This window comes from Oncorhynchus keta, chromosome 20 (assembly GCF_023373465.1).
Source record: "Oncorhynchus keta strain PuntledgeMale-10-30-2019 chromosome 20, Oket_V2, whole genome shotgun sequence".
Classification (NCBI taxonomy): domain Eukaryota; kingdom Metazoa; phylum Chordata; class Actinopteri; order Salmoniformes; family Salmonidae; genus Oncorhynchus; species Oncorhynchus keta.
The window spans coordinates 27,230,678-27,370,540 of NC_068440.1; the positions used below are offsets into that span (position 1 = coordinate 27,230,678).

Below are 139,863 nucleotides of genomic sequence, written 5' to 3' on the forward strand. Positions count from 1 at the left end.
CCTACTTGGCTGCTACATTGACTCACCTTGGAGAGTGCTGTCCATTTCATCACCATAGATAGTAGCCTACTTGGCTGCTACATTGACTCACCTTGGAGAGTGCTGTCCATTTCATCACCATAGATAGGAGCCTACTTGGCTGCTACATTGACTCACCTTGGAGAGTGCTGTCCATTTCATCACCATAGATAGGAGCCTACTTGGCTTCTACATTGACTCACCTTGGAGAGTGCTGTCCATTTCATCACCATAGATAGTAGCCTACTTGGCTTCTACATTGACTCACCTTGGAGAGTGCTGTCCATTTCATCACCATAGATAGTAGCCTACTTGGCTGCTACATTGACTCACCTTAGAGAGTGCTGTCCATTTTATCACCATAGATAGGAGCCTACTTGGCTGCTACATTGACTCACCTTGGAGAGTGCTGTCCATTTCATCACCATAGATAGGAGCCTACTTGGCTGCTACATTGACTCACCTTGGAGAGTGCTGTCCATTTCATCACCATAGATAGGAGCCTAATTGGCTGCTACATTGACTCACCTTGGAGAGTGCTGTCCATTTCATCACCATAGATAGGAGCCTACTTGGCTGCTACATTGACTCACCTTGGAGAGTGCTGTCCATTTCATCACCATAGATAGGAGCCTACTTGGCTTCTACATTGACTCACCTTGGAGAGTGCTGTCCATTTCATCACCATAGATAGGAGCCTACTTGGCTGCTACATTGCCTCACCTTGGAGAGTGCTGTCCATTTCATCACCATAGATAGTAGCCTACTTGACTGCTACATTGACTCACCTTAGAGAGTGATGTCCATTTCATCACCATAGATAGGAGCCTACTTGGCTGCTACATTGACTCACCTTGGAGAGTGCTGTCCATTTCATCACCATAGATAGGAGCCTACTTGGCTTCTACATTGACTCACCTTGGAGAGTGCTGTCCATTTCATCACCATAGATAGGAGCCTACTTGGCTGCTACATTGCCTCACCTTGGAGAGTGCTGTCCATTTCATCACCATAGATAGTAGCCTACTTGACTGCTACATTGACTCACCTTAGAGAGTGATGTCCATTTCATCACCATAGATAGGAGCCTACTTGGCTGCTACATTGACTCACCTTGGAGAGTGCTGTCCATTTCATCACCATAGATAGGAGCCTACTTGGCTGCTACATTGACTCACCTTGGAGAGTGCTGTCCATTTCATCACCATAGATAGTAGCCTACTTGGCTTCTACATTGACTCACCTTGGAGAGTGCTGTCCATTTCATCACCATAGATAGTAGCCTACTTGGCTTCTACATTGACTCACCTTGGAGAGTGCTGTCCATTTCATCACCATAGATAGTAGCCTACTTGGCTTCTACATTGACTCACCTTGGAGAGTGCTGTCCATTTCATCACCATAGATAGTAGCCTACTTGGCTGCTACATTGTGTTTGACACTTTTTTTAAACATTTATTTCAATTGAATGACTTCCTTATTTGAACTGTAACTCAGTATAATCATTGAAATTGTTGTATGTAGCATTTGTACTTTCAGTATATTACTTGGAGTTATGACTTTATGGCTACATTCCTATCCATACCCAATACAGAGAGGTGTTGCATCAATCTGCATTCACCTGCCCCATTCTGCATGACACTCACCTGTCTTCGGCGGGTTCCTTTTCACTTTCATCCTGTTGAAGGTCTGTGAGTTGGAGGCTCTCTCTGACAGGGGCGAGCAGCACGCGTCAAGGTGGGCCGCATGCAGGGGTGACAGCGGGTTCAAGCACCCATTGAATGGACACAGGTTGGCCTGCTTGTGCTCGCCACCAGAGGTAGAATGAGGGCAATGGAGCTGACCAAGGGCCGCACCCCGTAACCTTGGCAATGCTGCGGTACCATGGATGAGGAAATGTTCCTGGAGTACATTAACCATGCGCACTGGGGGAACCCTGTGACCTCCACATAATGGTTCGGTGCGTAATGGTTGTGGGTGGTACAGAAGCCCTGGCGTCCATAACCCAAGATGCAGGCAGGATGGGCACCATAGGCTAAACCCAGAGAGCTGGTAGGAGTCTGGTATGACCATGTCTGTGAGGGATACCATCTCTACTGGGCATGAAGCGCGCATCTGCCCCACAGTTGTTCTAATGACCGCGCATAACTGGAAAGTTGTAATTCTGTGATCCGAGTGGAATGACCTCAGTGAGCAGGACCTGCCATCGCCTCTCTTCACTGACTAATCTAAGGAGATACTCATTGTAGTATCGTCTCAACAGGAATGAGAGACAGTCCACAACAGGCCCGGTCTTCTGATGACTTTCTATCTGTCTCACCCTGGGTAACCATATCACCTTTACCACTATCAATGAAACGGTGGGCAGTCACGTGGCCCGGGTCAGCCAGTGAGGTGCTCGGCCGTGTCCCCTTAGCGTGACAGATTTTGAGTGGGTCTTTAAATTCCGATTAGTCGATCAAGGTGACGTGCTTAACCACTAATTTATTGGTGGAGCAAACAATGAGCCGGGAGGCAGACGATGGTGGATGGCGCTCAGGTCCCATGTAGAGCGGGGAACAGCAAACAAGGCTTCTGCTAAGCTGCCCTGCTAGAATGACTGTCAGGAGAAGAGTTATATACGACGACCCTCCACAAAAAAATATATACTAATATGATTTCAGTGTGCAGTAGGTAATGTGGCATTTCAAGACGAACAAAGGGGCACATGAAAATTTAACTGAATGTATTGAGAAAGAGAAGAAAGAGAGAGAGAGAGAGAGAGAGAGAGAGAGAGAGAGAGAGAGAGAGAGAGAGAGAGAGAGAGAGAGAGAGAGAGAGGGTGTGTGTGTGTGTGTGTGTCTAGGATCCAGAGTTGCTCAGTCTATGCTTAGAGACCATGGTTAAATTTTTCTAGGTTCCCCTGCTAACCATATGTCAGGATCAATAGAGTGCTTTCCCGGTAATATCAGTCATTTTGTCGACATTATAAAGGACATATATTCGAGCACAGCTTTTGCACAACCTTTCAAGAATCCTTAAATACACTCGATCGGGATAACTATCCATTTATTATAACGCTATTGCGTGTGTGTTTGCACGTGCATGCGGGTGTAGTTGTCAGTCAATAGCGTCAGCTGGTTGGCATGGAGACGTGAGTCTGGTGCACCAGTCACTCTCAACTGCACCTTACCACAACCGAATGATTCAACGTGCATTATGTTGTTTCACTCGATTGCGGACTGCACATCTAAGTCGTTTTAAGTGTTATCTGCATTGATAGAGGGACAGAGGTATTGTAGGGGTTTTATTTCATTGGGGCAGGCTCGCTGAGCCACATGTAGAGATTCGAAGACCACAAGAATTGGCCCATCAAAAATAATCAGTGACACAATATTAATAGCATTGCGCCAAAAGCCAGCATGCAGTGTGTCATTTTACGCCCACTCCTTTTCATTATGTAGAATGATCAGTTGATTTAATAACGGGATGTCGGTGTTGTAAGGCTCTTGCAGCCTCAGGAGAAATTGCTGCTTGATCATCCTGTTATGAGGCCGTTTGAGAAATTAATGGTGATTAAATTTTATGTTGCAGAGAAAGGGGGACTGGTGCTCCCATTCCTGGTGCCAAATGCTCGCTCTCCCTTTCTCTTTCTCTCTCTCTCTCTGTTATGCTCTCTTTATTTATTTTTATATACAGAAAGGCACACATCGCCACATATCACACACACACGTTACAGTTTTTTTTCAATCGGTTTGGTGCTATTTTCACAAGTATGTGGTAGGCTACATTTTCAGAACTCTTAGTACAAAACTCAAAACAGACTAAAAGGCAGTTTTTTAAAAACTCTAAGCACATTTTTTATTGACTAAGTACAACAAATAAAATCACACAGTCACTTTATTACCAATCGTAATCAGTTTAATCTAGAAATACATGTTTCACATTGGAATATATGTTCATACAAAGTAATTGCCTTTCACAATGCAATGCTCACATTACTTTTGGTATGATACTCTTCTCTGTTGTTAAAGTACATTTTACTATGATTTAATCCGACTGCTCTTAATTGATTGTCATTTAAACGTTTGTCAAAAGATTTTGAGAACTACATAATGAAAATGTATGACATGTACTCAAATGTACTACTATGATGATGACTATTATGATTTTACTTTACTTCTGATATTGACAAGCTCAGAAACGTAACAAATCAAATCCATGTTTATTGGTTAAGTACACAGATTAGCAGATGTTACAGCAGGTGCAGCGAAATGATTGTGTTTCTATAGATCCAACAGTGCATTAATACAATAGAAATACAATGCAAAACCAATATGCAAATAATTCAGAAGGTCCAAACAAGAAAGAAATGCATCTCCTATAGAGTCAACATGTATCCAAGGTGAAGTATCTGGGGTGTTTCTATTGTGGAGGGGCTTCACACTGCTGTACTAACATGTCATTGGCCAATACCCTACTCTAACACCGTAATATAGGGCATTACAGGACTGTAGTACCAGTAATATAGGCTATTTACATTGCAGACACTTTTATCCAAAGATACAACAATCCACACATGTTTGTGTGACCCCAGAATCAAGGTGTTGCTAGTGCCATGCTCTTGCTAACTGAGCAACACATGACCACTACAATGCATAACAACAATGCAATACTGTAAAATATACAATACATGATTACAATACAGGTGGAAAGTATATGATTTGCCATCCCGATGAGTGTGCCACCCTCCTCCAGGCCATGGGTGAGGCATTCAATGACATCATTCCAGACCTAGGTGAGGCTTGGATCTGCCATGCCAAAAGGTTTTTCCCCATGTGCATAAACAATGAGGACATTTACTGCGATGTTAATGAGAACCTATGGCCAAATGCTCAAGACGGGCTTGATGCAAACTAGTGCCTGCTAAACGTTATGTATATTTATTTCATTAATTTCATTTGTTTTGATTTGTTTGATAATGTTGTAATTATATCTGAACAATATATATTTGCATCAGTGATTGTAAAATATGTCTTTAATGATGACCCTTTTTATAACACATGGGATAGAAATTATGGAAATTAGATAGGACATTTTTGATGGGTCAATTTTTGATGGGTAGAGCAAGTATATTTCCTAATGTTAAAACCAGTAATGTAGCATATTACATTCAAAGGGCATTTTTTTCTATTGGATTAACTTGTTGTTAAAACAACTCAATTGAGAAGATATCATTATGTTGTGTTTCGGGGATTAAATCAATGTTCTCATGGTATTTCACATTAAACTTATATTTTGGATCAATGGGTGTGTGGTGAAAGATGTCTCCAAACAAAATGAAAGCACAATAAAATGTTTTGAAGATAAGACTTGGCGGATTACACGTGTTACCAGTTTGGAGTTTTGTACTAAGGGTTTTTAAAAAGTACCAAAGCAATTGAAAAACCTGTAACAGGGAGAGAGAGGGAGAAAGAGAGAGAGAGAGAGAGAGAGAGAGAGAGAGAGAGAGAGAGAGAGAGAGAGAGAGAGAGAGAGAGAGAGAGAGAGAGGGGAGGGGCCGAGGGATAAGAGGGGAATAGTTGTTTGCGTCCCTACTGGATGACAAAAGGATTGTATGGCCTAGTGGTGGTTATTCTTCCAACAGCCTCTGTTGGACCTCTCACAGGGGGGTCCGCGGGAGGTCGGGCCCCCCAGATAGCATATGAACATATCAGAAGCCATTATTTTATTAATTTTTGAATGACAGGAAATTAGCTTTAAACCTGCAAAACAACCTCATGGAAAATCTGTAGAACAGCAGGAAATTAGATCAAGGATTCTTGAAAGTCGGGACAATCCTTGTCTGACAGGGAAACAAAAATGTCAGGCAGGTCACCTTGACACAAGTCAGTATTTGACGTACATCCACATCCAAGGATATCGAGAGACAACGTGCAAAGCGGCCACTAGGGGCAAAAGTGAGCGCTGTTACCTTAAAGTGGGTTTTGGCGTACGCATCTGCCTCTGGTTCCATAGGAATATAAAATTGTTTTTCATAATGTTGTTTTAAGCCTATCCCAGACCGTAACCCTTACCTTAAAGCTGCATTATGTATGCTTCCCGTGCTTAAGTTTCGTTTTTGCATTAATTACTTTTGGTTTTGTACACCAGCTTCAAACAGCTGAAAACACAACATTATTGGTTATGGAAAATATATTTCACAGCGGTTTAGATGGTACAATGATTCTCTACACTATACCTGCTTGTTTTGTCACATAAACTGAAATTAGGTGAACTATTACAACTATTACAATTTTAGCAACCATTGTAAGCATCTGCCTCTGATTCCAGAGGTTGCATGTTTGAATCTAGCATAGAAAGTTGTTTTTTTATATTTTTGTTTTAAGCCTGTCCCACACCTTAACCCTACCTTAACCATTCAGAGTTAATGCCTAACCTTATGAATTTAGAGGTCAAACTTAACCCTAACCATAAAAATGTGGAGTTAATGCCTCAGCGTAAAATGTGATTTTTGGAACAACTTCGAAATTTGAGAAACATGGATGACTGTCCAATTCTGATGTGAGACTGTGAGAAGTGGTTGTAAAATGTACATGTATGGAATTTTCGAATGCCTTTGTCTGTAGCAAAATGTCCCAATTTCAAACTTTCCAAAAAAAGTGTCTACAATTCTAAAAACTGGCAATAGTGGATATTAACTGGGAAATTATCTAATGTAGTTACTTGCAATAGCCCTTTGTGACTTTAAAGAATATTTCTCTGAAAACGGTGATTAAAAGATGTGTCCGGAGATGTGGTAAACTCTAAAATGAATCAGGAATGAGCAGGGTCAACTATACCATAAGGACCCCTTATTCATGTCTTCATTACATGTAGCGCACTCATGGTCTCATGGCACTCATTGTCTGTAAAGTTCTGTACTTTTGGAAGATTAAAACAAAGAATATTGCAATAACCATGGTCACAACCATAAACGGTCAACTCTTCCTGATATTTCTTCCTGATAGCTAAGATAGAATATGACTTTAGATTCAAATACGTTACATTTAATTAGGTTTTAGAGTCATAAAGCAACTGAGGAAAAACAAAATTGCTTCTGTGTACGCCACTTGAATGAATAAAAAAATGCAATTTCTGTCAACTCTGTAAAGCATCAACTGCCTCAGATTTATATCTCTTGTTGGACACTAATTGAAAAATGAAAGTTAGTTGCATTTCATAAAAATGAAATAAAAATGTGGTTGTTTCTTTACATGGTGTGATAGCTGATACTTTGGTCTATCAAAATATATATTTCAAATGTTGTTACTATAAAAACAAATATTTGCGGGGAAAAAAGCAAGATTGTGCCTTCTTTTAAGAATCCATTATCTCTAAAACAGCAACATTTTCTCTCAACATCATGGCAAATTGTGCAAAATAGTATGATATTAGCTATAAAACTGCAAATTGTTCACTATGTCCCCTAGCAAAAGCCATCTTGGACACAACAAGACTCCTTAGTTTCGAACCATGAGACACTACTAAAGTATCCTACACTACCTACGCTTCGCTCTCTCTTTCTCTCGCTCTCTTCAACCGTGCACATAGCGCGTGGGTGCAGCACTCTTCGCCAGGCGGTGAACGTTCCAGGAATGCTTTTTCTGCGAACGTGGAATGGGGTGAGAGAAAAGGCGCTTTGTTTCGGAATTATTTGGTTACCAGCCTTTGGAAAGGAAAGCCCAAGTTGGACCAGAGCTGTAAAGTAGCTTTCCTCTTGACATATATATGTGCATGGAATATGTGCATAACCTATAGCCTACGCGTGCAGTCGTCCACTGCCAGTTTTTAATAAATTACATATTGGCTAAACGTCACTCCACCAATACGCTACTGTTGAATGTAATATGGTTATGCACTTTGCTTTGCAATGATACATTTTACGATCGATCCATGCTATGTAGCAACCCGTGGTTAGTATGACCACAAGCATTAGCATGTTGAGTGAGATATTGACAACTGGTAGCCCATTCCAAAATTATTACAGAATTGTAATATTTCTGACCAAATCTCATACAACTCCAAGGTGAAATTAGTAAAACATGCATTTCTCAAAGGCTGTGGAAAATAAATTTCTGCACAAGGACATAAAACGTTTATAGCCGAAAGCCATTTTGCCATATTATGTTATTGTTATGAACATCTCAATTTAATCAAATATATTTATTGGCATACACTGTTCCCCAATCACTAAAAGGTTTAGAGCTATTTTTAGAAAATGTAAAACGTGTAAAATGAATACTAATGTATAGGCCTGCAACAGCCTGTTTTGAATTAGGCTACTTATAGCACGAGGGGGAAGACGCTGCTGCACGCTTGGAGAGCCCGCGTGTTTGAACAGCTATACAAATGCATTATTACCAAAGGCTTACAAAGCTTCAGAGTTTTGGCCTCGATTCGCGAATCCCATCTGAAAAAGTGAAGAGGGTTGTTAGTTGTGCATTATATATCACAATTGGTCTCTTTGATAACGTTCTCATTCATGACGGGGTTTGATTTATGAGCTCGTGAAGGCAAACATGGTTCGAGCATTTGCCTCCACATGCGCACAGCAAAGGGAGCTAGCAATAGGGAGACGTGCTATTTCTAGCCTAGTATGTTCACAATTTTACTAACTTTACAACCAGGGGAAGTAAAGGAGATTTATTCGATGTATTGTAGTAGCCTGTGAAATTTTCTGTATACTCGAATCTGCTTGAAATGGGACAAGGGAAGTTTTCTAAAGAGTTTCTAATTCAAAATTGTAAGCTGATATTTCTATTGAACTCCATTCTCAAATTGCACAGCTATTTATATCACTGAACAATCATGATAAAGGTGCTCATTTTTCATTAACATAAACAGAATACAATATCAAGGGCTCAATGCCTCCAAGATGAAGGTTCGTTTTTATCGACTAAACATTTATGCTTAGCCTATAATAGAATATAAACCATGCATTTATTAGAATAACTATAGGATTTATACTCCGACATACGGCTACATTGGCCTGCTTTCATCATACTATTTTGACTTGCAAATGAATTAGAGTAAATTTGTATTCAGAATGAGCAACTAAACATTGTATCGATTGGTAATGCCTCATTTCTATTTGTGGGGGTTGATAAAAATACATTTGATCAAAAATACACTTTACACTTGATAAAAAAGGTTTGGATAATAATAACAAAACACAATCTTGCAAGTTCCTTATAGCAAGTCATATTTATTCTAACAAAAATATCCATGGCACTGTAAGCTATACAAAAATAAAATGACCAGAATTCATACTATTGTGCAACTTTTCACATACCCATAATATTGCATCTTAAGAAATCATTGTGTTATTGTAATTGCAGGCCACAATGGTATATTTTTCCAGACTCTTACCTTGAATTAATCGACTAGGCCTAATCAATTAATCAATAAAAAGGAAATGTGCCGATCATATCAAACAACCACCAAAATGTACTTCATAGTTAATACCGGAGTTTTTTTCTTTCTTTAAATGTTCCAGGTTGAAAGTATCGCTCTATTTTTAATTGATTTCAATAGCTCAGATGCTGTAAGTCACTGGTAGTTAATGACTCCGAGAAAAAGTAGAAGTTGTCGGTAGATATGTCCAGATTGTCCACGGGGCTGTCCAGGGATTCTGACACACTAGGCGAGGTGGCATCAGAGAAGTGAAGGCAAGAATCCGAGGAGAATACTTGGAAGTCTTGTATTGAGACGTCCAGGGCCGCGGGACTACCGCCATTGTCCTGGCCAGGTGCAGAGCCGGGCCCTATTGTTGACACGCAGCCTGGAACAGTGGGTGACGGGTTGGGGAAATGCTTCAGATTTTTGTCATTGCTGCTCAGTGGTAAAACTGTGTAACTCTGGGCCACGCCATTGTGCGGGCCAACATTCTGGAGCTGCTGGGAAGTACTGAGTGAGTTCTGCTGAAAGGAGCAGGCCCCTCTCTCCATAAGGGCCCCGGTCACTATATTGAGGCTCTGCTCAAACACCGAGCCCTCATCCTCCTCCTCGTCGCTCTGGGTCCTGTCCTCAGCACTCGGCTCTTTCCCTTCGCCATTGTGGTTCTCCTTGCACTGGGTCTGCCTCTTGTGCTTCATGCGCCGGTTCTGGAACCATACTTTGACCTGCCGCTCGGTGAGGTCCAGCAGGGCGGCTATCTCCACCCTCCTCGGTCGGCACAGATACTTGTTGAAGTGGAACTCCTTCTCCAGCTCCAGGAGCTGTGTGTTGGTGTACGCAGTCCTCAACCGCCGGGAACCCTCTCCTCCGCTCTCTGGAATCTCCGGCGAACCTGAGACAGCAGCACATAAATCACGAGATAAAGAAGCATTACACAATTAACCACTATGAATTGATAATGCAATATTACTCCTGTATAAACACAAACCACCAGAGATCAACCTATTTAACACAGTGGCTATACTGCAGCAAAATGGATGCTCATAATAGCACCCTAAGAATTCTCCCCCACAAAATAGCCAACTTGTAATATGGCTATTGACTGATTAATGCACACTATTGGACGAAGTCCTATTGCGCACCATATGTACATAATTTCCCCCAAAATACAGCAGAGAAAGACAGAGAGAGAGCAGTAGTGTGGTACAGACTGGGCTACTATACTGATGAATGCGCCAGCTGCCCGGCACGGCAACACTACTCTATCACTCTTCATTACTGTCACACATCAAAACTCTGGCACTGTTCCGCGAGGAAGGGCACCGTGGAAATTAAATAAATCATTTTACATTACTTAACTTTGCCCAAACTTTTCCGAGTAGAGTAACAATATGGATAACCCAATGCACCATTGTGCCCAGCAGATTAATTTCGAATAGGCTCTGCAACTTGGTAATGGCTAGCCTATTGCCAGTCCTTCAAGAGCTTGGAAAGTGCATTCTGAATAAAAATGTCTGCCCTCTAAATTACCCCATTAAAACCACCCACCTTCCGGGGAGAAGCATACAAGTCCACTCGTTATGGCAGTCGCGGTGGAAGTCGGCAGGTGATTCTTCTTGGAGGCTTTCTTCTCTCGCATCCAGGGGTACTCCGGGGGTAGGGAGGCGGTGGGCAGCGGGATGCATCCATCGGGGCAGTGTCTGGGCCGGCTATGCCTCGGGTGGATGCCTGGGTTGAGGCTGGGAATGGTCTGCTCAAAAGGAGGAGGAATCAGTGTCGAGTGTGAAAGCGTCGAGCTCTTGATTGATGAACTTTGAAATGAATCACCGACAGGGGGGAAAGATGTCAGGCACTCAGCAAGCGAAGGCTGACTATTGATAAAACCGCTCTCTCGCTCGAATTCGTAATTCATCTCCGCTCGCTGAGAGCCGAGGAAAGTTTGCTGCGCGTATTTTTATAAATGTAGCGGCTCAATGAGAAAGAGGTGGTGGCATTTTTTTTCAAATTCACTGATTACGGCCGTATGGTGACCGAACAGCTATTAAACTATTGAATTCATGGAGACAAGGTTGAAATTGGAGCCAAGTCACATGATAACTTCTGCCCAATTACAATTTGGGGTTTAATCAAAAGAAGCCACTGTCTGCGTGATTGATCCAAAAACTCTGGTGTGAAGAACGCCGTGTCTCTATGGGGACGGCTGTTTTTATTTACACCTTTTTTACGCCCACCCCAGTTTATCGTCCCCTAGCCTCCTAGTCAACTAAACTATAAATGTGTTTTTAGAATGGCTGCCTGAGCGCTGTGAAAGTGAAGTAACTATATTGCCCGGGCTCATGCAGTCCTATTTTCTCGTATTGTTTGAGTATGTCTGGAGAGAACGCCCCCGCGCCACACAAATGACACCAGTAGCTACACACTATGCATGCAGTCATTAGCAAAGTTAGCCATTCATGTAGAGTTCTCTCGTGGAAAAAACACCCCAAAAACTGATATTTAGAGATCCTGACAGCAACAACACCTAACAATCCAATGTGTTCCAAAACGGTAGAGTTTACAATGTGTGACAATGTATGACTGTGTTCATAGACTTTCTTTTCAATTCAAGCATAGATGAGCTATAGGTTAAGCTACTAATTGAGGCATACAACTGGGAACAAAACGTCATACCTATTCTGGAGGCATGGGTTAATCATGCCGACTATACCATTTTAGTGTCATCCACTTGTATGCAGTACATTTATTACACATGAAGTAGTTACATATTGTGTTTAACGCCCAGATACCCAAATACACATGGAGCATGTAAGCACACACAGACAAACCTCAGACAAATACACTCACACACAACTGATGTTGCTCAAATTATATGCACCTAATGCAAAAAAAAATACTGCTTTAAAATATCACATTTTGTGTGCATGCATACCAATCATGTTTTGTTTCATTTGAGTCTGGAATTGTTGTGGAGTAATTATACTCTTTATCAGTCTCTGCAATTATATCACTCTGCAGAGCCCTCCCAGTTACACTAAAGCAAGGTTGACCTATATGCTAACAACATACTAAGTTTAGGGAACAATTTCCAGCCGGTGAGTGGTGGACAAGGGCATAATGATCCTCTTTACATTTAACCTTATTTCTTACACATTTCAACTTGTGCTATTGCACAGTTAATGAACCCCTGCCATTGGAATAGGTCATTTTAACGAATTCATTGCGGATAGATTCTGTAGAAGGAATTGTGTATCGACTGAGCAGCTCCCACAGTTTGGCTATGTACCCTTCCAGTACAATCTGTAAAAGCCACACTATGGATGTTTTTCGTCAAACAGCCAGTAAGCAGCTATGTTGTATGCTTCAAAGGAAATAAAATTGGAAGAGTGAGTGGGAGAGGAGGAAAATAAGTGGTAGGCCTTGCTCAGTTTATTGCTTATATAGCAAACAAAGAATCCTGGAAGCCTGCGCGCGATCAATCTTACTCGCCAAAAGGTCTGACAGCTCGGTGCCCTCAGAACACATTTAAGGCTTCTAACTCTCCCCCGGATCAAATGCAGCCAGGAAGCGGCGAGCAACGCTGGCCATTTAGATTATAACACGTTTCTGTTCGCTGTCACATCTTTTCTGTCGCTTAAGGGATGTTTTAAGACATTAAAAATACATGGAACATTTTGCAGAAGGGCGATAATGCGCGTAAATGGTGAGTAAGCTAAACCAACATCGCCACTGCATTTTCTTTCTGGATTTTTTGGGGGGCGTATTTACAAAACGTAATTATTTTCGTTGGAGCATACATTTGGGTTTGTTGGTGGTGAGCAGAGTCTGTGGTAAAGGACGGGCCTGAGGAGGAGACGGATGGATTTTTGGAATTTACGCATAGGCTTTGTGTGTGAGGCAAGGAGTGGGTGGCGGCTTTCTGTGAACCCTACTCAGACCTACACATTTTTTTTACAGGGGGATTCTGGGGGAATGATTTAGAACACCTTTCCCACGGATGGAAAATGACAATTCCTTTTTTCAACCCAATATCTTATTTATGTTGCGTTAAAATCTCCTACATATGGGTCAAATCAATGGAGTGCGTGTGTGAGTGTGTGTGTGTTTGCGCGCGCGCAAGTGTGTGCGTGTGTGTGATTGTGTGTTTTGGATCCAGAGTTGCTCTGTCTATGCTGACAGACCATGGTTCAATTGTTCTAGGTTTCCCTGCTAACCATATGTCAGGATCAGTAGAGTGCCATCCCTGTAATACGTCATTAGTCGAAATTATAAAGGAAATAAATTCGGGTACAGATTTTGTAAAACATTTGAAGGTGATAACTATAATTTTACTACACTGATAATTGTTTCTTCGATTATCCGTTGGGAAATTCTGAATGCACAATGCATGGCATTGTATGTGGAATTGTGTTCTCCATCATTGGCTTATATTGACCTACATTTCATCAATATACTCACTGAATTATATTTGAAAATAAAAACTTGAATGTAGTCAAAGTAATTCAGTTGAAAATATGTTTTATGCCATGTAAGACAGTTCATTGTGTGAATTGAATGTGGGCCTGCCACAACAAAGGAAACTGCAGTACACAATCCCAAAAGTTAGTCTTAAGAGAGACATACACAAGCTTATTATTTTCATACTTATTTTACACCATTGCACAATAATAACAGTTGAAAATATGTCGATTAATTTTTGTTGCTTGTAAACGCTTGTAATTGTTATTGTGTGCAGCGAATCCAGGCCCACATAGGCCTATTTAGCTGCATCAGATAGCCTATGACTCAAATATTTAATATGTCCTGTATTACATATCCGTTCATTTAGTCTAATTTACATGTGTAAAGAACTATAATTATGAGCTTAACAGTCCTATAGCGCCATAATAAACGTGAAACATGGGGCCAAAATGTGATTGATTGAATATAGGCCTATCAGCAAACTTTTTTTCCTTAACGGTTTCTCATTTAACCTATTTTATGCTAACAGATACTGCAGAAGATCCTCGTGACACTTTTATTATTATGGATGTGCTCGTGCGGAGGAGGCGCGGGAACAAGGCTACAGCAAAAGCTTCTGATGTGCCCACGCGCTAAGGGAGACAAAACGAGAGGCTTTTATACAATGTTTTCGGTATTTATTGTCACTATCAAATAAACTATTATGTTATAGATTATTATAGGTAATATTGATTCTGAGATAATGTGAATGACATTTTTGTGATGAAATAGCATGCCCTCTAAAGTCCTACCAGTGTTTTTCCTCCTCATAAATAATTTATGGGATAATAAGATGTTTGTTATTATTATTATGCCTATTATTATTGCTTCCTTATTGTAGTTTGTGCCATGTGTTATATGTTTAAATACCCTCGAAATCCAGGTTGAGAGATACAATTCATATTTAAATTCATTTCTTTATTTATTCGAACTGGAGCAGCATGGAATGTATGACACTGAAAAATAAACTTGGTGATATCTAGAATATTTGTTCAATAAAGAAACGTCTAATATCTGTCCGTCCTTCCAAGCGTGACTGGTTGATTTGCATTCGTAGAGAAATAAAATACCTCCTCGAAGAAGAAACAAATAACACCAACATATCAGTGTTGTGTCTGTCTGTCTCTCTGTCGTCTGTCTGCTGTCAGGTAAGGGGGAGAACTAGAGCCTAGGCCTGGTTCCAATAGCCTTCTCTCCACATACAAAGAGCACAGGGGGGTCAAATAATACTAAAGAACTCCATATAACGTCATATAAATAAATAACATGTTGAAAGTCGAACAGAACACAAGCTGGTTAGATCGTAGGCTGGAGCTTCCAGGCCTCCCTTTTTTAAGGATCCTTCCACAAGTGCAACAAAATGCAAAACAATAACACAAAACAAATCTTCAACTGCGGATAAATACCAAAAAACTAACACATTCACATTAAAATAATACCATAAGATTTGTTCATATACCCTGTTTGATTTGGTTTTAGAAACAAGTTAAAGATTAAATAGGTCTATGCGTATGTGCCCCCGCGCGTGTTGTCTCAGATAATAGGTCTGTGCAGAACAATAACACTATAGCAAATAGAGTGAACATTTGAAGCAAGCGTGATTACTTTCCTATGCTACGTCACACATTAAACTATATTTAAAAAAATAACAAACATAACCTAGAACAAAGAGAAGGTGGAAAAAGCTACTAAAGAACAAAAGAAACAAAGCGATGGTGGTTCATCAGGTAAGACAATGGGGCGGAGTGATCCAGGGTGCAACCCGGCTACAGATGTGTCAGTTTGGGCGCTTCCTGAATTCTTCCCTGAGAGTAGTGCGGCGTATTAAGGTCTGTGTATGTCGGGTTTGGATCGCACACTCTTTGATGGTGACTATTGCTCATAGTGATTGCTCCATTGTAGTCCATGTTTGTGGACGGCGGGTGCGAGAGATGGGTCAGGCCGAAAACGGAGGCCCTGTTGTTGGGCATCGAATCGATGTAACCTCCGCCTACATACACAGGGCTGACCTGCTGCAAGTGCGTCCCATAGCCGCCATTTCCTTGGAGAGGATGCGCGTCATACTCGGGCGTGGCCGAGCCGCCAGTCCCGGGATACCTCTTCTGAGAGGGCGGGCAGTTGTTTAGGGAGCTGTTCAAGGGAGGGGGATATGACGTAGGCATACCGTATGCATTATGAGCGGGCTTATTGTAAGACGTTGGCGACTGGGACTCATAGGGTACACTGTTAACCAGAGAATGCATAGAGTTGAGGTATCCTCCACCCCCGCCTCCGGGTGATGGGCCGAGGGGGCTCCGAGGGGACTGTCCCCCGGGAGAAGGCATCATGCCACACCCTTTCTGATCCTTTTTGTACTTCATCCTGCGGTTCTGGAACCAGATCTTAATCTGCCTCTCCGTGAGGTTGAGCAGGTTGGCCATCTCGACCCTGCGGGGTCTGCAGAGGTAGCGGTTGAAGTGGAACTCCTTTTCCAGTTCCACCAGTTGTGCGCTGGTATAAGCCGTCCGGGCTCTCTTCGACGCGGCTGACCCGCCCGGGGGGCTCTTGTCTCCAGGGCAACTCTCAACTGGCGGAAGAGGAAAAGGAAGGCAGTCAATCAGTAACCAACCCCAGCAGCAAGCACAAGAACAAGACACAGAGTGACAAGATACATATAGCTGATAACACACGTTTCTCCACATGAACCGACTCAAATACACATATCAATAAGAGTTCTACAAATAAAGACAAATCAGAGATGTCCTCAACTAGACTGTGGATGTTACCAGTGCAATTATATCAGACATAACATTAACTATGACTGACAGCTCTCAACTGTTAGCTATACTTTACTCAAAAGCCAAATCAGAGTGATTATAATTGTGTGTGTGTGTGTATTTCCCACTGTAGCTTTTTAACCCTCATAGTACACACATGTGCAATGCAAATATCTATATTCCTCACTGCGCATGAGCTAAATCTCGCCTTGCCATCTCCTATGAGTCTCACCATGCTGAATGGCTTGGGCTCTGCCGCCTCACAGCAAGGTGTTGGTCTAGTTACCGTTTATGGCAGGCTGCCAACACCTAATAAATGTTGCTACTAGCTACTGTACAGCCAGAAGCTGGGCGTGAGGAATGCAGCATGGCATCATGTTATGAGTTAGCTCTTCTTTATAAATGGGGATATAATATTTTCACCATCTCTGTTTCAGAAACTAGGCTACTAAATACTGATGTTATTCGAAAAATGCTATAATCGGGCTATAATCCAAATCGTAATAATTATCCAAATAAAAAATGTAATATTCAAAATTATCTTGTTTCATTAAGGAGCTACTGTTGAGGGATCTGTGATTAGAATTATTGCAAAAAGCAGACCCACTGAACACAGACTTATTTCAAAGTCTAGTTTTAATTTACATTTGCTGGAAAATCAACAGTGAATTAAACGTGAAATCAAAAATATTTTCACCATGTCATTGGATTTAGGTTAAAAGTTGGGTGAAAAAAATACGAAATCATTTATATTGATGACTTTCTGGCAATCCAATCAGTTTTCCACGTTGATTCAATGTCATCACATCTTTTTGTTGAAATGACGTGGAAACAACGTTAATTCAACCAGTTTTTACCCAGTGGGGTAAGCCTTAGGCTAAGGTTTGAAATAGTCCCTTTGGCATCAATTTGGCAGACATCTTGACAGACTCATGATAAATGGGATTCAGCAGACCTTTTAGATGCCTGGATGCCCTACTTATTCACTTCTGACCAAATATATTCCCAAAAGGTGGACATAAATAGGCATACTAGCCTATGGAGACAACACGATTTGGTAAGGCCATGGGAATTTAAGCATCTTTCAACTTTGGGTAAACAACTTCCTCCCCCAGGTCTCCTAGCTTTTCCTCTAATCAAAACAAGAGAACAAATTGGAACAACTGTTTTTGTATGTTTGTTTGTTGTCCTGCATGGAATGTTGTGTGATCACGGACAATATATTATGTTTATTCTAGCAGAAAGTCAACGATAGAGCATATGGACAACACATGGTGGAGCCAGGCCTAAAACTATGAGGAATGGATCACAATTGAGTATTTCTAATGAACATGCATACATCATAATAGATCATAAGGAATGCATACTAATGGGGGACCCTATTGACATCACAAGAGGGTGTGCGTAATAGGGCTATTGTATTATACGAAATAGGTCGTTTTCAATAAAACGTCACAATACGTTCGATTTGGCTTCTGGGGGGCAAGTAGACTATAGCTCCGCTAAAAGCCTTTGGCAAGGTTTCCAAGGTATTGTTAAATAAATGTTATAAATATTTGGTTTTAATATCATCACCTATTGAGCATAGTCATAACTACAAATTTACGACCATTCCATGCAAAACATGATCAGTAAACATCAATGATAACCTAATTTCAGATTATTATTATTATTTTTTATTTTTTATTTTTTTTTGTAAACTTTATTTAACTTGCCAAGTCAGTTAAGAACAAATTCTTATTTTCAATGACGGCCTAGGAACACTGCCCCTGAACTGCCTGTTCAGGGGCAGAACGACAGATTTGTAACTTGTCAGCTTGGGGGTTTGAACTTGCAACCTTCCGGTTACTAGTCCAACGCTCTAACCACTAGGCTACCCTGCCGCGGAGGTACCTATCATTTAGCTTGCTTCATCAGAGATAAGGCTTTTGGAAAGAGCTTGACATCGGCAAGTCCTAGTCCTGGTAAAGTTGTCAGTCGGCTCTACGGTCACTTCCACTATAGATGGCAAGCAAATCAAGCAATATTTGGATATAGTCATCTAATTTATCCGGCGAAAGTTTGCTTGTTAACTAGCTAGCCAATTTGACATGGTCTATCAATCAATGTAACCTATATCATGTCTGTCAGCAGCAATTGTAATTAAAAACTCTTAAAAACAATGTTGAAAAGGGGATCATGTTAGTTAACTTCGATAGGTAAGCCAACATTGTTTGGAGAAAAACGTAGCCTACATTAGGTCTACTTACCACTAACTGTACAGTTTCTACCTATAGCATGCAAAGTAAACATTATCAGCTGACAGTAGCATGGCATATGCGCTCTTCTGCTGCTTGACAGGCAGAGCCCACAAAATATGGGAAATGAACCTAAACCATTCATACTTGTCTGGTATAGTTCACTTTTATTTGATATCACTCAAATATCCAATTAATGGTGGCCAGTACTGAGATATGTCGTGAGGCTTGATGTGTACTGATGCAGTTACATGCAATATAACTCCGATCATTGTTTTGCATGAAGCGGCAGGTAGCCAAGTGGTTAGACATTGGGCCAGTAACCGAAATGTTGATAGCTCGAATCACCGAGCTGACAAGGTAAACATCTGTTGTTCTGCCCCTGAACAAGGCCGTTAACCCACAGTTCCTAAGCTGACATCGTAAATAAGAATGTGTTATTAACTAACTTGCCTAGTTAAATAATTGTACCTGTTTAGGTCTGACTCTGCTCTTCAAGGGGTAATGATATTACAACCAAATATTTAACAATCCTTTGATTGTTGTCAACGGTTTAAGCGGAGCTGTGAGTCTCCTTGCCCGGACCTTGAGAACTAGATCATAAAGAATATCACGATGGAGTAGGCCCGAGCCATACATTCAGAGTTAACCACATTTTTGAACATCGTTCTAATTCTTGTTTAAATATTCTCCATGTAACGTTAATGGGGAGCTGACATGAACACGTTGAAGTGTTATCCTTATTCAACCGGGGAACAGTGGGTTAACTGCCTTGTTCAGGGGCAGAAGGAAAGATTTTAAATGCATCAGGATGCCGAATGGCCCAACTCTCTAAATACATGGCTCTGAGTGGGCTTGCATAATAGATAATAAGCCATACATCATAATGGTAAACTATATGGTCCTTCTGTAGCTCAGTTGGTAGAGCATGGCGCTTGTAACGCCAGGGTAGTGGGTTCGATTCCCGGGACCACCCATACGTAGAATGTATGCACACATGACTGTAAGTCGCTTTGGATAAAAGCGTCTGCTAAATGGCATATATTTTTTTATATATATTTTTATCTATAGTTTGTTCAACTGTGAGGGAAAAGTTTGAGAATTCGAATGTATGCATAATATGGAAATAATCAAACATGTTGGTTCATCTGATGAAAATATATATATAATTGGTGACTTGTGGGGTATGGATGTAAGCTAACTGTTTCATGTATCAGTAATGGATCACAGAACCAAGCATGAATAATGGGGTGTATTTTATCACGTGTCTCCTCAGAAGTGGCGTCTAGGTAATATACCTGAGCTGGAGCTACTGGTTTTAGGCTTCTGGTTCTGACGGGACTCTTTCATCCAGGGGAAGATGTGCTTCCGGGTGGTGGTCGGCGAGCTGTGCACCGAGCTCTTTGAGTTGGGTTGACAGGAGCCGTTGTTCGTGTTCTGGTTGAGAGAACCGGGGGACTGTGACTGGGGAGGGGGTGGTGGGACAGACACCGACATCTGCGGTTGATTGCTTTCAGTGAGGACGGGTGGCTGCGCTGCCTGGATGGCCGTACCCCTATCGCAGTTCTCCGCCATCTCCCCCGGCTTCTGCAGGGCGACCAAGCCGTCTGGGGACTGCAAGGAGCAGGCTGGTCGATGGTACTCACTTTCCACATGAGAGGCCCGGGGATATTGGACCTGATTGGCATCATAACTGAAGCCATTTGCGCTTTGATACGGGTAGCCACTGTAAATTGCGGAGCTGTCGTAGTAGGTTGCCTTCTGCATCTCGCCGTTTCCCAATATTTATTTCAGAAACTGACAGGGTCTTGACACCCTTGTTGAATAACATTGGCACCTCTTGGTCACGTGACACCTCTTCGCCAATGGCCTCCTCGGGTGAACCTAGGGTTACAAGAAGCACGGTGAGGAGAAGAAATGGTGGCGATCCATCTTACTTTTCAATAAAGGGCTGACACCAGATACTATGGAGGCAAGATAGGGGCAACAGTTCTCTGGCTATTCTCGTTTACCTTCTGGTTACCAACAAAGGGAACAAAGGCATGCACAAACCTCATCTGCACTTAACTGAATCAAAATAAATACGTTTATAAAAGCATAGCAATTGTGCAATATTACAATTAATTGTAAACCACCAAACGAAAGGCCTGTCGTGTACTGGGCCTATGACTTCTCTATGCTTTCTCTCCACAGACCCGGCCAGCCTTCACCGCAGTGTGCTGTAATCTCTGCCCCAGCCCAGCCACCTTGCTAAAAGCATAAACAACCACATTCCCCAGTTTTTGCTGCATGTGTGTGTGGAACCAAGGTGGAGTAGGGCCAGGAAGAAACCTGTAAAACTGCATCTCCATGACCACGACGTGAACTTTCCCTCGCAGGCCTATAATAAAGGCTCCTTTCGGTGCTGTCGGCGAAGTCGCGCATCCCGGTGATGTATGCAAGGGCGGGATGGCGCACTGCAGACAGCGGCCCGGTGAACAGCTAGGCTATGGCTCGGTATTTAGGAATGTAGCCTAGAACTATAGGCGTACTTCTAGGCTAGGAAATAGCTATTGTGGATCTAATGAGTGGGAATGCCCAACTACTGCTAGCAGTCTACTCACTGAGGTAGGCAAACTGGGGTCATATCAATTGAGAAGTAATTGAAAAACTATCCAATTGAAATTATATATATATATATTTTGATAATCGATGTGGGCAAATGGATACAACATACACGTTTTTAAAATAAAATAGTAGAGTTTTCCTTAGAAGGATTTTAGGCTTAATTTGTGAAGCATTGTAGTCTGGATAAAATAGCAACTATAGGCAAAAGCTATTGTCACACCTGCTAATGGAAATTATGTGAATCATTCAAAATAAACGAGTTACTCGATGCAGCAGTATCAATTCACAAACTATCTCAAATGTGAAACTAGTTTCATAGCTAAGGAAATATAGGCAGGTTATTGTAGGCTATAGTGGAATCCAAAATGAAAACATGAACATCCTATTGTGTAGCCTAGTTAAGGCAGTGCAAGAGACCACGATAAAACGATAAAATGATGATAGCCAACAAGTGGAGAAGGTTTGTGATAATGATTGATATTCATTGTATTTTTATTAGAAATAAATATATTACTACTCTTTTAATACAATATAGAACTAACTTGGGCAAAAGTAATATTAGGCCGAGCGATACTATTATAAATCAATCATGTCAATATTAAACATGACCATGATCTTCATATTAGATCACCTGAGATATGTTTTTATAAAAGAAATGGATAGATAATTCGTTAACTACGGCTCGTTACAGCACAATACACACCACGACAGGCAAAAACGGTTTGAAAACCAGACCCTCTTGCCCTTAACACACCGCAGAATTCAAATGAATATCACATCCCATCACCAGATCTGCAATGAAAGCGTTGCTTTGGAATACATATCAGAAAGCTTTTTGATGCATTTCCAAAATAAATAGTAGTCTGGTCGAATAAAGAAAGACAGGGCAGAAAAGAGAAGACAGGTTCGAGCCTTCGAATACTCAGCCCCCCGCTCCGCGCGCGAGAGAAATCTGGCTGCCTGTGTTGTGTGTGAACTCTTCCTGAACCGAGATGTAGTAAGTCATACGGTGATAAATCACCGCGCGACACGAACTCTGCCTTTTACAACCGAGAGAGAGACAATTTCTGGCCTGCTTACCTTATCCTCTGACGATGAATGTAAAGCACAAGACAGTATGTTCTCATTCAGCGACGAAATCGATCAAAACAGTAGTCCGGAGAAAAAGTTTAGGCAGAGCAAGCTGGTGTATAAGCAGCAGCACCAGCATGCGCCAAGCTCATACAGGACTCATCCGCCACAACAAAAAAGGGAAGGGGCGAGAGGCTCTGTGTGTAGAAGAAACAAAATCCCTTTTTTTCTGTTCGGTGTTTGAAGGGTAAACCAAGATAATGAAAGCAGGCGCGAGCACTCGGGTCGTCCAGATAACCGCTATCGGCCCTCGGGGTTGAACTTATCACATGCTCGAGCAGTGCCCATGTCTTATACCAATATTAAACCTAGCCAGGGCTATGGACTATGTGTTTGGGCACAAGTACCATGCAGACATCACCAGAACAGTGAACTCCCCGAAACATAGCGTCACCATAGACAAGGAAGATTATGCAAATGAACTAGTGCCTTGGACACAAAAAGTAACTTCAAATCCTGCCCCCCTCCAAAAAAAATAGCATCACAAAAACCACGAACACCCATCCCAAGTGTTTTATGGCATTTGTTGTTATTTATTGAACACAGAATCGAATAAAGACTGGATGAAATGATGGGAGAGTGCACAGCTTTACGCAGCACAGCTGATGGTGACAACCGTACATTACCATTACTATGAGAGGGATAAAGGGCGCCCATCCGCAGCTTAATCATTAACCAATACTTTTGCATTTTATTTATCTTATCAAGCCTTTCATTTACGAATTGTGCTTGGATTATTACTTTTTTTGTGTGTGTTGCAATAATCGACAAATTTCTAAATTCATAGGATCGAATATGTATTTTTCCTGGATGGTTAGAAAATAAATAAATGCGTTTATGAACTGGGGACGCCGCCGATCAAAGCCTTGGTTGGGGTGAACCAAGGGAAAGACCCCATCGGGTTAGACATCTTCAAAAGGGAAAACAGAGGAGGTAGACAAGAGAAACCGGCGAGAGAGAAACCGAGAGCATGGGGAATCCCTCTGCATGTGAATGGTGTCGTTTGCGGACAAAGCAAAACGATTTATGTCCTCTTGCATCTCAAGGCAGTAAACACGTCTAGAGCACTGCTTCTCTGGTCTGAGGCCGCATGGTGGATGGATAGAAGGACAGATTCAGCCACACAATAAGAAGGTAGAACATTCAGACGGCGTGGGAGGGTGAGTGGGACCAAAATTCGTGCGTGAGGATATTTTTTAGCAAACGTTGCCTTTCTTTTTTCAAAGCAGAATAGTGACTTGGTATAATTATTTACTGCTTTGTGTTTTCTCGAAATGCTGAGTCATGATTTTCCTTAATTTGGGTCCTAGCTACGGGGTTAGATGTCATGGAGATAGTGGGAACAGAAGGCGGATTGATATTATTACAAAAAGCACGAACACAAACCACCCCAAAACTACTTTTTGGGAGTAATATTTGTGTAATCTATAGCCTTCGCCAAGGCAGATGGTTTTCAGAGAGAGATCTTTTGAAAGGAACAAGGCATCGCTGCAAGAGCTGCGATTCCCCCGTCGTTTTTATAGTGACAAATTACACTACAAAAGACATGTGGAAGAGAACGAATTATTGCTCTCAGGCGTTTCATATCACCACTATAAGCTATATAGGAAGTCTACAGGCTATGGATGTGTGTGTACAGGCCTGTGTGTGAGTGTGCTGGTGTAGGCGTCTCAGTGCTACTTATTAGAATTGAATCAGGATATGACCATCAAGCATTTCTAACAGAAATCAATGAGGACATAATATGGACTTACCGAAGGCAGGGCAGGGTCTCGTGAAGACCGTAGGATGGATGTGATTTATTTAGGTAGAATTCTGAAAGAAAATTTCAAATCCATGTTACTTTAGCCAACCTGTTTTTTCCCTAATAAACCTATAGGTCCAATATTCCACCTAACATGTAAATGCTAAGTTCATATCAATAATAACAATGTGCATAATATATTAGTAGGCTAATATCATATTTCCAGAAGAGAGTAGGCTAGGCCTAATGAAAACTCCAAGGAGCCTAACAATAGACTAATTACTCTGAACAATAAATTAATTCAACATTAGCAGCCAAAACCAGTCAAGTAAATACACAAATTTACGATAATAGGCTTTAGCCCAGTAGTTTAAAGAATTTTAATGTGACCTATCTTGTGTCCAAATTTAAATATTGTATCATATTGTAATCCTATGTGTTCGTTGTGCAACAAAGGTAATGAATATTCTTTAAATTAAACTTAATAACCACATTATTATACATATTTTTCTCTTATAAATCAAATTATTGCTATTAATAAAAATAATACATTTCAAAACAGTCACATTTGTATTTCAACATTATTAATACAAAAACAAAACTATCCAGAAAACAAAAAAAGTAACTTGGACACTCATTTTTGTAGCTTTTTTGTTTTTGTGTGTATTTTTGTCCCACATTGGAATTGGATCGAATAGTCATTAGCGCTCGTGCAATGGCTGCCCCAAGTCCCTGCGCCCATAAATCACACCCGAGCGCCGTGACCTCAGCGCGGCCGCGCGGTCCTATATGGCACTCCGTCTAACATTATCCTCGTCTCCGTGGCAGAGCCGCACAACCCCAAAGCCTTTCTTCGCTTTTTATGTACCTCAACTTGATGTATCCTTTCCCGAGAAACCCCATGTTTAACACCACAAATTGATGTATTTTATAGGGAAATGAATTACTCCTCGGAGCAGGACATCACGACTGCTTTCACCTCAGTTTTTTTTCTTATTTTCTAACCAGCAGAGGTTTAAATGGCTGGGTTTATTTACAAACGGCTATCTAGGCCAACTGCAAATCTGATGTAGGCTATCTGTGGCTATGGCTGCATGAACTGCATACGGGTTTCTAGCTAAACACTTGAGTGTCTGCACTATTCTGAGCTAGGAATCGGATCAAAATGAAACTGAAAATGAAACATTTAAACATCTATATTTTATTGTGATATATAACACCAATGGAGTAAGGCTAGACCATGGGATGGGGAATTGTTGTGAGGACTTTGAAGCCAAGCTAAAACGTTCACACAGGATAGTGAAGCAAATATAACTGAAGTTATGTTTCATGTAGTATAATTCATTTGAGTAGCCTGACACTGAAAATCGACGATATCTCTAACAACATGACAATATATACTCTTTAAAAATGTTTCAGTTTTATTTTCCCGACACAAACATGGAGTCTTTTTTGCTTACTGACCTCTGCCTCGCGCGGCAATAACTCACGACAGTAATGAACAATCGGCGGAAATACCTCAAAATAAAATCCATCATCCCCAAGCACAAGCTCTGACTCTGTCCGCGAGGAAAAACATATCCGTCCGTGACAGCAGTATAATAGCATCCACAACAAGCAAGAACCTCCCTCTCTCCCTCTTTCTCGTTCACTCTTTCTTTCTCTCCTCAGCAAAAGTCTACAAAGCCCCGACTAAACTCACGGAAAGTGGGGGGATGCGCGTAATCAGCATCGTATGGCCAGACCAGGGCTCCGGTTTTCTCCCGGTGCCATAACACCGCGCCGTATTATGCGCCCTGCTCACGTGACACCACGTCAACTTAAATCCCTTTTATTTGAGCCCGTGAATCATTCATGGAGGCAGTCATTGCCCCTGAGGAAAACGGATCACTTTAGAGGGAGGAAAAAGAAGGGTACACGAGACTACAATGTACGATGGGACAGGTCTCTCGCAGTGCCTCTCTACTTCCACACAACTCGCCTGATTCCGAGGCGTGTGTGTTCTGTCAGTTTTAAAGGCTCCTATATTTAGTGCCTATTAACGTAATCAGAGAGCGCTAATCCCGATGTAAAATACTGTGATGCTAGGCTAACTAGCCTTGGGCCACGGGTAGAGCCAGGGATGTGTTTGGCGTGGTGGTGTGACAATTCTCACTATGTGAGATAGATAGAGGGCTTTTCCTCAAGGAAGCCCCTTATGGGTGGCGGATTGCTCACTCAACACCCGAGTCACCCCTTTATTTTTTATAGAGAGATATGGCTGGTGCTATTGTGTGCAGAGTGTGCAGAGGCACTCAATATCGCCACCACTCCACTATACATCACCCCACACCCCCGAGCTATACAACCAATCACTCACCCACTCACTCAGTCAATAGCCACATACTGGCGGCCGAATCGAAATCAAATATCTCATAGTTACCTGTCCGAACGCTGCGTAAAGGTGTGCGTCCCAGTAGCCGGGAGGTGTGAGTGTCAGTTAGTCAGTCAGTGCTGATCTGAGAGGAGATGGTGCACGAGTAAGCGCAATGAGCTGGTTCTTTACCCCCCTGGTCAGTGCAGCGACCCTCCATTCAACCTGCAGCTCTTACGCATTTCCTACCGCCAGTTGAGTGATGCTGGAAATTATAGGTTTGCGCAGAGGACATACTCAAATCCCAGTATGGGGAGGGGGAAGGATCAGGTGGTATATGGAAACTAGCCTACTCTTCTTGTTCACATGAAAACGTATGAGATGAGGGTCATCGATAATAATTATCTTTGAAATACATGTATATTCTACTGCAATGTCTAATACACCCACAACTTAAGTTATGAACGGTATGGTGGCCCACTACATTATATCGTTTAGACTTCCCGGGTACAGCCTAAACCTTGTCCGGAAGAGCAGCCCTTCTCTCGGCGCCGTTTGGCGCTTGTTTTCTGTCAACACTGAGCAGCGGGCGTGGAAATGTTCCACCATAACTATTAATCACGTCAAGCGGACATGGAGCGCATCCCACTCCCACACCACCCTTTGTCTTCTCAAACTACAACTTGAGCCGTTTAAACTTTTAAAAATCCGAGCAGGAGGGGACCATCTCTAATCAGTTTACCTTTCAGACTACTTTGTGGAAGATTGGGAGTGAGGAGGTTCTGATTTTATGATTTATGTTGGGTTAGAATTATGGGTGAATCAGATTTTATTAGCATAATTGTTTTTTTGGTTTTTTTTTATGTGAAGAGGGGACCTCGTTTAAACTCAGAGAAAGGCCTTTACTTTGGGATACATTTTGGTGATACAGAAATGTGTTTTATGTCTTTCTCTGTTCTAGTTCGGCCAGATTTGCATACCACTGCCTGCACCAGCTCAGAGTGCACATGCATGGCATGCCGGGGAGCGTCTGTGACTGGAGCTGACGGTGGACGGAAAACAGACCCTCTCTCCCACGCCGGGTTTCGCCACCGCACCTGAACTTTTTCCTGACCCAAGCCGAGGCCCAGAGAGTCGAGTGTGAAGTTATTTGGGGTCAAAAACAAGGAGAGGATGGAGACTACAAAACCAATTACGAACATAGCTAAACCTCCGTTTTCAGCTGGGAAAGTTTTGGATACTTTTTAGGATGGGTGTTTGTCCTTTTCAGCAGTTTCAAGTATCAAAGTTTATTCGCCACTGCACAGAATTCAACAGGTGTAAAACCGTACAGTGGAATTCTTGATTTGAGAGCTAGTTCCAATAATCCGTGATAATACTATAGTAATACTATACACTAGTGATAATACTATAGTAATACTATACACTAGTGATAATACTATAGAAAATAACCGAACATATAATACAAAATGCAATCAAGAATAAAAACCACACAAGATGATTAGCCTATTACAGCATTTGGTTAGTTTCTTTGTTTATACTTTTTCTGAGATATTTCTTCAGATATATCAAACTCCCAACATTCCCCGGCCACCAAGAGGACTTGAGCTGTCGACCTCTCCACACCCTCTGTCTTTGGGTGTTCGCCAGACGGCGGTGGCTATAGGCTACATATCTCCCCACAATGTTGACATTTGAAGCTCTTAACAGCGAGCCTTGGGTTACCGATACACTCAGCAGAAGATAACTCTTTCTCAGGGGTTTACATTGACCAACATCAAGGCTAATGCGAAATTCAACGCCTTAAACTGGCTTGGCGTCCAAGCTAAGACAAAGAAGCCTCGGTGGATCTCGCTATACACGACTACACGGACTGACTTCTGTTCTGATGGTTTGTTTCAGTACGTATTGTAGAAATAAAATTGTATTAATTTGGACTTTTTGTTGTAATACTTTAAAATGTATTTCAATTGCCACTTTTGATAGGTTAACGTTATATTTAGTGCATTGAGCTGATTATAAAAAAAATAGGGTAAGAACAAGAGACTAAACTTCCTAATTTGACCTCAGAGCAATAATAATCATGTATAATAATAATCATAATCATAATAGTAATAATATTAACAATAATAGTAGGCCTACACATTACCAATGGCACATTTGATTCAACTAGCCTCTGGCAAGCTAAAACTAAAACTAACCGCTCAGAGTCATTTTGAACATATTTTTAGACTTATGTTATTACACGTGTTTATATTGTATGTTACATTAATGTTCAATAACAGCCTTGTAGCCTAAAGTCAGTCTTTCGTGGACAGGATGGTGGTCTGTTAATGTTTAACTTAGTTCTTGATTGTTCTTTGTGCCTTCTCTGTTTAAGGCGCCCATTCAATAATGTGGACAACTCATTCATGCACAATAGCCTGATATTTGCCTTTTAAAACTTTGCATGTGTGGCTCACAAGACCAGACATGGGTTAACATGCACATAAATTGTTAATAAAATGTATTTTTACAAAATACTTTGAAAACAGTTATCTATACCTCATGAAAACGGAATATAAGTCAATGATTACTGTACTACTGTACTACTTCTACGTGAATGCATTGTTTTTACCAGAATCTGACAATCCTTTCAATTAATTTCAACGCAACTTTATTTATACAATCGGAGACAAATGGGACAGTAAATTGAGTGTGCAAAAAGCATGGAACCTCTTCCTTGCTCAGGGTCATTGGGTTGCTCTAAGGTAATCTTGTGATCACTTATGTCCAATGCCAATATACATTTGAGTTCATTGCAGTGTTTATTTTCAATTAGGCCTACTTTATTTATGCTCAATTAACGAAGTGGCATTTCTGGGCTCTACACCCTTGAATAAAAGCCACAGGTCAGAAGCGAACAAGAAGTCTCACTGCACAGCTTTGTCAATCGCAGCAGTCCTATAACAACGGGGTATCAGTTCATATTTTGTCAATTAAATGTTCAGAATTATAAAAGTTCGTTGCTGCCACATTGCAATTCCGTATCCCCCTCCTCTTCCCTTTGAGTCATTTTAGGGTAAATTTAGCCAGAAATGTTATATTATGGAAAAGCACAGATGCTATGCAGAAGTTTGTACTTTTCCACATGCTGATGCGCCTTGTGTGTATGACGCCTGGGTGTGAGCCTTGATCACAAGTTGAATGCCATATCCTACCATAATAACTGCCTCATATAGTCTATTATCATTGAAAAAGTATATCTTCATATGAGTAATATTAAGATTCCAGGTAACAATTTAGAAATTGATAGTTTTCAAGTTTTTAAATTGCTACGTGACGGTAACGCTTACACATTTTTGCCACAAGGAACCAGTCTCCTAGCAGAGGAGTCTAACCCACAAAGCTGCGGCTTAACAGGAGGTTGATGCTGGTGAGCAAGAAAGCCTTTATAACAAAGCAGCAGCTGAATATACACTGTTACAAATCAGTCACAACCAAATACCAATGACGTGGACAATTACATTGCTCTCAACCTTTAACATATCGCTATGTAAAGAAATGAAAAACAGGTTATTTAGGACAGAAAGTGTCCAAATTTACTCACAATCAGACAACATGGGCTCTATCCACCAGGGACCGGACGGACAGGAGCGAGAATTTAGCAGAGAGGAATATTTGATTCGTGCTCTGCCGAGGATCATTTCAAATGAAAATACTGCCGATTTTCATATCTATTTCTGACCCGAGGGCATTCATTATTGAAGACGTCACGTGAGTTATCATATTAAAATGTAGTACATTGGGGGTGACCTCTATTCGGGTATTAAATTAGCACAAATGTCTAATTTAACTATCTTGACATCGTGAGAGACTGCATAAAACCTGTGCCAATCAAACAAAATGGCAATTTCTCCACTCCACGCCTACGCCAACTGCTGGCACAGAAAAGGCCTAGCCTAAGTTGGCAAGATAATTCTGTGTAATTTAAAATGTTTCCATAATGCATTACATTGAATTGCACTTGTATCCACTTATAAAGCTCAGATGGAGTTTACGAAGATGTAGCCATATTACGCATTCCTTTCCTGCTGTGCCCAATGCCATTTGATAAGAAAATACGCTGATTGTTATGCATATGCTATAACATTCCACTCAGGCCTACCTATTATATATATATATAACATAGCAATCCCTTCTGTCTATCAAGGATGGATTATGAATGCTTGTAAAGTCAGATACAGAGACAAAATGCTGCTTATGGCGAACAATAATAATGGCCTTGAATAACTGTTTTTTCATTTCGTTAACATATCTACTCGAAACTCAATGTTAGAGTCCATAATTATAAGAATGGCTTTCATTTACTAGAATAATGTAGATCCTTTGGAGAGGTCAACGAGGTCCCTTTTATAGCTACAGTAAATGGAAAAGTTGTTTTTTTCTAATAGCTCTAAGCGTGGTCTATCTCAATCTTCCTTTTGCACTCATGATCTGACAGAGGCGTTTGTGGGACGAATAGCAGTAGACGACTTTGAGTGAATGAACAGCACGTTTGCACACCTTCACAAAAATGTTGTTTCCGCATTGTCTCGTGGGCAAATATATATATATATATATATATTAAAAGCTATGGAGGACTGGACATTGTGTGTCGTAAGGTCAGAGGTCAAGCGGAGTGCTGCTAGTTGATGATTGGTCAGATACTGATGTGTCCTCCCGTTGAACCCTCTGATTGTTTAGATGTAGCAGGTAGTGACCAACACACGCTGGTATACTAGGGATTGAGAAGAAAATGCACATTATCCTTATAATAAAAAACGAAAACAGGAGCAGCCAAATGTGTGGCCAAATACTTCGCTAGAATATAACAGGTCTCTCTCTATTGGGCTACATAAAGTTTGTGGAACATGTATTATTATGGTAGTAAGTAATATCCTATTTCAATTTGCAACACTCTCATGCTTTCGAAATACTTTCCTATAGTAGTAGTTTACAGACTATTAACAAATATGCACACACGATTTAGTTTTGTATTGTGTTAACTGTGTATGCAATGTTGTAACAGAGAAACATGGCCCGAAAATCAACTTGTTTAGTTTAATAGCAGTTTATAGCAATCTGGAAAGTCCACTGAGAAAGATGCATCTGGGTGAAAAATAAAATGTTATTGGAGTTGTTGTATGCCCACTTTATGCACAACGATATTTCTGGATAATTGCGCGTCTTTGGCTGTGAAACTACATTGACTGAATGTCTTAGGACTGTGAACTTGCAAGGAGTGGGCTTTTGTATATATTTACTGACGTTTTAGGTGCTGCCCATTGGAATATCACTGGTCTGAGTTGTTTTGTCCAGAAAAAAACAAAAGTGGACAAACAAAGCAAAATTTAACACCCAGCACAGCTATCATAATTAGGTGAATTGTATTTCTTATAACGTTCATTACGCACGCACATTCGAAGCACTGGCTAGCTCATGCAAAAGTTTCAATCCCTGTTTGGGAATAGTGTAATGTCATTAAACGTTAAAGAAACAAGCACTATGCGTATTGAGTTTGTGAGCATTGTTAAATCATCCACAACCTTTGTGCGGCCTTTGACATAGGCCTACGCTATAGACAAGTTATGCTTTTGTTACCATAGCATTCAAAAATTTGATCTAACTCAATGCATATTATTCTGAAATATCTTACACTATTATATGCAAACCAACATCAGCCATACAATTGAAGTACATATTTATTTCACGAGAAACGTTTCTTGCATGTGCCTAAAATACAATACATTATTACACCGTTCATTAATCAAACAACATATACAAATATTCACAGTTTAGATCACACCACAAAATAGGGACACACTATCACAGATGAAACGAATCTACACTACTACACGAACAAACAAACGAGGTTGTCTTTTTTTAGCCGACAAAATGGATTCAGTATTGTGCCTTCGCTATGATTTGTCTATGTACATTAGGGGTGAAAGTCACCTGGACATTACACGAGTTAATAACACATTCAACAGTAAACCAACTCATTCACACATCACGAGCTAAACCCTAACTACTACCCTGTCCCATTCTAAACCTCGTGATAGGTCTCAGACCGGGCACTAAAACATCGTCATTCTTTCAAGTATATTAAAACTTTCCACGAGAATAAACAAAAACATTGCATATAAGAAAAAGAAAAACGCGGCCTCACATGTCTCTAGTCTCATTCTCTTTCTTTTTATTCTATGCAATGACACTTATAATCCAAGGTCCTGTGGTGCATTTGAATGTGCGTTAACCTTCTGTTCTAATAAACAAATACATTTCAGTTGCCATCTTGGGCAGTACGTGGCGGATTTCGAGCTCAATAATGAGGAGAGAGTGAACAAACAGAAAGAGGAGGTTGAGAGGGGAAATGGTTTTGAAAGGACGCGACAGGCCCAAAGGCCAAGGGAATGGGGTAATACCATGGGGGCCATACTCGAGAATCGGGCCACAAAATTCTGTTTCTGTGTTCTGTTCTCAGTCTGTTGGTTTGGCGCGAGGGTTCCATCACTATAGGATCGCGGTGCAAGGCGTGGGAACAAGCTGCTGGTGCGTGGCTGTTTTGGTTTTCTGTTGTTGCTGCTGCTGCTGCTGTGCTCCCAAGGACGAGGCTGAGCTTGCGGAGCGGATCTTTGTGTTCGGCAGCTTGTGATCTTTCTTCCACTTCATTCTTCTGTTCTGGAACCAGATCTTCACCTGACGTTCGGTCAGGCACATCGTGTGCGCGATCTCCACGCGCCTGCGTCGGGTCAGGTAGCGGTTGAAGTGGAATTCTTTCTCCAGCTCGAGAGCCTGCTGGCGGGTGTAGGCAGTGCGAGACCTCTTGGGCACTCCTCCATTGTAAGTAGCATTGACTGAAGAAAAGCAAGCACACACACATACAAGCAAGCAGTTGTTACTGCCACATGAAGCACTACAGTTCAAACACCACCTCCACTGGATACATTACAACTGTTGTTCTCCATAAAGGCTCGTTGGGAGTCTAATGGGGGTATAAAGCCTACGATGTTTTGTTGGGGGTTTCGCCTCAATTTCTTTGGAGACTCCGTGTGTACAAGCGCTCGCATCCAGGGACAAATCAAGCCTTAGAAAATGATTAACAAAATCGGCGGGGTTGTATATTACAGTTTGGCTGGGGTCCAGCCATGGAGGTATAGTTCTAGTTAAAAGACAACATAGACACATGGCCCCGGCAGACAAACACAGGCAATAAAATTTATGAGGGTTCTTAATTACCGACCCCGCTGCTCGATGGTCGTAAATTGCCGTTGTAAGGGGTGCTACTAGTGCTGCCTCAATGGGCGTGCATACGTTCCAGTGGTGGCTTGCTCTGTGGTTCCGGTATTTAAACGTGGCGATAACTCACCAACATGGACCTTCTTCATCCAGGGGTAGACCACCGGCACTTCCTTTCCCTTCTGTGCGCTGGAATAAGACTCAGTTGCGAGGCTGCAGTCTTTGCTCACGTCCGCCACGGCACCGCTGTCTGGGACTGGGTTGAGGCGAGGGCCATGGTTCTGGGCAACGGGGTGAGCCTGTGCGTGATGCCTGTCGGTGAAATCGTCGAGACCGTTGTTAGGGACATTACCGTAGTCGTAGCTCGGTTCTGTGTAGTTTGACCTCGGATAGGACGCCTCGTCGTGATGGGGAAAGCCCGAATCTTTTGGCCGTTCGTAGTACTCAGTAGGGGCGGGGATGTATCCGTTCTGTTGATATTCGTCGCATGGAGGAAAGGAAGGTTCGATATAGTTCGAGTTTATCAAGTATGAACTCATGATCATTAATTTGTGAAGTGCAACAATACTAATTTTTATCGCTCTGTCGTTATTCTGATCTCCACAAAACCCTCCTACTCTCTGTCAAATGTACAAAGTTGTCTGGTCACGTGTAAACCGCCACCAATCACCGCGTCTCCTGTGGGCATCATGTAAACAGGAACCAATGGAAAGCCTGGCATTGGCACAACGAAAATGTCTCAGACTAGCCTACGTTGGTGATTTCCTTATTTAATCAAAATAGATAAAGAAAAAAGTATCAAGCCAGTTGTTTACCACATTGACTCAACTAGTGTAAGTAACCCCTTTATTTAGCAGTAACCCACAGTAGACCACGGCCTTGAGGAGATGATGAGGAGGAGGATGATGATGATGTTGGGTATCTCATACTGTTGCCCAGGAAAAGGATGGGCTCTTTGGAAACAAGCAAACTGTACGTGTCTTATTTTCTGTCAAAGATGACATTGGAGCGCCTTTCCAATCCACTCCTTTCCAAAATGCTTTTCTTTCTAGTAAATTCTCAGTTGGTAATTCCGTTCGTAAAATTTAAATCTGTATTGTAACATTTTACTGATGGTGATGAACTAAATGAAATGGAAACTTGTTTACATAGATACTGATATTGATCGTGAACTGGAGACTAGAGAGTGACAGATTATGTGCACGCACAATCGAGGAAGTCAAATATTTAACTTGATTTGTGACACACACACACACAAAACAAAGCGAAGCAAAGATAAAACATTGCCTGGGTGCAGTTACGCGGCTCTGCGGTACACATTGTCACTTAAACCTATGATAACTCTGCATTTTAATTGTAACATCAAATAGTTTATATTTGGCTCATCATATACAAGATTGCATCTCAAAAGAAGGCCAAAAGAAGGCCAAATAACCGGTTGCGAATTTGCAATGATGTTAGTAGATGAGAAGTGAACACTTGTGTTGAAATGAAAAGCAACTCAATACAAAAGTAAGTGATCAACATGCATCGGCCTATCTACCGACGCACCGTCTACTGACAAAGCGCTTGTCAGTAATCACAAAGATAGGCCTATCTACCGACGCACCGTCTACTGACAAAGCGCTTGTCAGTAATCACAAAGATAGGCCTATCTACCGACGCACCGTCTACTGACAAAGCGCTTGTCAGTAATCACAAAGATAGGCCTATCTACCGACGCACCGTCTACTGACAAAGCGCTTGTCAGTAATCACAAAGATAGGCCTATCTACCGACGCACCGTCTACTGACAAAGCGCTTGTCAGTAATCACAAAGATAGGCCTATCTACCGACGCACCGTCTACTGACAAAGCGCTTGTCAGTAATCACAAAGATAGGCCTATCTACCGACGCACCGTCTACTGACAAAGCGCTTGTCAGTAATCACAAAGATAGGCCTATCTACCGACGCACCGTCTACTGACAAAGCGCTTGTCAGTAATCACAAAGATAGGCCTATACGACTCATGTTTAGAAGTAACTGCCTGCGATTGACTATAACTAACCTAGTTTACTTTACTAGTAAATATCCAACATAAACACCCATCATTTGTGCAGCATTTTAAACTATTGAGGTGGATGTCAGATAATAATTAGGCCTACAACATAAGTCTAAGGGCATATTAATAATAATAATCATCATAAATATAGTATACTATTAATAAGTACAATGCCAAACAACTGAAATAAATAACTAGACCTAAAATGCCAATATTCAAGCCATCACCTGAAAATATATTCAACCTCACGACCATGTATCCTACAAATAACCAAACACACTTCTCGTTTCATTTCACTATGACAAAAGTGCAATTATATACAGTTTATAATAGCAGCATCCCTGACCGTATCTCTTCTGTGCCATCAGTGTCTTGTCAACTGCCATCTCCACGACCTGCTTGCCCTCCATCTCACTATTCCGAATCCGAGGTGAAAATATCGAGGAAGCCTCCTCAACTGCACGAACAACTCTAGGGAAAGTGTCCGCGACTGTCCACGTGAAGAAGGCCCGGTGTGCGGTGGCAAGGGGGGCCAAACTTCGGAAATATTGAAAGCTTTATTTTTTTTTTCATTTTTTCGCTCCCGCTTTCTATTCGCTCCCCTAAACAGCGATAACTTCTCCCTGACCCCAAAGTGACACCGTTTCCATTTAGTTTCTGATTAATCTTGCCCATTGACAGTCTTTGTTAAACAACAAGGCGTGACTTCTCCAAAGAGGCGACATTTTCATATTTGTTAGACGTAGTGACCTGAAGTTCACCCCGGACTTGGACTTCGGTTTTCGGGTCTACTCGACTCTGGGGAGATAACGGTGCACTTAGTACGGGTCAGCACTCAACAGCGCCCCAAAAATAATAATAATTTGTGATTATTTTTTTGTTGTTGAACAGTACAAAACCCACGTAAGTCCACCTTTAAAATACTTACGTCGATTGTGCCACTCCTGTAGCGATGTTAGCCAACTGAAGGGACGCTTCAGTGTATCCTTGTCAAGGTTTGAGTTAGAAGGATATACATATGTATATTTATTCAAATGGTATCATACTGTTAGGCTTATGTTATTGTTGCTCACCTAGGCTCCTGTTTTTCCCGTTCAAACAAGGTCCTGCTCCGAGCTTTGTATGGATAAGACGGAAACGAAAGCCATCTCTATGGGATTTGTATTTTTGTCAGATATAGGCCTATGGCATTCTACGCATCTAAATAGCCAAAGTTGACAGGTGTTATATTACGATGTAATGTATTCTGCACCTGTAACTCATCGTGAATGACAAGGGGGGATATTTTATTCTGTAGATCTGGCCTCCAGAACGCATGTAGCCAAGACCACCGAGAGCCTATCTGTCAAGATAATATCCAAGGTAAGAATACTTGACTTGATATCTAAATCACATACACCCACCCACCACTTATGGTGCTGCCATATGGTGTATTATTATTATTATTATTTATCCTGCTACCAGTCACGTTCTCCTGATCCCTGTCTACATGTAAGCTGTACATCTACCTCAGTATCCCTGCACATTGTAAATGTGGTACTAACACTGACCCTGTATATAGCTGACATTCTCAACAACAACAAAAATTCTGTCTCATATTTCTTATTTCTCTTCTTTTTAATAAAAAAAATATATATTTTGATATTAAATATTGCATTGTTGGGAAGGGCTAGCAATTTAACCATTTCACTGTACTTGTGCATGTGACAAAGAAAACTTGAAACTTGAAATGTACAGTCAGTGTGTTATATATGTGTTATATAAATATGGGCAGGGTTGGCTATTATCCACTCTCTAGACATACAGTAGCCTAACCTTGAATGAGAGACCGGCTGTCGGTAATGCTTTACAGCTATTTGCAGTTGATTGCGTTTAATACACTGCTTTTTGCACTTACTATAGTCATTTTTTATTGAACATCTTGAGATGGGAAAACGTGTTTATTCTGAAGTTGAACATGTTTTTTTACGCCCTAATGTTAAACTTAGTTAAAATCACAAGTTTTATTTTGACACTTCTCAAACGTGATGATCTAATAAACTTTTCAGCGACATAAATATGCTATTTTAAACAAACACATTCAGTGTTTTACGATTTTAGATGGAAAATGTGAAATATGATAAATGGACTTTCACAATATAAAAAGAGAAGCATTAATAAATATGGGACTGGTACTAATCTTGTTTGTGCAATGTGGATCAGGCTATGGCAACGTTTCTGTAACAATTATTCTAAATAAAATTCGTCCAAGGCATCTAAGTTAATTAGCAAAAGAGCAAAAAGTCTGGTTATAAATTTGAAAAATCTAGCCTACTATTCTATTCATTTGCTAAAGTAATGTGTGAGAAAGAAGTGTATTGCCACGCCTCCTGTCCTTCCCACATATAACGAATATAATATATATATCAAACTGACACAGTGCTGTAAATGTAGACAGTAAGAAAAGTGCTCTGATGATAGTGACTGATAATACATGGTTGCTACAAGGCCCCTTGTCTGTTAGGAGGACCAGGCTGCAGAGGAAAATATTCACTAGGTGGTAAAGGTAAGGGTGTTATCATAACATACTATTTTGCCCAATCCGTATGTTCTAAATTTATACGACAGAACATATACTCAATTTTCTTCAATAAACAGTTGTTAGAATTGTGCCATAACCCAATTCGGTATTATTCTATAAGAAAAAGATCACTTGCGGAAGCTATTTCCGATATTTATTTATGATAAAGACACACCTCCAATTACCATATTATTCCTTTAGCTCTTGACTCTTTTTAAATAAATGAAGATTGAATAACCAATAGTTAGGCTATTTTATAATAGGCCACTTGTTTGTTTAACAAAACGAAATATGAATGAACAATTTGGGAATAAATTGTTACTGACATGGCAGATCTAACAATTTCGAGTGCACAGTTTCATTAGACGTTTTAGGAAAATAGCCTACATTAGCCTACATTTTGCCATGTCTTGAAAACCAATTGTATCTATTACAATATAGGCTAGATGCATATTTTCAGAAAAATTATCCCCATGAAAGCTCATTGGGTTAGCAATGTTCATGTAGAATTATATGGGGATGGGGCTCATATTCTCACAGTTTTACGGGAAAGGAAAACGCTTGTGTTCGATCTCTTTATGCAGCTCCATCCCTTTAGAAGCTTTATGGCCTAAAGCCTAACGCATTTTCAAAACCTAATACAATTATAACGGTGTTTTTGTACTAATTCAGAAAAGTTTATAACACTTCACGTTTTTCATTTATTATTATTATTATTATTATTATTATTTTTACATATTTCTTCTTTGTAACCAAAATCAGCTTGTGGGTGACTTTGTGTAAGGCAAAAAACAAGACGTGTTGCTTAGCAGAGCGAGAGTAAGGCTAAATGTTTTTTAAGGAGTCCGGAGGCTCCATTTGGGGGGCTGTGGCCATAGCCTACCCATCACCCTGTGACCGGGGTAAGAATATCAATCCTCAAAATGCTAATTTTGCCCTGGTCCCTAAACATAACCAATGCAATTTATTCAAAGGAAATTCACCAATCCACAGCCTTAATAAAATGCTGGCCACTCAATCTTGGGTCTGGGGACGGGCGGGGGTCCACTCCCCTCGGTCCCTGACTCGGGGTCACCCCGCTTTCAGGGTTCACCTGGAGTGCACCGTCAAACATATGTAATTCAAAGCTATTCTATCTTTTGTGTGGAGAGTCAAGATCGCTATTATAACGCTGGCATCAGGCCCCGGCTGAACAGATGAAGGAGACTTGTTCAGCGGGTAAACTTTTGACCCCAATTTTTCCTCCTCTTCCCCGCTATCTCGAGTTCATCAGTCCCACCCCTGCGAGGCTTAGCTGCCCAGGCGAGGTTTCTGGCTGCTCAGGACGAAAAATGTATTTGCTCTATATTCCTTTCTGTTATCATTACTGTAATTATTGTCATGAATATTATAATTAATGGTATCCTTTAGTAACAATAAAGGCAGGCCTATAACAGAATAACTGTAGTTGTATCTCTGTACTGTCTCACTGTGTGTTTTGGTTACAACACACCGCTCTGCATACCTCTAATACAGTATGTACATTATATTTAAGTAATAGGCCCGAGGGGTTGGGGTATATGGTCAATATGACACTGCTCAGGGCTGTTCTTACTCACGAAGCAACACGGAGTGCCTGGATACAGCCCTTAGCCGTGGTATATTGGCCATATATCACAAACCCCTGAGGTGCCTTATTGCTATTATAAACTGGTTACCGACGTAATTAGAGCAGTAAAAATAAATGTTTTGTCATACCAGTGGTATATGGTCTGATATACCACGGCTGTCGGCCAATCAGCATTCAGTGCTCGAACCACCCAGTTTATAATGACATTTTTGTCATTTAGCAGGCCCTCTTATCCAGAACAACTTACGTTATTCATTCGTTTGTATCAAGCAAACCACTCAGGGATGCATGTGTGTCCTTCATACTTTTGTGTGCCTCACATCTACCTACTATGCCATACTGCTCAAATGTACCACAGGCTATCCAACAAAAAAACGAATGTAATATGCAAATTTTATTTTGCCACTGCAATGTGTATGTATTAAGGCAAGCAAACCGGTCAAGTATATGTGTGTCCTATCCTACTATCGTGTGTGTGTGTGTGTGTGTGTGTACGTGCGCGTGTGTTCTCCTCCTATCAGAAGCTGGCTGCGGATGACACTGAACTTGGCCTAAAGCGAGCTCTGCTGGTGGCTCCGGGAGGATGCAGATTTATCTTTCTGCTATGGCTGACCTCGCGGTGAACCGCGCGCTGGGGACGGTTCTTTTTTTCTGCATGGCATTGTCTGCCTTGCTGTGCAACGCATAAGGGACCCCGATTTGGACATTTTAATTGTGTAACAATGGTGTACATTTCTCCCCAGACGTCACAATGATAATGGCATAGAATAATGGTTTTACTTATATTTTCTACACCACAAACTGTAATGGAAATAAAGTTACATTTCGTTGCATTGGCTATCTGTTTACACGACTTAGTGATATATGTAAACTATTAGGTTACTGGGCGGAGAAGGGGAGGATGGGGAATATGGTTGGGGTCAAACCACGTCAAATCACCAGATGAGTCCGTTTGAATTCAATCGATCTATTGATATTAAGTCCTATGAAGTTAATTTTTTTCAGATGTATTCATTGAATTTCAATCAAATACTTTGAGATTACATTGATTGAAATAGAATTCACCGATTAAAAAAAGGTTATGAATAGACTGTAAGAACTAATTTAGAGTTTAGACTTTAAGATTTCTGATACTTCAAATATAATGTTTTGTACTTACAGTAGGCCAACATGTACTTCTTAATTAGACATGGGCAATGCACCCATTATCCGAATGCTTTAATCATCACGACATGATAAAGGCCTAATTGAAATGTGTCAACATATGAGAGCAACACACAACGATGGAAATTGAGTCAGAAATCCATAACTGTCAAATAGTAAAACACTGTTATACACATCAAATAGGCCTGACACATAGCTACGTAGTAGAAACACAGTTTAACTAAACCTAGACTGTTGCCACAGAGTCTACATTACAGTCTACATTACAGCCAAAACAACAACGTAATTAGGCTATAGACTAAGCTAAACAAGAAACTGATGCAGAGCAGTTTTCCCAGCAAACGAAAAAAACGCAATCTAAAGAAAACTATTGTGATTGTGAAAATGCGTCACAATACAAAAGTTACACACACCTTTGTGACGCATTTACAAATTGGCTACTTTGATAAATCTATCCTTTCCTGGAGATATTGGTATCTGAGTGACCACCTCCGCACGGACGTACGCGCCCAGGCTCTGCAAAGAGGTCACCATGCAGCGAGAGTGACACTCTCCAAGAGGTCAACTGAACTTTATAACCCCAAAACACAAAATGACGTGGCTGAGACAAAACGGAATACCTTTTTAAATGTGGCCCTGCTGCTTTTTGTCATGTGTTGTGTTAACTCTACAGTGTGTTAATGAGGAAACCTGACCAAAGCGACAACTGCAGCTCCAAAGTTGTGCTTTAACTTCCCACTCACCCACTAAAAAACATGATACCGAAAGTGTTGTAATGATAGTCAAGTACTGTATACAAACATATTTCAGTTAAACAATGACAATGCAAACACCATAAAACAAGATTTTTGGCTTGTCCAGCACATGAATAGCTATGAAGAGGCCAAATACCCCCCTTGTGTTATACAGGAAGTGAAAAAACAACGTGAAGTTTGTGGGGGTGGAAGTGGACAGAAGCATAATTATCCCACACGCAGTAATGGATTATGAGTTTCACCACAGATGGAGGGAAACAAGTTCCACTGGGAAGGAAGCAATTAAATATCCATGAGCCGGACCCAACCCTGGCCAACATCTGCCGAGAAAGACCAGTATTCAGCTCATAACCAACTGAGAAATTAGCGTAATAGGCTAATAAGGACAAATAGATCGTCCGAAAACAATCATAATGCTGTTTCGAACAGGGTGGCTGTTCGGAGCCAAGGGAACGGAAGGCTACAGGCTACTCAAGGGCAATAGAGGCAGAAACTTACCTCGAGACAGGAGCTCTCTCCTCATGTGAGTCTGGTGCGCAGGGTCCATCGCGAGGCGTTCTGGTGAACGAGGAGCAGCTGTAACGGGCAAGGAACACTTTTTACAGCCTGCAAGGAGAGAGTCAGACGAAGCCTCGCGTCAGTGCTATTATATGTTATGTGCAATATACTGTCAACTCCCCAAAACCATAAAACTTACTTTAATGGCCACCACGTGACCGTTTATGGCCAGTGAGCCTATCTGGCCGCGCTCTAGATGATTTTTACGATCTAATTCATAGACAAAACCCCCATTCATTTGGCACCCAAATGTCAGGCCGGAACCGGCATAATAAAGTTTACGGCTCAAAAAGTCGAACGGATTTCATGAGAGTAGTGAGCTCGAGCACAGGGGACGCAGAGCCCCTAGAGCAGGTCACTGGCTAGGACCCGCTTTTGACCCACGTGCAGAGGTGAGTAAAGAAAGCGGATATAGATTTGTCTACCTGTTGATTTTCTCGACCTTGAAACTAGCTGGGAAAGTGTAGCTTTTTAAGTTTCAAATGCAATCAATGGGGTGAAAGGGTTACAGTGGGGGGGGGGGGACGAACATTTCAGGACTGCATTTCAGGTTAGGCATAGTCTTGACCTAGAAAAACAAGTTACAGCAGGCCTATGAAGTTTGCATTCAACAACTAAAATGTTGGACAATTCTGAGACATACAAACATGCGTTTTACCACCTAGGCACATGAAGAAATCATCGAAATAACAAATAATTTACAGTCTGTTGTTCCCGTAGAAAGTTTATTATAATCAGCGTCACCATAACAATATTATTTTAATTTTCCAGTCATTCTTTAAAAACATTTACAAAAAGCTTATATCACGATGGCGCTTACGCGATGGGATCCACTATGTATCCCTTCCCATCCAAACTAACGAGGAAAAAAAACGTACACACAAAAGACAGAAACACATTCTAAGAAGATGCGCCAGGTTAAACAACTTTACAGCAGCTCGTGCAAAAGAAGGTACATAGGCACAGCTACACACACTGGGTCGGAACTGCGGTTCCATCACGTGTTCACAACGCACAACAATCACATAAGGCTTATTAAGTCTGTCTACAATAAGGAACACGTTATCTGAGTTTGGTACAATACATCCAACAAATAAATACATAGGCCCACTTACATACATATATATAAAACAAAGGCTATACACAAAAGCAACTACATTTCTTATCAAGTCATTATTTATTTGAGTTTCTATACTGTTTTATGAGTGCAATATGTTACACAACTTTTATTGGATAGTTAATAGACTTATTTGTGGTAACTTTAAGTTTTTACAATTTTGAACAAGAAATAAGTTAAACATGTATTTCCCATTGGTTTTTCCTTTAAGACAAACATTTACAGAACGCAAGTTTTTTTTAAACTCACACAAGCATTACATTTACATTTACATTTAAGTCATTTAGCAGACGCTCTTATCCAGAGCATTATCATGGTCAAAATAAAATAAATAAAGAGGAAATTATTGGCTGGAGCTTGCATGGACACGTGGATGTTCACTGTCCTAAGAAGCCCTCGGAAAGTCTCTTGGGCTTTTGACATGATGGGAAGTTTTCCCAAGCTTTGTATTATTTTATTAGTGCTCATCGGGGAACCGAATATCAGGGATGGTTGTAACCTATACCCCCTGCCGCTGCCATGCTCATGCTATTTAGTTTGTTGTCCTTTTTCCACTTCATCCTCCGGTTCTGGAACCAGATTTTGATCTGGCGTTCTGATAGGCAGAGCGCGTGCGCTATCTCGATCCTCCGTCTGCGGGTCAGATAACGGTTGAAGTGAAACTCTTTCTCGAGCTCCAGTGTCTGGTAACGCGTGTAGGCTGTCCTCGCCCTCTTTCCCTCTGGTCCGGTCAGACTGTCTGGTGGTAACACACACAGGATGCTACCATGAGCCCACAATCAAAATAGCAACCTACACAACTATGTTTACTAACGCTTTATGCAGGAAATACATTTTACTGATAACTCTTCCATGGAGCCTAATCCACATAAACACACATTTATACACTATTCACACACATTTCACATACACCTTAAAACGCAGTGGAAGTGCCAATCAATTTCACAAAGTGTGTCTTGTAAAAATGCCATACAAATATAGAATAATCCGAAAGAATGGCAAAAGAAAACCTATCATCCTATATTTAAATCAAATGTTCACCTCCTGCATTTTGGTAAGAAGAAAATGTCCTGTGTTTTCATGCCACGTTGAATTAAAAAATGGAAACAAGCACATCTTAAAATGGCTATAGGGCACACCATCCCCACACACACCACAAACCCACACAGAGACAAGACGAGCTGTATCAAGTACAAAACACAAACACAAGCGTCGACCTAAACAAAATACTGCTGTTTTACCATGATTTATGTGCAGTTTCCTCATCCAGGGGTAAATATGGGGCTGGGCACCGTCGGTGACATTTTGGGAAGTTGTCTGCGCCCTTCCCGCGGGCTTCTCTTCCTGGAGGGGGGACGCTTTGGACACACACACCCGGTTCAACAGAGTGCCTCCATTCGAACTCGGGGTCGTGCAGGGGCTCGTTATGGAGTTCTTTATGTCTCGGTGTTGAGGTTGAGACTCGCTGACCGGAGACGAGCAGCTCGCGACAGAGGAGGAGCACGGGAGCGGGTCAGGTGGAGGCGAGAGGGACGTCGTCTCGGTGGCGCTCGCGGGCTGGGTGTACCTGGGCGTCTCGACCGAGGACGTTGTTGTCGCCACCGACTGGTTCGGGGAGTAGCCCTGTGCCCGCACGCTGGCCATAAAGTGCCCGTTACCGCGACTGACAGTGAGGTCCATCCCGTTGTAGCCATAACCGTACCTGCTGGAATGCATGGTCGTGGGGTCCCTGTATTGCTCGTTTGCAGAGCTGTGGTCTCCATAATTATGTAACTGGAAATCCGCGCCATTGGGATAGCGACCGCAGAATGAGTTTACAAAATAGGAGCTCATTGGTTGATAATTCCAATATTGTTGTTTAGCAGGTATTTGTTGCTTTTTTGTGGAGAAAGTAATAACGTGTGTACTTGATTTGTGGCTCTTGATGGTTTTGCGCGTTCTATAGCACCCTTGCACAATTTATGATGAATTATGGAAATGAGTAGAACATGTACTTGATTCTCTCTTACGTAGGCGCCCAAATATGGGGTACTGCTGAGAATCACGTGCTTTTGTTGACCAGTCGTAAATCCTGCTTGATGACCTCCAGAAGTAAACTCGTGCACAAATAGGAAATCTTGGTGGGATGTTAGGGAGGCGCGCCTGGGTATGCGCCTAGGCAGGGCGCTCGCGGGGCCCGGGTTGCGTCTCTTGGATTGTCGTCGCGCGCCATCTTCTGGTCGCAGTCTGGCACTGCCTGCGACAGTGTTTGAGGCGTGGGCTCCGAACGGGGTCGTTCAGAGGTTAACGACCATTGCGGCAAAAGCATGGTCTCCCCAAACAATACAACAAGAAACGCAGTGTATACTGAATATGCAACCTCTCCACTGATAGAGAGTATAGAGATAAATCTGTATTCAATGTTATCCTCATTAACCTTCGCGTTGGGAATAAAACACGTACAGTACAAGAAAAAACAAGTACAAGAAAAATATATATGTCTAGAAACTTAAATTTAGTTAAATATTTCGTTAAACCATGTTGGAATATCCTATATGAATCAACTCTTTGGACATTTGAATAAATTGCAAATGTGTTTATCAATAATAATCATTTTACAGGTGAAGCTTAGTTTACTGATATGCATAGAGCCGTCACAACCTGCAGTTATAATCCAATCTAATAGAATGGCAGTCATTCCTAAATGTTAGATACGCAAAAAATGTGGCATTTGAAACAACGTAAGTTTCGTCTTTTAGATGACGACAGAAAGTAGGCTACAATACAGTAGTCTCAATAGACAACACTTCACCCCTCCAGTGAAATTCCATAAATACTTTTAGAAGTCTGAATGAAAATAAACCAGGTTTTGATCAACAAATTATGACTGAATTATGCTAATTAGATAATTAGGCACAAAAAAAATCTGCATAAAATCTTGCAGCTGTGTGTAATGAATAGCCTCATCTCTAGAAAACATGAATGGCATAACAATAATATACATTTTGCATTCGTTTTTTTGCAAATATGGATAACTAAAGTCCATTTTCAGAACAGGAAAAGGAGGAGCAGAAAAATTATAGGTATGTTTGAAAATAATCTAAACACATAATGTAATCTAAACACATGTTGTAATCTAAACACATATTGTAATCTAAACACATGTTTTAATCTCAACACATGTTGTAATCTAAACACATGTTGTAATCTAAACACATGTTGTAATCTAAACACATGTTTTAATCTCAACACATGTTGTAATCTAAACACATATTGTAATCTAAACACATGTTGTAATCTAAACACATGTTGTAATCTAAACACATGTTTTAATCTAAACACATGTTGTAATCTAAACACATGTTGTAATCTAAACACATGTTGTAATCTAAACACATGTTGTAATCTAAACACATGTTTTAATCTAAACACATGTTGTAATCTAAACACATGTTGTAATCTAAACACATGTTGTAATCTAAACACATGTTGTAATCTAAACACATGTTTTAATCTAAACACATGTTGTAATCTAAACACATGTTGTAATCTAAACACATGTTTTAATCTAGACACATTTTGTAATCTAAACACATGTTGTAATCTTAACACATGTTGTAATCTAAACACATGTAATCTAAACACATGTTGTAATCTAAACACATGTAATCTAAACACATGTTGTAATCTAAACACATGTTTTAATCTAAACACATGTTGTAATCTAAACACATATTGTAATTTAAGCACAGATTAGAAGATACATTTTCAAAGAATGTCTGACGATAGGCGAAATAAACTTGATCATTTTGTGTAGGAATGTTCGTTCATTTTACATGGATAAATAACAAAGGGAAAATGAAATGATTTCCCTTGGCCTTGCTCGGCATCTTCCCCACACCCATTTCCTTCCATCAATAATGTCCTCGGAGTGAGGAAGCGAAAGAAGTAGGCTAAGTGATAAGTGTTGTCAAGTTTTCAAAATACAAATATAAGGCACTACGTAATGACAATCTAAAATTAGGTTCGAAATATGATATGAAGAAAGACATATATCGGTAACAGCAGAAGTAATAATAATGTAGGCCCAATCAATACAAGCGATACCAATAACAAACATATGACGACATTCATTTAGCACTATTTGATTATAGCTGCTGTTCATCGGTGTTGAGTTGCAGGTTTGTTGGTGTAAGGTAGAGATAAACTGTATATAGGCCTAGTTGATGAGAATGTGACTCTATAGCTGGAGCAGGGTTATATTAGTGTACAGGCAGGAAAGGCAGAGCGATAACGTTTTAAATAATGTAGCCTTACAAAAGAGACGTGGCTAGTAAACGGAAAATTGTGCAGTTAATCTGGAACGTCTATTTAGGCTACTAGAAACTGGGGCACGCGACTGCAGGTTTACAGTAGTCTCGTTTTGGCAACGAAGGCCCTAGTTATCCAAAATCCATTGGACTTCTGGGTCCTATAGTCCCCAAAAGACGATGGCCCGTATTTAGGCTATTACGACGCCCCACACAGTCAGTTTAGACTAGAGCGTCGGCACTAACTGCGTGAGGGATAAGTACGCTGTACGAAGGATGCAGACTCACAGCAGTAATAGGGCCCCTTCAGGCACTGCAGTAGCCGAGGAACAAGCTGCACTCAGGACCAGATGTGTACAGCGGTGTCTAAAGGAGCCCTGTATGCGAGCCCGGGTCTTACATTTCAGGGATAGTTTGAGAGCGCATACAAGCATGCTCCGGATGTTGGAAGGAGCAAGGATAGGTTCTGTGCTTTAGAATGTCCAGTAGTGTTTGTGATTGTGGCTTTAAAGAGGTTGTTAGGGAGTCTAAGAGCTAACATCTGATTCGTCAATGGCCAATAGAAACAAAATTCCCAAGAAATTATCCCACCCAGGGAAAGGGGGCAAATCAGGAAGTGCGAGAGTAAAAAAAAACGACCGGACTAGTTGCGTTCTACTCAAGAGTCTGCATCTGCTAGAAACGTAAAAAAAAAAGAAAAAAAAGAGAGAGAAAATAATCAGGATTAGGGACTCTGTGTGCGTGCTTGTGGCGCACAGAGCAGGGAGGGGCGCGTGCTCTCCAGATGGTAAAATGCTAACAATTTGAAATGCAGCTTCCTTGATGAGTGAGTAAAATGTCACGATGCTTCAGTTTTATTTGCTCATAAATTTAATTAGCTAGATAGGATGTATTACGTGCGTAACAGACAAAACTGTTCAAGCAGCATTTCAGATACCTTAGATTTTGTATAGTGTAGGGGAGTAGCAGCACGGCTATATTCTAATGTTTGGAGCTCGGAGCCTAAGGGTTTCACTGTACCCTGCAATCACACCTGGAACACTGTACATGTGACTATTAAACACTCTTAATCTGAATATATGAAATGTTTTCTCGACTAGTTTCATTACCACTGTAAATATCGAGGAGGATATTGAATTGGAGCCACTAAGGTAAACGGAACTCTAAACACATTTAAGAGGTGAACCATAACGGATTCAATTCTAAAACGCAACTCGTCGAAGAAAACTATGCAATCTGACACGCACGCATACAGTAATAAAATGCATCACAACAATAGGCTATTGTCTGGTACTTTTTCCATGGTATTGATGCCTATTGTGACATTTCGGTCTCTCGGTGTCTAATTTGTGTCATATTTTGAGGTAATAATATTGCCATATCAATTGTGACGTTTCGGTCTCACAGCCTCTATTCTATGACATCATTTGGAGGTGACAATCTATTGTTAAATGAATGGTGTCTATTGTGACGTTCTGGCTCTCTGTGATGTCCAGTGATCTTATGTAAAGAACACTTGACCATCTGTTGTCACAATCAGAACTCCATTTTAAGGGGGAGTGTATTTTCTTTCTGCCTGTGCTCATAATGATTGCATGTATTTCCTTCGGTGTTATCTCGTCATCAGGTCTTGATGTTTGACCATTCTGCAGGTCATTTGCATAACCCTACACCTTGCCATTTTCTATATCTAGTCTGAATTTACACAGACAAAATATATGTAGTATTAGCTCACCTATCATATAGTTTAATAACAAAACGTTGAGCACTACTGCTATTCAGAACAATACATTCCAGCTATAATGGGCCTTATGCAGTGCCAATGTAGAGGATTTAAAACTCGTATGAAAATGAATTGCATATTACCAGCAAAATAGCATTACTAGCATATTTTTTTTGTAGCCATATCGTTTCTAAATATTATAAGCGTGAACATCATCGAGATTAATGGGTCATTGATAAAAGGTCCTTTCGATGATGTGGTTCTGATGTTACATCATGGAGGAGAGGAAAATTGGAGCAAGAATACTCTAGATTAAGCTAATCTATAATTTCCTCAAATCAAAACAACTGCAACATCTGCCGAAACCATGCTATCATGATACAAACAGCAATGTACAACCGTGTTTTATGGTTTAACGAATAGCACGAATAAAAAGACAAAGGGAAGTTCTGTGTTGGCACAATTAACACAGAATGTAAATGAGAGAAAATGGACAAAACGCTGTGGCCAAAACACCACCACACTTCTCCCACAAGAGGGCGACAATGACTAGGCCTATTGGCCACAGTTCCAATTCGGAGCTGGTGAAAGACCATCCCATTTGAATAGCAACAAATAAACACAAATAGCATGCATCGCCAATAAATTATTCAAATCCTGATAATGATAAAGCATTTTTTACATTAGTACTGAATAACATATTTAGATAGGTCAAGCCCAGAGACCACAATCAACGAACCATAGCATTGATATTAATCATGCAAATAATTATCATATTGTTATTATCAAATGACATTTTCGGACATAACCCGTTTCTGAAAGCCATCGCTATTTAAAACTAAACAAGCATAGAAAGTTGTTTTTACTTGAATGCTCACTCTATTATGATTTTGCATGATTACAAAATCATATCCAATCATGATAAGCAAGTAGTATTCTTACCGTATGTGAGGTGTTCGGGTCTCATGGTGTGTGGTGATGTCACAGGGAGAGGACGGACAAGTGCCGCTGGCGCAAAGCGAACAGATCCCCTGTTTTGACAGCTGGATCCTGGACGAATCCAAACGCTCCCGGGATCAGGCAACGACGCACTCAACCCGTCCAATGTGCCAAACCGTCACGAGGACCCCGGTAATGAATCCAAACCGTCCGGTTCCATGAGAAGGGAGCTGCTCCTTGCACTGCGTGTTAAATAAACAACAACTAAAAAGCAAAACAGCGTTACCCCACGACGAAAAGAAATGGAAGAGCGAAAGCTTTTACATTACAGAAAGGGTTGGATGGCAGACACAGGCTTTTAAATGAGTGCGGTTCTATTCTGGAAAAGGAAATTATGTATAAAAAGTTCATGTTCACGGCTCCATGCCATGTGACCAGCGGTGACCAATGGGGAGCCGAGGAGCCTCGTAAAGTTGCATTGCAATGTTGTAAATTTTCATAAACAACAAGGGATTTATGACCCAGTGAGAGAGGGGAAGAAACAGAGAGGGAGAGGACGGGGCAGGTCAGAACTTGGGCGCCATTTTACCGAAAGGAGGGGGAATGCAGTAATTTCCCCTTCACAGTAGGCTACACACACACACACCCTGTACAGTCTGTGTCCTCATAGTGAGCATACTTTAGTCTCTTTATTAAGCAAATGTTGCATTGGTTAAATCTACTTTCCGTGCTAAATAGACTATGTTAAAATAGGCCACCGTGTTCTTATGTAATAGCGTATTTGTAGGCTCAGTATTTATTGTCATATAAAAACAAATGGTTTAAATGTCAAAATGCTAGAATAACTAAATGAACGTGAAAATGTCACTCATGCCTAATGTAGGGTAGGTAGTACCATCGATTTTGGCATGTAAGTTGAATTTCATAACGTTTTGGCTAAAGATTTCATCAATGTATGGTTGGCTTACAGGAAATTCGTTACGAAGCTATTTTTCAAACCGAATGGTCTTGTTTTTATTCGATTACTATTGCATCTTACATAATGTCACAATATGAATACCGCAGAGGGAAAGCGGTGAGTGTCGAATGCAGTCTATTTACACTAGTCACATTGCAAAACAAATGCTCATTTCTGAACACTGGACCGCTTCTCTTCTATAGCCTAGATTCAAATAAAACAAACACACAAATTCCCTAACTTACAGACTTACACGTGCAAGCAGACACTCACGTCCATAACAATGATATTGACCCTAGGCTATAGCTAGTTAGAATAATTGAAAGCAAAAAAGGAGATGAAAATAAAATAGCAACCACGACGTTACAATACAGTGTTTATAAGTCCTTCTTAGGCAGTGTTGAAATTCAGTGAGACAGTAGTAGGCTATAGGTTTAGTCTCTGACGTAAAATCTGAGGTAGGGTATACAAATTGGACATTTCATTTTTTTGATTGCTGTTTGGAAATCATGCAAATATCTATTCAAATCTCGACAAATCTCGACCCCAAAAGACAAGTTCTTACAACATTAGACATGATAACAGACAGCAGCGCAATGCAACGTTAATAAGCTACAGTTAAACGTTAAAGCCATATTCACCAGATGATTCAACATTTGCATTTATTTCGCTTTGAAATAGAGACAAAAAAGAGTGCGAAAAAGGTTCCTCGAAGTCAATTGAAACTGGAGGTAAATTCTTTGCATGAACGCAACGCAACCGTCGCCTTAGGTAGTTATCTGTTCAGGAATGTTATTTCAGTAGTAAAATATCTAATAGTTCCCAACGATTAACATTAAATATTGTATAACATTTACAGTAGACTTGTTCTACATTCAAAGATCAAATTGAGTTTTCATAGTAATAGCGTAGAGTAAATAGGTAGTATCCGTTCCCTTTCATCTTCCTTGAGCTATATTCATTTTTATAGCTATAGCCAGTGTTTTCACGAGCTTGTATATATTAAATGAGTGCGTCTCAATTTCAGCCCTGCAAGGCGTTTCCTCAATCAGGCTTCTAAGCTCTGATCGAACAGAGTGTATCGATTCTGTGACAGTCTGCATCTAGAACATTTCCTTAGTGACCAATATGAACATTTATGGAGTGTTTCTAATCGCCTCCTTGTCTCCATCTCCTCTTGCAGGGGTATCTGACGCCACACGGGTGGACTGGGAATCTCCGTCCTCGGCGTCCTCGGCCTTGGACTGTCCGTCGGTTACCGGATCACTGTCATCATCCTCGTTTACGTCCTCGCTGGTGGCACCGGGGGTCGAGCTTGAGGACTCGTCCTTGTGATCTTTCTTCCATTTCATCCTCCGGTTCTGGAACCAGATTTTGATTTGGCGCTCGGTCAGGCAGAGCACTTGTGCTATCTCTACGCGCCTCCGACGGGTCAGGTACCGGTTGAAGTGGAATTCTTTCTCCATCTCCAGTGTCTGGTACCGGGAGTAGGTCTGACGTCCACGCTTTCGGTTTGGATCTACAAGAGAAAAGGGTTTCAATCTGCTAGGTCCAATAATAAAAATACTAAAATACTAAAACCATGTTCTACACAAGCATGACATATGTAATAACTCTGATAATATCATGATATTGATAATGACATATGTGATTTTGCATTCATGTATTATTTATATAGAAGTTAATCAATTAATAAATAAAATCATTTTGTGCCTGTGACATTGTTACTAAGATGTCTTTCTCAAAATGTTTTAGGACAGTCAATGATGTTTTGCCTCATGTAGCCTATATACACTTCAATAAACGTTATTTTTGTAAAGACTTCCTTCCATTAAAAATATTCCAGCTGGGATTCTAGCCTGTAGCCTATAGCTAATGCCTCTCCAATTAGAAGCATGTGCTTGTCCACCACTTCTAGGTCATACCCACATAGCCCATAAGCAATTACTACTGCTAGTTTCATTGGTAGGGTATATCTTTATTAAACACTGGCTTGCCTACCAATTCCCTACTAGCCAGAAACTATACTATGAATAGGCTACCACTGCTCCAACCATTGACATTATTTACAACCACCATTAATATAGATTATATCCATGTCTACAAAAAGGTTTCTGAAACTGATGAGGATAATCACATCTGCTATCCCTATCCCATTCAAAATGTTGAACTGCAGAGCGCACGGTCACTGATTTACACTATATACAGGTAACTGCCAAAATAATGGAAACACTTGAGTAAATTAGGGATATAAAGTATACTGAAAGCAGGTGCTTCCACACAGGTTGGGTTCCTGAGTTAATTAAGCAATTAACACCCCATCATGCTTAGGGTCATATATAAAAATGTTGGGTAGGCCACTATTTTGGCTACCATGGCTATGCCCCCATAGGATGACAATGCCCCCATCCACAGGGCACGAGTTTTTAAATTATGTAAATCATGATGTAAATCATATGTGATAGCCCACTCATTCACCAGATCTCAACCCAATTAAACACTTATGGGAGATTCTGGAGCGTGGCTGAGACAGCATTCTCCACAACCATCAATAAAACACCAAATGGTGGAATTTCTGGTGTTAGAATGGTGTTCCAGACACTTGTAGAATCTATGCCAAGGAGCATTAAAGCTGTTCTGACTCGTGGTGCCCCAAATCCCTTTTAAGACACTTTATGTTGGTGTTTCCTTTATTTTGTCGTTACATAGTCTGGTATTTTATTGTCACAAAGGGGAGTAGAAGCAGTAAGAAAGCAGAGTCAAAAAGCATTGCAGAAGCGAAGGGATAATACGTTTATGGCCACAGAACTCATTACTTGCGCAATAAAAGTTGAACAATTCTTTCCATGAAATACCAATGGCTTCAAGTAATTATTTGCGCCATTAAGACCACGGTAAGTATCCCAAGGTTTTGTAGATTAATTGACATTACAGCAGAGCTCTGCAGGAGCCGGTTGGGAAGGAAGGACTCATCTTAGACAGTACCTGATGTTTTCATCCAGGGGTACATCCGGTAGTGTTTGTCCTCTTGCGAGGTGAGGGGCACCGGCTGGACACAGCTGTCCCCGAACAGATGACTCTGGTCGAAGGAGCTGCAGTGCAGACTGCGAATGTCCGGACCCTGGCCATAACCAGGGCTAAACATCGGGTGGCTCTGGTAGATTGCATTGTTCACGTTGTAAAGTCCGGACAGGGACGGTGGGAAGGCAGGGGCTGCGGCGTTGTGAGCAGATGCGGGTCCTTCTCCATCGGGTACAAGAGTGCACGAACCTAGGTCTGCGTTTGGGAAGAAAGAACCGCTCGCCGTATATTTGTTAAAAAGACCATCCACATAATAAGAACTCATATTTTTTTCTCTGTGATTTGTTGGGCCAGAATCTTCAGTGTCGTTTTTACGAGGTAGTGTGATATATGACAGCAATACACCCTGGATTTACACCAAACCCCATTTTCCCCAGGACCAAAGAACTCACCCACGTGATCCACCCCTGTGACCGATTTAGCCAATCACCGGTGGGGCCAGAGATTTCATTATAATGCACAGACTGCAGAGTAGGAGGGCCATTCCATTGTAACAGAGTGATGGTGAGACTCCGAATTTTCACTTAAAAATATATGTCAAACAAAAAACAGTGGAAATTTGTAAAAGTACCCATTGTGCATAGTTGTATGATTTATTTAACTTTGCAATCATTGTTTTTTGTTAGACATTTTAAAGTGGACAATCTGAGTCTCAGCATCACTCTGTTACCATGGCTTTTCCCAGGATTACACACACACACACACACACACACACACACACACACACACACACACACACACACACACACACACACACACACACACACACACACACACACACACACACCTTCTCTTCCTTTGGACACACACCCTCTCATACATGATAATTGTATTATAGGCTACAAAGTACTGATCAATTCAAAGTTGAAACATTTTACAATTTACAACTTCTTTGATATTGTGGTGATTGAAATAATACCATTTACAATTGTAAATATTTTTCAGTTACCATTGTTACATCTCAAATAAGATAATATAAAAGTAATTGTTGCAAGTAAGTATAGGCCTAAGTGAAATATATGATAATTATTTTGAGTGGTAACCTAATGCTAGATTAAACAAAGTAACAAAGTATTAACTATTTTTCAATATATATATATATTGAAAAAAATACCATTGAAAAAGACCATTGAATGTATTAGGATATATTAGGATAGGTCAGTAAATCCCAAAAAGAATCCTCCCAAAATATGTAAAACACACATTTAACGAGGGATAGCTATACATATTTATATGCAATAGGCCGTGGCCTAATTTTGGTAACGTTTATGTAAATTCTTCCGCATTCCACAATGTTATCTGGAAAAAAAACAGAAGGGACAAAAAACAACTAAATTCTATATGTGGAGTTACTGAGCATATAGCTAACTGATTTAGGCTCATCTAAATACCACCAAACATATGATATTTTAGTACGCCATATCATAATATTCCAAAATTGATTAGCCTAAAGCAAATTGAATTTTATGTAGGGCTATTGCAAATGTAGAGTATGAAAGATAAGCCTATTTGAAAAGGGCAAATTATTTTCCAATTACTTTACGAATCATATGTACAAACCATTTGTTGAAAAAGCACTTATGTTTACTATTCCTATAGGCCTAAACTAAAGATGGAAATAAACACATTTGAACTAAAATAGTTAGGCCTTCTAAAAGCCTGATTTATTTCATTTGACACGTGGAACAACTACGTTTCAGGTTTTTCTGTAGAGTCAAGTAAAATATAGGCCTACACGTACAAACATTTTTTTTTTACTAGACTAAGACGTACTATTTTAAATGTTTTATGTATATTATTATTAAATATGAAATACTGCCGCGGATGTGTCAACGTCTACAAGAGCTGACATCATTATACAGACTATAATAGCAAGCATCAATTAGAATTACAATGTTATAAAACGAAAATCCACGAATAGGCCAAAACATGTCAAAATATGTTCATCCGAAATTAATCAGAAAGGGTAAGTGTTTAAACGAGGCCATTTTGAGCCTTGTTATGGAACATCAGCGCCATCCTCTGGTCACTACACGTAGTTGCAGTGTGGAAAAGGTGCAGTGCCCTGAGAACTGGAATCACACCCATTCCCCATTAGGGGCCAAATCCATAAATAAATCACATAATAGGAATGCGATTAATGTATGTGGCTCTCATTGCCTGCAGTTCTATTTCCACATGGAATATAGATGTTGGAGGTCCGATGATGACAATCGAGAGTAGTATATCTAAAATGTTCATGTTGGTCTCATCTATACTGAGATTAGGTCTTGACTCATATAATGCTGTTGTTTTATTGCCCTTTTTGTTTTTTCAGCGCGTGAACAGAACACTAGCTACTACCAGAGAAACTGAGAGAGAACTTTCCCAGGCCAGGTACAAACAAAGGGTCGCTCGAGATGACCATGAGTCCGGCGAGCAACATTCGGGGGAGAGGCCAATAAAGCTGATCATTTCCGCTCGGCCTTTTGTCCATGCTGCAGTCCCACAGAAAAGAGAAAAAACAAATGGGTGCCGAGTTCTGGAAACGGTCTAATTGTGTCTGGACGGCCATAAACCCATTAAAAGTGGAATGCCAGACAGTATAGCAGACCAGGCGTTTTATTGCTATGTCTCTGGCTGAGCCTTTGAAGTTTGGGGTCCATCTGCGTCCTCGAGGCCTAGCGCGTCACAACACCGCTATATGGCTCCATACAACTGCAATTTCCTTGTTTTTAAAGCTAAAGCTAATATATTCGTTAAAATATATGTGCGTGTCTGATGTGAATGATGTTGTCTGATAAAACAAGAGCGGTTCTGTGAGGATGTGGCTTTACAGTTCCATGGTCACAAGTAGGCCTATCTATAATTTCAATTTTTATTGGCTACTCTTTGTCGATATAAATTGTTTGCTAGGCTACAGAGCAGATTTGAGGGAACTTCTCTAGATTTATAATCCAAATGTTTTTGGTGAAAGCAGGCCCACATCGATAGACCTAACTCATTCTTGATACAAATGTTAAATAGAAGCTCATATCAAATATATTGTAATCTGAATGACGCCAAAGCTACATTTTAAATAGTAAATCTTTGAACGCTGAATACGTCGACCGCCCTGATCATGTAGACGGTTTCAAAACATAGCGACCATTATGTGTCCAGAAGCACCGGGTCTAAACTGAGCGGTGGTGTCAGATCATAGCTGAAGAATACATATACTACATTATTTTAGGCATCAGCTGTCAAAGCTTTCGACATCTTTCTTGTGTTGTGTCCTCTCGCCCTGCAGCGCTTTGCACCCCATAAACGGTTATAGTGGTAATTGTATTTTATGGCTGTATACAGCTAACAACCTCCTCTGCCAAGGAGCGCGGAGCAGAGCAGAGCAGCAAGCGTGCAGCGATCCGCCGGGCCGGCCTGTTTTCCCGGACTACAGACTGTTTGAACCCCCCACATATATACCGTTTTATAGTGTGTGTGTGTTGCGTGCGAGCTTGAAGGAAGAATAACAAAATACGCGTTCAAAATATCGAATTCCCTCACGGAAAATGAAATAAATGGGTAATTTGTATTATTTTCTAACACCCCGTGAATAGTTCTTTTGCTAGTATTATTACAATATTTTGTTTGAGAGAAAATATATGTGCAAACTAATGTTAGAATAGTCCTATACACATTACATCTGGTAAACTACAATACATCTGAGTGTCAATAGCTTTAAGAATTTGAGCATCTTTTAGAGCATCACATTAATTTGAATTAAATCAGAGTGAACAGTGACATACATGCACAAGAAATTATAATAATTCAACGTGGCTGCATTCGCAGATATAATTTGTTTTATTCAATAAATAGTACAAATTACATTTGAGAACCAAAAATCTGAAAGTCCCCAGACCATGAGGTATTCATTAGGTAGCATACAGTGTTTCTGTTTATTTAGTCTCTCTCCTTTCTAACAAATATGTCCTCTCAAATGTTACTCCCTGAAATTCAGACGTATTTTACGATCTATACAAGCATTCTGTCTCTTCACAACGAAAAGTCATGTTAAAATGAAATGAGGTTCTTGCAATTATAGGTAGTTGAGAGACAGTATGTAGCTTCTAGTAACATTATCAACAGGCCAATATGCATTTTAAAGAGGCTTTTTGATGGTCATGCACCCGCTTCAAAATGCCACCATTACGTTAGCCTATCCCTCCAACTCAAATCGACCAATAGTTGAAATAACGACAACAACAAAAACATTTGAAACTAAATTCAGTTTAACCTGAAATACAAATAGGCCTATATCTACAAACCGGAGAACACACACATAGCTACTCACATCCACACACAAACGAGCACAGAGAACAGGCCTATCAATAGGGTACATGCCTTGCACAGATGCCCTCACAGCCGAGGCATTAATTCATTCATTAACATCCTAATAACAATAACAAAAAATAATGCGCACTGCTAAATTGTGCAATATAAAGGTAGTTAGTTGCATCAAAACGACGAGTAGAGCCGGACATGCTTTTTACAAGACACATAACAGCTTCTGTTAGGGATAAAACAATGAAACAACGACTATAAAAATGCAGTCCAGCAGAGAAAGAGCCTTTTCACAGATACCCCTCTTATTTCGGATATGTTTTTACGTTCTCATTCAATCAATCATACCTAGAAATCATCTTTCGGTCCACCATCTTTATTACATTTCTTCATCTTCATTCTGCGGTTCTGAAACCAGATTTTGACTTGTCTCTCCGTAAGGTTGAGCTGCCTCGCGACCTCGAACCTACGGTCCCGCGTGAGGTACGTGTTAAAGAGGAACTCTTTCTCCAGCTCGAGGATCTGGTGCTTGGTGTATGGACAGCGCTTTTTTCTCGTGGCGCTAGCGTGGAGCCAGTTGGATACCGGGTTATCTGGAGAGAAGGAGTGCGAGACGAGACTGGTGTGAGCCCGGTGCTGCTGGGCAAAATGTCATAAAAACATATGAACCACAAGGGACGAGGCTGACAACAAAAGCTCTGGATATTAATTCTGAATATAAAAATATAAATGCGTTCCAAAGTAGCAATGCACTCCCATTCTTGCCTCTTGCTCCTGTTTAAAATCTGAAACCCATATTATTAGAACACGGAAATGAGTGAGAGAACGCTAGCCTATTATCAAGTCGCTATAAATGAATGGCACGCCTTGAATGGCATATTTTCAAACACGCGCCTCCTCTACCACTCACACATTTCTTTCTGCATCCCTACAGCTTTACAGAACATAGCATGGCCAAATGTCAAAGGATGAAGCAGCACTTACTTGGATCAAGGGCCGGTTTCTCCTCGTTCAGGTCCCCGGTCTGGCCTGGTAGTGTGTCCTTGTCCACCGGGGATGCAGTCGCCGCCGTTCCTTCGGCGAAATCGGACAGGAGCAGCGCCGTGTGGGATCCAGGCAGCACGCTGTCCGCTCCCGCATCCAGGCTCTCGGATTTGATCCCGTAGTGGTGACTCGTTGGTAATCCAGTTAAAGGCAAGGACCCTGACATGGGCTCCAGCAGCCAGGACTGCATGTAGCGACCCTCCAGGTCGCCTGGAGCCGGGCTTAGGTGATTCCCGTAAGGGTGGTGGTACACCGACGACACGGTGGCTGGAAACTGGGTCGGTACATGGCCCCAGGACGGGCTGAAGACCGGGGCTTTCGTCGGGAAGGTGCAGGGCCCAAGCTCAGTGTGATCGGTGATCGATGTGGGCTGCCTCGCGTGCTGGAGCCCCCCCGGACCGGAGGAGTATCTAGGCGCGGAGAGCGCCTCACTCTCAGGCAAGATGAGGGAGTCGACGTAGTAGCTAGTCAACGTTCCAGATGTCGACATGGCAAAAGAGACTTTCACATGTACGCACACATACACTGATACTTACAAATACAAGCGCGACACACACACCACACACACCACACACACATACACTGATACTTACAAATACAAGCGCGACACACACACACATACACATACACACGCACTAAACCCCACTCTCACAAGATAAAAATCTGAAGAAATCAAGTAGCAACTTGGCACCACTAAGAACTACAGTCTACTAATAGTTCGGACGCAGGGCTGCCATTCTATTGGGTGATGCGCGCACGTGATCACAAAGGCTGAACAATAAATAATAAATCAATCCCTTTGACTATTAAATGCTCGCGGGTCTCTTGTCTTAAAACGTGACAACGTCTAGTTTTAAAAGCAAATTATTATTATTTTACATGATTAGTACGCAATTTCTGATATAAATGTTGGCCCGTGACAAGGGAGAGGCTGAACTCCATTGAGAAAAATACAATTGAAAAATACCATTGAAAGTATCTGTCCCTGTTAGCATAGGCCAGTAAATCCCCCAAATAATTCTCCCAAATGAGGTAAAACACACATTTAACGAGGGATATCTACGCATACGTTACAGGGTAATAAGCATTACCAATGATACTCACAACAAAACACGCAGTGGCTGAAATGAACCAGAACAACTTCTCCATATAGGGGCTGATTAACAAAACCAAATGTTTCTATGGCGCAAAATAACGTACATTATGAAGATATTATTCCTTAAAACGAATGCTCTGGGACGCTTTCCATCCTAGTATGTAACCTCTTTCATCTTCCGTCAAAATGTTTCAACCTTTCATATTTCCATTGTCTTCGAACCAGAGAAAGTTATGTCCAAACATTCCCAAAGAAAAAACGTTTTACGCACACCCCCTATTAAAGATAAGCACATCATGTTGTGCTATATCGTGCTATTTTGTATAGCCTATTAACATATGAGTTTGGTATTATACAATAATAATATAGTATCAGATTAAAGACTAATCGGACAAAAACCCTGCTGAGAATAATACTTTATTTTTTTGTTTTAACTTTATTTAACCAGGCAAGTCAGTTAAGAACAAATTCTTATTTTCAATGACGGCCTAGGAACAGTGGGTTAACTGCCTGTTCAGGGGCGATGATATTGTTTATATATCAGCTACTGAAAAAAAAAATATTTCAGTAAATGTAAGATTATTTTGAGCATGAAAATGGAAATTAGTATAGAATTGTATTTGTGTTTGCATAGTAGGCCCATTTACTCACAGCTATAGAACCCTAATATGTTCGTTAATTTACTGATGTCTTAAAAAATTACATTTGGAAAAAAATCATGCTATTGTCCTAGGCTAATATTATATTCGTATATCCATGGACAAGATAAAAACGTATTCTGGTTATTAAACAGAACCGAGGAATTCAACCACTTGTATATTGAGCCTACAGAAGAAGAAAAAACATACATGTTCATTCATGTATCTCAATAGCCTAATGGTGAAGAATAAAAGCATGGCCTAGTTGTGGCATATTTCAATAATTCAGCTAAAACAAATAAACGACAATTATGAAAACTCGTCGTATAAAATAATGTGCACATAGTAGCATGTAAATCGATACCTGGCTTCTTTTTTAAATACATTATCCTATTAAATACATTATCCTATTATTACTAGGAATGTTATTAGCCTATAATGAGAGACCACTATCATAAGAAACACTAGCACTATTACAAATATCAGCACTATCGAGTCAATTATGAAATCCGCCGTGGCTAACGAAAACAACAATGCACTATTAAGTAGAAAATTATAACAAAGATAGCATTATGTAAACTACTAAATCACTTAGAAGTTTAGGAGTTTCCCTACAAAAAAATGGAGATCGGCCTACGTCGTGACATTTACATGCAACTAATAGATAATAGATAGGCACTAGTTTACAAATGGGGTTGTTTATGTCATTCAGACACATATATCACGTTGTAATCAAATTTGATAATAACACATTTTCAATCTCCAGCCACATAGACTGTCCTCTTGGCTTCCGCACGGGTGCATCAATTCTGACACAGGCTCCTGAACAGCTTCTATCCCCAAGCCATAAGAGTAATAAATAGCTAACTAAATAGCTAGCAAAATGGCCACAATGACTATCTGAGTTGACCCTTGTATTTTATTTTTGCAAAGTCTCTATGCACACTCACAGGATACTACACACTCACTCACGCACACTGACAATCCAACACACACACACAAACACTCACTCCATCATGTGTTCACACACACACACAATATTAACATACATTTATACTGACTCTACACACACCCGTTGACATACAATCATAATATACGCTGCTGCTACTCTGTTCATCATACATCCTGATGCCTAGTCACCTTACCCCTATAGGCCTGCCTACATATCTACCTCTACCACTGCAGTATCCCTGCACATTGTAAATATGGCATTGGAACTGACTGACGCTGTATATAGAACGCGGACTTACTTTCGCGTATACTTCTCATTTCTTATTTTTATTTCCTATGTGTTTTGGGTCTACCTCGTGTTATTTTTAGTATTACATTGTTATTGATTATTGCATTGTTGAGGTTAGAGCTTGCAAGAATGGCATTTCACTGTAATTGTGCATGTGACATTAAAACTTGAAACACGAAATATAAACCAAGACAGGGACGCTGGAAATTATAGTCAAGCCTACACTATATATGCATTTGATTTCCAGGTGTACCTTTTGAATGGATAAGCAACACAACACAAACTAATACTTGTGGGGTAACTAATACATGTGGGGTAATTCAAGAGCAGGTGAGAAGCTACTGAACGTGCACCCCAAGTCTGGACACAACATATGATACTATATGGACTAGTAGGAAGACTAGGAGGAAACGCCTGCGTAACACTTTACAGACATTGTGTCGAACCTTGCACCCCCCCCCCCCGCCATAGCCTTAGAGAATGGAGATAGCTGCACACAGAATACGTGTTCTATTTATTACCATCCAATAAAAGTGAAAGCTAGGCCAACACCCTACATGGCCACAGGCGGTTCACTGCTGCTAAAGAATCCACTCCAGCATATTTTCCTACTGAATGAAAAAACAGTAGGCTGTGCCACACACCTATAACTGAACAGATACTATTTCATCCTCGAACGTATACCACTGTGCAGAATCAGATAATGCATGGATGAAAATGTGTTAGAGACATTAGAAACAAACAAAGAGGATAGTGGATAGGGAAAGGCTATGCGCACTAAAACACAGAACAGACAGGCATTTTCAAAAGAAAAGACACAAGGGAAGGCAATGGCACTTTAAGGCTGTAAACTAAATCAGGGTGTTTTTCAACACGGACCCAGTTAACCGCAGGGGCTATTTACTTATTTTGCCCACAGATAACAGCTTGTCTGGCGGATCTAAATATCGCCATAAAGCCCTTCGCCTCTTTTGTGTTCTGGATATATTGCGCAGCGGAAGCATCCGGCTCTATTGCCCACCGGCGCGCCACTGAGGTCGCTGTTGCCCACTCAACTTCCCCTTCCTTTCCAATGCAGTGGTCGTAACCGAGGCCTTGTCTGACGTCGCCGCGTCACGACTGACAGAAAACATGCTTATAGCTTTACGCTAATTCAAAGTCCAACCCTCCTATAACTGAGCTTTTTACCAAGATAAATATAGGACGCATGCAGCCAGGGGCTTAATTTAACTATGAAAAATAACAAATAGAGGTTGTATAAATATTACTGACGATATGATAAGAGATATACACGACAGCAAGTCTTTCCCAACAGGTAAGGAAATAAGAAAGGTCCTATTTTTTATTTATGTCACCACAAATAACACTTCCAATACTATTCAATATTATCAAATCCAGTTAAATTGCACGTGTCCCAGATTAAGTTGACTGACGTTTCGATGTATTAAACTGGGCCAATTAAGACAGTGTCGTGTTGTAGAGGTAGAAAATTGATCCCAACAACATGAAACTACCTAAACCACTCCACAGTCCGCTCGACGCCTCAAGACGCACAGCAGCCAATGCATAACGCCACGTCTTCTTTTGGTTTTCGATCTCAATCACCCATGCTGTTCATAAGAGGCCTGTATTAAAAATAGCCTACAATGTTTTTACATGTTCAGTATCAAATCCTACGCTCGAAACCTGAATGTTTTAAACATGTGGTGATCCGAAAACCCAAATCCAAAACAACAAATTGACTCACCCACTCATCGAAGTTATTGCGCTATTCCAATCACAAGAAAAAAGAAGATGACTTCGTCAAATTCTGTCTAAATGTAGTGTAACTTTCTACGACTGTCTCTAGCCTCCTCTCCGGCTTAATGGCTCTCTCGACTGAAGCCAGTCTTTGGGGAGAGTGAAAATCGTCATATACGAGCAAGTCATAAAACTCTACTAAAGCCGGTTAGGCTTGCAGCGTTCTATGCCTATACTGCTGAGACATAATGGCTGGTGTCATATCTAAATCGTTTCCGAGAGCTACTCCATGGATCCTAAAAACATTTCTGAAGAAAAAAGCCAAGCAATGCACAAGCAACCCAAAGTGCACTTACAACCTCAACTGGCCTGTACAAAATGCCTATTCTCTTTACAAACAAATAATTAGCGAGAAATACAGAGTTCTGAACAAGGACATCAAAAGCATACTAATCCACTTTTTGTGAACTGATAATTTATTACGCAATACACGAAAACACAACCTCATATGTACATAATGATATACACAACAAAAACTATTTCACAACGTAGACTGCTCACGTAGCCTACATTTCCCTTAGTTCGAGTCTGCACAACAATATTATCCTAAAGTAGATCAAATGTATCTTGTTCTATGTACACTTACAATCAGCTCATCATAATATCTCCATACATTACATCGGAAGAATACATTTACAGGGCGACTCATCTTATTCCCTACAGGCCTTACATTTTAGTGTGATCCACATTGCAAAATGCAGGAAAAGATGGATTTGAATCATGTTGTTTCATGCAGTATAAATGTAAAGGAAACTCCCCACATATATGCAATATAAATTTACATCTCAATATTTATTTTTAAGTAGGCTACAATCCTATAAGACCCAAAGCAAATTCCTTCCATTGTTTTACTCAACACACCTATCCCAACAAGTGACAGCAACAGAACCGAATCAACGAACAATTAAGAAAAAATAAAGAAAAAGAGAAAACCCAATAACATTCACGTTTTACCAGTAGCTTATATAGGACGATGCAAAGACAATGTTTTTATGTAGGCCTATTAAAGATGTGCCCTTTACATCTTGCATTTTAACTAAAGCTAGTTCAATACAAAGCTTATTGAAAACATTCAAAGTTATCACGAGAAACCAAAATTTGACGTGAGCTCACGAATCCTGTTTTCCCGTGTCATTTTCTTCAGTTTCATTCTGCGATTCTGGAACCATATTTTGACCTGCCTGTCCGTCAGGTGCACGCTCCTACTGATCTCTAGGCGACGCTCGCGAGTCAGGTACATGTTGTAGAGGAACTCCTTCTCGAGCTCCAGTGTTTGGTGCTTGGTGTATGGGCAACGTTTCTTCCGTCCGCTTTTTGCTGTTAGCCAGTTGGCCGTGCATTCGCTTTCTGTGTCTCCTAAAGAAAATGGTATACATGTTTTCAGGCTATCAACTATGTATGTAAGATATAAGATAGGTTGTGTGTGTGTGTTGTGCAAGTCAATGGTTTGATATAGGTATTTTCATAAGGACGGTTCCATGGCCTTGTGTACTTTGCTTGGACTTGAAACATTTGCTAATAATAACAAAAGAAAATCAGAAATGTACAACATTTTCTATCATTCTAGATCTACTATAATAAGAACAAATATCACCGCCCCAAAATAAAAACGGTTTTAGTAGCCTATTTGTTCATTTTTTGACCAAAGAAACAAACTCCTAAAATGTCAAATAAACCTGCAGTAGTCTAAGCCTAAGCAAGTAATTGCATTTATTCTCAATAATACACGTTTCTTTTTTACCACAGTATTTTTATTGGTTTACTTCTATTCCTTTTTCAAAACTTTAACACCCGCTTGACTTTTAGGCAGCGAAATTCTCTGAACTAAATAAAAACTGACCTTTGAATGCAAAAGACGAAATCAGTCTCTCGGCAGGTGTTACCATATAACCTTTTTACGCATCCCCATACCTGCTTTACTATACAGCCCGCAATAAAACCAACCGTGGCAGAGTGAGTGACCACACCTTTTAATGACCTCAGCTCACCTTTAGGTGTTTTCGCTGGCTTCTCCTTCTCGAGCTCCTCTTCAGCTTCCTCGGGAGATGAAGGTTCCGCGTCGGAGGACGCTCGTGCCTCCTCGTCCCCCAGTGGGGCGTGCGTCTGCTGGGGCTGGGACGCGGTACCGGAAGACAGAACCTCCTCGGTGTCTCTTCTCTTGTAAGCCGCCGTGGCTGAACAGGCTAAGGCTGAGGACGGTGGGGGGATCGGGGTGTGGAAGCGAGTATGTGCAGGGGGGTGTAGGCCAAAGTGAGAATGAGAGGGGTTCGATTGGGCGCCGTGGTAAACTTTATGAGAGTGTGCGTGCATCTGAGACAAGCGGAAGTAGCCAGGCACTGGTACAGTACCCCCACCACCGCCGCCGTCGGTGACTGTGCACGAGCCTGGGCCTGTCGTGGTTAGCCTGGAGTATGTCAGGTCTTCGGCGGTCGAGGCTTTGGGGCACTTCTGCGGCTCGTAGAGACAGTACGCGCTCTCCTCCTTAATGCTCGGCGGGAACGAGCAGGGCGCGACCTGGGGACCCACAGTTTGTTGCTGGTCCATTCGGCACGACCTCTGCGCGTCCATCCACATCTCCATGCCTGACATATACGCGCCTGACGCGGCAGACATCATGTTTTGGGGACCTGCGTCGCTCCGCTTGCCTATACCTGGGAAGTATCCACAGTTCTGTAGCCCGTAAGACACCTCTGATGCGGCGTTATGGGGCAGACACACGCTGCTGCCCGGGTAGTAGTGTCCCCCTCCACCCTCGGTCCGGCCGCTGATCAGAGAATCCACAAAAAACGCGTTTCCTGCGGGGCTGTCCGAGCATGCCATTATTGTGGTGTATTTTGGCGAGGGGAGAAGATAGCCCTTTCTGGTTGACATTTCTTGTGCAAAACATGCTGGATATGATTAGAGGTACCCCCTCTCCACCGTGCAGACTCTGGAGCCAATAGGAACGCTCGGATACGCAGAGCCCCTCCCCTTCCAGAGCCACGTAGCAACCCGGACCATATCCATCATGGGTCTGAGGCAGATAAAGGAGACAGCACAGCAATCAGTGGGTATCTCTCACCTCGCTTTAATGCACCACCATAACGCGGGAGGGGCGAGGCCCTATGTGCAGAATGCAAACATTCGAAAATAAAAAAAGAGGTATATGCACGTCCATGCATGAGCATAGGGGGGTTGTGCAGCATACCTATCGACTATCAATTTGGTTTGCAGCATTAAGAGAAGTTTGTCTGAACCCCTATCCGTTTGAACTGTGGATAACATAAAAGTATTATAATAAAAGTATTCGTTTTGTTATACGCCCTATATGGCTCCCTATTGCTCCCTATGCCTCTATAGTTAATACATTCCATATGCATATATCTCACAGAAGAAGACAACATGGAAACCATTTTAGTTTCAAATAAGGCACAGACGCAACAACAGGCCCAATAAAGGCCTATACCTTTTCATGCGCAAACATTTTCAACAATCGTGTAAGGCAGTGTAAGTAAACAGGGCGTAAACACGAATAGAACACGACACTTTCCTTTACAGTGCTTTAATAAAAGAGATCACTGCCTGGGTCTAATTCATTGACAAGTCAATTGGTTTTAGAGAAATAAAAGACTGATGAAGGCAGCAGGCCTAATTACCAGGAACATAATAAGCTTCACGCACGGCAACTGCATCGGTTTTCAAAGGAGTTGTTGCTTTACATCTATTTCATATATATATATATATAAGATATACATATGGTGATATCAAAAGAGACTAGCAGCACTAGATTCAAATAGCAGCACTAGATTATTTTGGGGTGTAAATAATTGTACATTTAGCATCGAAGCGTGATAACATAAAGCCTGCTGATGTACATTGTGTGTGATTACCATGTGTAAAAGCGTGTTATAGCCTAAAGGCATTGTAAAATAAAAACTATTGCAGATGTTAATTACTAGGATTTTATCGAAATATAAAAAGGTGTGCCATGTCCTATCTGTACATGCATTATTCACACAACTCATCACACGTGCATAACATCACTGTGGGTTATAGGTATACATTTAAGGACACATTTATGTTTTGGGGGTTTCAATGACCATGTTTACGTACTTGCTCAGGTTATTCCCTTTTCCCTTTAGGGGTATTATAGGGACACAATTGGTATCCCTCCATTTTGTTGCGTCCATGGTGTGCTGCGCCTTCTCTCCATCCCCAGGTTGAAGTTAATATCGGACAGCTTTGACCATTACCAGGACCAGGTGGCTTGTGGCCTCCCGGCTCGGTTTTCACCCTGTGGTGTCCATCTGAAGGCAAAATGGAAATATAATTATACATTAACATGTTAAAACAGCATGCCCATTAGATGCCCATTTCTACATCATTATATAGGTTCATAGTTGTAGGTCTAGTGTGATATAGGCTACTCGAGGGTTAGAAATTATTTCAAATTCCACTGTCAGGAAGAATTACATCTAATATAATATGTCTCACAATTAAACATAGATGTGAAACTGGTATTAGTTTATTCAGTTCTAAAGTATAAGGAAGGAAAATGTTTATATGATGCATAACTGGGGTTGACTATATACCGGGGACGAATGCCGTGCGCCAACCATTTATTTTGCCTGTTCTATGAAATTAACAATGAGTAAACTTTGCATAACATTATGTGTGAACTTTACTACCAGACACATCAGCAAAAACACCATCAGCAAAAAATATCCTATGATCTTATGAAGTATCAGCCATTGGAACTTCAACACTCAATGTTGACATTAATTAATGTTGTGCACATGCAGCTCGGAAACGTCAGCACACACCCCACGCTCCTGTATTGACTTGTAGCCTATCAGTTATATCTCCGTGTTACAGTTATTAGCCTAATTGTGGCTACTAAATCTTCATTTCACAGCTGTCCAGCTATCATTTCCACCAAAACAGTTTACTCTGGCCAATGTCTTTGATCAACCTTATATAATGGTGGCCGGGGAGACCGTTTCGAACGGATCATGTTCGTCGCGTGTGCAGTTATGAACAATAATGCGGATTTTTATTACATCCGGCGGAAGTATTTATTTTTCACGAGAAACAAAGGAGTAGGAGACGGGAGTCCACGCGCATGCAACAGCCATGGAGAACCCCCCTCGCCTCTTGGACTGATACCGAATATCTCCCCCTCTGTTTAGCTTTCTATAACAGGAAGGAAAGGGACACAGGTTCCTGGCGTTTCACAATCAAATACTTTCCCAATCACATAATTTATACTTTGGCACCGCCCAGAGTGTAATGCATTCTGGAAGGACACCAAAGACAGATTGAGTCCAAAAAGCTAAGCTTTGAGTGAGAGTAGTGACTTCATAGGTGATTTTTGTGATTTAAGAGGGCGTACATTAGTTCCAGGTCATCAGAAAAATCATGAATTATATATATATATTTAACACCACCTGACTGAAGATTTAATTATGAAAAACTTCAGATAAGACATGAATTACATCTGTCTCTGATTGAGAAAGAATACGTTCAGCCTGTAAATAGCCTCGATATCTTAAAGTAGGCCTGTGTGCTGGATATTTTGGGCATAGATTTTGCAAGATATTTTGGGCCTTGCTCCTAGCCTACATATAAAATATACAAGTCCAACAAAATTAGCAGAGCACACAGCATCGCACAGATGTGTTGCATTATTAGGTTACTACATTTCATAGCTTGGCCCTCAACAATTCTACTGCCAATCACTCTAATACTGACCACCATATTGACATGTGCAACCTAATGATCAAAACAGCTAAATTAAATAAATATTTAAATACAGCAGGACATAATAAAACTGTTCAAAGAATCGACTTACAGGACAAGCCAGTTATCTCACAGAATATGAAGCTATGCAAGGGCTTTGTTCGAGAATTTACCTGCATTTCAAGTTTCCCTCGAGAATCTTGAAGGTTTATTACGCTGGGTTCTTCTTGCAGATGAAAAGATCCACGGCAATGACTTTGATCTCAACAGCGCCGCCCGGTGGCAGGAGGAAGCGTCTGCGAATGAGCACCAGGCCATGGCCACGACTCTGATCCAAGAAAGACAACCTGCAATGGGGGAAATGCACTCTCAAATGAAGTCGAAGCAGCCGGTGAGCAGAGGCTTTTCTTATCCGTCCTCTCCTCAATCGTCGCTCTCGTCTCCTTGGTAAGAGAGTGAATAACCTTGGGTCTCAGACGGTTTATTGCACTGCACTCCAATTGTACAAATGCTCCAGACTCTCAGACAGGTTTTATGGTCGCGTTGCTGCGGCAACGGGGAGGATGTCTAGTAATTAGGGACGGAATTCCAGCGCGCCATAAAGGATGAGCCTGGCAAGGCTAGGCCGGACTATGGCGGAGAGAGGCAACCATAAACTTCAGCCTCTCTCTCCCTGCGTTAATGGCCCATTTGACTGTCATATATGAACGCCATTGCGCTGCGGCTGGCACTCATGAACAGAGTCATAATAACAGCAAATATGGCGGTTCTCACTTAGGAGGATGTTGTGGAAGAAGGGGTGGTTTTAATCTTATATGTGAGAGACAAGTCACAAGCAGGTGAATGAAAATTAGATGCATATGGAGACTGTATTAGGCTTGTTTACCACAGCATTGTGGGTAACTGAGGCAAAAATATTCAAAGTTCAAAGCCAATGAATGAACTCCATTAAACGATAACCCACTGGGCACATACATCAGTTCGTCCAGTTTTGATTTAAATTTGGTTGAGTTGTCAACAAACGTGAATTCAACGTAAAGTCAACCAACAATTTCCCAGTCATTGGATTTACATTTCCCATAAATGTATGACTTTTTGCAAATCCAATCCGTTTTCCAAGTTGATTCAAAGTAATCACATTGATTTTATTGGTTGAAATTACGTGGAAACAACGTTGATTCAACCAGTTTTTGACTATAGTGGGAAGCATGCATGTCACCCTATAAAATTGCAATGAGCAAAAGCCATTAGAAAATACAACCTCACAAATAAGGAATATAAGTCTAACTAATTAGTAGCCTAACATGTATGTGCATATCAACGTTTACGATAAATAAGTAATCTTAGTAGCTTGAAGAAATAATGGTATTAATCAATAAATCTCTCACATAAATATAGTTCACACGAATAAGGTTTCAAATTCGAGTAAATAAACATACTTACCAAATGTTGGATGTTTAATCTATCAATTATTAATTAACAAAACAGGTTGAACAATTCAAAATTATATTTTATTGTCTTATTTTTGTAAGTAAAATGTTTTGAGTTGTGCGTAGAAGGCCCATGCGAAGGTAAAGTGTTCGGAAATAACAGCTTTCAAAACCGTTTCGAGTCTGAGTACAATAACCAGTCACATTTGTACATTCCTTCAATAATATTTTCATTTTTAATTTGGAAATATATGATAATACAGAATGTGTCGGACATAACAAGCAGATGATACAATATTATGTCCCTGACAGTATATTCAAAACGCATTTAACATTCATGTTAATTCAATGGAAAACATGAAGACCTGTGAATAAATGGAAAAAAATATTTCGTCCTATTTGAACAAAACCTGGATGCATATTTTCTCAATCTGGGTATCAAAAGACTGCGGCCTTGTCCGTTACCTGTACTATCAACACGCATGTCGCAAGGCAACAATTCGACTATAGGCTGCTACAGCAATGAGGTTAAACAAGCTTATATCTGGTTCTGTCTGTATGGGGTTAACATTCTTCTCATTGTGGGGTTTCCGTGCATTAACATCAAATTAAAAGCCAAATTGGGTGTGGTAATCAAGTACACAAAATATAAACAACCAGATTACATGTATTGTTTTGAAAATATTACAATGGTAGAGGGTTTGGGGTCAACAAAATGTTACACCGAATCCCTATAATTTTACTGATAGAGCTTTGCAGTTGGTATTCTTTAGGAAATTAGTGGCTACAAAATAAATAACCTTACAAAAAAAAACACTTTACAATCTCACCCTCCCAAGTCTCATTATTTGGTCACACCAAAGTCCTCGCCTCCATTATTAAATGCACAACATCACATATTCACTGTCACAGGAAACCTATAGTCCTACCACGCCACCACTTGTACGATCTTAAAAACCGAAAACTTAATTTATACAAGAGGATGTATTTTTTTAATCACCCCGGTCAGTCATTGGTAGACTGATAAGGCTCTCCGCCTTTTGAGAAGAAAATGAAGGCGACTCTGTGTCACAATAATATTAGGATACACAAGAAAGAGAACATAGTCTTGGTGAGGACAACATCCGCAGATTTTTTTTTTTTTAAGTCTGATGGCCAAAATGCCGTCAGTGTGTCAGTTAAATCATGCTCATTCTCAAACGGTTTGAAATCAGGAGAGATTATGTTGCCTGTCCACGAACTTGAAATTAACAGTTGAGCATCGTGTTGCAGCTACAGCCATTGCTGTTGTTGTGTTGTCGTTGCTGACACATATGTCAGGGGAAAGAGACCACAGCGAGTCAATAAGTCTGTAAACGCATATGACAAGTCACTCCTAAAGCAGCGGGTTCGTGGTGTAATACTGTAATCTGTCTCTGTTTAATTTCTTTTCCTTCATTCTTCGGTTCTGAAACCAGATTTTCACTTGGCGGTCGGTGAGGTTCAGCATACGAGAGAGCTGCAGTCTCTTCTCTTTGTTGATATACACACTGAAAAAGAACTCCCTCTCCAGTTCTCGAATCTGATATTTTGTATAAGGACATCTTTTTTTACGAGTCCTCTGTCCATCTAGAAGAGAAGAAAATGTCGGTCATATAAAAAAAATCTAAATATCTCAAATCATCCATGACTATGTTATAGGATTTATAGGCAAGGTTATATAGGCTTTAAGGTAGACTATAATTACGCATTGGCCAAATCAATCCAAATATTGCCATTACCTTTAATTTCTACAGCTTAATTATGCAGTGATTTAAATGACATCATGAAAGCATGAAATAGCATATGCAGTGTTCTGGATAGGAATGTACACTAATACATGATCATTGACAGTTTGCTGTATGCATGCAAGCATGTATAGACAAAATGAAATTAATTTTTAAATAATATAAGAAGTAATAACACATCGATAGATGATATTTGATCAGCGACATGATTTCTCACGTTAGGAAATAACATCATACTAGTGTAAAACAGTCTGACTGATTGCTTTAGGACACGAGCTCCAATGTGCTAACCCCTAAACCAGAGGCACCACCCTCATTACACGGGAGTGCTATTTTAACGCCAAGAAACCCGTGAAATTAGGCTACATTTATGATTCAAAAGATGAATGTTCGACCAGGAGTGTTAGGGCTACCTTACAATTCACAGTCATAACTCCGTGCTTGTTTTATACTTTAGGGAATGTTTAGAAAAATCACTAGCCCTGATGTCTTTCACAGCCAATTTAAATTCAAAGCACGTGATCCTGTAGTTTATAACAAAGTTTTGTTGGGGGAAATCTACAGGCCCTATATAAACCTTATACGCTTATAAAACAGCATATAAAACATTTAACTGCAACGCGCTAGATTGCAAACTTTCTCTCATAACCAGGGTGCTGACTTAATACGTACTGCTGCTGCTCGATTTCTCCTCATTGTTGCCGGAAGAGGACTCCGGGCTGCTGGCATCTTCGCGCGGCTCCTTCCCCTCCGTTTCCCGGCACGATGGCACGTGTTCTGCGGCGGAGCTTGTCTGCTTTTTGGCCGTTTTGTCCCCTGAGTAGTCGTTAGACGACGGAGTTTCTAAGGCGTTGGCGTACGCTGTGTCGAAAAACTGGTCGAAGGCTTGGGGCAGCACCCCATTTCTGCCAACGTTCCCGTAGAAATTGGACACTGCACAGCCCGCGCCGGAGTGGTGGTGATACGCAGCGGCGGTAGGGTTGTTCTTGGCAAACATTTCCCCCATGGTGGGCTGCGAGGACATACAGTCCCGATGTACCATGTCCTCCGTGGTGGGGTAGCACTGGGGCAGGTTCCCCCGGTGTGACCATTTACCGGACGCGTCAATGGCGGCATAGTCCCTCAACGTCACCTCTCTCACCGGCTGGACCTGAGGCAGGTTAGAGGAGTACGAGTATGTCATGGGCCGAGTAGACGGGGTCTGGGACAAAAACGAGGGTAGACCGGAGAAGTCTGCCCCCGCCGAGACGTAGTAGGTGCAACTGGGCAAATACATGTTCGAACCGACGGGGACCCGCTCGTCAAAATCCATCACTCCTTCACTCTACTACTCTATGTGGGTCATGCCTCTAGAGCCGCCCTTTACATGGCTTTGGAGCGCCCTGGCTCTTGCCTCTTTGAAGCAGGTCCGCGAGGCAGAAATTTTTAGACGTAGGCTGACGTGGAGAGCAATCTCCATCCATTCCAGGGAGGCGTGGGTCACGTGACCAGCGGCAGAAATTGACAGCTTTCGCGTGTATGAGAGCGTGTGTGTGTGCGCAATGAGAGAGGGTGTGTGAGTCAGTGTGAACGCGCGTGTGCGAGCACGAGGAGTTATTCAGTGACTGAGTGTGAGTGTGGGACAGACTGCAAGTTGTCCTGAAGCTTGACATTGGTGGTTTATCGCTATGTCGGTCTAAAATTAATTCCCTTATATGTGGCAAGTCAGAAAAAAAAATAATTGCATTGGTTGTTAAAATGTAGAGAAGTGACATATTGCTATCGAAGGATTAACCTGATTCAATATCAATTTCAAAGATGCTATGTGCATTTCGACATTTAATCTGGGGGTGCTCGTTGAATCCATGCGTCTTGTAAGCTTTATGGTATTCCTGAGGGTTTGATGTCGTCGTTGGTAAAAACCTTATGCATTTGAGGCGTGCCAACACGTGTAATATCTGTATCCTCTGGACTTGACCAAAGGACGAGCATTTCAATCAATAGGTCTGGAGGTCATTTATAATATAAGAGCCCTCACAAAAGCCCGAAATGTACTGATGGACCACAGACATCCTCTTTACCAGGAGTTTGAGCTACTCCCCTCAGGGAGATGACACAGGGCACCAGGGCATAAAGTAATAGTGCAAAACAATCCTTTGCCCCAGCGACAGTAAGGCTCCTGAATGTTTAAAACGACCAGTGGGACCTGCGGGCTGGCCTACAGCTAACATTGGAGTTGACATAGTGTTTTGTTGTGTATACCTACTGAGCAAAACTGGTTGAATCAAAGTTTTTTCCACATCATTTCAACCCCCAAAAATATATGTGATGACATGGAAAAGTAATTGGATTTGCCAAAAGTCATCAAGGTAAGGGCATTTTTTTAAACCTAAATCCAATGACATGGCGAATTGTTTTTGATCATTACACGTTGAATTCACGTTGACAACTCAAACAAATGTAAATCGCGCGTTGATCTGACATTTGTGCCCAGTGAGTATTGTAGTGTACAGATAATCACTCATCGTTCATGAATTGCTCTTTTTCTAATACTGCTGAATATGATTGTTTTTACTAGGCAAGTCAGTTAAGAACACATTCTTATTTACAATGACGGCCTACCGGGGAACAGTGGGTTCAGTGGGTTCAGGGGTAGAACAATATACTACGGAATTTGATCCTGCAACCTTTCGGTTATTGGCCCAACGCTCTAACCACTAGGCTACCTGCGCACCAGTTGCAAAAAGAACAACTCAAATATTATTTTCATGTTATGTTTGATGTTTGTCACAGGTGTGTGCTCATACTTTACAATATTATATCATGACCGTTTGGCTTCACGGCAACATTTGTCAATCAGTAACCCTTGATGTTTGGCCATGTCTCCAGTCAGGTGTCGACGACGCGGCCACCAAACAGACATTTTAGGCCATGCAGCACGTAAACAACAAAAACAGACATAGCTCATATCGACGCTTGGCTTTTAGAATAATCCAAATCCGTAGATCATCCCACTTTTGCCACCTAAAAAAAGACGGACGTTTTGTAAACGGTATTTAAAAAGTTGCCAATATTGCACAATATTATTTACGACAGCAATAACCAGGGAGCCACTGGATCAGTAGGCTTACTTCATATTGGAACACAGGAAGTATTTAAATAAATAGAGAGAAATGTGCGATTGTGGGTGTCTGTCTGGATATTTGGAAAAACCCAGAGCTTGACCAACAAAAGGCCTAATTGGAAATGGACGTTTGTTGAATCATACATATTATACATATTACTAGTTAGGTTACACAATTAGGCTTCTACTACACAATTAGATTGTTTTCAGCTTGAACTCCACAACTTGTGAATGATAGGCCTAAACGGATATTGCTCTCACCGCCTATAAGTACGCCTAAGAATATTAATACGCACAGATCACACAATGCGTAACTTCCCGTTTCACGCACAGATATTTCTATGCATTGAGTAAATAAACATGCCTCGATGATCTACAAGACATTGTGAAATACAATACAATTTTGTTTTTGCCGACTGAGCCCCCTTCAGCGGTCCAGAAAATAGTCCACATAATATTCGAATTCTTGGTGAGAACGTCAACACACTACAACTGTCACTATTGTGGAATACATTGATTTTGAATCAACTTTTTGTTTTGAATGATTTCTCCAGATATTATCCTCGTTTAAACCCAATTTCCCGAGAAACGTTTAAACAATTTCCCGAGAATCCGTAGGCCTATGGGCAATATTTATTTTCGAAACCATTATTCGTTCTGAAGACCATGTTGGGTAAACACTTATTTCATCATTAACACGTGATGTATAGACAATCTAACCAAAGGTGGAACACTAGTCAAAAAAGGTTAATGCTTAAACATTAAAAAAAGGCCACCGCTCTATCTCATAATTACACAAAATACAATAAACTGCATGATCCTCACGAGTGTTGTAGGCCTACCCATTTCGCAACCATTAAATAGAATGAAAACACATAGGCATATGAATCAATAACAACCCAATAAAGTATATTATACAATTAAGTTGTTGCCTTGAAATAAAAAACAATATCTATCTCGATGTATCCTTTTGGAGTGTGTTGTTTGATGATACCTTTTCATTACAATGCTAAGAGTATAGCATTATTCTCTCAGGATAGCTAAGATATCAGTCTCCTTGCGTGTTATGCGTTCATTTCCAAAGCACAACAACAGTGTAAAGGACCACAGCGGTGTGCTGTGTGCCTTGTGAGACTGTGGAATCTGACTCCAATGTTCTGTGAACGAGCAACCAGAGGACGGATTAGGACCGCGGGGACTCTCTCCTTGTCCCGCAGCGCTTTACCCAAATCTAATCTGCCTTTCCCTCCACACACACGGAGCTTCAGGACGCGCCAACATGACACATGTAGGCCTAATGTAATACGACTTCGAAAGCATGTGCAAAGAAACGGTACGTATGAGCTAAACCCCTCTTCCAAAAAAAGAGAAGCATTAGAATATCCCTGGTTATCCGTCCATGCATCGTCACGTTAAATAATTGTGGGGTCACAAACAAACACAATGCCTTCGCGACCACACGCTCCGCCTCTTCGTCAAACCAGACACATTCTACGACTTGTGCTAAGCCGTAATTGAGCACAGGGTGCCCAGGAAAACCAGTGGCTGCTCTGCACAGACCTGAGTTTTTATAGTGCCTTAGCTCCTATTTTTCCTTCTCCGCCAGACACCATCAAACCGACCAGGCGTGATAGGAAGTTGCCACCTACACCGACTCAGGAGCCAAAGCCGTGCAGCGACATATAAAAAAACAGACATTCTAAACCTAAACAGGTAAGATTCTAACTTACTCTTATCAAAATTGAAATGAGCTGCAAACACTTTTTTTGTCAATGTAAACAATTTGTATATACTGACCCAGATGTTTTAAATAGTTAGCTAAATTTAGAAACAAGCAATAGATAGACATTTAAGTTTCAACATTTCATGTAAACCGTTTTTACGTTCGAGGAAGACGCTTCATAACACACTTGATTCATGTCGACCCTAAGACATCCCTCTTTAGTTATTGTGGCTTTTCTTCTGTGGCCAAAAAACGAGACGGCATTTCTGCGTAAAAGCCCCCCACGCCATAGCTTTGTCTGTGCGGTCGACTTCAAGTTCGGGGGAGGGAGAGGGTCACCGCCCACGGGGTAGGCCCTTAAAGTAAGGACTGCAGACGCCATTTAAGGGCACGGTATGCCCCGGATGAAGTTTCCCTGATTACAAATGCATTTTCAGCTCCTGGCAGCAACTCTGTGAGTTAAGGAAAGAAGAAGGTGGCTTTAGGTTACCAGACCGATCGACGTCTGCATGTGTGAAGTGAGGTCTAAAAATGAACTTAACTTGCGTGGACTGCGTCCAAGACTAGCAGATGTTTTGGTGTAGTTTTCAGTAGAACCCTAGACACCAGTAAGTTTACACTGAGATTAGTTGCAAACTTGATATTACTTCAGAGAATTCTAATGATCAAGAGCACATTGATTATAGTCTTCTCCATTTGCTACATTAAACAATGCACTTTACGCACAGTAAAATATTCACTTCGCCAGATCTGTTCTCAACAAAGGGATATGAATAGGGATTTATATAGTCCCACTGATGGTAATGAAGGCGAAAGGACTGCCAGAGTAAGCATTATTAAAGAGAAAGACCAAACACTAACTTTAGACATATCTAAGTCAATATTAGGTACTTTTGCAGTATTGGTTGTCATTTCCTTTGACAAATATGGCACACATGGCATAAATCGTTTTACATGATGAAACAATTCAATCTTTACTGTACATTTTACACTGTTTCTGTCTCTGTTGTTCAATTATATTTAAACGTACTACTAAAGCCCAGGGATTGTTGATAACCTACACAACAATAGCTAGAGTTAGAGGTTGACAATCATTAACTTTTGTTGTTGGTCAAAGTGCGATTTTACCATTCAGAAAGTGGTGTATACCATTTATTTGTGGTGTGTTCCATGTATTTGTGGTGTGTACCATTTATTTGTGGTGTGTACCATTTATTTGTGGCGTGTACCATGTTTTGTGTACCGTTTATTTGTTCAGCTTAGAGTCGATGAATGGGAAACAAAATGTCGCGTGCTACTCAAAATGTCGAGTGCTACTGTTTTCAAAGAAAAAACTTTGGTGATGTCCTATACATCTTCAGCAATTGCAGTTGAATGATTGTTAAACATCGAATACGCTACTCCAATGGGGCTATATGCATAATGTGTCTATCTCATCAACCCATTCCCACGTTACAATAACGTTCATTCTAAACCCAACCCAGAATATCTCTGTGTAGAGTCAGTATAAATGTGTGAGCATATTATGTGTGTGTGGAGTGTCAGTGTGCGTGAGTGAGTAGAGTCCCGTGAGTGTGCATAGAAAAAGTGCAGAAATAAAATCATAATATACGCTGCTGCTACTCTGTTTATGGTATATCCTGATGCCTAGTCACCTTACCCCTATACATATATATCTCTGTCACTCCAGTATCCCTGCACATTCTAAATATGGTATTGGAATTGACCCTGTAGAAAGCTTCTTACTTTATCGTGTTCTTCTTATTTCTTATTTGTATTGATCGTGTGTTTTTGTTCTACGTTATGTTATTTTATTGCTATATTGATATTGATAAAAGGTTTAGAGTATGCAAGAAAGGCATTTCACTGTACTTGTGCACGTGACATTAAAACTTGAAACGTAACAGTTAATGAACAGTATTCGACCTTTTTGTATTTTGTACATAGGCGCTACTCAATTAAGCACAGCCTCAACACACAACACAACGCCTTTACCATTAACGTGACTGCTCTGGATTTCCATACAAACACGTGCTTCCTTTGATTCGTAAAAAGTAGAACTAAAATGTAGTTTACGATAATCTCATGCCCAAATTCTAAAAAAATATATAGGTGTTTTTTAAAACTTATATCCCATATTGGCTGTTGAGTTGTAGGCCGTTATCAAGTCTATGACTATAAGCGAAGAGGGCGTCAAGGAGGGCGATTACTACTACACAGATATATTCATATGAAACTTGATCAAAAAGCCCTGGCATGTACGTCAATACGAATTAACAAACACGAAGATACCAGGAGGCGTGAACTTTATTTAAATCAGTAAAGAACTGTTGATTTATCCACAGGTCACAGAAATGTTGGGAGAGGGCGATGGCGACGACAGAGGGACAGAGGAGGGACCACACAAGGACAAACCCCGACTAGTGGGAACACGATTCAACTTCATGGTCAATGGGAGGACGTGGCTTTAGCCGTACTATCTCTTGGATCAATTCAAGGGAAACGACTGATATCAGTCTCTCATTTAAATCTCAAGGACAGAGTACCACAAAACGAGTAAAATGACATCAGCGATGGAGAGTGGACAACCGCAAGAACCGAACTAACCTTGTGTTGGAATATGGGTTATAATCATGTGGATTTAGCTCAGAATTGGCGAGCAAATAACTTCACAAGGCAAAAGCTACATTTTAAAAATTGTCGCAATGTACCATTGGCTTAGCCTATGTACATAATGTTGCAATGGCTATAGCTTAATAAATTGTGAAACGAAACTGCGTATTTTTCTCTCCATTTTATAGCCTTCTATAGGATTCACAGCAGTTTTGGGCATGTAGTCTAAAATAGGGTAAAGTAGACCCACCAATAGCAACAACCTATGTATATCCAAATATTTTTTTCTCTGACGGTGACAGAAGCAACAAAAACAGGCCTGCTTTTTGTCGACGCATCTCGTGCGTTTGAACTTGATTTTCTCATATGGACGTCACGTGTGATTATTCTATTACATTATTCACCAGTGAAATAAAAAAAATGTGCCAGTAAAAAGAATTGCCCATATAGAGGTGTGACAACAATGTATACGCGTGCACTCTTCCTTGGGTCAATTCGACATTTAGCTCAATCAAAAGCTAAATTATGCCTCTACTGTAACCTTTTTTAATTTCATGTTTAGTAGCCTAGTTGAACACATTGAGCTGTATTTTAGCTGTATTTTAGCTAGGCTACATTATCCGTTATTATTCTAGTTTAAACAAATATCACGCCGAACATAGGCCTACAAACAAGCCTAAATCATACACACGCTAATTTTCTCCGATTCTAAATTCACCCAATATCTGAGTAACACAATTTTTAAAAATGGCGTGTGTATGATTTAGGCCTATGTTCTGCGTGATATTATTTTAGGCTAGAACAGTAACAGAGTATATAGCCTAGCTAACATACAACTCAGTGTGTTCAACTAGACTACTAAATATGAAACTAACGTATATTTGGCTATACAATAAAATAATATAATGTTTTAGAGTTCGGAGTAAAAATAAATACGGGAAGAAATTATATAGGGATTGGTATGAAACGAAAACGAACCACATGTGTCTATAATGATACGTATGCTCAGATCATTCTTTAGTTTATATGAGCTGTGTTGCCGTTCAAAATAACAAAGAATTCCATCGAGAACAAAGCAAAATGCCCAAGAAAACGGATGTATAGGCTACCTGTATTCCGTGAATACGAAGTGGAGAACAATTGCATCATGTAATTAAGACACAAATGACTAACAAAGTGTGTAAGTAAGACCTCATTTAAAGGGATAGACTACACAGCCAGACTCATTTGCGCGCACACAAGGTTAATTTTGGAGAGGACTACAAAATCATGTATTGGTGTCCATAGACCTTCCTCGTGGAAATTGAGAATTAACCTACGGATTTATATCGTCAGAGGATAAAATACCACCGCTTACACAAATGAGTAAACGAATAGGCCAGGGCATGAGTGCAGCCTACAGAGGCGTGTTGAACGTAGTCTCGGGCAAGATCCTCTGCTTAACTGTTGTTAAAACACCGGTATCCCACGGTGTTTACCAGCCTAAAGTTGACTGCTTTTAAAACGGAGTATCCCACGTTGTCTACCGGGTTAAGGTACAACTGTATGCGCTATTCTGGCAAGCAGGCTAGGCATACGGAAAACGCTATTGCTATCTCTCGGCTATAGCCAGTTGAAGATTACAGCCCTCGCCATAGTCTCCATTACCCAGGTAGACAGTGAAGATCAAAGTAAAGAGCACGCCATTAGCCCCGGCCTTTACTCATCTCCCCGCCTGACAAACTGGAGAGCGAGGCTCAGTGTGAGAGTATAGGCTGCTCCTCCACAAGACAACTATTCGGTTAATACAACATGCCTACATATAGGCTATTCATGTGGATTTATATTTCATTATTCATGTTTGAAAGCTTACAAAAATGTATGTTTGTGTTTTTGTTTCGTGTGATTCGACATCAACAGCTGTTAAAACGAATAAAAAAGTCGTACTCCATGGAAGAAGGCAACAATTTTTAGTGCAGATATGAAATGGAAAATGTATAGTGAAATGACATGAGCCTGTAAACACATCAGGTTGATTTGATAACGCAGCAAAAAAGATTTACAGACGAACATGTACTTCTTACTTCACGTTGCCCATTTGCCGCTAAGCGTGAATCAAGCAAGACATTGAGTAATGTGAAGCTCTCTCAACCTATTTAATTCATTTTACGCAACAGGGAATTCCAAATTGAATTGCTCCATGGAGTATTTGCAGAAGCTGTCATTCCTGGTGTTGCCTTTGGGTGGCAGCAAAACTCCAACAATGCAGTGAGCACTGGGAGTGTGTCAAATATGGAATCCAGTCCAGCTCTGCTCTGCTCTGACCGCCTGCCACAGTTTGAATATTTCTCTCCCTGGGTTGTGTGCACGTTCACGTGTGTTTGCGTCTGAACCGTGTCAAGCGCACGCAGACTGTGCTCTCAGCTGAAGCGTTCTTGATCCTGACTTCAATTTGTCAGAAAGAGGAATAGTGTCATGTTTAATAAATAATAATTAACAAACTAAGACGTTAAATGTCTTTATATATTTAGCATATTTTTACATTATAATTAATTTAAGTTTTGCTCATCATTGTTTAAACAGTTATTATTACATAGCTTGTTACCAATTTAATTTTTTTTTTAATAAACTAAAAATCCTAATTTATTTTCAACCATACACCATATTTTATTAATGTATTACTATTAGCCTAATACAGAATTAAATACAAGTATAAACTAATTATTTTGAGCACTTGCGGCCTTAAGCTTATAGCCTTTGGTTAGATATGTTCATAAGTTATACCATTTTGATGTGATGACCCATTAGTATTGCCTTGACTAGGCCTATAGACTATGAAAATAACATTTACAACGATGTTAAATCGTTGTCATCATAGAAACGGTTCTAATCCAAATGTATGTGTGATTCCGAATGAGAGGTGGCTAGGCAAATACCATGCACCACAAGTGTGAGTCCACTGATTCAGGATAGCAAAAGACAAGGCTACGCTGTCTTTATTTCCCTATGCACTATACCCTACTACGCCCTATGACACGAAGGCTTTTCTTAAAATCTTACATTTTCTTTAAGCATATACATGTTCTGTTAAAGCCTACTCTTCCGCAGTAATGAAATCAATATCTTTACAAAATATGGATAGCACAACCTCTTACATGGCGAAAAAATCGAATATGTTGGTATGTTTTCCTGTATAGGCTTCATGGTTGACTTTGCTGGTTCGACATAGCCTGCACTCAGCATATTTATTCATAAAACAAACATAACTTACCTCAATGAAATTGAAATATGTAGCCACACTTGGCGAAGGCCTACAGTGTGATTCGTGGGTGAAATTTTAGTACAGCTTGTAAAAACATTTTTCATTCACTTTTTTTCTAGGTGTTTATATTTTTTGGCTAAATTCAGTGACCGCAGGATTCATTTTTTTCTATTTGATCATGAAATGCTTGTAGTAAATGTGCATAGCCTGCATTCACGACGATAACAACAAGGAGCTATTGGCATCTGTGAGTGTAAACCCCTTCCCTTCTATAATCACCATGTGTTTGTTTGCTTTGCTAGTTTCATGTCTGCGTTGTTTTTTATATTTGCAGAAAGGTCTCCCACTGGGCACAGACGTCATTTCGACGTCTAGTTATGATTTACATTTGGAATAAGTTATCAACTAACGTGAATTCAACGTGAAATCACCAAAACATTTCACTATGTCACTGGATTCAGGTTAAAAGTTGGGTGACAACAATACGAAATCCCCTTATGTTGATGACTTTTTTCAAATTCTATCATTTTTCCATGTTGATTCAACATCATGACATTTACTTTTTTTGTTGAAATGACGTGGAAACAACGTTGATTTAACCAGTTTTTGCCCAGTGAGCTGTGCAATAGTATACATTTATGATGCAGGCCTAAACCTAGTGCACAGAGACTAAACGGATATGATGTCACTAATACAATAATATAACCATAAGTGGTAGGCAACACGCTAGAAATGGTGATCTTCATCAATCACCAGAGCATGGTGCAAGTCAAAATAGTATTTAAGAAATTGATATTTTTGAAATTATAAATTTAAACCCTTTATTAGTTACAATCGTATAGGCTAATAGTTGTACTGTTACGGCTGGTGGGTGGAATACTGCAGCATTAGCTAATCAAAATGCAGAGGCCAATTTTTTCTCTCGATGTCACATTCAAGGGCTATAGGCCTACATTACATACTACAGATGTGCATGTAATCAGCCAACACTCCAACAGTTAGCCTAAGAATCCAAATCTATATGTTAGTTTGTTTTCCATGAAAATGAAAAAGTGAGAGCATTCATGGCCTTGCGCATCAAGTTACCTCACTGACACGGTAGTCCTGTTGTTATCAGTAGACATGATAGCGAGACGGTCACCAGTTATAACTAAATATGATCAGTCATATATTTGGGGATTAAGAAATGCCAAAATGGTAAACATTTGCATGCATGCTTTGTCCTTGGGATGACGAAATGATTGAAGAACTGATTGAAAATTTGTAAGTCGCTCTGGATAAGAGCGTCTGCTAAATGACTTAAATGTAATGTAAAATGTAAAATACATTTCAAAACCAAAGCTAATTGCAAGACCTCAAGGAAATCGAAAACAACAAAAAACTCCGCATGGTTATTATCTGCAGCACATTGGCCTACTCATTTTCAAAAACACACATTTGATACCTCTGTGACGCTGAAGCGTTTATATGGAAGCCATTTTTAAATAGTTGAAATCTGTGACCGACTCGGTGATGGTAATTTTAACTGTGGCTGAGGCAACGTGCATCCGACTGAAGATTCTCCTCATCTTATTACGACTTGATGATAAGAATGCTTATGGGAGTGTATTAAATAACAAGACCATGTAAGTGAATATAAAGAATCGAAAATAACTGAACGTACACACAACTGATGTCTACAGGAAACACTATTGGCCAAACAAAGAGTTGTTGGAGCAAGTAGGCGTATCGTTTCAAATAGGCTAATGTTTGTGTAAATATTGTTCCTAAATATTTCAACAATGTTATCGTGTAAATGTAGCCTATAGGCCTATTATTGTTGTTGTTGTTGTTATTATTATCAGATTGTGGTAGTAAATCTACTTGAAGTAGCGTAGGTAGACTAGGCCTATTCAGATGCAAGTGTGTCTCCAATAACAGTCACCTGTAGTGCTTGAGACAATCTCATCACTAGATGGCGATATAGGCCTTATAATAATCCACATACACACAACAACACTTCCATCATTTGCTTGAGTGAGACATTTTCGATGCACATTTCGCACTCAACAGGTAGATTCAGACACTTCGTAATAACATCGCACCCAGGCGACACCTGGAATTAACGTCGAAATGGATAGAGCCCAGAGTAGTTCTACACAGTCTGGACAAACATTGATCTTCCGCATTCAAGCATAAAATAATAAGCCGGTCAGACATGTTCCTCACAACACGGTAAAACAGGCCTGATAATTGAGCCTCTCACACTGCTTCTGAATCTAAGAATATCTTAAACCAATTCATGACAAATCCTTTCACATTTGAAGAGCTATGACAAAACATCACGATTGACATTCAAAACGTCACACCAAAAACGAAACCATCTCTGTAATATACTGGACGGATGTTCAAATCAGAGGTCGTGGATATCATATATGATTCAACAATGTCCGGATTTTATTGGACAGATTTTTGTGTCAATAGTTTTACACCGACATATTTAACAGACACAGATAGCCTTGACATATTATAGTTTTGTCTGTATAGTTTACCTTTATATACAACCACATGAATACACACACACAATATAAAAGACATATGGTTCACATGGGCACACATTTCCCAGAAAATGATGTATGCATTACAAGCGGGATAGCACCTTGGATTGGTTATGAGTGAGAGCCGGAGAACCGTTTGAAGAAGCTAAACTTTAAATTAAGATGCACGTGTTTAGTGGAGTGTTGAAGGGGAAATGGAACGGATTCATATTTAACCGTGGAAGCTGTAATCCTAAAGGCCGTCACTTCCTGGGGATTTCCAAATGTTTTTTTTTTCTCCACACGGTGAAGTGTCTGTTTTCCTGAGGTTACTGCATGCCAGTTGCAAAAATTATACGGCCCTAACTTTCTCCTTGCTTTGGTCTCCATTCACCGGGAACAATACACAATGGAGGAAAATGGAAGGTCCAGAGTTTTTCTACATTTTCGTTCCATAAAGGTCTCGGCAACGCATTTGGCAGAGTATATTTGTGAACCATGTTCGGTGGGAAATAAGGGTTAAATTGTTCCAATCAAAGGGCGTGAATAGCATATTGTGTGTGTGTGTGTGTGTTCAATTCCCATCCCATTGTTGTATGTCAGTCAAAACTAGCTGATACTCTTCACTTTGACGACCACCTTCTTCTCCTTTACGCGTCTGTTCTGAAACCAGATAGTGACCTGTCGCTCGGACAGGTTCGTCTGGGCCGATATCCTCCTTCGTTTGTCCTTTGTTATGAATTTATTGGCCGCGTACTCGCACTCAAGTTCCTTCAGTTGCACCTTGGTGTATGGCACGCGCTTCTTTCTTCCACGTCGGAAGGAGCTCAGGTCCCCTCCCACAGGAGACACCGCGTCTGGTGGAGCAAAACGGAAAGCGAAATGGATATAGTAAGCCGTTCATAAACCATACACATAAAAAGGTTACGTCTAAAACATAAAGGGGTTCTTCGGCTGTCCCTATAGGAGAAGCATTCGAATAACCGTTTTTGGTTCCCGATAGAACCCCTTTGGGTTCCATATAGAACCCTTTCCACAGAAGGTTATACATGGAACCCAAAGGGGTTCATCCAGGAACCAAAAAGGGTTGTCCTATGGGGACAGCCGAATGACCCTTTTGGAACCCTTTTTTCTAAGACTGTATTCTCATAAATGAATTTACAAACACGCGTTATATTTTTTTTACAGAAAAGGCATCGTCTCTAACATTTTGTTGTGGATTAAGCAAAAACAAACACAATGAAAAGTTGTTCTGGTTTATTGCGTAAAACCTGAGGGCTCTCTACCTATGCTGTACCTGGTATGGAGGATTTCCACATGTGTCCGAGCTGAGGTTGCTCCTTGGTGCAGTAGACCTGCCCGTTCCAGCCGTTAGTTAGAGCCCACGGCTGGTAGCTCTCCATGGGCAGCAGGGGCTCGTGTCTGTGTTCTGCTGGCCCGCTCATAGTTGGTACAACTGGCACGTCCAGGTAACCGGGTACGGGCTGGTATGGGACCGACGCATAGCTCGGATAGAAGGCGAACTCCTTGGCCCTAGAGGTGAAGTCATCGCCCGAAGCGGATGTGTCCATGTACTTCTCCCCGTACGCAGAGGGGGGCTGCGTTCCGCACGACTTTATGCTACTGTGGTGCGACATTCTGCACGGATAGTAGCCGCTACCGAAGTATCCATAGGGCAGGGACGCGCTGGAGGAGCTTTGCACAGCCGAGCAAGGGCTGCACTGCTTGGATGGCTCGCCCATTCCCGAGGTTGGGACGTCGCTTGACGAGTATGCCGTGCTCGGAGCGAGGGACGCGGGGTGCGCCATCAGGTTCCTGCATTGGTTTGCCGCAAAGTTGCCTCCCGCAAAACCACCACCGCCAGCGTCCATGTTCTTGCTCACTTCATCGGAACCGCCGCCGTTGTCGTAGAGGAACATCACCGACGGGTCGACCCAGCGAGGACGGAAGAGCAGTGACGTTGTCATAGCACGACATCCAGCATTGAGGCTTCTGTCTCTTTTTTTAAAAAACCATAGAGGCTGAAAAAAGGAGATACTGATTCGGAGAGAGTAGGCGACGCTGACGCGCCCGGGTGCACCAAGGTCGCGCCTCTATTGGCCAAAAAGGGTCCACGTGATAGGCTATGCAAAGAGGACGATAAATATCTCCCAGTGCGGATAATTAAATGTAGAAAAAAATGCAGCTTTGTAAGATGACGGTACCTATCAAGGGATTTGGCTTGTCTTTTTGCCGCTCAAAACGAGAGGGTTTCGTGTGTAAATAGAAAAATAAATATCTATATCTATATTTATATTTATATATCTATACTTATATATATTTGATATATATATCACTCCTATATACGGTTACACTTCAAACCTAAATTGGTTTGAAAAGGGTTTTTATTTTATCATTGGAAAGCAAAATAAAAAGGACCTTAGTAGTCCAGACGGTTTCAAAAGACTGCGGTGACTCACCAACTTAAATACATCCATACACGTTGCTTTTACGCACATAAAGGCAGTCCGTGTAAACATGTCTATGACACAATGTCATTGCTGATTATTTTGTACATGGTGGGCCTATATTAATTCCACAAAGTATAATCCATTCAAAGCCACACACCCCAATACAGCTCACATAATTAGTACATAGCGTAAGGAATGGTCGCCAAGGACACGTTTCCCAATATCCCATAAACGACAATGGAGATGGACTACTAGCTAATGTTAACAGTGTTTGAACAGACCGTACCACTGTGGGGAACACGGATGACTCATCCAAGAGACACTTATCGGATAGGGAGTGGAATAAAGAAGGGAAATAAACAAGCTTTAGAACAACACGTCCATCTCATTTTTCAACTAAAGATAATTAAGCTAAAATCCATGGGAGATGCTCTCAATCAAAATGCCCCGTTTTCATATCACTCAAATTAGAGCGACAGGTTCGAGCATTCAAGAAATGAGTGAGAATTCGGATAGACAGTGTGCCCAACAAGTACCAGATCCCTCGCTTCCGACATGTTTACAATATGCAAAGACAGAAAACAGTTCTCAATGTTGGCAAGTCGGTTGTTTTTCACATAGCCTACGGGGTAGACGCGGTTAGAGGCCAAGGTCAAGTTGAAAGTTGCTGTCTAGCCGACGAGTCTGTTGGGTTATTCAGTCTTTGAAGGACCCGGCTGAGTTCTTGAAAAGGGCGGAAGAGGGGTGAGAATTCCTGGCCTAATGAAAGCTTTGGAGGGCATTAACTTTTACTATCATTTTGTTTTCTCGAACGTTTTATTCTCGTTGTGTCTAAGGAAACATGTTATGCATCATGTGTTTTGCACACGTTGGAAAAGTAGGCTAATCGGAAAGTTTCATTTGCAAACCAGTCTCGTGTTTTGGAGACTTTTGGTGAAGACGGGTGAAAATGATATGAAGTAGTATAGGCATGTCGTTGTGTTTTGTCTGCTTTGTCGTGTTTATGTCTCTCCTTAAGGCTCTCCTTCCAAATATGTTGTTTCAGGAGAAAAAAGCAAGACTATTATAGGCAAAACCAGCCTGGACTTACCTATAGCCTATTTTCTCTGGTACAGTATAATGCCATGAAAAAAAAAAAAAAAAAAAACAAGAATAGGCCTAAATGAAATAATGCAAGCCGTCAAATGGCAACGTTTGTTTCAGGATATAAATGGAAGCCAACAAAAGTGCTCAAAGATTAATTCATATAGAATTCAAGCATTTTTCATAGACATTCTTGCCTATTTTCGCGCCATAATACTATTATTGTGGTGCGATCACATAATTCAGGATGCATTTTTCCATAGGTATTCTCATCTATTATTACGTCATAATAATGTTAATAAAAACGTCAAAAGCACTGTGCCTCAGCCACAGTATAAATACCACCATTACGAATTCGATATTAAAGCTAGGTCGCGTGCAGGGTCCAAATGATCCATTACACAGTAATAACAAACGTAGGCATTATTAGCACGTCAAACCAGTTATTTATTTGCAGGCCTATTATTTGAATATTCTTGATGGATGAGGGACTTAATAAACTGTCGTAGTCATCTTGGACCGCAGGAAGAGTAGAAGAGTAGATCCCCTAATTGGGGATCCTAATAAATACTACTACAGACGTCAGATATGAGACAGAACATAAAGCCTCAAACAATGTCTATCTGAATCCGAAAAACGTTGAAAAACATAACCTTATTGATTAACATTAGTGTTCCACATGATTTCCAATACAAATGTACTCAATGTTGTTTAACCTGTCGGCTATACAGGCACGATCGCGTGTAGGGTCCAAAAAAGTTAATTCTTTGTAGTTATTTGTATATTCTGGATAAGATAAAAAAAACAAGGCAGTTAATCCACTGTTCGCCGGTAGGCCTTCGGTTTTAGCCGAAGGGGCAGAACGACAGATTTCTACCTTGATTTCTACCTTGTCTGCTCTGGGACTCGATCCAGCAACCTTTCGCTCTAACAACTTGGCTACCTGCCACCGGTGACTGCGATAGTTTATTAAACATTTTTAAAAAGATAACATTATGACAGAGATTGCGCATGCACTCAGATGTTAACATGCCATAACGGGACATTAAAACACATCAATACATATGTTCGACTGTTAGGATAGCCTAGATTCTTCATGATGTATATCCTTAAGAAGTAGACGACTGATATCTTCCTAGAAAAACTTGATTAAACTAACCCAGTCCTGATTCGTCGAACATAGATTGTTGACGTTGTACCTCTTTTTTTGTGAACGGGCAATCTATTCTTGCAATATTGAAACAAGTGTGTGGTTTTTTTAACCAACCATATGTGTGGTTTATATGTGTCTTATATGTCCAATCTATAGCCTATGTTTTATCAATTTCATGTTCCGGGAAGGAGAATCTGTGATACATAAGTTGATATGTCAGCTTTTCAGATAGGCCTATTAGACATAATCCACATCCGGTGCTTAACTTTATATTTATCTTTATAGCCTAATTAGTCATGAACAAATTTGAGAAAGCTACTCAATATATATCGTGAAATGACACGATTTAGCGTTATCAAATATCTAGCTATTTATTTTTCTTTTCTATGTAGCTAACCATGATGTGTAGGCCTAACTAAAGGCCTAACTAACCTATAACAATGAAGCTATGACACAAATAGAACGGTTTTGTGAATCAGGTTTAAATCATCAGGCTACATTTGGACTTTCTCTTTTTGCTCACATTAACATGTGTTGATCCAACAAAGATGTTCCAAAATCAAACGTTTGAAATGGTAATAAATTACATTAAATATTTACATGAACTTGTAAAATAAATGGCAATGTAAGCTAGGTTCTGTCTTAAACACGGGTTTTCTGGCGCGGGGCCTGCAATCAAAAAATCTGGAGCTGTCACGGAGACCATGGCGCGCGCAGATCCAGTCTGTTTTGGTGGTCTGACCCGAACAGACATCCCTATCGAGGAACTGACCACCGCCATGCGCCACAACAATGCCCAGACATTCTACTGGCTAGGAAGACCCGTCTGTAAAGTCATTACCAAGAGCATAGACATTCTTAGTTTCGACTGGCATTGTCATTTCGCAGCAAATAACAATGTTTTCATCCTATGTGACGTAACAATAGGCTTACAAAATAATTGTAAAACCATTAAAGGAAAATCTAAACCATTTGGAAAGCTATGAATTCTCATCATATTACCGTTTTCCAATAACAATTGGTGGAATGCAGAATACGTTGCAAAGATGCGGGCCTATTCCCAACCCGTCTATTCTTTCCAATCCATAAAGCGAGAAAAATGTGCCTTATCCAGTTGTTGTGGTGTGATGTGAAACTAAATTGTAGTATAGAAAATAAAGCCAAATCAATACAAATATGTTTCTGCGGTAGAGCCAGTGAACCACAGGACGGCCTGGCACGTAACTCTTCTATGTTCTCCGGCCCTTAACGTGATGTGGCACTAAAGGATAAAATAAAAAGGAAATTGGCAAATAAGAGTCAACAAGGTGGCTCTTGAATCGCGCCTTTGACTGACAGCTCCGTTATACATTCGCTCTGACTCAAAGTGTCACAAAGTAGAAGTCTTAAACATTTTGTTAACGGGCTGCTAAAACCGTAAGCTACATGTTACATTTATTGCCACAATGGAATCCCAGTAAATATATAGGCCTACAGTTAATTTCAATGAAACTTCAGCCGCTAGCCAGTTGCACATCTGTTGTATTTCCGAACGCTACCAGTCCCCCATCAGTGGACTGATTAGGCTAATTTGCACCAGCCCCTGTAAGATACTGTTGCTCTTTCTGATGAATGAGCCCTTCCTACACATTATTGTCCCAAGGACGAGGCCATGGAACTCTTTCCAGTTAACATACAAAGGGAAATGCATGATGTTTAAAGCTAATTCTAATCAAGACGTGTGTATATATGCTGCAGAACATCCAGCCACTCACTACCTATCAAGAAGTTCACTCAGATCGAGTCACCATGGAATTAGGCTAACATTTTCGTTGACCAATTTCTTTCCTGATGACTTTATTACTATGGCACACACGCTTCACTATGTATAACCATTTGCGTTTCTGTATGGCCAAACGATTCGTCATTAACAATAAACAGCAGAATTTCCCACTAGCTTTAACATAAAATAAAGTTCTTAAAAAACAGCAGGCTATATTACACAATAGTTTACGGAAACGAACATCAAAAAAGTGTTAACAAATTACACCAAAAAACCTATAACCTATAGTCTGCAAGTGTTCAACAATAATGCCCATTCGCCTAAATATATAGGCTAGCCTACATTTTTAGATGGGCTTTACCGTTCCTAGTTTTCATGAAAAAAAAAAACATAATTTGTGCAAAAGCCAAACTTTAAATACATCTGTATTGACATCCGTTGGTTTTGATTAAAAATGTCTAAACTTCACAGACCTTTGATTCCTGTGAACGGAATTGTATTTTATGTTTTACTTTGTCCTCGGTTAAGAAATACTTATAATCCGTCGTGATTTAGTCGTATGTCTCATCAGGAAAATTCATTTTTGTAAAGGAAATTCCTACATGTTTTGCATTCGTAAGACAAACAATCAATGGTGCAATGGTTATTTACATTTACATTTAAGTCATTTAGCAGACGCTCTTATCCAGAGCGACTTACAAATTGGTGCATTCACCTTATGACATCCGCTATACACGATTTTGTAAGGGAAAAATTTATAGATCGAATAAAATATAACCTTTATTTCACATTCTGAAATATGCCAAATAAAATCTATTCAAAGACATACCGTGTTAGTCACATTACAACGAGCTTCGATTTCACATTAACCAAATATACATTCTTAAAGAAACACAAAGTATTGCACAATGTCACATTCAGTTGTTCATTCAAAAAGTTCGATAGAAATGTCATCACGTTAATAAGTTACAATGGGTCGACGACACAACAGAATTCCCAATACATCACAGGTAGACACAATAACACACCGATAACAACATGAACATCGTATTGGACACAATACAATTAATATCAAATTACATTCCAATTGCATTGTTATATAACCAACGCACAAACCCACCTCGTCTCACCTTCTTTATCAATATAACATTTGCACATAGGCTACAAATGATGTGGTCAACATTTGGTCTTCAGTGAAACTAGGTTTCGGTGAACCTGGTCAAACGTGTAAAGGATAAACACAAATAAACGTGTGACCATGATGCAATAGGCTACATAAAGTCAGGATATTCGTTGAAGGCCATATTTCTAAAATACTATAATTTCAATAACTTCATATCCTGGAAAGTTAAAGAAAAGGCATGGCGCTCTCCATTTTCGATTCCCAAAGCCAACATGTGGATCTCCTCGACCATAAGACAACCGATCAGGTGTGTTGGCTTTTCAGTTAGGCAAGCTTTGTGTATTCCATAGGCTTTACCAACTCAAAAGGATAACTCGGATCGATAAGGATTCTACCTTGATTTCCTACACTTGAACAGCGGTAGAATGAGGTGAAAGATATACTAGCCTATATATTATTACGAGTCTCTTTCAAGCCCAATATATGGAAATCCGAGTTATAGTTATAAAGATGAAAACAGGTAGGCCTATGGAGCGTTTCAGGTTCGCGCCAGGTGAGTGTTGCGTGTCACGGTTTTCCACGCTACGGATGACATTGTGGTAAACCATACCGTCGGCTACTGAATGGTGTTTTCGTTTTAATGGGGTGATGTAGGTTTCAGTGGCTCGTTAATCTCTTCGTTATACGGAAATGCAGTGCGTGTGAGAAGACCAGTTAGAGGTAACAAATAGTGGCGCGAGGAGCTATGAAGAGGGGCTTAAAATTACAAGAGAAGAGATATTGTAAAGTGGCTGTTCCACTGGATGTCATAAGGTGAATGCACCAATTTGTAAGTTGCTCTGGATAAGAGCGTCTGCTAAATGACTTAAATGTAAATGTAATGTAAATGTAATATCCAGCTCGAGCCACCTTGCATTCTCCGGACGCGTTTCAAGGTCAAAGCATTTAAAGCTCTGGTGGCTGCGTCATCCAGTTTCAAGGCCAAGTTGAAGCCGGGATGGTGGAGGTGCTAGGATAGCAGAACACGTATTCTTCCGTTGGCATATCCTCTTTACTAACAATCCTAACCAAATCCATTGAAATTGAATGTGTTTCATTTGTTTTGCCCTGGTGGGTATTGATGGAATAGCTCACTCTCGTTCAAAACTAAAATACTGAGACAGTAGGGTTGCACAGGGTTGCATCGCGCACTGCGCAGACTCCATGGTCAAGTTCACCTTAGGCCCGCTTGTAAAACCGAGAGGGGCGCAATCTGCAATGTCTGCTGAGGGGGCCGCTTCCCCTTTTAATCGCGGTGTATAAGACACTATAGCAAAGACTAGAGCAAAACCACAACACACTGTGTCCCGTTTTCCTTCCGGTTCTTGCACTTATGTTGCCCACCTATATGGAGAACAGACATGTATTTGGGTATATCCAACAATGAACGAGTCATATTAACTCATCCGTTGTCCTCCCAGTTCCATTATCTAAAACACACACAATAAAGTGCCACTACTGTAAACGAACAAGGTCACCTTTGAATTGCGCAAAAGAGCATTATAAGTGTTAGCTTATCTGCTGACAGATCACAAGATAGTATCTGTCTTGACTGCAAAGTTGCATAACTCCTCACAGGTAACACAGGGGCTATCTGGTATCCTATAGCACAAAGAGTGGCACACGAGGATATCCCAAGAGAGCATGAGACATGTCTATGTGAAAAAGAGGTAGGGTGAATTCAGAAAGATTGGGGCATCATAACAGTTTACTCCTGATGTGTTTATTTCCTGGTCTGGCAAGAGAAAATAAAAGCGATTATTAAAGCCCTTGAAGAGAAACCACATGAACAATATTACATCACAGGAAGCTCACCACACAAAGCACATGGTATGATCAGTGACATAGCTTTTATTCTGTTTTTATGTTAAGGTTATAAAACTGTCATAAATGATGTACAGTGCCAAATTGGGATGTAAATGTGAATACTATGTACTGGTGCATCAAAATGCACAATAAAATTTGCCAATATTATGTATCAATTTTATAAATCAGTATTTTTGTTGTTGGCTTTACCAACCATAGCTAAAGTAGGACAGCATGGAGTAGCTAAAGTAGGACAGCATGGAGTAGCTAAAGTAGGACAGCATGGAGTAGCTAAAGTAGGACAGCATGGAGTAGCTAAAGTAGGACAGCATGGAGTAGCTAAAGTAGGACAGCATGGAGTAGCTAAAGTAGGACAGCATGGAGTAGCTAAAGTGGGACAGCATGGAGTAGCTAAAGTAGGACAGCATGGAGTAGCTAAAGTAGGACAGCATGGAGTAGCTAAAGTAGGACAGCATGGAGTAGCTAAAGTAGGACAGCATGGAGTAGCTAAAGTAGAACAGCATGGAGTAGCTAAAGTAGGACAGCATGGAGTAGCTAAAGTAGGACAGCATGGAGTAGCTAAAGTAGGACAGCATGGAGTAGCTAAAGTAGGACAGCATGGAGTAGCTAAATTAGAACAGCATGGAGTAGCTAAAGTAGGATGGCATGGAGTAGCTCAAGTAGAACAGCATGGAGTAGATAAAGTATGACAGCATGGAGTAGCTAAAGTGGGACAGCATGGAGTAGCTAAAGTATGACAGCATGGAGTAGCTAAAGTAGGACAGCATGGAGTAGCTAAAGTAGGAAAGCATGGAGTAGCTAAAGTAGAACAGCATGGAGTAGATAAAGTATGACAGCATGGAGTAGCTAAAGTAGGACAGCATGGAGTAGCTAAAGTAGAACAGCATGGAGTAGCTAAAGTAGGACAGCATGGAGTAGCTAAAGTAGAACAGCATGGAGTAGCTAAAGTAGGACAGCATGGAGTAGCTAAAGTGGGACAGTCATATAGGCTTTTCCAATGGAGGAAATATATCCAGTTTCCATTAGAGACCCCTGTACTTAGGTTAGGCAGAGCTCTGATTCTTGTAGTGCTATATCCTGTTATTTTTTTATTTATTGTAGTACTGTTGTTTGTACTGTTGTATGACTGAATTTAGAAAAGGTAAAAGATGCATTTCCCTCTTCTGTAACCTCTTCAGGCATCTATCCAACATATTATCCCAACACATTTCTGAAACCCATTGGCGTATAATTAGGACTATAATAATACTGATTTACCTAACCAGAGAGGAAGAGGCGAAGTGAGAGGTACAACTGAGCCCAAAATCTGTTAGTGGCGTTTTTTCGTTTTTTTTTCGCTAACCAAGCGCAGAGTTTTGTATGGAGGTCAATGAGAGTGTCGACTTTGGATAACAATAAATTGAATGGCTTATTTGCTATGTGTTGCTTATTTGGTTGAATTGAAGATTCGTAATCAGTAGGTTGTTAGAAGTGCACTGATATAAGTAAGACACCTAAGATCCCGGCAACTTTTAGAAAAAACACTTTATATCGGAGTTGTGGCTAGTTCTCACTAGTTACCACAGCCACAAAGTCGTAAACCCCGCCTTTCTAAAATGTCGCTTCTTAAAATGTGTATAAAAGCTAACCCTAACCTTAACCACACTGTGAACATTATGCCTAACCCTAAACTTAAATTAAAACAAAAAAGCAAATGATTGTTTTCATACATTTTTATGATGCACCCAATTCCGACTTTGTGGCTGTGGTAACTAGTGGAGACTGTTGGTCTTCTCATTGGCTAGAATGGTCCCACCTGATCTTGCCTCCTCCCGACTGCCTTCCATTTTTTAAGACATTTATTTTCATTGATAGAGCGGCCACTAGAGTATTAGTGCCTTGTTTGCCAAAAGCACAAATGGGTGTGTCATGCCTCCTGTGAATAAGATATCATTTTTTTGGTGTGTGAGTGTGATTAGGAGACATCTTGAGGATTTCAGAGATGTATCATGTGTTGGGCTAATGTGTTGGATAGATGTCAAAAGAGGTAACAGAAGACTGAAATGCAAATTGGGTCCCACTTATACCGAATACACCATAGGGATTCATTGAAAATAAAACACGACTATTAATTTAAATATTTATATTTGCAATGATTCTCTAAATTAGATGTTTAATATACCCGATGCAACCTGATTAATTAATTAATTGCAAAACGTGTAGCAGCCTAACTAATACACAAGAAATGGAAACGTGTGATGTAGGCCTACAATAAATATTGCAAAAAAATATTTCACTTTAATGTTCGTCTACTTGGTATATAGAAACAAATACAGACCAATGGAATCCATTTTCAATAGGCGTTACAGTACAAAAAATGTATTTGTATTTCACCCCACACAAAGGATTATGCAAATACATATTTAATTTATAACAAGTTTATATGGTTTTAAAAACTCAAAATTATCTTGCAAAACTCGAAGATAGGCAGAAATAGAAACCTAAAAGATACTTACTGATTATGCCACAGAGGGTATCATCAGATCAGAGATTCAGAATAAAACTATTGATAACCAACTATGTAGCTAGGCCTATGGAGTAGCCTAGTATGCTTTACTGCCAAAATACACAGAGGGTTTACATTTGGCTGTGATTGTGGGTATGTCTACTACAAATATTTAGCCTTGGGCTATACAAAAAGGTTCAGTGTTCTCAGACAAGTCGGTGTATTTCCATGAACCCAGATGAATGGAGGGAAAACAGTTGAATGAGAGTGGAACCTCGCACAATGGCCTAACCAACAGATGTTTTTGGAATGGAAACGTTGGGATTTTCGGGTTTACATAGTATTAAATGCAATTCGTTTTAAATTATCCAATATTATGAATACAAGGGGGCATTATAAGCAGGCCTAGACCCCCGTGGTACAGTGGTCAGCATTAATTAGTATTGTAGTTAGTTACTCATTATTACATTGTACTTATGGCAGCAGGTTAACCCTAAACTTCACTATGAATCATGGTGTGGAAGTCATTCTTAATCTGAACAAGTATTAGTAATGATTATTTACACAATAGGACTAACGGCAGTATCCTTAAGTGTTAACAAAATCCAAGTAAGATAGTTTGAAGAACATTTTGCTATCAATTAATGCAATATTATGAATACAACAACGCTCAATGGAATATAGACTATATATGATGTATATACAGTATATATAGGGTATAGCCTATAACGCAAAGTTTCTCAAACCACCCACAATAGTTTAAAACATAGTAGGCTATATCGAGGAACTCATACACTTTCAGTAGTGTTGATTGGTCCAGGTAGCCAGGTCCCTATCTCTGGACATAGGCTTAAGGAAACATTCTTGATTTACCGAAATAATTTCCCTCTCGTGTCTCTCCCAACCGTGGAATTGTATCTGCTGAAGTAAAAAGCGAAATATTAGTTAGGTTCTAATGATACATTTTATTACCATGGTTCCGATAGTGACTCGGTGGATCGAATACGTCATAAACGTTTATGTCTCTCGCGCTTGTCTTGATCTATCTATCTATCTATCTATCTATCTATCTATCTATCTATCTATCTATCTATCTATCTATCTATCTATCTATCTATCTATCTATTAGACAAAGGAATGAGAGTATAATCCAATCTGAAACGTTTATAGTTTTAACAGTATACTGTAGTGTGTTTCAGAGGGATACAGAGAATCGCGAGATAAAAGATGCAGACCTTAAAAACGGCATCTAATATCCTTACAGAACCGGCTCATACACCTTTACTGTGAACTGTCATTGTAAGCGGAGAGTAGAGGGAGTGAGAGCTAGAGAAGAAAATGAAGACAGAGGGGGAAGGGGAGATGGGCCTGTGTGCAATGTGAGAGAGGAATTTCACTCGATCAGTCGCCCCCCTAAGAATCCGTGAGGGCTCATGTGCCTTCCTATTTTTCAACAGGCGAGGGCGCACGAGGACAGCAATGGCTGCGCGAGACTGCTTGGTGGCATCCCCTTGTCACGACGACCCCTGACGTCATCCTAGTCCCCAGTACACTGATACTGTGTATGAACTGTAGGACATGTAATATGAGTCAATGAACCTATTCTACAGACATGTTCCCTGCCCCATCCCTAACCTGCTCAATCTAACAGTGGAATCAGACATGTTCCCTGCCCCATCCCTAACCTGCTCAATCTAACAGTGGAATCAGACATGTTCCCTGCCCCATCCCTAACCTGCTCAATCTAACAGTGGAATCAGACATGTTCCCTGCCCCATCCCTAACCTGCTCAATCTAACAGTGGAATCAGAGGACACAAGAACTGGATAGTCCAATAGGAGTGGAGAAAGAATGATTAGCACTAGCATCCCGATTCTCCACCCTTCGCCCAAAGCGTGCACTTGTACACTCCTCATTATGAATTTAAAAGCATTGCATTGGTGTAAGCACCATGTTTTATCCATGATGGTTATTGTTGTGCAAGTGCACTTTGGTAGAATTTTGGAGAATCGGGACCCAGCTTTCCATACTTCATCTCCGTCAATGAGGTAATAACAGCTTGATCTGGATGCTTATATTTAGCCTATTCCTATAAATCATATTAAATTAATATTAGGTATCCTATTCCCTAATTATATGAGCCCATCCTTCAATAGTAATGAGAAAGAATACCTAGGATGCTATGTGTAATGTGTAATGTGTGACGCATAAGCAGAAAACAAACAGACAGAGAGTTGTAATGGGCCCCATTACGATTCCAGGGCTCAACTTAAAACACCGTGAAATCTTTAAAGTGGTAATATCAAGTTCAACCTCCCCCAAAGGCCATAGCCTTAATAAAAGCCTTGTCCTTTATCGCTGTGTTTAGTGAATGTTTACTGCGCTAGAGTACATAGATCAAAGAGAGGTTGGGAGACGTCTCGCATCCAGAAAACATGCACGGCGTCGCCTTTATCTGCGCGTGCGCAATCCCCCATAGAACACAGGCGTGTGTGCACATAGAATGTCAGAAATAGTTTTTTTTTGTTTTACTCGGGAGACATGGCTGGACAAAAAAAAAATCACAATAATCAAATGGTTGACTAGTCCAGTAATGTGTAGCCCTCTAATATGTCTGAAGTTACAGACGTTTGCCGACATGCTTATTTTATATTTTCTAAAGTTTCACCCTCTGTGTTCAAATATGCCTAGCCATTATGAAGGCTATAGTATACCTGGTAAAACTATGCAATTACAGTAAAACAATGCTTCCTAAATTATAGGTCTTGGGCTGTAATAAAAAATGTTCCTGTAGCCCAACCTGGTTTCACAGTATTTCGTATTATTCTGTACTTAAATCCGAGAGACACCATCTAGTATGATATATTACGTTTCATATGGTATGTGTTAATTTGTGGATGTCCATCACCCATTTCGTATGATATGTTATGAATTACAATTCGTATTATAAATTAATAATTAGAAAAACGGACAATATGTTACGAATTTGCAAAAGTACTATATGTTACAAATGTGTATAATATCTTCTAGCTAGGTGGCTAGGCGGCTAACGTAAGCTAGCTGGCTAAAGGTATCTAGGCTAGGGTTTAGGGTTAGGGGTTAAGGTTAGGGGAAGGGTTTGCTCAAATAGTTAAGGTTAGGGTTAGGGGAAGAATTGGCTAACATGCTAAGTAGTTGCAAAGTAGCTACAAGTAGTAAGTAGTATAAAAGTTGCTTATCAGCAAAAATGCGAAAGTTGTCCATCAAATCAAATCAAAATCAAATCAAATCAAATGTATTTATATAGCCCTTCGTACATCAGCTGATATCTCAAAGGGCTGTACAGAAACCCAGCCTAAAACCCCAAACAGCAAGCAATGCAGGTGTAGAAGCACGGTGGCTAGGAAAAACTCCCTAGAAAGGCCAAAACCTAGGAAGAAACCTAGAGAGGAACCAGGCTATGTGGGGTGGCCAGTCCTCTTCTGGCTGTGCAGGGTGGAGATTATAACAGAACATGGCCAAGATGTTCAAATGTTCATAAATGACCAGCATGGTCGAATAATAATAAGGCAGAACAGTTGAATCTGGAGCAGCAGCACGGTCAGGTGGACTGGGGACAGCAAGGAGTCATCATGTCAGGTAGTCCTGAGGCATGGTCCTAGGGCTCAGGTCCTCCGAGAGAGAGAAAGAAAGAGAGAAAGAGAGAATTAGAGAGAGCACACTTAAATTCACACAGGACACCGAATAGGACAGGAGAAGTACTCCAGATATAACAAACTGACCCTAGCCCCCCCGACACATAAACTACTGCAGCATAAATACTGGAGGCTGAGACAGGACAACATTCAAACCCACAGCCTTTGGGTTGCTCGACGTTTGCATTATACGCCCACCCATCCACCCTGTCCAACCACCCTACTTTCGTTTTCGCCTTAAGCAACCATCTAGGTAACCATACCAAGTAACATATACTACTTTCAGTGTCCCGGATTTACATTTCCATGTTACGTCTAGTCTATGAGACCAGGCTGTGTAGCCCCATGTTGTTGGTTGTTCAGACTAATATGTCAAATGGTAGGTAATCTTAACTCTGACCACCAGGACTTGACCTCTGAGCACTTTACTTGACACCACTTTAGAGGAGGGGGTGAGAGAGGGACAGGGGGGATGGAGAGGGATAGGACGGGGCATTGTGATGTGAGGAAGATTGCGTCTTCTGGGTTCTATGGACACTTGGACAGGCCACTAAAGAGTGGACATCCCCATTTCATTTCATTAGACGCTTCGATGCGCCCGCACAAAGCATGTTGATCCAAATGGAACATGTTTTAAACGCCTCTATTAAGCACCACTGAGAATAGATCTGATTTAACTTCCCTGTGGAATGGAAGTCTCAGGGACAATGTATTATAACAACGTGGTCATTTTGTTATAAGATGGTCCTATGCATTGGTGGCTACAACGGTTTTGATTGTATTGCTTGCAACGCTTTCCTTTAAGCTGAATAACTTGGCAAATACATTAATATGGTCTTCATTCTGTCCAGTGCAGCTTCCTGCAATCAGATTTTCAATTGAATAACAGGCCTTATATTGTTATGCATTGTTCTTCACATTAGACAGGGTTTTGTTTCAGACAAGCCATACGTTTTGAAAGCTGACAACTTCAGATTCACTCACACATAGAGTACTACATGACAAAATTCAAGGGGAGCCTTTGCACGTTGCAACAAACCTCACCATACTGTGTTATATTGTGCTCCTGCTGTGGATTACAAATATCACAATGGTAAACCAATTAGCTTCACCATTTAGCTTCAAATACACACTATAATATTTCCCCCCAAAAATATGTGTGGGCTATTTGATGACCACGTCACAACAAACAACGCAAATAATTTGCCCCTTGTCATGTAAATAGTGGGTTAATAATATGGATTATTTCATGGCATCACATTACACATAACCTGGTGTCCTATAAATTAGTTAATAATTATTTCTCATTATAACAATCAATATTGTTCATAATTTTAATAACTGAGTACCTCTTAAGAATGACCTTTAGAACGGTTTAAAAATATATATAATTGAAATCTTGAAGATTTTTCAGAATTCCTCGTTTCGAACGGTTTTGTTCCATTGTGGAAATTGAGGATTAGAGAACATTGACGTTCAGTGGACTATATATACTCTTTATACCTGCACAAAATAATTTGCTCGTTAGCTCATGCGGTAATAATGTGCTTGTAGCCAACACTGTCCAAAGATGCCTGTCTTCCCTAGTATCTCTCATCCCGCGGTTGTGATTGCTCGTTCTCTGTTTATCCACATCCAATCGATGCGTGGCGTCATCAGGGGTGCCATTATGACGACTGCCCTATTAAGAATGACAGCTCGAGAGAAAGAGAATGCAATGGTGATCCCTCCCAGGGCTTGTGCCGCACTCTGAAGCGCTCGCCTCGCAGGATCAGAACGTACATCCCCCCTCTCTTCTCTCCTTTGATTTCAATCAATTCCTCTACTCTTTTTTTCTCCACTCTCACGACTGAATCCCCTCGCCATCCGTAGCCTGCAGTGTCACAGACAGCTTGGCTCTCTCCATAGTGATTTGGCGCCCGTTCATTCCACGCGCGTTCGTTCGTTCGTCGGTAATGGAAAACAGAAAGGAGATGGTGATGCTCGCGGAGGGAGGTCAACTTGGCACGGTGGTTGGCAAGACGGGCTCTAATTTCTCGGAAGCAGTTGGAAGCCCGGCGCAAGAACCGCAAGGAAAGACGGTCAACAGGAACTGCCTGAGCCCGGGTTCTGCACCCTACTCGCGAGACAGAGCGGACGAAGAGGTGGAAGGCGCACAGGGACGCGTGTGCGCTGATGTAAGGCCGGTTGGCATGTCATCTTCTACCGAGAGACACCGGATAGATCACACCAACAAAGAAACCAGCAGCTCGGACACTGAGTCAGACTTCTATGAGGAAATTGATGTGAGCTGCACGCCAGAAAGCATGGACTACCCCAATGGGAAAGGTAATGAAAAAAACGTCATGACACTATTTATTTCGTTTTCTCAAATTAATGAATGCAATCGATGTGACTGTGTAAACATGGTCTACAATCGATTGCTAGCAGCCTATCTCTCTGTACATGCAGAGTCCAGAATAAAAAAAATAAGTAAATTATGGCGTAACATACTCAAGATATTCCGTACGATTGAATTATGGATAGGGAGTGACAATTTACTGAACATAATTGTTATTGTTGTTATAACAACGTTAATTTGTAATTAATTAATTATTTTCTCTATAGATTGTTACATCCACACTCATGAGAGATCTCAGCTTGTTATTGGGTTGCACCTTCTTAGCTAGGGTTTTAACCAGTGTCACTTTTTAAACGAGTTACCCCGGGGCCAGACACCCTGTCGCAAATGAACCAATCTGCACGCATACTGCTAGTAGAGATTTTAAGTAAACTGATTGGAACCATCTAGGGACCATACCCCAGGAGAACTGACATCAGACTGGTCATGTATTAATGAAAAAGAGGCTCCAAATTAATTTTCTAATGCTTAACATATGTATTTTTAGGTCCTGCTTTCAAATGAATGGGAAACAGTATCCTACATGTTGAACGAATGATTATATATGCTATTATCTTCACATCGGGTTCTGCATAACATATAACTATCACAATGATGGATTAATATAATTATCCCTTCTGCAGTTAGCTATGGTATTCATTTATCTGGATTATTTAGTTTACTCTAGGCCTACATAGGCTTAATTTATGATGAGATGCATTTTAGCTAGTTGTGGTGCTCTGCTTTCGATTTTTGTCAACCTCAGCCAAACGAAAAATAAAGGCTGCAGTGACAATTATACAAAAACAAAAATAACAAAAGAAAACCTGTACAGCACTTAATTGTAGGATACGATTGTCATCAAATGTACCTTTAGGCTATTCTATAAATAATCTGATTCATGTTTTAAACCCATTCCAGGTCGAAACGGTGATTCCCCCTGCCACCCGAGTGACAGCGGCATGGATCTTGGTAAGATGGGTTCGGGACAGGGCTCGCTGTCCTACGGGGCCGACGCGATGCGACGGTACCGGACAGCATTCACTCGGGAGCAAATCGGTCGGTTGGAGAAGGAATTCTACCGGGAGAATTACGTGTCCAGGCCAAGGAGATGTGAACTGGCGGCTTCACTAAATTTACCAGAGACCACAATCAAGGTAAGATGAGGATCTTTGGCTTTAACAGTGTCCTATTTCAACATCATAATGTTTCTCTACAACATATAAGCCTATTTCCAATATAACATATTTAGCTTAGAAAGGGGCGAGCTTAAGTATAATATATGCCATTTAGCAGACGCTTTTATCCAAAGCGACTTACAGTCATGTGTGCATACATTCTACGTATGGGTGGTCCCGGGGATCGAACCCACTACCCTGGCGTTACAAGCGCCATGCTCTACCAACTGAGCTACAGAAGGACCACAAAAGTATCCATTAATGAGCTGGAATTTGCGATATATACTGAGCTTGCAAAACATTAGGAACACCTTTCTAATATTGAGCTGCACCCCCGTTTGCCCTCAGAACAGCCTCAATTCGTCGGGGCATGGACTCTACAAGGTGTGGAAAGCATTCCACAGGGATGCTGGCCCATGTTGACTCCAATGCTTCCCACAGTTGTGTCAAGTTGGCTGGATGTCCTTTGGGTGGTCGGCCATTCTTGATACACACAGAAAACTTTTGAGAGTGAAAAACCCTGCAGCGTTGCAGTTCTTGACACACTCAAACCCGTGCACTTGCCTGCCACCTGCTACCATACCCCGTTCAAAGGCACTTAAATATTTTTTCTTGCCCATTCGCCCTCAAAGTCACACATACACAATCCATGTCTCAATTGTCTCAAGGCTTAAAAATCCTTCTTTATCATGTCTCCCCCCTTCATCTACACTGACTGAAGCGGATTTAGCAAGTAACATGAATTAGGGATCTTAGCTTTATCACCTCGATTCACCTGGTCAGTCGATGTCATGGAAAGAGCAGGTGTTGCTAATGTTTTGTACACTCCGTGTAGGTCTGCCCACTGCTCTCTAACTGTAATGCCATTTGGAACCGTGGGTAAACGTGCAAAAACAGCTGTAAATCTGTCATCTGTCTCATCACAGACGTATGAAGGATCATATTTTACCCCGCCTGTCTGTATGTTTGTGTTCCATAGGTGTGGTTCCAGAACCGCCGGATGAAGGACAAGCGGCAGCGTCTGGCCATGACGTGGCCTCACCCTGCCGACCCCGCCTTCTACGCCTACATGATGAACCACGCGGCCGCCACTGGGAATCTCGGTTACTCCTTCCCGTCCCACCTGCCATTACCGTATTACTCCCACCTTGGGGTCGGAGCCGGCTCGGCCTCCTCCGCCACTCCATTCTCCAACCCACTCAGGTCCCTCGACAGTTTCCGGATGTTGTCTCATCCCTACCAGCGGCCGGAGCTGCTGTGTGCGTTCAGGCACCCATCCCTGTACCCCAGCCCGGCCCACAGCCTCGGTCCCGGGGGAAGCCCCTGTTCCTGCCTCGCCTGTCACTCCGCTCAAACAAACGGCTTTCCACAGAGGCCCACCGGGTCAGACTTCCCGTGCTCCCCAACGAGCAGGACTGACACGTTTCTGACGTTTACACCGTCGGTGCTGAGCAAGTCCTCGCCGGTGACTTTGGACCAGAGAGAAGAGGTGCAATTGACCAGATAAAACGAAGAGAACACATCTAAATGTGTTCATTGGACTGAGTCAATGAAGCGCAGAAGAGGGCCATACGCTTTTACCATGACGAGCTTTTATCAAACTTAAAGAAAACACATGAACAAGACTCAAACAGCATGAATAGAACGCTCGTGTGGAGCAGACTCCATACCCGCAGCAGCATAAGCGACAGGTACTGCAGCGCGTGCTGTTACATACACCTGCTACATAACAAAAAGGAGAGATGAGCGAGCTCGGAGTGCAAATAAATAGCCTACCCAGTTTTTAAGCTATATGTTTTCAAGCACCAACGCGATGATCTCACACATCATGCTATCCACTGAAAAAAATAATTTAAGTTACAAAACCCCATGCAGACCATGAAATATTCCGAGATCGGACAAAAAAACACATTTGATTTATCTAAGATTAATTTGGTGCGAAGAAAGAGAGAGCCCAGGCGGACTGGGAATTACAGACAAACGTTTATCTCTGTGATGGATGGTGTTAACGGTTTATCATTATTTGTAGTCTCTTCACATGTCCAAATTGACCTACATATATGGGTAGGCTAGTTACAAGAGAATGATGTTTTCCATCTTCTTTTTTTAACAAGGGAATTGTTAACAGACTGCACCGTCTCATTATGGCTCCCTCTCCCTATCCGAGTGTCCCTTTTTTGAAGGTCTGGGTCGGAAATGTGCAGATGCTGGTAAAATTAGTAAGTGATGTATATGTACGTGGCAGATGAATTTTGAGTGTTGAATTAATGATAATACCGGCCGCGCGCGGAGACCGGGAGGGATCGTTTCTGCCAAACCGTAACAAGGCGCCAGGGGAACGGATTAGCTCGCTTTGGCTTGACGGGGGAAGAGAGAGAGAGACAAGCCATTGGACAATCACACCAGGCAAATTAGGCCGAGTTCGCTCGAGCTGCCCATCTCACCCATATACCCTCGACTGAACACTAGCCACCACCTCTCTCCCCCTGCCCACCCCCAATTCTACCCCATTCTATTTTACCCTCAGCCAATGTTCAGAAGACCGAATGCTTGGATAAATGCATTTATAACGACTGATTCTGATACTATAAGCCTTATATTTATTATACTCATTCTAAAATAGTTTGAGGAAATTGCTATTATTTCTTTGTTTCTATGTATCGCTTTGCACTGTTACTGGCATAGTATTTCATCGAAATAACCCTGTCATGTTTTAGGGAAATTGCTGCAAAAAGGCTCAAGAGAGCGAATTCACTCTGTGGTAATTTTTGCTGAATATATTGTTGGATTGTTCTGGACATCAAATTTGCAATAAACAGCATTTCAAACAACAAAATCAATCGAATGTTTTATTCTACAGCTCACGGAATAGGCATACTAAGTTTTCATTGCAGCCTGGGCATCAAGGGAAGGCCTACATGTAGAATCGTAATCTAAATAAAATCAAAACAATTATATTCCAAAAGGTTATTCATATTCTATTGATATAGAACCAAGTAATTGCACATTGTTAGGCCTAAAATAATATAAGTAGGCCTATGGAACTTCCTCGCAATCTATTGACTTACAGGACTATTATAGACAAATGCCACAGAAAAATATAATATAAAATAGACCTAAGGTACAGGGCATTGTCATTGCATATTGCTCCTAACGAGAGCAGTAATTTGACCGAAGTGGTCGGTGTCAAAACACAGAATTGCTGGGCGTCGTCTTGTGATGGGCGCGCGAGAGGATATGACAGCTATGTGGTCCCCGGGATCCGTTAACGCCAGTCATTATTTTCTCTCCCACCGGTTAATAGACAACGGCAGAATCTGTTGTCTCGAGAAGATATTGGAATGCTAAAAGATCGATGATCTAACTGGCCCCACCAATCAGCGCCAGCTTAATTTGTTGCCTTTGACGCGTAATTGCGTCGCAGGCTTTCGGTAAACGAGATATTTCTGTATATAATGGGACCTTAGAAAGAGGCTGTAGCACCACGAGCTCAGGGGCTTTTAATGTGTTTACATCGTCGAGAGGGTAGATTAGAAGTTATTTCAGCAAATGAGTAGTGTAAATGTGTGACATTTAAGTCGAGGGTGGATAAAAGCATTCCAACATGAAATGTGAAATTCCAATTTTCAATGGTCTTGAATATAGTAGATCTATATAGGCCTAACTATGTATTGAGGGTAAAATTAGATAAACTAAGTCGTGGTCGTGCTCTAGTTAACACATTTTCAATCGTTATCTAACGAATAAACGAGATAGCATTAGCTTACCGTTGTTTTAACTTAGCCTACCATTTTAGAAAACAATACGGTCTTATTATCGTGATACATATCACCTTCCTATAAACACACGTTTCTAAAATATATTAGCCTATATCTATTTTTCTATCTGAAGAGAAAATAATGTGTTGGCTAATTATTCGTTAAATCATGCTCCCATCCGGCGTGCATTCCGGTGTGTCACGAGGTAAAAGGTTCGCCCTAATCAGGCAGCCCCCGCGAGCCCCCTCTGAAATACCCTCCACCCTACCCGCGCCCGTCTGATTGATCGCCTTATTAACTGGAGTTCTTGTAAGTGTGACCGAGCTGATTAAAATGCATATGTTTGGAATAATACACCGTTTAAGCCGCCCGGCAGAAGCCACAAGGCAGATTTATGTAAACCTTCACGCCATATTTCTGCCTTATACGGAGATTGCAGGACGAAAATAAAACAATGTTTTGGCTTGTGCATAACAAAATAATAGCAAAAAAAGATAATTTTAACGAAATAGATATTCAAATGCATTTGCCATTTCACAATTGTTTCCCATTGGACAGTGGCAGTGTGAGTTATGGTTAGTGGCCAGGACTGGTTGGGGCTGATTTGGATGAACCTATACAGTAGCGGCCCCCACCACCACCACCATATGTTTCTCTTTTCAAGCGCGCGTCACAGCGCCAGAATGACACATAAGTGATACAAATTACAACCACATTTACCCAACAACACATATGGATCCCCAGCTATCCCTTACTACGTTGGATCCTCAATGGCCTAATCCACCATTAACACTCGCATTAATCGCTGGAAGACAGTATACGACCGAGCTACAAGATATGATAGACTTCTCTATTGCACACGTAACAGCAATTACCTCGGCCTTAGAAGATGTTATTAGTGAGAATTGGCGCAGGGCTCGTCGGAACCCTGACTAGCACAAAGCGTTCTGATAGGGGAGGTGCGGAGCAGCTGTCCACTGAATGGAGAAAAAAAACACAGCCATCCTATCCGAGACTGCTGCTGCTGTTTAAATTGTACTACATTCTAATTTACAGGCCCTTGTCGTAGCGCGCGGGGCTGGCGAGGAGGCGTGGATGGACCAATCACAGAGTAATGATGATGAATGGGGAATTAATGCACACACAAGCGAGACAATTTAAGCCTTCATCTGTTTAAATAGACTTCCAATATCATTTGGAAACGGAGGTCACGTTAAATCAATCGGGCGACGCGTGAAAGTCGTTTTCGGTGGCGTCTTTATCAACATTATTTACGGCGCACGGGAGAGGGCTTTAATGCCAGGCCGGGCTCTGGAGGGGGGAGGAGGTAGAAGGGCCCCGCTGCTCAAAGCTGGTGACATGAGAGAGTTGGGGTGTCTCTTCAATTGTCACCGGTTATTTTATTCAGGTGCAACTAAACAGGTTGTAGCTATAGCGTTTGTTTATGCGAGTCAATTCAGACTGGCCCATAACAATTTCCCTCACCTAACAGAGCTGTACGGATATAACGCCAGAGTTTAATGGCCCAATATCTTATGTATGCATGTTTACACCATATGTCTAAACACAATGTAGCCCCAGAGACAAGAATAAAGCAATGGCTGGCAAGAGGCAAGATAGGGGGATGCTTTCAAACTGCCTCTTTTTGCAACGACATCGTTGTCTTTTAAGTCAATATGATTACATCATTCCCTGTTTATTTCACATGATTCTTTATCAAATATACTCACCCAAACGGTTTACCACTAACACTTCTGGGAAACACTATAGCTCTCAAGAACCAAAGTGGGCTCAAGGGGGCTTACAGTTTCCCCCTCTTGGATTCTCAACTGAAGGTATGGCCAGTTGTGAACTACAATACCGGCGCTCTGTTTTAACGTTTATAAACCTTAATAATCCTCCCTTGCGATATGGTTTTGGAAACATAAAGCCCTCTACTTTCACATCACATCAAAATAATTTCACAAATAGAAAATATACACTTGGGCCGCCCACTGTACACCGTTTTAACCGGTTTTAACACATTTGTGGCCGACAGTATTTTTCGGTTACAACACTATTCTGGTGTCCTCCCGTTACGCACAGGTGTTAGGAAATGCTTCAAGAGATAAGTAGAGCAGTTGGTCGCCTCTGTCTTCTGTATAAAAAAAAACAGCTGTAACATGGCCTTGTGGGAACCAGAACCATATAAAGGTGCGTAGTAACCCAATTAACATTTGATTTTGTTTTAATTCTTGCCGATGAGAAAGTTCGAAATGTTTCTAAAACCATATTACAAGCGAGGCGTATTGACGTTTAGACATATCTTCGGGACAACGTTGGAGCGTCCGTGCATTTGTTTCAGGCAGCAGACAGGTTCATGATAAGAAGGTATATGTTTTAGATTACCTGTCTGTGAATGGACTAGATTGAAACAACACGAATTACGCGTAGATTATGCTGCGTTCAAGTGATGCCCCTTCAACTCGTATTTATGACTAAGAACCTCGGGTATGATCTCTGGACCCAGATCTTTCCCAGATGCTGAACTCTGACGTCACGGGGCACTGAAAAAGTAAACAAAATGGCCGTGAGTTCAGCTGTAAATGGTGAGAATGGTTCTTGCGTCCCTTCCGAGCGCCTGAAAGCTCCAACTCGTTGACATGAAAGCGGCATTAGGAGCCTATGTGGCTGCTGGAATAGGTGATGTAGCTCTTTCACAATCAAATAGGCTTATACCAAAACGGAGGTCCTTTTAACTTTAACCAAATTTGACCGTCTACTTCTGTGATTAATAAAACAAATAGTCAACAACAAAAATTCAACTGTCATCCAACTCGGAAATTCCAAGTCGGCCTTCCCCTTCCCCTTCCCAGTAACTCTTACCCTAGTAACGTTGTTGACTCATCCTATACTCCTATTCGTAGTCAAAGCGTAAATTGACAACAACCAAAAAACACTCAACAAAAACACCACCTCAAACTTGTATCTCAAACAGGCCATTTCAAAATGCTTGCTATTTCCTCACAGAGGATGATGTCATCCTTAGGAGAACGAGCTGACCAATCAGTGATATATTGATGTTAATATTTTGAATGACCAGTACATGCCCAAGCCATTCTGTTGTTACTTTAACTGAACAAACAGAGATGTTATCAAGAGTTTCAGACTTTTCGGCATTATGGTTAAGGTGTTGGCTGGACCGTCACTGTACCTGGGTTCAAATCCCAGTCAGGGCTACTCTTTGAATTTGCTACAATATGTACTCCATATACAGTGCCTCCAGAAAGTATTCACACCCCTCCACTTATTTCAAATGTTGTTGTTACAGCCTGAATTACCAATTGATTAAATAGTTGTTTTTTCTTCACCCATCTACACACAATACCCCATAATGACAAAGTGATCAGATATTTTTATAATTTTTTGCAAATTTATTGACCCGGCAGCCAGCTGCACCAATGTGTTGGTAGAAACACTGTTCAACTGATGACTGGAGTCAGCCTGCAGGCGCCTGGCCCACCACAAGGAGTCGCAAATGCGGGATGAGCCAAGTAAAGTCCCTCCGGCCAAACCCTCCCCTAACCCGGACGACGCTGGGCCAATTGTGCGCCGCCCTATGGGACCCTCGGTCACGGGATCGAACCCCAGGCTGTAGTGACGCCGCAACACTGCGATGCAGTGCCTTAGACTGCGCTACTCGGGAGGCCTAGTCCGTTTCTTTTTATCCTAAAAAATGTCATAGTCCTTGCCGATGACAAGCACACCTATAACAGGATGCTGCCACCACCATGCTTGAAAATATGAAGAGTGATACTCAGTTATATGTTGTGTTGGATTTGTCCCAAACATAATTCTTTGTATTAAGGACATTCACTTAATTTCTTTGGCACATTGGTTGCAGTTTTACTTTAGTGCCTTATTGCAAATAGGGTGCATGTTTTGAAATATTTATTATTCTGTACAGGCTTCCTTCTTTAGCTTGGTATTATGGAGTAAGTACAATGCTGTTGATCCATCCTCAGTTTTCTCCTATCACAGCCAATAAACTCTGTAACTGTTTTAAAGTCACCTTTGGCCTCATTGTGAAATCCCTGAGCAGTTTCCTTCCTCTCTGGCAACTGAGTTAGGAAGGACGCCTGTATATTTGTAGTGACTGCGTGTATTGATACAATATCCAAAGTGTAATTAATAACTTCACCATGCTCAAAGGACTATTCAATGTCCGTTAAAAAAAAATATATCTATCTATCAGTAGGCGCCCTTATTTGCTTGGTATTGGAAAACCTCCCTGGTCCTTGTGGTTGAATCTGTTTTTGAAATTCACTCCTCGACTGACGGATAATTGTATGCGTGGGGTGAAGAGATGAGGTAGTCATTCAAAAGACATGTTAAACACTATTATTGCACACAGAGTCAGTTGATGCAACTTACTATAATTCTGATTAAGCACATTTTTCCTCCAGCACGTTTTTAGGCATGCCATAACAAAGGAGTTACTAATTGAATCAAATACATTTAAGCTTAAAAATGTTTAACTGATTTGTAAAAATGTCTAAAAACATAATTCCACTTCGACATTATGGGGCATTGTGTGTAGGCCAGTGACCCCAAAAAATCTATATTTAATAAATGTTCAATTCAGGCAGAACAAAATGTTTAAAAAGTAAAAGGGTGTGAATATTTTCTGAAGGCCCTGTATATTTGTGAATACTTTTACATTAATATGGATGCTTCTATGATTACGGATAACCATGAATCAATCTGAATAATGATGCGTGAGAAAGTTAATGCTGGAGTAGAGAAACACATTTTAAAATGTAGCTTCACTGTCCAAATAAATACCTACAGGATTGTAGTTTGTAAAGCAGCAGGGTTGGTTGGTTGTGAGTTGGCTTTACTGAGAGCTCAACCAGTCAATGTAAAAGAGTCTCTTCATCAGTCTCCCTCTACCCCTGACAGCTCTGACAGAGGGGTGGGCTGACCCCCCCACCCACACCCACCAGCACCACAGTCTACACACTCACTCAACGTTCTCCTCCTGTCTCCTTATTCCCATATACTGTAGGCCTTAATACTCTCCAAACACAATGCAAAAGAAACCTCAAAACAGCACACTTCCAGGTCAGGTTCAAGACCAAAATGCTCTTTAAAAAGACAATAAACCTATTCATGGTGAAAGGAAGTGGAACTGAGATTAAGGCCATACAATTTATGTGACTTCTTAAGAACATTTTTACTCCTGAACATATTTAGGCATAGTGGCTGAATACGTATTGACTAAAGACATTTCATTTTTTTATTTTTAGTACATTTGTAATGTAAAAAAAAAACAACATAACTCCACTTTGATATTATGATTTATTGTGTGACTCAAATCTCAATTTAATCAATTTTAAATTAAGTCTGTAACACAACAAAATGTGGAAAAAGTAAAGGGATGTGAATACTTTCTGAAGGCTCTGTATCTTTCTCTTCTTCTCACAGTTACTAATAAACTATAGGTTTCTCTGTCTCTGGCCCTCATCATCCAATCTCTTATACCTGAGATAGCAAAACTACCACCACTTATATGATTGATCTGAAAAGCACATTCATTCACTCGCAGGTGATTGAAAGACCCCTCGTGGGATACGAGCCCGAATTCTTAGTCCATTGCGCTCGGGGTCTTCTTTCAACAAAATCACAGACTCAATCTTGCAAAGTTAGATTTGTTTTGGTTTGTTGCATTCAAAAGGGACTGATATAATGTTGATTTGATCACAGAAAAAATATATATCTACACTGAAAAATATATTAATGCAACATGGGAAGTGTTGGTCCCATGTTTAATGAGCTGAACAAAAAAATCCCCAAAATTTTCCATATGCAGAAAAAAATGATTTCTCTCAAATTTCGTGCACAAATTTGTTTACACCCCTATTAGTGAGCATTTCTCATTTTCCAAGATAATCCATCCACCTGACAGGTGTGGCATATCAAGAAGCTGATTAAACAGCATGATCATTATACAGGTGTACCTTGTGCTGGGGACAATAAAAGGCCACTTTAAAATGTGCAGTTTTGCCACACAACACAATGCCACAAATGTCTCAAGTTTTGAAGGAGCATGCAATTGGTATGTTCAATGTTCATTCTCTACCATTAGTTACCTCCAACATTGTTTTAGAGAATTTGGCAGTACGTCCAACACGCCTCACAACCGCAGACCATGTGTAACCATGACAGCCACGGATCTCCACATCTGGCTTCTTCACCTGTGGGATCGTCTGAGGGGAGGTAGGGGGGAGGAGGTGTTCTGCGTAGTAATCCTGTCTGTAAGAAAACACTTTTCTGGGGTAAAAACCATTCTGATTGGCGGGGCCTGGCCCACCCATAGCTGTACCATTGTCCAGTCATGTGAAATCCATAAATTAGGGCTCAAGTAATTTATTTCAATTGACTGATTTCCTTATATTAACTGCGACTCAGTAAAATCTTTAAAATTGTTGCATGCTGCATTCATATTTTTGTTCAGTATATATAGTACAAACTAAAAAAAAATGTGATGAACTCAATTCAACCTCTTGTGCCTCTGGCATTTGTTTTGTGAGGCAGCTTAGAGGGAACATTGCATATATGACTACCTTGGGGAAACCAGGTGGAGTAAAGGTAGGTTTTACAGGCTACATCAGGCTCTGAAATGGTCCTAGTCAGCATGCTGATGTGATACTGATGTGATAGTTGTTATAGCTATGACTATCTCATTGCTCCCCAGCTTGCCCCATCACATCTTCTGTTTGTGGAACACAGCCTATGGAACAACTTGCCCCATCACATCTTCTGTTTGTGGAACACAGCCTATGGAACAACATCACATCTTCTGTTTGTGGAATCTTCTGTTTGTGGAACACAGCCTATGGAACAACTTGCCCCATCACACATCTTCTGTTTGTGGAACACATCTTCTGTTTGTGGAACACAGCCCTTGCCCCATCACATCTTCTGTTTGTGGAACAAGCCTATGTCCCATCACATCTTCTGTTTGTGGAACACAGCCTATGGAACAATCTTCTGTTTGTGAACACAGCCTATGGAACAATCACATCTTCTGTTTGTGGAACACAGCCTATGGAACAACTTGCCCCATCACATCTTCTGTTTGTGGAACACAGCCTATGGAACACACTTGCCCCATCACATCTTCTGTTTTTATGGAACTTGCCCCATCACACAGCCTTGTCCCATATGGAACAACTTGGAACAACTTGCCCCATCACATCTTCTGTTTGTGGAACACCCATCACATCTTCTGTTTGTGGAACACAGCCTATGGAACAATCTTCTGTTTTGCCCCATGGAACAACTTGTCCCATCATCTTCTGTTTGTGGAACATCTTCTGTTTGTGGAACACAGCCTATGGAACAACCCATCACATCTTCTGTTTGTGGAACACAGCCTATGGAACAACTTGCCCCATCACAACACAGCCTATGGAACAACTTGCCCCATCACATCTTCTGTTTGTGGAACACAGCCTATGGAACAACTTGCCCCATCACATCTTCTGTTTGTGGAACACAGCCTATGGAACAACTTGCCCCATCACATCTTCTGTTTGTGGAACACAGCCTATGGAACAACTTGCCCCATCACATCTTCTGTTTGTGGAACACAGCCTATGGAACAACTTGCCCCATCACATCTTCTGTTTGTGGAACACAGCCTATGGAACAACTTGCCCCATCACATCTTCTGTTTGTGGAACACAGCCTATGGAACAACTTGCCCCATCACATCTTCTGTTTGTGGAACACAGCCTATGGAACAACTTGCCCCATCACATCTTCTGTTTGTGGAACACAGCTTTTGGAACTCACCCAGATCATCCAATATTGTTTTAAAATAATTTAATAAGCATTTTGTTTTATGGTGGAGTGTTATTGTTTTTACGACCCTCTGGGCAGCCAATGGCTTTGCAGATGGGTCCAGCTCTCTCCACACCTCATTTTATTTTACGGCATGTTGGCCGCTTTACTTCTCAGCAATGTCTTCGCCAATGCCGACAGGGAGAGTTTTCCTCACTCTTTCCCAGAGAATCATCAAACAGAATCAATAAGGGAGAGAGAACATAAACACAAGCACACACACGAACAGAGGAAAAACATGAACATGGTCATATTCCCACACTCACGTTGTGCAAAGCCACACAGCAGAATAGAGATGTTGGAAGGAGTCCCAGGTCTTTGACAGTGGTTTCTGTAAGCCTCAACAGCTTTGGGTTACTTTGATATTCTAAGTGAGAATGCGCCATATGGTGTTATGATTGTAAATATCAATAATTACATTTGTCAATCAAATATTATGGAAGCTACGGGGCCATGTGGTTTCTGACTGGAGAGGGCTTACAGTGAATGTGTTTCCATATCATGAGTATCGGTATTGTCTGGTGGGTATTTGGCCAATATTATGTATGTATGGACAAATACAGTGACACTGTGCTCTACTATGACGGGTGGTATAGGTAACCTTTGCAACCTGTCTGTGCGTGTGCGTGTGTGCACACATGTCTGTTTGTGTGTTGCTTTGTGTATGTATATGTGTCTGTGTCTGTGTAGGTGTGTGTGTGTGTGGATGTATGTATGTGTATGATGGAGCACCTCAGTGCTGTAGTGATATATCCTCATTATTTCTGTCCCGTGACCGTCACACTCTGCCTGCTGCACCTCTCCAGGGAGACAGGGATGTCCGGGCTTCCCCCTCTACCATCTCGCCCCTCGCCTACCTCGCCTCCCTCGCCACCCTTGCCCCACGGTCAGGCCCATCTGCTGAGTCGCTCTGACTGCTAACCAATGAGCGCACAGTTTTGTGACATCAACAGTCCTAATTGACCATCCTGTAAGAGCATTTCAACATGGACCTGACCCTAACCACCAATAGTACAAGGTCAGATATTTTATCTTCACCCTGATGTGTGTAACTGCTGTGTGTGTGCTTGCTGTGCATTCTAGTGTGTGTGTGTGCTTGCTGTGCATTATAGTGTGTGTGTGTGTGTGTTTGCTGTGCATTCTAGTGTGTGTGTGTGTGTGTGTGTGTGTGTGTGTGTGTGTGTGTGCTTGCTTGTGCATTGGCCTGTGTTTCTATGGATTGGTGGTTGCATGCGTGTGTGTTCAGTGGGTTAAGTGGCCCCTTTAGGTAAGGTTAAACCATGGGAAGCACACTAGGGGAGATAGTAGTGCCAGATAGTGAGGGCATCAGTGAACAGCTAAAAGCCTGTGCTTAGTGTCTTTAATGGATGCTTTAAAAGGCCACTCACACTGCTAGTCTTTGAGCAGACCTCCCCAAACGTTTAAACTTATAGAGGGTAGGAGGAAAGGAAGAAGGGAGGAGTGTGTGTGTGTGTGTTGGTTGGTGAGTCGCTCTAGGGGGTCTGTACTAATATGTGTGTTTATGTTAGTATGATGATAGGTTAGTTGTTATGGAGAGTGTGTGTGTATGTGTTTATGTGGGTTTTTGGAGTGAGTAAGTGTGTTTATTCAGCTTTATGTACATCCGAGTGTGTGTATGGAAGTGTATGCAGTGCATGCACATACGCAAGTTTGAACAAGAGGGTTGACCATGACAGAAATGGCACCCTATTTCCAACATAGTGCACTACTGTTGACCAGAGCTCTATGGGGAATAGGGTGCCATTTGGAATGCAACCAAGGCATTCAAGGCCTAGACATTGTGACGCAGACACACAGACCTGTGGCGTCTCCAGAACCTGACTCATAGACCGGGAACTCAGAGCCAGGGAGACAGGGGGAATAAAGAGGTTAATGAAAGAGAGTAGGGGGTTCAAAGAGGAGGGGGTCAACCGGGGGGTCAGACAAGGATAGGAGGGGTGGGGATGTGAGGTTTATTGTGATAGGTCTCTATTTGTGATTCCTAATGCAGGGGGAGAGGATGAGGAGAGGAGAATAGGGAAGAGAGAGGGAAAAGAAGAAGAGTGTAGGGGGAGAGGGGGAAGGAGGGGGAGAGAATACTTTTTTTTATGGTTATGTTGTTTGCAATTCCTGTCTGTGAGTTGAAAACATGGCCCCTTTAGTTCCTCACAGGTTAATGGAACTTTTATGTCCTGCAATCATGTGACACCTGGTATCTTTCCTCTCTCTCTCTCTCTCTCTCTCTCTCTCTCTCTCTCTCTCTCTCTCTCTCTCTCTCTCTCTCTCTCGACTACTCTAAAGTCTCTGTGATCAGGGTTTATGACATGACTATCAGCGGGTCAGGGAGAGAGGCAAGGCTTCAGTTACTAGTTGAGGCTCAGTTTATGTTAGTTTATGTTTAGGTTAAAGGGTAAGTTTAGAGAAGGTTTGGGGGAGTAGTTAGAGAGTGTGTGATCTTAGGGCTGCAGTACGAGTGGGGTTAGAGACAGGCTTGGTCTGCTAGCAATGCTATGACCTGCTGCAGGAGAGCAGCCAGAGAATTTACCATAATCTCCCCTCCCTCCTGTCCATCTCCTATCCTCCACCCCAGCTCCCTCACTCCTCCCATCTCCTCCCCCCCTCCTGTCCATCTCCTATCCTTCACCCCAGCTCCCTGACTCCTCCCCTCTCCTCTCCTCCCTCCTGTCCATCTCCTATCCTCCACCCCAGCTCCCTCACTCCTCCCCTCTCCTCCCCCCCTCCTGTCCATCTCCTATCCTTCACCCCAGCTCCCTGACTCCTCCCCTCTCCTCTCCTCCCTCCTGTCCATCTCCTCCCCACCTCCTGTCCATCTCCTATCCTCCACCACTGCTCCCTGACTCCTCCCCTCTCCTCTCCTCCCTCCTGTCCATCTCCTATCCTCCACCCCAGCTCCCTCACTCCTCCCATCTCCTCCCCTCCCTCCTGTCCATCTCCTATCCTCCCTCCTGTCCATCTCCTATCCTCCCTCCTGTCCATCTCCTATCCTCCCTCCTGTCCATCTCCTATCCTCCACCCCAGCTCCCTCACTCCTCCCCTCTCCTCCCCCCCTCCTGTCCATCTCCTATCCTTCACCCCAGCTCCCTGACTCCTCCCCTCTCCTCTCCTCCCTCCTGTCCATCTCCTCCCCCCTCCTGTCCATCTCCTATCCTCCACCCCAGCTCCCTGACTCCTCCCCTCTCCTCTCCTCCCTCCTGTCCATCTCCTATCCTTCACCCCAGCTCCCTGACTCCTCTCCTCTCCTCCCTCCTGTCCATCTCCTATCCTTCACCCCAGCTCCCTGACTCCTCCCCTCTCCTCTCCTCCCTCCTGTCCATCTCCTCCCCCCCTCCTGTCCATCTCCTATCCTCCACCCCAGCTCCCTGACTCCTCCCCTCTCCTCTCCTCCCTCCTGTCCATCTCCTATCCTTCACCCCAGCTCCCTGACTCCTCTCCTCTCCTCCCTCCTGTCCATCTCCTATCCTCCACCCCAGCTCCCTCACTCCTCCCATCTCCTCCCCTCCCTCCTGTCCATCTCCTATCCTCCCTCCTGTCCATCTCCTATCCTCCCTCCTGTCCATCTCCTATCCTCCCTCCTGTCCATCTCCTATCCTCCACCCCAGCTCCCTCACTCCTCTCCTCTCCTCCCTCCTGTCCATCTCCTATCCTCCACCCCAGCTCCCTCACTCCTCCCATCTCCTCCCCTCCCTCCTGTCCATCTCCTATCCTCCCTCCTGTCCATCTCCTATCCTCCCTCCTGTGCATCTCCTATCCTCCCTCCTGTCCATCTCCTATCCTCCACCCCAGCTCCCTCACTCCTCTCCTCTCCTCCCTCCTGTCCATCTCCTATCCTCCACCCCAGCTCCCTCACTCCTCCCATCTCCTCCCCTCCCTCCTGTCCATCTCCTATCCTTCACCCCAGCTCCCTCACTCCTCCCATCTCCTCTCCTCCCTCCTGTCCATCTCCTATCCTCCCTCCTGTCCATCTCCTATCCTCCCTCCTGTCCATCTCCTATCCTCCCTCCTGTCCATCTCCTATCCTCCCTCCTGTCCATCTCCTATCCTCCCTCCTGTCCATCTCCTTTCCTTCACCCCAGCTCCCTCACTCCTCCCCTCTCCTCTCCTCCCTCCTGTCCATCTCCTATCCTCCACCCCAGCTCCCTCACTCCTCCCCTCCCAAATCAAATCAAATCAAATCAAATGTATTTATATAGCCCTTCGTACATCAGCTGATATCTCAAAGTGCTGTACAGAAACCCAGCCTAAAACCCCAAACAGCAAACAATGCAGGTGTAAAAGAACGGTGGCTAGGAAAAACTCCCTAGAAAGGCCAAAACCTAGGAAGAAACCTAGAGAGGAACCGGGCTATGTGGGGTGGCCAGTCCTCTTCTGGCTGTGCCGGGTAGAGATTATAACAGAACATGACCAAGATGTTCAAATGTTCATAAATGACCAGCATGGTCGAATAATAATAAGGCAGAACAGTTGAAACTGGAGCAGCAGCACAGTCAGGTGGACTGGGGACAGCAAGGAGCCATCATGTCAGGTAGTCCTGGGGCACGGTCCTAGGGCTCAGGTCCTCCGAGAGAGAGAAAGAAAGAGAGAATTAGAGAGAGCATATGTGGGGTGGCCAGTCCTCTTCTGGCTGTGCCGGGTGGAGATTATAACAGAACGTGGCCAAGATGTTCAAATGTTCATAAATGACCAGCATGGTTGAATAATAGTAAGGCAGAACAGTTGAAACTGGAGCAGCAGCATGGCCAGGTGGACTGGGGACAGCAAGGAGTCATCATGTCAGGTATCCTGCGACATGGTCCTAGGGCCCAGGCCAGTTGAAACTGGAGCAGCAGCATGGCCAGGTGGACTGGGGACAGCAAGGAGTCATCATGTCAGGTAGTCCTGGGGCATGGTCCTAGGGCTCAGGTCCTCCGAGAGAGAGAGAAAGAAAGAGAGAAGGAGAGAATTAGAGAACGCACACTTAGATTCACACAGGACACCGAATAGGACAGGAGAAGTACTCCAGATATAACAAACTGACCCTAGCCCCCCGACACATAAACTACTGCAGCATAAATACTGGAGGCTGAGACAGGAGGGGTCAGGAGACACTGTGGCCCCATCCGAGGACACCCCGGACAGGGCCAAACAGGAAGGATATAACCCCACCCACTTTGCCAAAGCACAGCCCCCACACCACTAGAGGGATATCTTCAACCACCAACTTACCATCCTGAGACAAGGCCGAGTATAGCCCACAAAGATCTCCGCCACGGTACAACCCAAGGGGCGCCAACCCAGACAGGCCGACCACAACAGTGAATCAACCCACCCAGGTGATGCACCCCCCCCAGGGACGGCACGAGAGAGCCCCAGCAAGCCAGTGACTCAGCCCCAGTGACAGGGTTAGAGGCAGAGAATCCCAGTGGAAAGACGGGAACCGGCCAGGCAGAGACAGCAAGGGCGGTTCGTTGCTCCAGAGCCTTTCCGTTCACCTTCCCACTCCTGGGCCAGACTACACTCAATCATATGACCCACTGAAGAGATGAGTCTTCAGTAAAGACTTAAAGGTTGAGACCGAGTTTGCGTCTCTGACATGGGTAGGCAGACCGTTCCATAAAAATGGAGCTCTATAGGAGAAAGCCCTGCCTCCAGCTGTTTGCTTAGAAATTCTAGGGACAATTAGGAGGCCTGCGTCTTGTGACCGTAGCGTACGTGTAGGTATGTACGGCAGGACCAAATCAGAGAGGTAGGTAGGAGCAAGCCCATGTAATGCTTTGTAGGTTAGCAGTAAAACCTTGAAATCAGCCCTTGCTTTGACAGGAAGCCAGTGTAGAGAGGCTAGCACTGGAGTAATATGATCAAATGTTTTGGTTCTAGTCAGGATTCTAGCAGCCGTATTTAGCACTAACTGAAGTTTATTTAGTGCTTTATCCGGGTAGCCGGAAAATAGAGCATTGCAGTAGTCTAACCTAGAAGTGACAAAAGCATGGATTGATTTTTCTGCATCATTTTTGGACAGAAAGTTTCTGATTTTTGCAATGTTACGTAGATGGAAAAAGCTGTCCTCGAAATGGTCTTGATATGTTCTTCAAAAGAGAGATCAGGGTCCAGAGTAACGCCGAGGTCCTTCACAGTTTTATTTGAGACGACTGTACAACCATTAAGATTAATTGTCAGATTCAACAGAAGATCTCTTTGTTTCTTGGGACCTAGAACAAGCATCTCTGTTTTGTCCGAGTTTAATAGTAGAAAGTTTGCAGCCATCCACTTCCTTATGTCTGAAACACATGCTTCTAGCGAGGGCAATTTTGGGGCTTCACCATGTTTCATTGAAATGTACAGCTGTGTGTCATCCGCATAGCAGTGAAAGTTTACATTATGTTTTCGAATAACATCCCCAAGAGGTAAAATATATAGTGAAAACAATAGTGGTCCTAAAACAGAACCTTGAGGAACACCGAAATTTACAGTTGATTTGTCAGAGGGCAAACCATTCACAGAGACAAACTGATATCTTTCCGACAGATAAGACCTAAACCAGGCCAGAACATGTCCGTGTAGACCAATTTGGGTTTCCAATCTCTCCAAAAGAATGTGGTGATCGATGGTATCAAAAGCAGCACTAAGGTCTAGGAGCACGAGGACAGATGCAGAGCCTCGGTCCGATGCCATTAAAATGTCATTTACCACCTTCACAAGTGCCGTCTCAGTGCTATGATGGGGTCTAAAACCAGACTGAAGCCTCTCCTCTCCTCCCTCCTGTCCATCTCCTATCCTCCATCCCAGCTCCCTCACTCCTCCCCCTCCTGTCCATCTCCTATCCTCCACCCCAGCTCCTCACTCCTCCCCCTCCTGTCCATCTCCTATCCTTCACCCCAGCTCCCTGACTCCTCCCATCTCCTCCCCCTCCTGTCCATCTCCTATCCTCCACCCCAGCTCCCTCACTCCTCCCCTCTCCTCCCCCCTCCTGTCCATCTCCTATCCTCCACCCATGCTCCCTCACTCCTCCCCTCTCCTCCCCCTCCTGTCCATCTCCTATCCTCCACCCCAGCTCCCTCACTCCTCCCCTCCCTCCTGTCCATCTCCTATCCTCCACCCCAGCTCCCTCACTCCTCTCCTCCCCTCCCCCTCCTGTCCATCTCCTATCCTCCACCCCAGCTCCCTCCTCCTCCCCTCTCCTCCCCCTCCTGTCCATCTCCTATCCTCCACCCCAGCTCCCTCACTCCTCCCTTCCCTCCTGTCCATCTCTCTATCCTCCACCCAGCTCCCTCACTCCTCCTCCCCTCCTCCTCCCCCTCCTGTCCATCTCCTATCCTCCACCCCAGCTCCTCACTCCTCCCATCTCCTCCCCCCTCCTGTCCATCTCCTATCCTCCACCCCAGCTCCCTCACTCCCCTCTCCTCTCCTCCCTCCTGTCCATCTCCTATCCTTCACCCCAGCTCCCTCACTCCTCTCCTCCCCTCCCCCTCCTGTCCATCTCCTATCCTCCACCCCAGCTCCCTCAGCTCCTCCCCTCCCCTCTCCTCCCCCTCCTGTCCATCTCCTATCCTCCACCCCAGCCCTCCTCCCTCCCTTCTCCTCCCTCCTGCTCCCTCCCCTCCCCCCTCCTGTCCATCTCCTATCCTCCACCCCAGCTCCCCTCACTCCTCCCCTCCCTCCTGTCCATCTCCTATCCTCCACCCCAGCTCCTCCCTGACTCCTCCCTCCCCCTCCTGTCCATCTCCTATCCTCCACCCCAGCTCCTCAGGTCCTCCTCCCTCCCTCTCCCCCCCTCCTGTCCATCTCCTATCCTCCACCCCCTCCTCACTCCTCCCATCTCCTCCCCCTCCTGTCCATCTCCTATCCTCCACCCCAGCTCCCCTCACTCCTCTCTTCTCCTCCCCCTCCTGTCCATCTCCTATCCTCCCACCCCAGCTCCCCTCCCTCCTCCCATCTCCTCCCCCTCCTGTCCATCTCCTATCCTCCACCCCAGCTCCCTCACTCCTCCCATCTCCTCCCCCCTCCTGTCCATCTCCTATCCTCCACCCCAGCTCCCTCTCCTCCTCCCATCTCCTCCCCCCTCCTGTCCATCTCCTATCCTCCACAGTTGAAACTGGAGCAGCCTTGTCCCTCCCTCACTCCTCCCCTCCCTCCTGTCCATCTCCTATCCTCCACCCCAGCTCCCTCACTCCTCCCATCTCCTCCCCTCCCTCCTGTCCATCTCCTATCCTCCACCCCAGCTCCCTCACTCCTCCCATCTCCTCCCCCTCCTGCCCATCTCCTACTCCTCCCTCTCCTCCCCCCTGTCCTCCACCCCAGCTCCCTCACTCCTCCCATCTCCTCCCCCTCCTGTCCATCTCCTATCCTCCACCCCAGCTCCCTCCTCCTCTCCTCTCCTCCCCCTCCTGTCCATCTCCTATCCTCCACCCCAGCTCCCTCACTCCTCCCATCTCCTCCCCCTCCTGTCCATCTCCTATCCTCCACCCCAGCTCCCTCACTCCTCCCATCTCCTCCCCCTCCTGTCCATCTCCTATCCTCCACCCCAGCTCCCTCACTCCTCCCATCTCCTCCCCCTCCTGTCCATCTCCTATCCTCCACCCCAGCTCCTTCACTCCTCCCATCTCCTCCCCCTCCTGTCCATCTCCTATCCTCCACCCCAGCTCCCTCACTCCTCCCCTCTCCTCCCCCTCCTGTCCATCTCCTATCCTCCACCCCAGCTCCCTCACTCCTCCCCTCTCCCCCTCCTGTCCATCTCCTATCCTCCACCCCAGCTCCCCTCCTCCTCCTCCCTCCCTCCTGTCCATCTCCTATCCTTCCTCCCCAGCTCCCTCACTCCTCCCCTCCTCCTGTCCTCCCTCCTGTCCATCTCCTATCCTCCACCCCAGCTCCCTCACTCCTCCCATCTTCTCCCCTCCCTCCTGTCCATCTCCTATCCTTCACCCCAGCTCCCTCACTCCTCCCCTCTCCTCTCCTCCCTCCTGTTCATCTCCTATCCTTCACCCCAGCTCTCCTCACTCCTCCCTCTCCTCTCCTCCCTCCTGTCCATCTCCTATCCTCCACCCAGCTCCCTCACTCCTCCCCTCTCCTCTCCTCCCTCCTGTCCATCTCTCCTATCCTCCTCACCCCAGCTCCCTCCTCCTCCCCTCTCCTCTCCTCCCTCCTGTTCATCTCCTATCCTTAGCTCCTCACTCCTCCCCTCTCCTCCTCCTCCCTCCTGTCCATCTCCTATCCTCCACCCAGCTCCCTCCTCCTCCCCTCTCCTCTCCTCCCTCCTGTCCATCTCTCCTATCCTCCACCCCAGCTCCCTCACTCCTCCCCTCCCAAATCAAATCAAATCAAATCAAATGTATTTATATAGCCCTTCGTACATCAGCTGATATCTCAAAGTGCTGTACAGAAACCCAGCCTAAAACCCCAAACAGCAAACAATGCAGGTGTAAAAGCACGGTGGCTAGGAAAACTCCCTAGAAAGGCCAAAACCTAGGAAGAAACCTAGAGAGGAACCGGGCTATGTGGGGTGGCCAGTCCTCTTCTGGCTGTGCCGGGTAGAGATTATAACAGAACATGACCAAGATGTTCAAATATTCATAAATGACCAGCATGGTCGAATAATAATAAGGCAGAACAGTTGAAACTGGAGCAGCAGCACAGTCAGGTGGACTGGGGACAGCAAGGAGCCATCATGTCAGGTAGTCCTGGGGCACGGTCCTAGGGCTCAGGTCCTCCGAGAGAGAGAAAGAAAGAGAGAATTAGAGAGAGCATATGTGGGGTGGCCAGTCCTCTTCTGGCTGTGCCGGGTGGAGATTATAACAGAACGTGGCCAAGATGTTCAAATGTTCATAAATGACCAGCATGGTTGAATAATAGTAAGGCAGAACAGTTGAAACTGGAGCAGCAGCATGGCCAGGTGGACTGGGGACAGCAAGGAGTCATCATGTCAGGTATCCTGCGACATGGTCCTAGGGCCCAGGCCAGTTGAAACTGGAGCAGCAGCATGGCCAGGTGGACTGGGGACAGCAAGGAGTCATCATGTCAGGTAGTCCTGGGGCATGGTCCTAGGGCTCAGGTCCTCCGAGAGAGAGAGAGAAAGAAAGAGAGAAGGAGAGAATTAGAGAACGCACACTTAGATTCACACAGGACACCGAATAGGACAGGAGAAGTACTCCAGATATAACAAACTGACCCTAGCCCCCGACACATAAACTACTGCAGCATAAATACTGGAGGCTGAGACAGGAGGGGTCAGGAGACACTGTGGCCCCATCCGAGGACACCCCGGACAGGGCCAAACAGGAAGGATATAACCCCACCCACTTTGCCAAAGCACAGCCCCCACACCACTAGAGGGATATCTTCAACCACCAACTTACCATCCTGAGACAAGGCCGAGTATAGCCCACAAAGATCTCCGCCACGGTACAACCCAGGGGGGCGCTAACCCAGACAGGCCGACCACAACAGTGAATCAACCCACCCAGGTGATGCACCCCCCCCAGGGACGGCACGAGAGAGCCCCAGCAAGCCAGTGACTCAGCCCCAGTGACAGGGTTAGAGGCAGAGAATCCCAGTGGAAAGACGGGAACCGGCCAGGCAGAGACAGCAAGGGCGGTTCGTTGCTCCAGAGCCTTTCCGTTCACCTTCCCACTCCTGGGCCAGACTACACTCAATCATATGACCCACTGAAGAGATGAGTCTTCAGTAAAGACTTAAAGGTTGAGACCGAGTTTGCGTCTCTGACATGGGTAGGCAGACCGTTCCATAAAAATGGAGCTCTATAGGAGAAAGCCCTGCCTCCAGCTGTTTGCTTAGAAATTCTAGGGACAATTAGGAGGCCTGCGTCTTGTGACCGTAGCGTACGTGTAGGTATGTACGGCAGGACCAAATCAGAGAGGTAGGTAGGAGCAAGCCCATGTAATGCTTTGTAGGTTAGCAGTAAAACCTTGAAATCAGCCCTTGCTTTGACAGGAAGCCAGTGTAGAGAGGCTAGCACTGGAGTAATATGATCAAATGTTTTGGTTCTAGTCAGGATTCTAGCAGCCGTATTTAGCACTAACTGAAGTTTATTTAGTGCTTTATCCGGGTAGCCGGAAAATAGAGCATTGCAGTAGTCTAACCTAGAAGTGACAAAAGCATGGATTGATTTTTCTGCATCATTTTTGGACAGAAAGTTTCTGATTTTTGCAATGTTACGTAGATGGAAAAAAGCTGTCCTCGAAATGGTCTTGATATGTTCTTCAAAAGAGAGATCAGGGTCCAGAGTAACGCCGAGGTCCTTCACAGTTTTATTTGAGACGACTGTACAACCATTAAGATTAATTGTCAGATTCAACAGAAGATCTCTTTGTTTCTTGGGACCTAGAACAAGCATCTCTGTTTTGTCCGAGTTTAATAGTAGAAAGTTTGCAGCCATCCACTTCCTTATGTCTGAAACACATGCTTCTAGCGAGGGCAATTTTGGGGCTTCACCATGTTTCATTGAAATGTACAGCTGTGTGTCATCCGCATAGCAGTGAAAGTTTACATTATGTTTTCGAATAACATCCCCAAGAGGTAAAATATATAGTGAAAACAATAGTGGTCCTAAAACAGAACCTTGAGGAACACCGAAATTTACAGTTGATTTGTCAGAGGGCAAACCATTCACAGAGACAAACTGATATCTTTCCGACAGATAAGACCTAAACCAGGCCAGAACATGTCCGTGTAGACCAATTTGGGTTTCCAATCTCTCCAAAAGAATGTGGTGATCGATGGTATCAAAAGCAGCACTAAGGTCTAGGAGCACGAGGACAGATGCAGAGCCTCGGTCCGATGCCATTAAAATGTCATTTACCACCTTCACAAGTGCCGTCTCAGTGCTATGATGGGGTCTAAAACCAGACTGAAGCCTCTCCTCTCCTCCCTCCTGTCCATCTCCTATCCTCCATCCCAGCTCCCTCACTCCTCCCCCCTCCTGTCCATCTCCTATCCTCCACCCCAGCTCCCTCACTCCTCCCCCCTCCTGTCCATCTCCTATCCTTCACCCCAGCTCCCTGACTCCTCCCATCTCCTCCCCCCCTCCTGTCCATCTCCTATCCTCCACCCCAGCTCCCTCACTCCTCCCCTCTCCTCCCCCCTCCTGTCCATCTCCTATCCTCCACCCATGCTCCCTCACTCCTCCCTCTCCTCCCCCTCCTGTCCATCTCCTATCCTCCACCCCAGCTCCCTCACTCCTCCCCTCCCTCCTGTCCATCTCCTATCCTCCACCCCAGCTCCCTCACTCCTCTCCTCCCCTCCCCCCTCCTGTCCATCTCCTATCCTCCACCCCAGCTCCCCCACTCCTCCCCTCTCCTCCCCCTCCTGTCCATCTCCTATCCTCCACCCCAGCTCCCTCACTCCTCCCTTCCCTCCTGTCCATCTCCTATCCTCCACCCCAGCTCCCTCACTCCTCCCCTCTCCTCCCCCCTCCTGTCCATCTCCTATCCTCCACCCCAGCTCCCTCACTCCTCCCATCTCCTCCCCCCCTCCTGTCCATCTCCTATCCTCCACCCCAGCTCCCTCACTCCTCTCCTCTCCTCCCTCCTGTCCATCTCCTATCCTTCACCCCAGCTCCCTCACTCCTCTCCTCCCCTCCCCCTCCTGTCCATCTCCTATCCTCCACCCCAGCTCCCTCACTCCTCCCCTCTCCTCCCCCCCTCCTGTCCATCTCCTATCCTCCACCCCAGCTCCCTCACTCCTCCCCTCTCCTCCCCCCTCCTGTCCATCTCCTATCCTCCACCCCAGCTCCCTCACTCCTCCCCTCCCTCCTGTCCATCTCCTATCCTCCACCCCAGCTCCCTCACTCCTCTCCTCCCCTCCCCCTCCTGTCCATCTCCTATCCTCCACCCCAGCTCCCTCACTCCTCCCCTCTCCTCCCCCTCCTGTCCATCTCCTATCCTCCACCCCAGCTCCCTCACTCCTCCCATCTCCTCCCCCCCTCCTGTCCATCTCCTATCCTCCACCCCAGCTCCCTCACTCCTCTCTTCTCCTCCCTCCTGTCCATCTCCTATCCTTCACCCCAGCTCCCTCACTCCTCCCATCTCCTCCCCCCCTCCTGTCCATCTCCTATCCTCCACCCCAGCTCCCTCACTCCTCCCATCTCCTCCCCCCCTCCTGTCCATCTCCTATCCTCCACCCCAGCTCCCTCACTCCTCCCATCTCCTCCCCCCCTCCTGTCCATCTCCTATCCTCCACCCCAGCTCCCTCACTCCTCCCCTCCCTCCTGTCCATCTCCTATCCTCCACCCCAGCTCCCTCACTCCTCCCATCTCCTCCCCTCCCTCCTGTCCATCTCCTATCCTCCACCCCAGCTCCCTCACTCCTCCCATCTCCTCCCCCTCCTGCCCATCTCCTATCCTCCACCCCAGCTCCCTCACTCCTCCCATCTCCTCCCCCCCTCCTGTCCATCTCCTATCCTCCACCCCAGCTCCCTCACTCCTCTCCTCTCCTCTCCTCCCTCCTGTCCATCTCCTATCCTCCACCCCAGCTCCCTCACTCCTCCCATCTCCTCCCCCCCTCCTGTCCATCTCCTATCCTCCACCCCAGCTCCCTCACTCCTCCCACCTTCTCCCCCCCTCCTGTCCATCTCCTATCCTCCACCCCAGCTCCCTCACTCCTCCCATCTCCTCCCCCCCTCCTGTCCATCTCCTATCCTCCACCCCAGCTCCTTCACTCCTCCCATCTCCTCCCCCCCTCCTGTCCATCTCCTATCCTCCACCCCAGCTCCCTCACTCCTCCCCTCTCCTCCCCCTCCTGTCCATCTCCTATCCTCCACCCCAGCTCCCTCACTCCTCCCCTCTCCCCCCTCCTGTCCATCTCCTATCCTCCACCCCAGCTCCCTCACTCCTCCCCTCCCTCCTGTCCATCTCCTATCCTCCACCCCAGCTCCCTCACTCCTCCCCTCTCCTCCCCTCCCTCCTGTCCATCTCCTATCCTCCACCCCAGCTCCCTCACTCCTCCCATCTTCTCCCCTCACTCCTGTCCATCTCCTATCCTTCACCCCAGCTCCCTCACTCCTCCCCTCTCCTCTCCTCCCTCCTGTTCATCTCCTATCCTTCACCCCAGCTCCCTCACTCCTCCCCTCTCCTCTCCTCCCTCCTGTCCATCTCCTATCCTCCACCCAGCTCCCTCACTCCTCCCCTCTCCTCTCCTCCCTCCTGTCCATCTCCTATCCTTCACCCCAGCTCCCTCACTCCTCCCCTCTCCTCCCCTCCCTCCTGTCCATCTCCTATCCTTCACCCAGCTCCCTCACTCCTCCCCTCTCCTCCCCTCCACCCTGTCCATCTCCTATCCTTCACCCCAGCTCCCTCACTCCTCCCCTCTCCTCCCCTCCCTCCTGTCCATCTCCTATCCTTCACCCCAGCTCCCTCACTCCTCCCCTCTCCTCCCCTCCCTCCTGTCCATCTCCTATCCTCCACCCCAGCTCCCTCACTCAACCCCTCTTCTCCCCTCACTCCTGTCCATCTCCTATCCTTCACCCCAGTTCCCTCACTCCTCCCCTCTCCTCTCCTCCCTCCTGTCCATCTCCTATCCTTCACCCCAGCTCCCTCACTCCTCCCCTCTCCTCTCCTCCTTCCTGTCCATCTCCTATCCTTCACCCCAACTCCCTCACTCCTCCCCTCTCCTCTCCTCCCTCCTGTCCATCTCCTATCCTTCACCCAGCTCCCTCACTCCTCCTCTCTCCTGTCCATCTCCTATCCTTCACCCCAGCTCCCTCACTCCTACCCTCTCCTCTCTTCCTTCCTGTCCATCTCCTATCCTTCACCCAGCTCCCTCACTCCTCCCCTCTCCTCTCCTCTCCCTCCCTCCTGTCCATCTCCTATCCTTCACCCCAGCTCCCTCACTCCTCTCCTCCCTCCTGTCCATCTCCTATCCTTCACCCAGCTCCCTGACTCCTCCCCACTCCTCTCCTCTCCTCCCTCCTGTCCATCTCCTATCCTTCACCCCAGCTCCCTCACTCTTCTCCTCCCTCCTGTCCATCTCCTATCCTTCACCCAGCTCCCTGACTCCTCCCCACTCCTCTCCTCTCCTCCCTCCTGTCCATCTCCTATCCTTCACCCCAGCTCCCTCACTCCTCCCCACTCCTCTCCTCTCCTCCCTCCTGTCCATCTCCTATCCTTCACCCCAGCTCCCTCACTCCTCTCCTCTCCTCCCTCCTGTCCATCTCCTATCCTTCACCCAGCTCCCTCACTCCTCTCCTCTCTTCCCTCCTGTCCATCTCCTATCCTTCACCCAGCTCCATCACTCCTCTCCTCTCCTCTCCTCACTCCTGTCCATCTCCTATCCTTCACCCCAGCTCCCTCACTCCTCTCCTCTCCTCCCTCCTGTCCATCTCCTATCCTTCACCCCAGCTCCCTCACTCCTCCCCACTCCTCTCCTCTCCTCCCTCCTGTCCATCTCCTATCATTCACCCCAGCTCCCTCACTCCTCTCCTCTCCTCCCTCCTGTCCATCTCCTATCCTTCACCCCAGCTCCCTGACTCCTCCCCACTCCTCTCCTCTCCTCCCTCCTGTCCATCTCCTATCCTTCACCCAGCTCCCTGACTCCTCCCCACTCCTCTCCTCTCCTCCCTCCTGTCCATCTCCTATCCTTCACCCCAGCTCCCTCACTCCTCTCCTCTCCTCCCTCCTGTCCATCTCCTATCCTTCACCCCAGCTCCCTCACTCCTCTCCTCTCCTCCCTCCTGTCCATCCCACCTGTCCTCCACCTCAGTTCCCGCATCCCCCCTCTGTCCATGTTCTTTTGCCAGAGGATGAGGCTTAACTGGAGAGGGTGGGGGGAGGTGCTCATAATGGGGGCGTATTCTAGGTGTGGATGGAGGGACAGGGAAGTGGGGGGACTGGAGGGGAAGGAGGATAGGGATGAGAACTAGGAAGGAGGAGATGACTCACACTGACTGATGAGCTTCAGGGAAGGAGTGGGACGATGTGAGAGGGAAGGATTGAAGGGAGTGTGAGAGGGAAGGAGGGGAGTGTGAGGAGGGAAGGAGGAGAATGTGAGAGGGAATGAGGGGAGTGTGAGAGGGAAGGAGGGGAGTGTGAGAGGGAAGGAGGGGGAGTGTGAGAGGAAGGAGGATAGTGTGAGAGGGAAGGAGGAGAGTGTGAGAGGGAAGGAGGGGAGTGTGAGGAGGGAAGGAGGGGAGTGTGAGAGGGAAGGAGGGGAGTGTGAGAGGAAGGAGGAGAGTGTGAGAGGGAAGGAGGAGAGTGTGAGAGGGAAGGAGGAGAGTGTGAGAGGGAAGGAGGAGAGTGAGAGGGAAGGAGGGGAGTGTGAGAGGGAAGGAGGGGAGTGTGAGAGGGAAGGAGGGGAGTGTGAGAGGAAGGAGGAGGGAGGTGTGAGAGGGAAGGAGGAGAGTGTGAGAGGGAAGGAGGGGAGTGTGAGAGGGAAGGAGGAGAGTGTGAGAGGGAAGGAGGAGAGTGTGAGAGGGAAGGAGGGGGAGTGTGAGAGGAAGGAGGGAGAGGAGAGTGTGAGAGGAAGGAGGAGAGTGTGAGAGGAAGGAGGGGGAGTGTGAGAGGGAAGGAGGAGAGTGTGAGAGGAAGGAGGGGAGTGTGAGAGGGAAGGAGTGTGAGAGGGAAGGAGTGTGAGAGGGAAGGAGTGTGAGAGGGAAGGAGGAGAGTGTGAGAGGGAAGGAGGAGTGTGAGGAAGGGAAGGAGGAGAGGAGGAGGGAAGGGAAGGAGGGGAGTGTGAGAGGGAAGGAGGGGAGTGTGAGAGGGAAGGAGGAGAGTGTGAGAGGGAAGGATGAGAGTGTGAGAGGGAAGGAGGGGAGTGTGAGAGGGAAGGAGTGTGAGAGGGAAGGAGTGTGAGAGGGAAGGAGTGTGAGAGGGAAGGAGGAGAGTGTGAGAGGGAATGAGGGGAGTGTGAGAGGGAAGGAGGGGAGTGTGAGGGAAGGAGGGAGTGTGAGAGGAAGGAGGATGAGTGTGAGAGGGAAGGAGGAGAGTGTGAGAGGGAAGGAGGGGGAGTGTGAGAGGAAGGAGGGGAGTGTGAGAGGAAGGAGGGAGGAGAGTGAGAGGGAATGAGGGGAGTGTGAGAGGGAAGGAGGAGAGTGTGAGAGGGAAGGAGGAGAGTGTGAGAGGGAAGGAGGGGAGTGTGAGAGGGAAGGAGGGGAGTGTGAGAGGGAAGGAGGGGAGTGTGAGAGGGAAGGAGGAGAGTGTGAGAGGGAAGGAGGGGAGTGTGAGAGGGAAGGAGGGGAGTGTGAGAGGGAAGGAGGGGAGTGTGAGAGGGAAGGAGGAGAGTGTGAGAGGGAAGGAGGGGAGTGTGAGAGGGAAGGAGGGGAGTGTGAGAGGGAAGGAGGGGAGTGTGAGAGGGAAGGAGGAGAGTGTGAGAGGGAAGGAGGAGAGTGTGAGAGGGAAGGAGGGGAGTGTGAGAGGGAAGGAGGGGAGTGTGAGAGGGAAGGAGGAGAGTGTGAGAGGGAATGAGGGGAGTGTGAGAGGGAAGGAGGAGAGTGTGAGAGGGAAGGAGGAGAGTGTGAGAGGGAAGGAGGGGAGTGTGAGAGGGATGGAGGGGAGTGTGAGAGGAAGGAGGGGAGTGAGAGGGAAGGAGGAGAGTGTGAGAGGGAATGAGGGGAGTGTGAGAGGGAAGGAGGGAGTGTGAGAGGGAAGGAGGGGAGTGTGAGAGGGAAGGAGGATAGTGTGAGAGGGAAGGAGGAGAGTGTGAGAGGAAGGAGGGGAGTGTGAGAGGGAAGGAGGGGAGTGTGAGAGGGAAGGAGGGGAGTGTGAGAGGGAAGGAGGAGAGTGTGAGAGGGAATGAGGGGAGTGTGAGAGGGAAGGAGGGGAGTGTGAGAGGGAAGGAGGGGAGTGTGAGAGGGAAGGAGGATAGTGTGAGAGGGAAGGAGGAGAGTGTGAGAGGGAAGGAGGAGAGTGTGAGAGGGAAGGAGGGGAGTGTGAGAGGGAAGGAGGAGAGTGTGAGAGGGAAGGAGGAGAGTGTGAGAGGGAAGGAGGGGAGTGTGAGAGGGAAGGAGGGGAGTGTGAGAGGGAAGGAGGAGAGTGTGAGAGGGAAGGAGGAGAGTGTGAGAGGGAAGGAGGGGAGTGTGAGAGAGAAGGAGGAGAGTGTGAGAGGGAAGGAGGAGAGTGTGAGAGGGAAGGAGGAGAGTGTGAGAGGGAAGGAGGAGAGTGTGAGAGGGAATGAGGAGAGTGTGAGATGGAAGGAGGAGAGTGTGAGAGGGAAGGAGGGGAGTGTGAGAGGGAAGGAGGAGAGTGTGAGAGGGAAGGAGGGGAGTGTGAGAGGGAAGGAGGAGAGTGTGAGAGGGAAGGAGGAGAGTGTGAGAGGGAAGGAGGGGAGTGTGAGAGGGAAGGAGGAGAGTGTGAGAGGGAAGGAGGGGAGTGTGAGAGGGAAGGAGGGGAGTGTGAGAGGGAAGGAGGGGAGTGTGAGAGGGAAGGAGGGGAGTGTGAGAGGGAAGGAGGAGAGTGTGAGAGGGAAGGAGGGGAGTGTGAGAGGGAAGGAGGAGAGTGTGAGAGGGAAGGAGGAGAGTGTGAGAGGGAAGGAGGAGAGTGTGAGAGGGAAGGAGGGAGGGAGATAGATAAATACACATCTCCTATGACCACAAGGCCACCTACAGTTGACTGCTACAAACAAGGTGATAAGGATGGTCATGACCACAAGATCACCAGACCATTGCAAAGCAACCATAAGTAAGAGTTGAAAGCTTGTTGGAAAGCCGGAAATTTCTAAGGTAGAGTAGAAAGCTTATTGCTTGATAGATTTGGGATCACTTCAGTTCAAACGTGATGATAATGAATGCCATGACTTTTAGGACTGAACAAGTCCCACTGTGGGGTAGATGAATACGCACACACGCATGCACACACACACACACACACACACGCACGCACGCACGCCTTCCTCTCTCCCCATCCAGGCACAGCCTCCTTCCTCTCTCCCAATCCAGAAACAGCCCCCCTCATCTCTCCCAATCCAGAAACAGCCCCCCTCCTCTCTCCCCATCCAGGCACAGCCTCCTTCCTCTCTCCCCATCCAGGCACAGCCTCCTTCCTCTCTCCCAATCCAGAAACAGCCCCCCTCCTCTCTCCCAATCCAGAAACAGCACCCCTCCTCTCTCCCCATCCAGGCACAGCCTCCTTCCTCTCTCCCCATCCAGGCAAAGCCTCCTTCCTCTCTCCCCATCCAGAAACAGCCCCCCTCCTCTCTCCCCATCCAGGCACAGCCTCCTTCCTCTCTCCCCATCCAGAAACAGCCCCCCTCCTCTCTCCCCATCCAGGCACAGCCTCCTTCCTCTCTCCCCATCCAGAAACAGCCCCCCTCCTCTCTCCCCATCCAGGCACAGCCTCCTTCCTCTCTCCCCATCCAGGCACAGCCTCCTTCCTCTCTCCCCATCCAGAAACAGCCCCCCTCCTCTCTCCCCATCCAGGCACAGCCTCCTTCCTCTCTCCCCATCCAGGCACAGCCTCCTTCTTTTCTCCCCATCCAGAAACAGCTCCCCTCCTCTCCCCCCATCCAGGCACAGCCTCCTTCCTCTCTCCCCATCCAGGCACAGCCTCCTTCCTCTCTCCCCATCATGGCACAGCCTCCTTACTCTCTCCCCATCCAGAAACAGCCCCCCTCCTCTCTCCCCATCCAGGCACAGCCTCCTTCCTCTCTCCCCATCCAGAAACAGCCCCCTCCTCTCTCCCCATCCAGGCACAGCCTCCTTCCTCTCTCCCCATCCAGGCACAGCCTCCTTCCTCTCTCCCCATCCAGAAACAGCCCCCCTCCTCTCTCCCCATCCAGGCACAGCCTCCTTCCTCTCTCCCCATCCAGAAACATCCCCCTCCTCTCTCCCCATCCAGGCACAGCCTCCTTCCTCTCTCCCCATCCAGAAACAGCCCCCTCCTCTCTCCCCATCCAGGCACAGCCTCCTTCCTCTCTCCCCATCCAGGCACAGCCTCCTTCTTTTCTCCCCATCCAGAAACAGACCCCTCCTCTCTCCCCATCCAGGCACAGCCTCCTTCCTCTCTCCCCATCCAGGCACAGCCTCCTTCATCTCTCCCCATCCAGGCACAGCCTCCTTCTTTTCTCCCCATCCAGAAACAGCCCCCTCCTCTCTCCCCATCCAGGCACAGCCTCCTTCTTTTCTCCCCATCCAGAAACAGCCCCCCTCCTCTCTCCCCATCCAGGCACAGCCTCCTTCTTTTCTCCCCATCCAGAAACAGCCCCCCTCCTCTCTCCCCATCCAGGCACAGCCTCCTTCTTTTCTCCCCATCCAGAAACAGCCCCCCTCCTCTCTCCCCATCCAGGCACAGCCTCCTTCTTTTCTCCCCATCCAGAAACAGCCCCCCTCCTCTCTCCCCATCCAGGCACAGCCTCCTTCCTCTCTCCCCATCCAGGCACAGCCTCCTTCCTCTCTCCCCATCCAGGCACAGCTTCCTTCCTCTCTCCCCATCCAGGCACAGCCTCCTTCCTCTCTCCCCATCCAGAAACAGCCCCCCTCCTCTCTCCCCATCTAGGCACAGCCTCCTTCCTCTCTCCCCATCCAGGCACAGCCTCCTTCTTTTCTCCCCATCCAGAAACAGCCCCCCTCCTCTCTCCCCATCCAGGCACAGCCTCCTTCCTCTCTCCCCATCCAGGCACAGCCTCCTTCTTTTCTCCCCATCCAGAAACAGCCCCCCTCCTCTCTCCCCATCCAGGCACAGCCTCCTTCCTCTCTCCCCATCCAGGCACAGCCTCCTTCCTCTCTCCCCATCCAGGCACAGCCTCCTTCCTCTCTCCCCATCCAGGCACAGCCTCCTTCCTCTCTCCCCATCCAGAAACAGCCCCCTCCTCTCTCCCCATCTAGGCACAGCCTCCTTCCTCTCTCCCCATCCAGGCACAGCCTCCTTCTTTTCTCCCCATCCAGAAACAGCCCCCCTCCTCTCTCCCCATCCAGGCACAGCCTCCTTCTTTTCTCCCCATCCAGAAACAGCCCCCCTCCTCTCTCCCCATCCAGGCACAGCCTCCTTCCTCTCTCCCCATCCAGGCACAGCCTCCTTCTTTTCTCCCCATCCAGAAACAGCCCCCCTCCTCTCTCCCCATCCAGGCACAGCCTCCTTCCTCTCTCCCCATCCATGCACAGCCTCCTTCCTCTCTCCCCATCCAGGCACAGCCTCCTTCCTCTCTCCCCATCCAGGCACAGCCTCCTTCCTCTCTCCCCATCCAGAAACAGCCCCCCTCCTCTCTCCCCATCTAGGCACAGCCTCCTTCCTCTCTCCCCATCCAGGCACAGCCTCCTTCTTTTCTCCCCATCCAGAAACAGCCCCCTCCTCTCTCCCCATCCAGGCACAGCCTCCTTCCTCTCTCCCCATCCAGGCACAGCCTCCTTCCTCTCTCCCCATCCAGGCACAGCCTCCTTCCTCTCTCCCCATCCAGGCACAGCCACCTTCCTCTCTCCCCATCCAGGCACAGACACCTTCCTCTCTCCCCATCCAGGCACAGCCTCCTTCCTCTCTCCCCATCCAGGCACAGCCTCCTTCTTTTCTCCCCATCCAGAAACAGCCTCCTTCCTCTCTCCCCATCCAGGCACAGCCTCCTTCCTCTCTCCCCATCCAGGCACAGCCTCCTTCCTCTCTCCCCATCCAGGCACAGCCTCCTTCCTCTCTCCCCATCCAGGCACAGACTCCTTCCTCTCTCCCCATCCAGGCACAGCCTCCTTCCTCTCTCCCCATCCAGAAACAGCTTCCTTCCTCTCTTTCCATCCTTCCTTCTCTCCTCACCTCCTATAGGCAAGACCCACTCACAGGCACTCCAAACACAGGCAGTATAAAGATAATAATCAATATTGATCCAGCGAGAGGGTGCGAGGGAGTGAGTGACCGGCCCTTACTCTCTGACACAATCAATGAGCTTTAGTGGATTGAGGATGGATGGAACCTCTGACTGCTTCCTGGTCGGTGACACTGCTAAATAGATTACACCTCAGGAGCTACACGGTCATGGCCCACACACCTCCATCTCTCTGTCAGTCTCTCTCTCTCTCTCCCTCTATTTCTCTGTCCGTCTCTCTCTCTCTCTGTCCGTCTCTCTCTCCCTCTCTTTGTCTCTCTCCTCTCCTCTCTCTCTCCTTC

The 139,863-nt window shown here is 43.3% G+C and overlaps 10 protein-coding genes, 3 long non-coding RNA genes and 1 pseudogene across 18 annotated transcripts; 4 read left to right on the plus strand and 10 right to left on the minus strand.

Moving 5' to 3' along the window:
* Positions 1-1,455: 1,455 nt before the first annotated feature.
* Positions 1,456-6,013, minus strand: LOC118374530 (homeobox protein Hox-A1a-like; annotated as a pseudogene).
* Positions 3,830-14,677, minus strand: LOC118374519 (homeobox protein Hox-A2a-like). The gene is made up of 2 exons (XM_035760955.2): positions 10,984-14,677; positions 3,830-10,327 (listed from the first exon to the last, which is right to left on the minus strand). Exons 1-2 carry the CDS (start codon positions 11,345-11,347, stop codon positions 9,567-9,569), a joined length of 1,125 nt encoding a protein of 374 aa, XP_035616848.1. The 5' UTR covers positions 11,348-14,677; the 3' UTR covers positions 3,830-9,566.
* A 152-nt stretch (positions 14,678-14,829) lies between these two features.
* Positions 14,830-20,732, minus strand: LOC118374518 (homeobox protein Hox-A3a-like). Its single transcript, XM_035760954.2, has 2 exons — positions 20,224-20,732; positions 14,830-16,498 (listed from the first exon to the last, which is right to left on the minus strand). Exons 1-2 carry the CDS (start codon positions 20,690-20,692, stop codon positions 15,699-15,701), a joined length of 1,269 nt encoding a protein of 422 aa, XP_035616847.1. The 5' UTR covers positions 20,693-20,732; the 3' UTR covers positions 14,830-15,698.
* A 6,390-nt stretch (positions 20,733-27,122) lies between these two features.
* On the plus strand, positions 27,123-28,697 carry LOC118374524 (uncharacterized). The gene is made up of 2 exons (XR_004823620.2): positions 27,123-27,539; positions 27,722-28,697. It is a non-coding gene; the product is annotated as an uncharacterized LOC118374524 (long non-coding RNA).
* Positions 28,698-32,465: 3,768 nt separating this feature from the next.
* LOC118374522 (homeobox protein Hox-A4-like) lies at positions 32,466-34,588 on the minus strand. The gene is made up of 2 exons (XM_035760957.2): positions 34,151-34,588; positions 32,466-33,638 (listed from the first exon to the last, which is right to left on the minus strand). Exons 1-2 carry the CDS (start codon positions 34,563-34,565, stop codon positions 33,295-33,297), a joined length of 759 nt encoding a protein of 252 aa, XP_035616850.1. The 5' UTR covers positions 34,566-34,588; the 3' UTR covers positions 32,466-33,294.
* LOC118374525 (uncharacterized) lies at positions 33,475-41,070 on the plus strand. Of its 4 annotated transcripts, XR_004823622.2 has the most exons (4): positions 34,866-34,992; positions 36,432-36,966; positions 37,361-37,425; positions 40,754-41,070. It is a non-coding gene; the product is annotated as an uncharacterized LOC118374525 (long non-coding RNA). The 4 variants fall into 4 exon arrangements; XR_004823623.2 differs by lacking the exons at positions 34,866-34,992; positions 36,432-36,966 and adding an exon at positions 33,475-33,624; XR_008072972.1 differs by lacking the exons at positions 34,866-34,992; positions 36,432-36,966 and adding an exon at positions 34,198-34,313.
* A 2,797-nt stretch (positions 41,071-43,867) lies between these two features.
* On the minus strand, positions 43,868-46,506 carry LOC118374520 (homeobox protein Hox-A5-like). The gene is made up of 2 exons (XM_035760956.2): positions 45,068-46,506; positions 43,868-44,565 (listed from the first exon to the last, which is right to left on the minus strand). Exons 1-2 carry the CDS (start codon positions 45,657-45,659, stop codon positions 44,309-44,311), a joined length of 849 nt encoding a protein of 282 aa, XP_035616849.1. The 5' UTR covers positions 45,660-46,506; the 3' UTR covers positions 43,868-44,308.
* A 6,365-nt stretch (positions 46,507-52,871) lies between these two features.
* LOC118374523 (homeobox protein Hox-A7-like) lies at positions 52,872-55,520 on the minus strand. Its single transcript, XM_035760958.2, has 2 exons — positions 54,721-55,520; positions 52,872-53,254 (listed from the first exon to the last, which is right to left on the minus strand). The coding sequence occupies exons 1-2, from the start codon at positions 55,079-55,081 to the stop codon at positions 52,872-52,874; spliced, it is 744 nt and encodes a 247-aa protein (XP_035616851.1). The 5' UTR covers positions 55,082-55,520.
* A 3,092-nt stretch (positions 55,521-58,612) lies between these two features.
* Positions 58,613-63,587, minus strand: LOC118374528 (homeobox protein Hox-A9-like). Its single transcript, XM_035760962.2, has 2 exons — positions 60,100-63,587; positions 58,613-59,708 (listed from the first exon to the last, which is right to left on the minus strand). The coding sequence occupies exons 1-2, from the start codon at positions 60,647-60,649 to the stop codon at positions 59,464-59,466; spliced, it is 795 nt and encodes a 264-aa protein (XP_035616855.1). The 5' UTR covers positions 60,650-63,587; the 3' UTR covers positions 58,613-59,463.
* A 1,752-nt stretch (positions 63,588-65,339) lies between these two features.
* Positions 65,340-67,944, minus strand: LOC118374516 (homeobox protein Hox-A10-like). Its single transcript, XM_035760952.2, has 2 exons — positions 66,922-67,944; positions 65,340-66,289 (listed from the first exon to the last, which is right to left on the minus strand). The coding sequence occupies exons 1-2, from the start codon at positions 67,802-67,804 to the stop codon at positions 66,015-66,017; spliced, it is 1,158 nt and encodes a 385-aa protein (XP_035616845.1). The 5' UTR covers positions 67,805-67,944; the 3' UTR covers positions 65,340-66,014.
* A 2,906-nt stretch (positions 67,945-70,850) lies between these two features.
* LOC127909930 (uncharacterized) lies at positions 70,851-82,032 on the plus strand. 3 transcript variants are annotated; one of them, XR_008072974.1, is made up of 3 exons: positions 70,851-71,042; positions 78,557-78,663; positions 81,019-82,032. It is a non-coding gene; the product is annotated as an uncharacterized LOC127909930 (long non-coding RNA). The 3 variants fall into 3 exon arrangements; XR_008072975.1 differs by lacking the exon at positions 70,851-71,042 and adding an exon at positions 76,039-76,195; XR_008072973.1 differs by lacking the exon at positions 70,851-71,042 and adding an exon at positions 76,279-78,283.
* LOC118374517 (homeobox protein Hox-A11a-like) lies at positions 72,306-75,321 on the minus strand. Its single transcript, XM_035760953.2, has 2 exons — positions 74,520-75,321; positions 72,306-73,689 (listed from the first exon to the last, which is right to left on the minus strand). The coding sequence occupies exons 1-2, from the start codon at positions 75,157-75,159 to the stop codon at positions 73,457-73,459; spliced, it is 873 nt and encodes a 290-aa protein (XP_035616846.1). The 5' UTR covers positions 75,160-75,321; the 3' UTR covers positions 72,306-73,456.
* Positions 82,033-86,915: 4,883 nt separating the features above from the next.
* Positions 86,916-89,098, minus strand: LOC118374526 (homeobox protein Hox-A13a-like). Its single transcript, XM_035760960.2, has 2 exons — positions 88,341-89,098; positions 86,916-87,900 (listed from the first exon to the last, which is right to left on the minus strand). The coding sequence occupies exons 1-2, from the start codon at positions 89,008-89,010 to the stop codon at positions 87,653-87,655; spliced, it is 918 nt and encodes a 305-aa protein (XP_035616853.1). The 5' UTR covers positions 89,011-89,098; the 3' UTR covers positions 86,916-87,652.
* Positions 89,099-104,132: 15,034 nt separating this feature from the next.
* LOC118374527 (homeobox protein XHOX-3-like) lies at positions 104,133-108,990 on the plus strand. Its single transcript, XM_035760961.2, has 3 exons — positions 104,133-104,967; positions 105,941-106,176; positions 107,177-108,990. Exons 1-3 carry the CDS (start codon positions 104,595-104,597, stop codon positions 107,702-107,704), a joined length of 1,137 nt encoding a protein of 378 aa, XP_035616854.1. The 5' UTR covers positions 104,133-104,594; the 3' UTR covers positions 107,705-108,990.
* Positions 108,991-139,863: the final 30,873 nt, after the last annotated feature.

Coding starts and splice junctions, on each gene's coding strand:
- LOC118374517 (XM_035760953.2), bottom strand. CDS start 75,159: ATGGATTTTGACGAGCGGGTCCCCGTCGGTTCGAACATGTATTTGCCC. Junction 73,690..74,519: donor GGAGAAATCGAGCAGCAGCA/GTACGTATTAAG, acceptor CTTCTCTTCTAG/ATGGACAGAGGACTCGTAAA.
- LOC118374519 (XM_035760955.2), bottom strand. CDS start 11,347: ATGAATTACGAATTCGAGCGAGAGAGCGGTTTTATCAATAGTCAGCCT. Junction 10,328..10,983: donor TGTATGCTTCTCCCCGGAAG/GTGGGTGGTTTT, acceptor CTGCTGTCTCAG/GTTCGCCGGAGATTCCAGAG.
- LOC118374526 (XM_035760960.2), bottom strand. CDS start 89,010: ATGACAACGTCACTGCTCTTCCGTCCTCGCTGGGTCGACCCGTCGGTG. Junction 87,901..88,340: donor GTGGAAATCCTCCATACCAG/GTACAGCATAGG, acceptor TTGCTCCACCAG/ACGCGGTGTCTCCTGTGGGA.
- LOC118374522 (XM_035760957.2), bottom strand. CDS start 34,565: ATGATCATGAGTTCATACTTGATAAACTCGAACTATATCGAACCTTCC. Junction 33,639..34,150: donor GATGAAGAAGGTCCATGTTG/GTGAGTTATCGC, acceptor GCTTTTCTTCAG/TCAATGCTACTTACAATGGA.
- LOC118374520 (XM_035760956.2), bottom strand. CDS start 45,659: ATGAGCTCCTATTTTGTAAACTCATTCTGCGGTCGCTATCCCAATGGC. Junction 44,566..45,067: donor GAAACTGCACATAAATCATG/GTAAAACAGCAG, acceptor TGTTACCACCAG/ACAGTCTGACCGGACCAGAG.
- LOC118374518 (XM_035760954.2), bottom strand. CDS start 20,692: ATGCAGAAGGCAACCTACTACGACAGCTCCGCAATTTACAGTGGCTAC. Junction 16,499..20,223: donor AACCAGTAGCTCCAGCTCAG/GTATATTACCTA, acceptor CTCTTCCGCCAG/TTGAGAGTTGCCCTGGAGAC.
- LOC118374528 (XM_035760962.2), bottom strand. CDS start 60,649: ATGTCGACATCTGGAACGTTGACTAGCTACTACGTCGACTCCCTCATC. Junction 59,709..60,099: donor GAAACCGGCCCTTGATCCAA/GTAAGTGCTGCT, acceptor CCTTCTCTCCAG/ATAACCCGGTATCCAACTGG.
- LOC118374523 (XM_035760958.2), bottom strand. CDS start 55,081: ATGAGTTCTTATTATGTGGATGGTCTTTTTAACAAATATACGGCGAGC. Junction 53,255..54,720: donor CCCCTGGATGAAAACATCAG/GTACTGTCTAAG, acceptor TTTCTCTTGTAG/ATCCAAACCGAAAGCGTGGA.
- LOC118374527 (XM_035760961.2), top strand. CDS start 104,595: ATGGAAAACAGAAAGGAGATGGTGATGCTCGCGGAGGGAGGTCAACTT. Junction 104,968..105,940: donor GGACTACCCCAATGGGAAAG/GTAATGAAAAAA, acceptor AACCCATTCCAG/GTCGAAACGGTGATTCCCCC. Junction 106,177..107,176: donor TACCAGAGACCACAATCAAG/GTAAGATGAGGA, acceptor TGTGTTCCATAG/GTGTGGTTCCAGAACCGCCG.
- LOC118374516 (XM_035760952.2), bottom strand. CDS start 67,804: ATGTCAACCAGAAAGGGCTATCTTCTCCCCTCGCCAAAATACACCACA. Junction 66,290..66,921: donor GCCAGCGAAAACACCTAAAG/GTGAGCTGAGGT, acceptor CATTTTCTTTAG/GAGACACAGAAAGCGAATGC.